At 43.2% G+C, this 109971-nt stretch overlaps 4 protein-coding genes across 5 annotated transcripts; 2 read left to right on the top strand and 2 right to left on the bottom strand.

The window, feature by feature from the left end:
- Positions 1-227: 227 nt before the first annotated feature.
- On the bottom strand, positions 228-36480 carry RIF1 (replication timing regulatory factor 1). The gene is made up of 36 exons (XM_058809743.1): positions 36308-36480; positions 35082-35160; positions 34235-34331; positions 32008-32138; positions 31480-31574; positions 28837-29026; positions 27753-27845; positions 27531-27669; positions 26459-26610; positions 25202-25320; positions 23072-23241; positions 21445-21555; positions 21147-21209; positions 19118-19218; positions 17800-17886; positions 16399-16472; positions 16128-16308; positions 13988-14095; positions 13577-13726; positions 12129-12228; positions 11093-11357; positions 9694-9736; positions 8117-8319; positions 7851-7950; positions 7320-7463; positions 6887-7029; positions 6197-6286; positions 6065-6119; positions 5202-5474; positions 2640-5096; positions 2138-2269; positions 1770-1847; positions 1560-1675; positions 1128-1281; positions 734-842; positions 228-499 (listed from the first exon to the last, which is right to left on the bottom strand). The coding sequence occupies exons 1-36, from the start codon at positions 36478-36480 to the stop codon at positions 237-239; spliced, it is 7038 nt and encodes a 2345-aa protein (XP_058665726.1). The 3' UTR covers positions 228-236.
- Positions 36481-38473: 1993 nt separating this feature from the next.
- On the bottom strand, positions 38474-57600 carry TNFAIP6 (TNF alpha induced protein 6). Its single transcript, XM_058809793.1, has 6 exons — positions 57459-57600; positions 46621-46758; positions 45228-45389; positions 40915-41143; positions 39979-40019; positions 38474-39684 (listed from the first exon to the last, which is right to left on the bottom strand). Exons 1-6 carry the CDS (start codon positions 57553-57555, stop codon positions 39530-39532), a joined length of 822 nt encoding a protein of 273 aa, XP_058665776.1. The 5' UTR covers positions 57556-57600; the 3' UTR covers positions 38474-39529.
- Positions 57601-72818: 15218 nt separating this feature from the next.
- NMI (N-myc and STAT interactor) lies at positions 72819-82596 on the top strand. Of its 2 annotated transcripts, none has more exons than XM_058809570.1 (11): positions 72819-73008; positions 73104-73225; positions 74083-74133; positions 75459-75536; positions 75803-75949; positions 76979-77074; positions 77552-77726; positions 78181-78287; positions 78403-78598; positions 79218-79324; positions 80793-82596. In XM_058809570.1, exons 3-11 carry the CDS (start codon positions 74089-74091, stop codon positions 81009-81011), a joined length of 1170 nt encoding a protein of 389 aa, XP_058665553.1. In that variant the 5' UTR covers positions 72819-73008; positions 73104-73225; positions 74083-74088; the 3' UTR covers positions 81012-82596. The 2 variants fall into 2 exon arrangements, with proteins under 2 accessions (XP_058665553.1, XP_058665552.1); XM_058809569.1 differs by having other exon boundaries at positions 76976-77074.
- A 3885-nt stretch (positions 82597-86481) lies between these two features.
- On the top strand, positions 86482-89139 carry RBM43 (RNA binding motif protein 43). The gene is made up of 3 exons (XM_058809851.1): positions 86482-86802; positions 86954-87048; positions 87671-89139. The coding sequence occupies exon 3, from the start codon at positions 87701-87703 to the stop codon at positions 88376-88378; it is 678 nt and encodes a 225-aa protein (XP_058665834.1). The 5' UTR covers positions 86482-86802; positions 86954-87048; positions 87671-87700; the 3' UTR covers positions 88379-89139.
- Positions 89140-109971: the final 20832 nt, after the last annotated feature.

The following is a 109971-nucleotide window of genomic DNA, read 5'->3' as shown; positions in this document are numbered from 1 at the left end:
AAAAGGAAAAAGGGAAAAAGAAAGGAAAAAAAAAGAAAAAAAGGGAAAAAAAAAGGAAAATATGGGAAAAAAAAAAAAAAAGAAAAAAAAGGAAAAAAAAAAAAGGAAAAGAAAAGAAATAAAAGAGGGGAAAAAAAAAAGGAAAAAAATCCATGAAGATGTTAAGAAACTCTGCTGCAGCCCCAAGCAGGCTGCAGAGCAGGTGAGCAGTGAGGAGCCCTCCCGGGCGGGCGCGGCTACTCGGGGGTGCCCGCGTGGGGAGGGCAGAGCCAGCGGCCCTGCAGGCTCCGGGCGATGCTCGAGGCCATCCCCAGCAGCTTCTCCTGCATCTCCAGCAGCTGCCGGCCCGAGTAGGCCCCGAGCCCCTCGGAGCTCAGCTGGGCTGCCAGAGCCTGCACCTGCCCCAGCAGATCCACGGCGGGCGGCTCAGGGCCGCTGGTGCTGCCGCCACTGCCACTGCTGCTGCTGCCGCTGGTGCTGCTGCCTGCGTCCACCAGATCTGCAGGGAGGCAAAGGAGACAATGCAGGGAAATCCGAGCACAATTCCAGCTGGTTTGTACAAAATCACATCTCTGAGCAGCCTGCAATGCAATTATTCCAGGGGAAACGTTCCCAGAAAGGCACTGCACCCTGCCCTTCCTCAGGGTTAGAAGAAACCTAAACCCAAAATAATTCTCTCCACCAGCACAGCAGAACCCTCCAAATCCAAAGCAAAAAGCCACCAGCAAGGTACCTGCTGCAAGTTTTTCCTCATCTCCACTCAGAGATTTCTCCTCCACATCATTCCCAGGCTTCTCAGCATCTTCAAGCACTGTGCTTTCCTCCAACACCCGAGATTTCACCTGGGCGTTTTTGGGGGAGAGAAAACATTTTTAGATTGGAAAAAAAAAAGGTGAGTAATAAATAAACTATAAATCATAATAAATTATAAATATTATAATAAATCAAATCACTTTTCCTGTTAATAATAACAGTTTAACCAAGCCATCTGTATCTTGAATTCATGGTACTGAGGCAGGCAGGGATTAAATTTTAAAGTGCTGTTGTTAATGAAGGAAAAAGGCACCATTCCTGCTGCAGTAAATGGGATCAATTTTGGCTTCCAGGGTGCTGAAATCCCACTTTACCTGCTGCTCATGGTATCCCCTCAGAGCTCGTTTGACATTGGAGACCTTGGGGGAGCGGATGGGGAGGGTTTTGATCTCCAGGGCTGTCAGAGTGCTCAGGTCTCCCACGGTCTTGATGTTCTTGGCTCGGATGAGCTGCCCCAGGCCCCTGGCACTGCAGCAGGGGAGGCAAAATGGGTTATTGGTGCACAATCAGGGAATATCCCCAGCTGGAGGGAGCCGCAGGATCATCAATCCAACTCCTGGCCCTGCACGAACTCCTCAACCCTGGGGAGCTTTTCCGTCACCAAAAAAGTTGAAAAATGCCAAAATATTCAAGTTTCTTCCTCACCCAACCAACCCCATTCCCTTTAAAGAATTCTGGCTAAAACTTAGGCTCAGTAAGAGCTCAGTCTTTACTGAAATCACCTCCAAAAGCAAGGAGCCACTGACCAGATGTTGGATGTGATCTGAGGTAAAATGACATCCACAGGGGCTTTGCAGCCGGCCAAGGCAGGGTACACAAACTCCGAGAGGCACGGCAGGGACTCCTTGGACATCTCTGTGATCTGGGACAACACAGGCAGAGCATTAAATTCACTGTCACCCACTGAAAACAGGGAAAAAAAATAGAAGGGAAACATGAACCAAAGCACTTCTTACTAAACACTTCTTTGAGCTCTTAAATTTAAGGGTACGAGATCCTGGGGACAGAAATCCTTTGGTTGGAGTGGTAATGTGCTGGATAGAAAAAGAGGAAAAAAACATCTCAGGGTGGTAGGAATTGAGTCAATGGTAGGAATTCAGTTAACAGCAGGAATTCAGTTAATAGTGAGATTTTAGCCCCTGAAACCTCAGAGTTCACAGTAACAGAATGAGTCAGGCTAAGGCAGTTTTGTTTCTTACACTTTTGCTCCTCAGCCCTTACAACTGTGTGTAAGTGACTACAAACATGCACCAAAGCCATGCTGTTTCTGATAAATACACAAATACTTGGGACACACAGAGTATTGTACAGGCTTTACCCTGACCTGCATGCTGGAGAGGATTTTAAGGCTCCTGGAGGAGGGTGAGGAATGGGATCTGATGACAGGACTCCTCCTGTCGATGTCGTCTGCCAGGCCCTCCTGGAAAATGGGGTTTGCAAAAGAGACTCGACGGATCTGAGGAGAGAGAGGGAGGTTTCAGAGCGGGAACTCAGCCCAGCACAGCCTGGGGAGGTCACTCTGAGGAGACAAAGAAATTCAGTTTGGCATCATTGAAGTTCTTGAACGACCCAGGGAATGTTTCAGCCAAGGACAGACTGAGGATTCCCTCAGCAATCTCTGTGTACAACCCTGAGCGTGCTGCTCCTGGATGTGCAGCGATCCAGGGTGCTCTGCTTCAAAATAAAACCCTCACAATGCAAATCCGGCACATTCCAAACCCAAACCTCACCATTCCTGTGAGATTATTCACCACAGTCGCCAGTTATTTAACAGATCCGGAGTGATTTCAGTTCCCCGCGGAGCAGCACCCAATTCCCAGGGGTACCTTGTTGGCAGGCGACAGGGAATCGTCCTCCTGGCTCCTCTTGACCCCTCTCTTGAGGATGCTGGTGGAGGGGGAGGCTGAGGGGGACCATGTGCAGCGGGCCTGGAGGCTGGTGGGGCTCTCAGCCACCTGCCCTGGGGCATCCCCTGCCCCCTTCAGGGGGGAATCCACGCTCTGCTCTGCCACGGCCCCGCTCTCAGGCACTTTGATTTCATTCTCCTCCAGTTCCTCCTTCATCTCCTGATCTGCACCAACACGAGTTTCCCCAGCGCAGTTCTCAGCTTCTCCTTTATCCTCCCGATTTCCTTCCAGCTCCTTCACCTCTTTCTCCTCAGGTTTGCTGTCGACACTCGGCTCCTCAGGCACCTCCTCCAGCTCTCCATTTTCCTTTATTTCCTCCTTTTCTGCAGCTGCTGGTTCTTCCCCCTGCTCCCCTGAGTCCAGGCAGCTCTCCCTGGGCTCCTCAGGAACACTCTCAGGCAGAACCTGCTCTGTTTGCTCCTTCTGCTCAGCAGGTTCCTGCATTTCCTCCATGGACTCGGTGGTTTCAGCTGCTGAAGCCTCTGGATCCTCTGGATTCTGCTCCTCCACCCCCACAGTGCTTCCCTGCAGGTTCTCCACATCCATCTCCTGCCTGTCCAGGCTGAAGGTGCTGGGTTCCTCAGGAGGGTGCAATGGAGTGCTCATTCCACAGGGAGCCAGGGCCAAGCTCTCCTCCAGGTCTGAGGGACCAGAAACATTCTGGGCTGGGGTCTGGGCTGGGGTCTGGGCCTGGGTGCCCTCAGGCTCCTCCAGCTCAGCTTTCTCCATTTTAGACTCAGAGAGCTTTGACTCAGGCACCTGCTGCTTTGGCTTTTTGAAGCAGCAATCGCAGCTCTTGATTTTTTTCACCCTTTTGCTTCTCTTGTTGTGGCACTCGGGGCTCTGCACAGAGGAGGGCTCAGCCCCTGGAGTGTGTGCAGCTGGGGCACAGTCCCCTGTGCTGCTCTGCCTCTCCTCTGCTGCTCTCCCATCCTGCTCAGGCTCACAGGGGCTGCCCAGAGACTCCAGGGACGCATCAGCCTTGCTGGGCTCCACGCTGGTGTCCTGCAGAGCTCCTGGACTCTCAGAGCTGCCAGAGCCCTCAGCCTCTGCAGCAATTTCCTGCTCTTCCAGGCCACCGGGCTCAGCTGGCACTGCAGCCCCTGTGCCAAGCTCAGGCTCACCTTTACTGGCCTCCAGTGCACTCTTGGTTTCACTTCCCTGGGCAGGTCCCTCAGGGCTCTGGCTGCCTGCCTGTCCCTCTTTCAATTTCCCTTCCAGAGAATTGCTTCTACTCCTCACTTTCATGGGTTTTTTCTTCTTTGTGCTTTCCTCCTTGCCCTCAGAGGTGTCAGCCTCAGAGTTTTCTATGCTGGCCAGCAGCCCTTGGGAGGATCTCCTGGTGTGGTAGCGCGGCCGCTCCACCTTTGGCCCTGCTGTGCCTTCCCCCTCTGCCCTGGGGGCCTCCTCTGCCCTCCTGCCAGCCCTGCCAGCCTCCTCCTCCAGCCCCCTGAGAGCAGGGGAGTCCCTGGAGCCCCACTCCTCTGCCACTCTCTCGGGCTGGCTGCTCTCTTTTGCGCTCTCCGCGGTTTTCCCAGGAATTCCTTTCTGCTTTTGGGATCCGTCGCCTTTGCCCTGGGACAGCTTCTTCTGGCCAGCTTTCTCCTCCTCTTTCCTCCTGTCTCTCTTTGGGGGCCCATCCTCCCTGTCCTGGCTGCCCGAGGAGCTCTCCAGGGGCTCCGAGCGTCTCCTGGAGGAGCGTCTGAGCTGCTTCTGCTGCGGGGACGCCTGTGGCACCTGGCTGTCCTCCCCCGGGGGCTGCTCGGGGCAGCTGCTGCTCTCTGGGGGGGTGTTCTCCTTCGAGTCCGTGTTCTCCTTCGAGTCCTGCCCCCGGGCCTTGTCCATCTCAGCGATGGCACCCTGGGCGCTCTGGATGTCTGCCTCGGTGGAGAGCAGCGCCTGCGAGTGGCTGAGCAGGATGTGCTGCACGTCCTGCCCTGCAGAGCCCAGCCCAGCACTGCTCTGCAGGCTCTCAGGGGCCAGGGGCTCCTCAGGCCTGCCCTGCAGTTTGGGTTTGCTGCCCTGCAGCTCCATCCTGCTCTGCCGGCGCGTCACCCTGCGGGCAGGCACGGCGGCCTCGGCTTTTGGGGCGTTTCTGCCCTCCTCCCCAGATTTCTCTGCCTTAGCCCTGCTGTCACTGCTGCTCTCCCGTGTGCCTGCCTCAGGAGGGCTCCCAGGCAGCTCTGCCACAGAGCCCAGAGGGGCTGGGCTGAAGGGCCTGCTCTCTGCAGCCCCGAACTTCTCCAGCGTGATGAAGGACTGGCGCCGGCTCACGGGCTGGGGCGTGCCAGAGACCACGTCACTGGAGGCTGAGCTGCTGGTGACATCTGAGGTGTTCTCCTTCTCTGCTGAGCTGCTGGTGACATCTGAGGTGTCCTCCTTCTCTGCTGAGCTGCTGGTGACATCTGAGGTGTCCTCCTTCTCTGCTGAGCTGCTGGTGACATCTGAGGTGTCCTCCTTCCCTGCTGAGCTGCTGGTGACATCTGAGGTGTCCTCCTTCCCTACTGAGCTGTTGGTGACATCTAAAGTGTCCTCCTTCCCTGCTGAGCTGCTGGCATCCAGGTGTCCATCTGAGGTGTCCTCCTTCCCTGCTGAGGCCTCCTGAGGAGCTGCTTCCACAGAGCTTGTCTCCATATCTTCTCCAAAGGAGGTTTCCTCTGGGATCATCTCAGCTGTCTCATTTTTGGCCTCCTCCTCGCTGGTGCAGGCTGGGCTCTCCTCTGAGTGAGATCCTTCACTCCCCACGTTCTCCTCCTGTCCCAAAAACATCAACAGCAAAAGGTTTGTCCCAGGAATCAAATGGATCAGTTGTACTTGCCCAATGAATATTATACAACAGCCAACTGCAGTTCTGGTGCAATAGAAAACAACACACCCACAAGGTTTTTCTAACCACCAAATGATTTATTATCTGTGCTTTGATAGCTGTAAAAGATGCTTTTTAAAACCATTTAATCCCAAAACAAATAACCACAAAAATGCTTGAAGTTTTGCTGTATTTCACCTGCTCTGACTGGCTGTTAGCACAGCAGCTGTTCAGGCAAGTCCTCCCCAAAAGGAATTCAGGAATTACAATGTTTATCCCAATAAAATACTGGGGCAGCACAGGCATGTGGGTGATCAGAAACTGCTCACATAAATTCTTCCATCCTAACATCAAATAACCAGTGATTTGGCCTAAATGACATTCTAATTAATCCTAAAGGAATAAATGATATAAAGCAGAACACTGCAATGTGTTAAATTTTCTCTCATTTGGTGTTGAGAATGGAGAACAAATCACAAAACCTCTCATGCTTGGTAAAAATTCTGATTTTAGTGACCATCAGACAATGGGAAATTACCTGAGGTTGGTTTGCAGGGTCTTCTTTGGCAGTTTCTACTGCAGGTGGCATTTCCCTAGAAGAGAATGACTGAAGTCAGTGCTGCTCCAAAGGAGAACCCTTAAATCACCACAGCTGGGCACTGGTACTCACAAAGAATCCTCCTGGCTCTGGCTGCACTGGGAGAACGAGCTGGTGTCCTGGGAAGCATCCAAGTTGTTGTACATGGCAGGAATGTCAGCTCTGCAACAACACCAGGAATGGGAATTTATTATCTCCTTATTTCAAGGCCATTCTTATCAGCTGCATTAAATCTTTATTTTTGGGGAATAAAAGCTTTGATTGGGATTCCCTCTCTGCAAAGAATTCACCACAGCCCAGAGGAGTTCCTGCCTCAAGCCCTGCTTACACTGCTGCTGCTGCCTAAGCACAGAAACACACCAATATTAACTTCTCTCATTAAAAGAGATCATTCTAAAGGTTCTTCTGCAATCAAGGTGAGTCTTGGGAATATCCTAATTCCTGACCTGCTGCTGACTAAAGAAATCCCATCCTCAGCTTGTTTTACACAATTCACACTCTGAGTCACAAAGTGAAAATCTGAACTCCAAACAGACTAGAGAGAGTGTAATTAATCAGAAGAGGAAATGCCACTGCAAGAATAATTTGGTTGCTTTAATACAGCAAAGCAAGGAACTCTCTTAGCTTTAAACTCCATAACTGGTATGGAAGAACAAGACTCAGTGGCCTGGGGAGGTGTGAGAAACAGGAACTGAAGTTAAGTCAAGCTCAGCTACTCAAGGAATGACATTTCACATGAAGTTAAAACAATAAATGACAGACCTCTTTGACCTAAGCACTTCCTTCTGATGTTCTGTCAATATTCTTGGTTTTGTTTCTGGAGGAATAAACACAAAATCAACAGATTTCTCCTCTTCCAGAAGCGTCTCACTTGTTGTCTTAGGAGATGGAAATTCTAGTTTTAACTGCAAAGAGATAAAAAACCACCAAATCCTGGGTTAGGAACAAGAGAGGAATTGAAAACCAGGAATTTCTGAAGGGCATGGCCTATCTCTGTGAGGGATCTGCCAAACACAGAGCCCACCAAAACCCAAATCTGTCACAACCTCCACAGAAAATTCTGACGGGAACATTAACTCTGACTCTGCTAGGCAGCCCAAGCAGGAAAGAAAAATATTTCAGCATCCCCAAAGTGCTGATTTTGCCCTGAAGAGCCTGGATTTGATTGCAGGGCCCCTCTCTGGGATCACTTTACCTTTGCAGGTGTTGCTTGCACGTTGCTGGGCTTGTCCTTGCCATCACTTTTGGCTTCGCTCGTCTGCGCCCAGGCTGAATCTCGTTTCTGTCCCACCTTCACCTCCATTCCACTGATCTTTGCATCCAGCTGGGAATTCTCCATCTGTCCACACAAACCCACACTGAATGCGCTGTGGGAAGGAACTCCAAGCTCACAAACCCACCCTGTGGTAATTTCTAGAATAAAACCAACCCACACCCATGGATTTCTTTTGAATTATGTAGAGGGCAACTTAAAAAATTATTTATTTCAAAGAAAGTCCTAGAACTCAAATTCCTAGATATCAACTTAAAAAATTAATTATTTCAAAGAAATTCCTAGAACTCTAAATTTACAATGCAGGAAGTGGCAAAAACAAGCTGAGTCTTTTGATAGTGCTAACCCAGCAGAGTTTATCATCCTTAATATGAAACCAGTGCAGGTCAATCAGATTAAAAACCCCAGCTGACCTTTCACTCCCTGCTGAACAACTCCCAACAAAACATTTACCAGGTCAGAGAAGGGGCCACTGCACTCCTCAGACACCTCCATGCTCTCAAAACCAGGTAGCAGCAGAGGGATTTTCTTTTTGGCTTGGCTTAACACAGACCTGCTCAACAGCAAAAAACAGAAAATTATTTTAGATTTATGGGAGGGGAAAGGTGCAGGAAAAGAGCGGCAGCTCACAACGCAACCACGCCCAGCTCGCCCAGGCACCAGAATGGCACAGCACCATTCATGAGAGGATGGAAGAAGAAGAAGAAGCTGTTCCTTACTTGAGCTGCTGCGGGTAGGTGAGGGAGGAGGCCTTGGCGAAGGTGCAGTTCCAGAGCTGGGCGCTCTGCTGCCGGATCTGCCGGCTCCTGTGCTGGAAGGCCGCGCACAGCACCGGGCTCAGCTGCTGCAGCAGCTCCGAGTCGCACGAGCCCGGGCAGTGGCACTGCAGGCACTGCAGGATCTCTGCCAGCAGCTTCTCCAGCTGGGGAGAACAAAACACAGCGGGGTTAATAAAAATTTCCAACAAAAATTCAAAATATTTCAGTTACGAGTTCATTTTCGACATTATTTTTACAGCCCGAAATGTCACATCGCATTAAACTCCCAGGGCTGAGTGCTCCTCACTTCTAGAAATTCAATTTTGATTTTTTTTAATTTAAAATAATTTAAATTTAAAATAATTTTAAAATTAAATCTCTATCCTCATCACATTATCTTTTCCTAACACAGCACCGGGCTCAGCTGCTGCAGCAGCTCCGAGTCGCACGAGCCCGGGCAGTGGCACTGCAGGCACTGCAGGATCTCTGCCAGCAGCTTCTCCAGCTGGGGAGAACAAAACACAGCGGGGTTAATAAAAATTTCCAACAAAAATTCAAAATATTTCAGTTACGAGTTCATTTTCGACATTATTTTTACAGCCCGAAATGTCACATCGCATTAAAGTCCCAGGGCTGAGTGCTCCTCACTTCTAGAAATTCAATTTTGATTTTTTTTAATTTAAAAGAAATTTAAATGAATTTAAAAATTAAATCTCCACCATCATCACATTTTTATTATCTTTTTTTAATACAGAAGAAATGGCAGAATTCGGCTGTTCTGCATCTGCCCCCAATCCTTACTTCTAGAATTTAGATTTTAAATTCAAAAGGATTTTAAAATTAAATCTCTACCCTCATCCCATTTTTTATTTTATTACAGACGAAATCGCAGAATTCTGCTGTTCCACATCTCCCCCCAATCCTTACTTCTAGAATTTAGATTTTAAATTCAAAAGAATTTTAAAATTAAATCTCTACCCTCATCTCATTTTTATCTTTTATTTTATTACAGAAGAAATGGCAGAATTCTGCTGTTCCCCATCACCCCCAAGTCCTTACTTCTAGAATTTAAATTTTAAATTTAAAAGAATTTTAAAATTAAATCTCTACCCTCATCCCATTTTTTATTTTATCACAGAAGAAATGGCAGAACTCTGCTGTTCCACATCTCCCCCAAATCCTTACTTCTAAATTATTTTTTTTTTAATTTAAAAGTATTTTTATAATTACAGGAGAAATAGCCTGAAGAACTCTGTGGTTCCCTATCTCCCCCAAATCCTTACGTCTAAAATTTAAATTCTATATTTTTTAATTTAAAAGAATTTTAAAATTAGATCTCTATCCTCATCACATTTTTCATTATCTTTTTATAACACAGAAGAAATAGCAGAATTCTGCTGTTCCACATGCCCCCCAAATCCTTACTTCTAAATTTTAATTGTTTTTAATTTAAATTTTTTTTTTTATTACAGGAGAAACAGCCTGGAGAACTCTGCTGTTGCATCTCGCCAAGCCCACGGTGATTTATGCAGATTTACCTTGTTGTTCAGACTGCTGTACACTTTGGGCACCTCAGGGAGCCTGCCAAAACAAATTCAATTTATTTCTATTTTGCTGTCTCATTTATCCCAAGCATAAAAAATTAACTAATTCCAGCACTGCACACTGGTTTCAGTGAGTAACTTGATGGAATAATTTTGTGAAATGAGCCTCAGTTGGGGATTAAACAATTTCCTGATGGAGTTTCCCAGATCATCCTTTAAATTCCATGATATGCTGACTTCAGGAGGAATTAATGGAAAAGTCAGTGGTAATCAGTACAAATTTAAAATTAAAGCTTTTCTTATAAATGAACTTCTAATTGCACTCTAAATGCTCTCCTTAAACACATTTGCATTAAAAAGCTGAAGTACCACTAAGCAATTCCATAAACTAAACAATTCCATATAAATAAAGAGATTTCACATAAATAAATATATTCCATGTAAATATATTCCATGTACAAAAAAAACTTTAGGTACAATTAGCCAGGAAAACGTGAGCAATCTCCATTTTTAAACTCATTTTCTAAGCCTGTGATCTCCAAGTTGAAGAGGTTCCCAAATTTTTATTTGCTTCCACATGTCTTTCTTCAAAAATATTTATCCAACTTTTCCTTTTTCAGGAATAAATCTTTTTTAAAAAATGATACTCAGAAAAAAATCTTTTTAATTTTTATGAATAGATACAGGGAAAACAATGCTCAGGAAAAAAGCACCAAGCAAAGTTTTTCCCAGTATTTTCTTCTGCTTCAAAACTTGAAGGATTTTGGTGCACCTCAAGAAATTATCAATAATTTCCTAGAAAACTTAATGTAAAATTCTTATTTTTTCTTAAAAATGCTTCTTTATTTCTATCAATAAATATCCTTACTGCAGGGTGTGGAAAGCAAACTTCTGAGCCTTGCAGAGATGCCAACAGAGTCACTCTGGAGAGATCACAATTTGAGATACGGAGCTTTTCTGGAGCCCTGCAGACCCTGAGCTCCACTGTCAGGGAGATGTTTTATGAAAATGCTTTTGTAGGATTATTTCTCCTGAGGAGCTGGGAGGCCTCAGGAACAAAATGCAGCAATGGTTATCTGCTGCTGCATTTTGGGGTGCAACAGGGGCATCTGGGATTGGGCTCATGGGGTTCTTTTTAATTTATGGCAGTCCAGACTCTCTGCTCAGTCACAAGATTTTATTATCATTCCATTCCTATTCCTTACCAGCCTTCTGATGAAATCCTTTCTTCTATTCTTTTAGCACAGTTTTAATGTCCTATCTATCATAAAATAACAAATCAGCCTTGTGAAACACGGAGTCGGGTCCTCGTCTCTCCCCGGGAACACCCCACTCCATCCCACCCAACTCCAATCTTTTGTGTTCCCCCAGCCCAGATCCCCTCAATCCTGACCTGTTTTTCTCGTAGAACAGCGCCAGGGGCTGGGAGAAGGTGCCCAGGGTGGTGCCCAGCAGGGAGGGCAGGGAGATGTGGCTGATGATGCTGTGCAGGGCAGCCAGCAGGGCCAGCCCGGGCGCCAGCAGGGGCTCTGCCTGCTGCTCCCCGCGGCTCAGCTCGTGGAACCACTTCAGCAGCAGCAGCAGCAGCTTCAGCAGAGAGCTCAGCTTGCCAAGGGGCTCCTTCTTCTTCTTGGCCCAGTCCGTGGGGGTCTGCGGAGCTGAGGTCCAAAAATTCATTAAAAATTGGATTTTTTCCCCTTAACCGACATGAAAAGACAGCTGAACGTTGAGTCTGCAGAGGAAGAACCACTTCGCTTCAATTCCCAAACCAGATCTACACATAAATAGTTTAAAAATTGATTTAACAGCTTAACCACAATTTTAATGTGTAATTTTATCTGATTTCTAGTCTTCTTATTTATATTTCTGGCTGCTCAGACTCTGCAGGTTTTAATGCCTACCTGAAATTTTTAAGGTTTTAATGAACTTGAAATTTTTTACTTGAAATTTTTAAGGTTTGAATGCCTACTTGAAAATAAAAATCCATTCCTCAGATAGCAGCTGACACACAAATTGTGGAACAGTGAACAGGAGGGAAGGAGAAATACAATCCCTTATTATTTTATCTGTTTGGAAGTCAAGTTTACATTATGTTCTTCCTCATCAAAATTTCCAATTACAGCATTTCATCCCCTCAGCAGCCCCACACTGCATTTTACCACTTTAACAAATTCCCATCAGACTGGTAAATTTTAACTCATTTTTTACTGAATTGTGCTTTTTTGGGAATTACCTCTTCAGCTTTTAACTCATTTTTTACTGAATTGTGCTTTTTTGGGAATTACCTCTTCAGCTTTAACACTTTAAGTGGGAAAAGGAAACAAAGCAAAGAATATTTTATACACAATGACTCTTTGTCTTCTGTTAAACTCTAATTTTTAACCAACTCCTGAAGTCACAAAACCCCCAAAATGAAAGTATTTCCTTACATCTGGTTTTGGGCTGGAATTTAGTGCCATAGGGAGCAAAGTTGATGCAGTCAACCATGACTGACACAAGGTGGGTGAGACCTTCCAGCATGGAGAACACCTGAGAGGAAACAGGAACAAAAATCAATCAGCAGAAACAGAAATCAATCAGAAAAAACAAAAATCAAGCAGCAAAATCAGAAACCAACCACCAAAACTAGAAGTCAATCCTCAAAAGAGCAACAATGACAGAAAAAACCACTCTTGGTGTTCAGGACAGCAAAGAAACAACTTTTAATTAAAGGTGGGTGAAGTTGCTTTGCATGATCAGTGAAACTGATAAAATTCCATTTTAAATACACATTTCCAGTGAGGATGGGCTTATTAATTCTAATAATTAAGATAAACAGTGTCTAAAGCAGCCAGCAGTGGCAGGAAGCTGGGAGAAGGAATCACATGTAGGATAAATCAATTAAAAACCATTTATCAATTTTACCAATTTTTCTAATTTATCATTTATCAATTAAATCATTTATCCACATTTAGGATCAATCAATAAAATTAAGGTTCAAAGCTCACTGTGTACTCAAGGATAAAGCCTGGATGCCAGAAAAGTCATTACAGGCACAACAATTAAGTCAAACCACAAATCACAAATAATTTTTAGTGCATAAAAAGATGTGCAAAGTTGCTTTTTTCCCCACTCTCTTAATCCAAATTTTCCTAAATAAGGCCAAACTTGCTTTAAAAGGAACACTGATATTGTGAGCTAAAAGAAGTCTCAATATAACTTCCCACTGAACTTTTAAGTTGTTTGTCTTGTTTAGTAATTACTGATTTTTAAAAGTGGTATTCATTTATTTATCAGGATACAGCAGCATCCAAGGTAGGTTGCAATGATGCAATCCTCTCAATTCCAGGTTTTTTAATTCCATTTTGTTGTGTTTTTCACAGTGTTTTTTCCAAAGTGAACTTTATGCATGAGGGATTTTAGATCCCAAACTAAACGTGGTGTGAATTTGGGAATAGACAATTTAGGCAACAAAACCACTGATTCTTTCAAAATCTTTCTTTTTTACACAGCTTTAGGAGTAAAATCCTTAAATTTTAGTCTACAAGGCTGATGGTTCCATTTTCTCCTTCCTAACTGTAGTGCCTGGGTTTGTGGTACTTATAAATACATTTCACCTGGACAAATTCCATTTACCACCACCATGACACTCATTAGCCATTATTATTAATTAGAAGACAAATCTAAAATCTGCTTAACTATTTGAATATTTAACCTTTATACTTATTTTCACTCCCTTTCCTCATTTCTCTACCAACTCCTGCCAGCAAAAAGAATTCCTAAAGCTTCACTCTCCCCCAAGCCACCCCACACTGCAGAAATCACCACATCAGGATTTACACACACGTTTTTAGGTTCAGTGAAAAAGAGATCTGCTAAATGATCATTTTATACTCACTACTGGAGTTTCACCTTCGAGCCCAGCCACGATTTTGGCACACAGCTCCTCACAGCACACGTTTTCTTCTGCTGTTGCCACCAGGGCAGCGCAGCGAGCAAAGGCGCGGTACAGCTCGGACCAGGAGCGCAGCAAGGACTTCAGAGTGGCCTTGGACAGAGAGAAACGTGGGAAATCTCAATTCCTGTGCACAGAAAATCTTGCTTTGGGTTTCGTTCTGCTGTCAAAACCGGGGGTTTTAAGCTGGAGGTTTAGGGTTGGAAGTTGGAAGTTTAGGGTTTTAGATCCGTGGTGTTACACTGAACCCAAACCCGGCTGACTGAACCCAAAGTCAGCTCTGAGAGTTCACAGATTTGATAAACCCAACATTGTTTTGAATTAATTTGATTAATTAGATTGATTTGCTGTTACCTGTGGGAATCCCTGAGTGGGGAAAATGTGGGATACTGGCAGCAACAAAGCACTGTACACAGCACTGAAGTTGTGCTCCAGGGCATCCCCCTGGTTCACCTCATTATTCTGCAACAAGAAAAGAGTTTTTGGTTTAATATCATTCATTTCCTCAGACTTATGAATACTTTTCTTGTTAAATAAACAGTTTTTTCCACTCTTCTCCAAGGAGACTATCTCCCAAACACCATTATCTCCAGATTATCTTCTGGGGAAGAGCTGCTACAATCTGCTTTTTTCAATGAGACCCCTTTGGGAAGTCACCACTCAAATTTTATCTCAAACTGGGACATTTGAATATTTAACCTTTATACTCATTTTGCTCTCTTTTTCCATTTCTCTACCAACTCCAGTCAGCAAAATTCCTTTAGAAATCAGATAAATGCTCAGTAAAATTGCTTAAAAAAATCAGATAAACGCTCAGCAAATTTCCTTAAAAAATTCAGATAAATGCTCAGCAAAATTCCTTAAAAAAAATCAGATAAATGCTCAGCAAAGCTCTCCCGTGGGGGTGTGGGTGTGGGGAAGAGAACTGAATTCACTGCTAATTGATTTATTCATGCTGAATGAATTAATGAATATTAATTCATGGTATACATGAATACATGCTATTAAAGAGTTAACAGTTCATGGTATTAAAGAGTTAACAGTTCCTGGGGGAAGCTTTCCATGGTTTTCACCAGCAGGATTATGCCAAGCTATGCAATTCCAGCATCACTTCAAGACATGGAATTCCTTTAAAAATTCACATAAATGCTCAGCAAAATTCCTTTAAAAAGTCACATAAATGCTCAGCAAAATTCCTTTAGAAATCAGATAAATGCTCAGCAAATTTTCTTAAAAAATTCAGACAAATGCTCAGCAAAATTCCTTTAAAAAGTCACATAAATGGTCATTAAAGCTCTCCTGTGGCGGTGTGGGTGTGGGGAAGAGAACCGAATTCACTGCGGAATGATTTATTCACAATGAATGAATCAATGAATGAATTCATTCACTGCTGAATTCATGAATGAACTCACTCACTGCTGAGTTAATGAATGAATTACCTGATTGATCACTCAGAGAGGATTCACCACAATGAATGAATGGATTACCTGATTGATCCACTCAGCGAGAGGATTCACCACAATGAATGGATTACCTGATTGATCCACTCAGAGGATTCACAATGAATGGATTACCTGATTGATCACTCAGCGAGAGGATTCACCACAATGAATGAATTACCTGATTGATCACTCAGAGAGGATTCACCACAATGAATGAATGGATTACCTGATTGATCCACTCAGCGAGAGGATTCACCACAATGAATGGATTACCTGATTGATCCACTCAGAGGATTCACAATGAATGGATTACCTGATTGATCACTCAGCGAGAGGATTCACCACAATGAATGAATTACCTGATTGATCCACTCAGCGAGAGGATTCACCACAATGAATGAATGAGTTACCTGATTGATCACTCAGTGAGAGGATTCACAATGAATGAATTACCTGATTGATCCACTCAGCGAGAGGATTCACCACAATGAATGAATGGATTACCTGATTGATCCACTCAGAGGATTCACCACAATGAATGAATGGATTACCTGATTGATCCACTCAGAGGATTCACAATGAATGAATGGATTACCTGATTGATCCACTCAGTGAGAGGATTCACCACAATGAATGGATTACCTGATTGATCCACTCAGTGAGAGGATTCACCACAATGAATGGATTACCTGATTGATCACGATTCACCACAATGAATGGATTACCTGATTGATCACTCAGTGAGAGGATTCACCACAATGAATGAATGGATTACCTGATTGATCACTCAGTGAGAGGATTCACCACAATGAATGGATTACCTGATTGATCCACTCAGCGAGAGGATTCACCACAATGAATGGATTACCTGATTGATCCTCTCAGAGGATTCACCACAATGAATGAATGGATTACCTGATTGATCCTCTCAGAGGATTCACAATGAATGAATGGATTACCTGATTGATCACTCAGTGAGAGGATTCACCACAATGAATGGATTACCTGATTGATCCACTCAGCGAGAGGATTCACCACAATGAATGGATTACCTGATTGATCCACTCAGTGAGAGGATTCACCACGATGCTCCACATCCTGCACAGGTGCTCCTTGTTGCCCACCTGCCCCGCACTCTGCTCGATGATGCCCAGCACGGACTCACTGAAGGCCAGGGCAGAGGTGGGCCCGGACAGGGCAAACCCCACCAGGGCCTGCAGGATCCCAAAGAACCTGGGGGAAAGGGCACAGTCAGAGTCGGGGTTTCCCAGCTGAACCAGAAATGGTGAAATGCAGTTCCTGGGGGGCTCAGAGCTGCAGTACCTCTCGTCTGTCACGCAGCACTCCAGCAGGCTGTCGTGGAAGGGCAGCTGGATCAGGAACAGAGCCGGGGTGCCCTGGGAACGGAGATGGGAGAGGTTAAACAGCACTGGGGAATGGAGGGGCAGCCCCACCTCCAGCAGGAGCTCTGTGCTGCATCCCACTGAGCCACAGAGCACAGTCAGGGTCATCAGCCACAAATTCACTGTCACTATTAGCCACAAATCCCCAATTATTGTTACTATTATTAGCCAGAAAGTCACAACTATTGTCACTATTATTAGCCAGAAATTCCCAATTATTGCCACTATTATTAGCCAGAAATTCCCAATTATTGTCACTATTGTTAGCCAGAAATTCCCAATTATTGCCGCTATTGTTAGCCAGAAATTCCCAATTATTGTCACTATTGTTAGCCAGAAATTCCCAATTATTGTCACTATTGTTAGCCAGAAATTCCCAATTATTGTCACTATTGTTAGCCAGAAAGTCACAATTATTGCCACTATTGTTAGCCAGAAATTCCCAATTATTGTCACTATTGTTAGCCAGAAAGTCACAACTATTGTCACTATTGTTAGCCAGAAAGTCACAATTATTGTCACTACTGTTAGCCACAAATTCCCAATTATTGTCACTATTGTTAGCCACAAATTCCCAATTATTGTCACTATTGTTAGCCACAAATTCCCAATTATTGTCACTATTGTTAGCCAGAAAAATCACAATTATTGTTACTATTGTCAGCCAGAAAAATCACAATTATTATTGTTATTCTTATTAGCCAGAAAGTCACAATTATTATTGTTATTATTATTAGCCAGAAATTCACAATTGTTATTATCAACCAGAAATTCACAATTGTTATTGTTAACCAGAATTTCACAATTATTATTACCCAGAATTTCACTATTATTATTAATATTAGCCAGAAATTCACAATTATTACCCAGATTGTCACTATTATTATTCTTATTAGCCAGTAATTCCCAATTATTATTACCCAGAATTTCACTATTATTATTATTTGCCAGAAATTCCCAATTATTATTACCCAGATTTTCACTATTATTATTATTAATATTACCCAGAAATTCAAAATTATTATTACCCAGAATTTCACTATTATTATTACTATTATTATTATTATTAGCCAGAAATTCAGTCATTAGAAGTTGCCAATATCAGCCCTTCTTGTGCAGTAATTTCATTAACGACACATTTCAATTAGTGAGGCCTCAAACAAAGTCATGCGCAACACGAAATCATTTCATTTTCCAAAACTTCGCAGCATCAATGAAGTCCCCAAATGAATGAATGAACGGATGAATGAACGGATGAATGAACGGATGAATGAACGGATGAATGAACGGATGAATGAACAAAACTAATGAATGAACTCACATGCAGAAGATCCATGTCAGCGACCTGGTACGCTGGGGACCCCAGAGCTTTGGGGGGCAGCTCCCTGGCAGTGATGTCAATGAGAGACTGGGCAGGAGGAAATTAAAAAATAAAATTGAAATGTATTTTTGCTGAGGGCTGAAGTGTTTTAAGGAAAATATGGTAAATAGAAATAAAATACAAAAACCACAATCCCCCCAAATTATAAAAAACACAAAAAATAGACAAAAAAATACAAAAAAACCACAAAAATACAGATAAAATGCAAAAAGATACAAATATAGATAAAGTACAAAACCAACCAAATGCTACATAAACCCAGCAAAGCCCCCAAAATACAAAAATTACAAAAAAGCCAAAAAACAAACAAAACCCCAAAATTTACAAAATAACTCCCCAAAAAAAAAAAACCAAAAAATACAAAATTACAAAAAAAACCCCAAAACAAAAAAAACAAAATACCAAAAAATACAAAAAAATTACAAAAAAGCCCCAAAACAAAAAAACTCAAAATACCAAAAAATACAAAATTACAAAAAAACCCCAAAACAAAAAAAAAACCAAAATAGCAAAAAATAGAAAAAAATTACAAAAAAACCCCCCAAAATTTACAAAAAAATTTACAAAAATTTACAAAAAATACCACAAACATTACAAAAAAAACCCCCAAAAAATTTACAAAAAAACCCCCCAAAAATTTACACAAAAATACCAAAAAAATTACAAAAAATAAAAAAAAATTTACAAAAAAATACAAAAAATTTACAAAAAAACCCAAAAAATTTACAAAAAAACCCAAAAAATTTACAAACACCAAAAAATTTACAAAAAATATAAAAAAATTACAAAAAGAACCCAAAAAATTTACAAAAACCCCCCAAAAAATTACAAAAAAATACCAAAAAAATTACAAAATAACCCCCAAAAAATTACAAAAAAATACCAAAAACTTTACAAAAAAAACCCCCCAAAATTTACACAAAAATACCAAAAAAATTACAAAATAATACCAAAAAATTTACAAAATAATACCAAAAAATTTATAAGAAAATAACAAAAAATTTACACAAAAATAACAAAAAATTTACACAAAAATAACAAAAAATTTACAAAATAATACCAAAAAAAATTACACAAAATAAAAAAAAAATTTTACAAAAAAACCCCCAAAATTTACAAAAAAATACCAAAAAATCCATAAAAAATCCCAATAAAATTCCAAACCCCAACTGGCCGAAGCGCAGCAGAAAGCGGAGCCGCCGCCATTCCCCAGCCCCCGCCCCCGCCGGGCGTTCCCGGCCTTGGGCACAGAACTCACCAGGGCCTTGTGCGCGGGCACCGCCCGGCTGCTCACGATGCTCCGGAGCGCCTGCAGCAGCGTGGGCAGCACCTCTGAGCCCCCCTTCTCCTTCTTATTCCCTGAAATACAAATATTTCCGTCAGAACAGAATGATCTCTCTCAGCATCAACCAAACTTCCCGCGGAAAAACAAAAAAATTCTGTGTAAATCTGTAAAAATTCACCAAATCCTTCAGAGATTCAGGTATGTTCTGCTCATAACAGAAATGAAACTCCAAATTTTAAATAAAAACCTTCAAGTGTAATTAGGAAATGGAAACATCTTTGTTTCATTAAGGATTTGATTTTTGGTACATTAAAGTTGTGGAATGTTGTATTCATGCAAAGAATGGATGAATTCGTCGTGTTCTGATTGATTTTCAATTAAAAGTTTGCATTATTAAGTATGTTTATTTCTTGGATGATGTTCTTTATCCAAGGAAAGTCCAGAATATACTTAATAATACAAACTTTTTCCTATTTTTAAAATGAGAAACAACTTTTATACATCTGTAAACTCTACTGTGGAACAGAATTTCAATGAAGAAAAGAGTCAAACACTTCAATTTCTGTCTCCATTCCTCAATACTGAAGACTTGAGGGGAAGTTGTTTTTCTTTTGAAACTGCTTTAAACTAGAACAGAATTACTGATTCAGACTGAACCTGAGCAATGAACAATGAACAATTTCCTGAAAGAAAAAACATTTCTTATTTCCTGAAATAAAAAACATTTCCATCAGAACAGAATGATCACTCTCAGCATCAACCAAACTTCCCGCGGAAAAACAAAAAAATTCTGTGTAAATCTGTAAAAATTCACCAAATCCTTCAGAGATTCAGGTATGTTCTGCTCATAACAGAAATGAAACTCCAAATTTTAAATAAAAACCTTCAAGTGTAATTAGGAAATCTCTGTTTCATTAAGGATTTGATTTTTGGTACATTTAAGTTGTGGAATTTTGTATTCATGCAAAGAATGGATGAATTCGTCGTGTTCTGATTGATTTTCAATTAAAAGTTTGCATTATTAAGTATGTTTATTTCTTGGATGATGTTCTTTATCCAAGGAAAATCCAGAATATACTTAATAATACAAACTTTTTCCTATTTTTAAAACAGGAATCAACTTTTACACATCTGTAAACTCTACAGTTTACTGTGGAACAGAATTTCAATGAAGAAAAAAGAGTCAAACACTTCAATTTTTGTCTCCATTCCTCAATACTGAAGACTTGAGGGGAAGTTGTTTTTCTTTTGAAACTGCTTTAAACTAGAACAGAATTACTGATTCAGACTGGACCCAAGCAATGAACAATTTCCTGAAATAAAAAACATTTATTTCCTGAAATAAAAAACATTTCCAGTCAGAACAGAATGATCACTCTCAGCACCAAGCAAACTTCCAGTGGAAGAACAAAAAAATTCTGTGTAAATTTGTAAAAATTCACCAAATCCTTCAGAGATTCAGGTATGTTCTGCTCATAACAGAAATGAAACTCCAAATTTTAAATAAAAACCTTCAAGTGTAATTAGGAAATCTCTGTTTCATTAAGGATTTGATTTTTGGTACATTTAAGTTGTGGAATTTTGTATTCATGCAAAGAATGGATGAATTCGTCGTGTTCTGATTGATTTTCAATTAAAAGTTTGCATTATTAAGTATGTTTATTTCTTGGATGATGTTCTTTATCCAAGGAAAGTCCAGAATATACTTAATAATACAAACTTTTTCCTATTTTTAAAATGAGAAACAACTTTTATACATCTGTAAACTCTACTGTGGAACAGAATTTCAATGAAGAAAAGAGTCAAACACTTCAATTTCTGTCTCCATTCCTCAATACTGAAGACTTGAGGGGAAGTTGTTTTTCTTTTGAAAGTGCTTTAAACTAGAACAGAATTACTGATTCAGACTGAACCTGAGCAATGAACAATGAGCAATTTCTGGTTTAAAATAAACCAGCTGTGAGTGGCAGCAATGCAAACTGAAGCCCAGGACCGTTTTTACCTGCTTCAATCGCCGCTCTCACGTATCCATTGATGTCCTTCCAGATAACGTTCAGCACGCAGTCTGCAAGGGAACAGTGCCTTCCTTCAGTTTGCAATAAAACATTGCACAAAGCCCAGCTGAAGCACAAATGGTGCTAAAGGACAGGCTTGGGTTGAACAGAACCCAAATTTCGAAGCAATCAGAGCAGTTCTACTTTTCACAACATCAGGACATCACACAAAGTGTTGATTTCTCATGTTCCCCTCGCCCACTTGATTTCCCAGAAAATATTGAAATTTCCCCACTGAATTCTCACCAGGAACTTCTTTGCCAATTGCCACAAAGCCATCCTGAACAGCATTTATCAGAGTGCTGGCATGCTTGCAAAAAAAAGAAGGGCTACTGATCAGTGGGTACTGCAGAGGCTCTACAAGAACAAAAAAACACATTCCATAAACCTCTTACTCCGTAGTTGGCTGGGAAAAGAAACCTTAAAAATAACCAAGTCTTTGTGTATTTACAGCATTTTCAACACAAGGATATCTTAAAACTGACAACAGTTACGAGTTTAAATCATTTCAGTCTAACAGACAAGATTTGAGATGACACGAATATATTTTTACAGTTAAAAATATATATATAAAAATATAAACTGTATAAGTAGAAATATAAATATATAAAAATAAGGTATATATTTATAAATGTAGAATTATTAAACTATATAAAAATATATATAATTATAAATCATACGTAAAAATATAAAAACATCATATTATATATATAAACATCATATTATATATAAAATTATATATTATTATATAAAATTATGTATTATATTAAATAATATATAAAATTATATATTATATATAAAATTATATTATAATGATACAATATATGATAAGATATATAAGATATATGATAAGATATATGATAAGATATATGATAAGATATATGATAAGATATATGATAAGATATATGATAAGATATATGATAAGATATATGATAAGATATATGATAAGATATATGATAAGATATATGATAAGATATATGATAAGATATATGATAAGATATATGATAAGATATATGATATGATGATATGATGATATGATATATGATATATATGATATGATGATATGATGATATATATGATATATATGATATGATATATATGATATGATATATGGTATTATATATGATATGATATATTAGATATGTGATAAAGCTATGTGATAAAGCTATGTGATAAAGCTATGTGATAAAGCTATGTGATAAAGCTATGTGATAAAGCTATGTGATAAAGCTATGTGATAAAGCTATGTGATAAAGCTATGTGATAAAGCTATGTGATAAAGCTATGTGATAAAGCTATGTGATAAAGCTATGTGATAAAGCTATGTGATAAAGCTATGTGATAAAGCTATGTGATATTATATAAAATTTATATAATATTATATAATATCATATATCATATTACATTATAATACACTACATTATAATACAATACATTACATTATAATACATTACATTATAATACATTACATTATAATACATTACATTATGTTATATATAAAATTATATTAAAAATTATATGATATATGATATATAAGATATATGATATATATTATACAAGATATATAAAATATATTATATGATATAAAATTTATATATTATATTATAGAATATTATATTATATTATATCATACTACATTATATATTATATCATATCATATATAATCATATTACATTATATGATATTATTAAAATTATTAGAATATTATAATATTTATCAATTAATTAATATATAGTCATTTAATAATACTAGAATTATTTAACAATTAAAGTAATTCAATATTATTATAATTATTGAAATATTCTGATATTGAAATATTATATTGTATATAAAATTTTATACTATATATAAAACAGAACTCTAAAACTCCTACCTAAACTGAGGCCGAGCTTGTTGCGCTTGGCGAACTCGAGCACGCGCGGGCCCATGAGGAAGTGGAGCAGCATCTCCACGGCCAGGAGCTGGATGGAGGGGAAGAGCTGCGCCCCCGCTGGGCTGCCCAGGGCTGTCCTGGGGGTACCTGGGATCACAAACACCGAAGGAAGGACCTGAGCGAGGGCACACGGACGGGAACACCACAGAAATCCCGGGGAAAGGGCAAATCACGGAGTGCTGCCGGCTGAAGGGCACCTCTGACGGCCAGCCTTCTCAGGCGAGCAGGGTTTGCTATCACAGCTGAATTTTCCCCAGGATTTTAAATATCTGCCCATGTCGGGAGTTTAGTTCAAGCATGGCTTAAAGAAAAAGGCCACGAAGCCATGCAGCTGAGAGAAAAGTAACAGGTAGCTGTGAAGCAGTTTCAAAGCAGTTCCCAGCCTGACTTCTATAAACAATTAGTCTCTCTCAGGCATCATTGTATAAACAACAAGGTTCTCAGGCAGTCTTCCCATAACAAGTGAAACACCCTCTCTGGGAAAAGATGGCACCCTGGGAACAGATGTGGAAGTTTTGGGAACTGTTCATATCACAGTGGGAACACTGGTTTTATTTTAAACAATCAACGGTATTGTAAAACAAAAGGAGTGGTTAGAGTTTTCTCTGTTAGCCTATCGTAAACCTGGATTTTGGAATATGCATGAAGTTAATTAACACTGTTATTTAAAGTGACTGATCGATCAATAAATTCGGAGTTCGATGCATTATAGGATGGTCGTTCTCCCCCTCACTTCAACATGCCCCAAAATTGTCAGTTCTAGGACACCAAATTTTATTTTGGCCACACAAATCTCCATGGAAGCTGTGCCTGCACAGCCACTGAACACCTGTATAAATCTGCTGCTTCAAAAAAAGTTTCCTTTGGAAATTGTCACCTGGAACGCAAATTCAAGAGGTTTTGGCAAAATATTTTGGCCAACTCTGTCACCTGGAACACAAATTTAAGAGGTTTTGGCAGAATACTTTGACCAACTCAGCTGTGATCTCCCAGGACTAAGATGAACTTTTTTAAGAAGGGGAAAACAGGAAACTCCCCAAATGCAGGATCTCTGAGGCTCCTGATTACAGCAGAACACAATGGCACAAGCCATGGGTGCCAGGCTTCCAGAAAGGGAAGGAAAACCAGGAGTTCCTCACTCGATATTTAGAGGTGGTATTTTGATTTTCAATAAAAAAGTTTGTATTATTAAGTATATTCTAGACTTTTCTAGGATAATGTCCTTTATCCAAGGAAAGTCCAGAATATACTTAATAATGCAAACTAGAGGTGGTTTTACATGTGGTTAAAGCATTAAAATTCCTGCTGGATCATCATCCCTGGGCAGGGTTTGGTGGGATTTTGGGATTTGGGAGGGAATTCCTGGCTGGCAGGGTGGGATCTCCATCCCTGGAGTGCCCAAGGCCAGGCTGGCCAGGGCCTGGGATAGGGGGAGGTGTCCCTGGATGAGCTTTAAGGTCCTTTCCAACCCAAACCATTCCAAGGTTCTTTACTACTCAGGCAGAAACTAAAAATGCTACAGAAATAAAAGGGCACATATAAATAGCACATATAGATGAAAAATAAGATTTCAAAGCAGAGCTCCCTTGCAAGAGAGAAAACAATTCAAGCATTAAATTCAGGCATTGGTCCTCAAACTGTGATGGGCACAACTTTTAAAACTTTGAATAGTGACTGCAACAACCTCACTTTCCCCATATAAATCATGCAGTGGCCATGCAGAAAACTCAAATGTGGTGAAGAAAAAGAATTAGAAATGGAAAAGTAGAACATGACAAAGAGAAGAGATGATTCTCTGCATGTGAAATGGAGCTGGAAGTTTTCACAGGTTGATGTTTCAGTACCTGGTTTCTGCCCAGGAGTTGCCGAGCCCTCAACTGTGATGGGCACAACTTTTGAAACTTTAAATAATGACAGCAACAACCTCACTTTGCCCAAATAAACCATGCAGTGACCATGCAGGAAACTTCTGGAGAATTACAAATGGAACAGCAGAAAATGACAAACAGAAGAGATGATTCTCTGCACATGAAATAGAGCTGGAAATTGCCACAGGTTGATGTTTCAGTACCTGGTTTCTGCCCAGGGGTTGCTGAGCCCAGGCTGGGGTTGTTGGGCCGTGAGGGCGTCCCTGGGAAGGCAGCAGCAGGATCCACACTCAGGGTGCTTTGGATTAGAGGGACACAAACCTGCAAAGGGACCCCAGCAACAGCTACAACACATGCAAGCCACAAAAAACTCATTTCAGTCAGCACAGACTGGGCTGCTGCTCACAAATCTGGGGATTCAGAATGAATTAGAGTGTCCAATCATACAAAAATTCCTGGTGGATGCAGTGTGTTTTAATAATGCTAAGAAAATACTCTTCCCTCCCTTAATCTTGAAGATGAATTTAATGGAATCCAGGTGTTGAACAGAAACAGGTCCATTCCACTTACAGTGTGACTAGAAATGCAACACCTGCATTAGTTCTATCTTCCCAAATATTTATGGTCTTTCACCAGTTTTCCTGTGGCAGCCTTTTCCAAGCCCACACTTCCTTGGTGAAAGGAGCAGAGAGCCTTTATTTAACACATCTATAATCCATGGCTGTACTCAGGGCAGTTTCGAAGATGCTCACAGGGCATTCCCACTGACTCTCCAATATTCTGGGGCTGTGAGTCCCAAATATCCCTTTTACACAATCTGTAACCACACACAAGCACAAATTGGTTCCTTGAGGGAGTTTGATTTCAGTAGCACAGCAGAAAGGGATGAAGCAGGAATATTTTACATTCTGCTGCACAGACTGGGCTGCTGCTCCCAAATCAAAGTTTCTGGGTATTCAGAATGAATTAGAGTGTCTAATCAAACAAAAATTCCTGGTGGATGCAGTATATTTTAACAAGCCTAATTTATTAGGATTAATTTAATGGAATCCAGGTGTTGAACAGAAACAGGTCCATTCCAGAGTGTGACTAGAAATGCAACACCTCCATCACTTTTCTTTTTATCTTCCCAAATATTTATGGTCTTTCACCAGTTTTCCTGTGGCAGCCTTTTCCAAGCCCACACTTCCTTGGTGAAAGGAGCAGAGAGCCTTTATTTAACACATCTATAATCCATGGCTGCACTCAGGGCAGTTTTCAGAGATGCTCACAGGGCATTCCCACTGACTCTCCAATATTCTGGGGCTGTGAGTCCCAAATATCCCTTTTACACAATCTGTAACCACACACAAGCACAAATCGGTTCCCTGAGGGATTTGATTTCAGTAGCACAGCAGACAGGGATGGAACAGGAATATTTTACACTCTGCTGCACAGGGATTCCTGTCCCCTGAGTTACCTGCTCAAAGTTGGAGGGCAGGTGAGGGCCCAGCCTCATCAGCAAATACCACCAGACCTCCAGCTTGGTCAGGGCCAGAGCCTCTGTCCTCACATGGATGGAGCTCAGGGGCTGCATCAGCAGCTTCAGCCTCTTGGCACTGCACAGGATGTCTGGGGGATCCAAAAGGTGCATTTTAAACAAGCACAGCTCAGCAAAATCTGATTAAACCATTGGTTTTTTCCCAATATCTTATAGTTTCAAATTCAATTAACAGTTACCTGCAAAACTCAATCACACCAACCTTCCAAATTCTCTTACTGCTCTAATTATTGCTTAAAACAACTCCGCAAAAATCAAGAATTTCTTTTCAATACAAAGACTGAAATTAAATTTTCTGCATTCCAACCTGCCCCACTTGAGAAGGGAGGTTGGACCCAACCATCCACGTTGGGATTCTGGGATAAACAGAAGAAACTCCCTCTTGCCTGCTCTGTTAGGTTCCATCTGCTCCAGGGACAGCAAAATCAAACACAGTTTTTCTTCAGAACACAGAGAAGCACAATCAAGGTAAAAATATTGTATTTTAACAGAAGGTAGAATAAAAACTTGCCCAGATTCAGGTTACACCTTTAGAACAACTTTTTTTAAACTTTTTAAAATTTTTTTCTGGAATCCTGAAGTGTTGCCTTTCTCCAGTTATACCACACCATTCAAAATAGAATACACAGAATGTTTTAAACTCTATTTCCCTGCTCTTTGGATCATTTATAGCACTACAAAACACAATTTACTAATTTTATTCTATTTCTAGCATTCCCAGCACAAAAACTAGGATAGAACAAATGATCAAACTATCACCCTGCCTCAAAAAGAAAAGAGAACAAGGGAAAAACCAACAAAAGCTTGAATTTTAGCTCTGCACAATGAATTTTTCTGCAAGATTACGTGGCTATCCAGTGATATACAAATAATGCATTGACCACTAACAGCCGTATTTTCTTCCAGTTATGCATTAAAGTTATGCAGATTTTTCCAGCTAGGTATGACCTGTATGAAAACAAATCAGGCTAAATATTTTGTTTCGACCCACCTGGATTTAGAGCAAAGTTATCAATGAGGCTCTTCCATGCAATGAAGGCAATTTTCTTCACCACAGGGGAGCTGCTGCGGAAGCCCAGCTCCTCCAGCTGCAGCAGGGAGTTGATGAAGCTGCCACTGCGGTGCAGGGTCTGAGCAGGAGGAAATTCACAGTTAAAAGAGATTTCTGCTCCTCAAAACTCCTCTCCTAAAGATTTCTTGCTTTTCTGCTCACCTTTCCAAGCAATCTGACAAACAGGGGCCACAGCTTTAACACGAAGGTCTCGTTTTTGGAAGAAAACAATTTCTGAAGTTCGGAAATTAATTTCTGCAGGCAGAAAGAAACAGAATTTCTACAATAAACGGATTTTAAATGTTCTAAAAACTACACACTCATGCCAATGTCTGGGGACACAACCAACAGACAAGATTTGAGATTATGCAAATATATATATATTATATATATTAATACATTATATATATATTATATATAAATATTATATTGTAATATATAATATACAATCTAATATGTTATATATTATATATAATATATATAATATATATTGTATATATTATGTAATATATCTCTTATATCATAATATATATTATTTATATTATATATATCATTATATATTACAATATATAATTATATATAATTATATCTATAATATGCATTTTTTACAATGAAATATATATATAACTTATATACCTAAACTAAGCACAAGTTTGTTTTGCTCAGCACAATCCACAGCTTTTGGTGCCAAGAGGAAGTGGAGCAGCATTTCTGATATTTCCACATCAGGATTTCATTCTGTACCACACAGCATCTGCTACCACCTGATTCTCTTTTTAGTTGAAATTCATGGCTCTTATTGACAATGGCAAATTCATTCAAACAAAGCAAAATTCATGTCTTCAAATATTTGCGTTTCCTCCAACTCTGAAGTCAAAACACGCCCTCACACCAAACACCCCCTTGTTTGGTTGGGTTTTGGGTTTTTCAGCAGAAAATAAAGCAAAACAAATGAGCCAAGTGAGGCCAGTCCTGGAAGTGAAGGGGAACATGAAAAGCTCCATCAAGGACACGCAGGGGCTGCTGCTGCTGCACAGGATGGGACTCAAAGGACATGGAAAATGCTGAGCAGGCTCTGCTTTCCTGCCTCCCTCTCCAAATTCTGCCTCCCATCCCCTTTGATGCTGGGCACTTTTTGGCAGTGAATATTTACATTGCTATTTTTTCCATTAAAACCACTGGCATCAAGAAGTTGCTGTCAATGCACAGAAAATGGAATTAATGCTCCCCAAGCAGTGTCACTCACCGTGGTCATCAGGTGCTCGGTGACAGCTGCCACCTCCTGCTGCCTCTGCAGGAGCAGGGGCATTCCCATCTCCAGGGCAGTGGCACCTCTGAGCTGCACTTTGTGAGACGAGTGCACCACCAGGGGGATGATCAGCTTGGCCCACCTCACAGCCTCTTCTCCCATCTGCGCTGGAGCTTGCTCCATTAAGCTGGATCAAAAAAAACCCCAAAGAAATAGGGATTACAGATCTCCAACGGCAGCTCAGGAACTCAGGTTATCTGTGTATCATCAGGAAACGCTCTAATTCAGTCCAGGATTTATAGGAAACCATCCCTAATTTCTTAAATCAATTTTTAATCCCAAAAAAATAGGGATGAAAAAAATACGGATTACAGATCTCCAACAGCAGCTCAGGCACTCAAGTTACCTGTGTATCATCAACAAATGCTCTAATTCAATCCAGGTTTTTTAAGAAACCATCCCAAATTTCTTAAATCAATTTTTAATCCCAAAAAATAGAGATTACAGATCTCCAACAGCAGGCACTCAAGTTATCTTTGTATCATCAATAAATGCTCTAATTCAATCCAGGATTTATAGGAAACCATCCCAAAAATTTTAAATCAATTTTTAATCCCCAAAAAAATTAGAGATTACAGATCTCCAACAGCAGTTCAGGCACTCAAGTTATCTGTGTATCATCAATAAATGCTCTAATTCAGTCCAGGATTTATAGGAAACCATCCCAAATTTCTTAAATCAATTTTTAATCCCAAAAAATAGAGATTACAGATCTCCAACAGCAGGCACTCAAGTTATCTGTGTATCATCAATAAATGTTCTAATTCAATCCAGGATTTATAAGAAACCATCCCAAAAATTTTAAATCAATTTTTAATCCCAAAAAAAAGTTAGAGATTACAGATCTCCAACAGCAGGCACTCAAGTTATCTGTGTATCATCAACAAATGCTCTAATTCAATCCAGGTTTTTTAAGAAACCATCCCAAATTTCTTAAATCAATTTTTAATCCCAAAAAATAGAGATTACAGATCTCCAACAGCAGGCACTCAAGTTATCTGTGTATCATCAATAAATGTTCTAATTCAATCCAGGATTTATAAGAAACCATCCCAAAAATTTTAAATCAATTTTTAATCCCAAAAAAAAGTTAGAGATTACAGATCTCCAACAGCAGCTCAGGCACTCAAGTTATCTTTGTATCAATCTTTGATACAAAGATAATAATCAATAAATACCGTAATTCAATCCAGGATTTTAGGAAACCATCCCAAACGTTTTTAACCAGTTGTATTTTGAGATTGCAGTAAAAGTGCAAAGTTCAGGTGTAATTTCAGACAAACCTCTCCAGAAGCACAGCAGCCTGACTGAGAGCTGTGCTGTCCATTTTACCCTGAAGGAATGCACACTGGCCAGGGCAGGTGTGGCCATGAAGCATCCCTGGGGTCCCCAGAGCTCCCACACAGCTGGGAACAACTCCAGCAGACTCTGGGCAAATCCAAACCAGGTCTGGACACACTCCATCAACACTGGCTGCTCAGAGCTCCGATTTTATCCTCAGATTCCCACATTTCCACCAGCCCACTCACACCAAAAAATGTGCAAAAATGGGAATATCTGGAATATATTCAAGTTAGCCTGAATCTAGAAATTCTAGGATTTTTTTAAGTCCCCTTTTCCCCAGGAAAGTCAAATCCCCATCTCTACAGTTTAAGGAGAACTTGCTGCACTAAAGAAAAGTTCTGCCTTTCAAGTCATTTTATTAAAGACAGAGGACAAGAACTGTTTAAAAGAACTATTTAAAATGGATTTGCAGCTCAAACCAGATGCCAAAAGTTAAAGAGAAAACTTAAAAAGGAGTAAATATAGAAGCTCTATGTATTTACTAATACAGAAATTAAATGAGCACTAAATAAAGGTCAACTTTTAATATTTCAGTCCTGCTGACCAGAACGACGTGCTCACAGTGATGGTCCTAAAAAGTCACTTTTGGAATTAGACAGGAATTTCAACAGTGTGATGGGAAACATTGCACTAAAATGCGTTGCCAAGGGGATATTTCTAAATAAGATATTTTTAAATAAACCCCCAAATAATGGCAGAGAATTTGTATTTCTCAAGCAGGCAAACAAAAAGTAAGAACATGACTTGGGAAGCACTGGTGAGAGGTGGGAAGTAATTCCTAAAGAGCCACTAAAAATGAAAGCAATATTGTCCAATTTCTGCCTCAGCACGATGATGTTATTATTAAGGCAATATTTTAATTATTATAATACACAAAACAAGTGGTGCACAGCCCAGCAGCTCCCCAGTTCACCCTGGGCACAATTGCATGGAATATCCCCTGGGATCAGCTGTGTCCCCTTGTCCTTGACTCAGAGCAAACTCTGCTCAGCACTAACTCCAACAGCCCTGCTGTTATCAGCACCATTCCCATCCCAAAGCCACCCACAGCACCCAGCAACCACCTCCAGCCCAGTGAAAACCAGGCATCCCTGGAGACAAACAATCCTAAACACAATAAACAACTCAAGCAGCTTTGGAGTTTTTCCTTTAGAACATTTAGTGCCACCTGGGTTTTGTATAAAAAGCTTCCCCCCTAAAATGCACGCTGACAGTGGAATATTGCAGAGCACTCACCGGATAATGACATTAAGTGCTTCATACTCAACCACAACAGACTGAACTTCTCCTTTAGTCAGGATTGTTTCCAGAGTAGAGAGAATACTGGACACCTGAGGAAACAAGAGAACAGCACAGTGAGCACCTGGACACAAATCATTCCAGGAGGAGCTGGAATTGGGACATTTCATTTTCCAGGATTGTGTTTGGATTATGCCAGGTGTCATTTTAAACTGGAATATTCATAATTTTCTGCCCTGTGATAGTTCATTGCTTTCTGATAGTACTGCTCACATTGCAGCTTTCCCCTCAAGGAGAGCAGTCATTTGTGGCTCAGGTTTTCCAAGAATTGATACTCGGGTGTCAGATTTGATGGGAAATAACCTTTGGATTCAAAAGCAACTGAGCGGAGAGTGACAAATAATTTGCCTCCTCTCCCCGGGAAAGGACAGAAAATGAGGAATGAAGAAACTTATGTTTTCAACAATTTCTGAAGGCTCCTCTCTGTGAGAAGCGAGGCCACCAGAAGAACAGTGTGAAACTCACCTCCTTCCTAACAATTTCAGGAGGAAACGCCTGCTTGGAGATGACCCAAAGTGCCCGAGTGCGAGTGTTCTTGTCGGAGCATTTCAGAGCCACGCTGTTCACTGCTGCCAGCAGCCCCTGCACGTCCGTGCCTGAGACAGAGCACACACAACCCACAGCCCGTGCCAGGCGTTCGGGTCACTCTGCTCACTGCAACGTGCCCAGCACCCATCCAGCTGCAAGCCCCAGTGATTTACTGCCTAAACATCACCTTGGAGCAGCTCCCCTCCCACCAAAGCAGCCAGAAAGCTGGAAATGTTATTAACATTAATAATATAAAAAGCAATATACAACTATCGTTTATTAATATTAAAATATTATTACAATACTGATATATAAACATTATAATAATATTCTATCATAGTATTAATTATAATTAAATTATTATATTTTATTAACAATATATTATATTTTATATAATATGTATAATATATGTGTATGTATAATATATATTTTATATATAACATAATATTATATAAGCATTATATCATATTATATGTGATATATAATATAATAGTATATATTATATATAATATACATTATATAAATATATTGTATATTATATACATATATAATATACCTATAATATACCTATAATATACTATAATATACCTATAATATACTATAATATACCTATAATATACTATAATATACTATAATATACTATCATAGAATATCATAGAATATCATAGAATATCATAGAATATCATAGAATATCATAGAATATCATAGAATATCATAGAATATCATAGAATATCATAGAATATCATAGAATATCATAGAATATATTAAATGTATATTCATATATATAACATCTACATTGATACAATATAGCTATATAGAATATAATAAAATATAGATATAAAAATATATTAAAATATATTAAAAATGTACACGTAGATATATAAAAGTATTTCATATAAATAATATAAAAATAGAAAAAACAAAATAATAATAAATTTAATAATGCAGCGTATCTGTATTACCGTTATAAGAATCCATAGAATTAGAAGCTAGTTTTAGTTAAATACACCTGAGCTAAAGATGAATATTTAATTATTCAAAACTTCTTGGATTTTAAGTGAATTTAGCAGCACTTTGGTCATAACTTGGCATAAATTGTTTTTAGAGCCTACAAGAGCTTTTTGTTACTGAAGGTGGTAAATTGTAGCCCATTACATAAAAATTAATTAAGTTAATACAGGACTTAGACCCAACTAAGAACACAGATGGAGAAATGTGTTCCTTTAAAATTCAGGGGTAAAAAGTGAGATTTTTGGCAAATGTGCACTTTGTGGTGGCTGACCCCAGAGTGAGAGGAATGGAAGGACACTTTCACTCCTCTCCCCGATCAAAAGTACACTCAGAGGTACAGGAGCTGCTTGTCCTCCCTCCCTTCCCAACTCCCCATTGTTTCCAGGGCTTTGTGACTTCTGGAGCCTGACATTCTGTAATAAAATTGTTATTTATCAGCTGGCTAGAAAAATGAGAGCAAAGAAAGATACCACACAGACATTATCAGAAATGCCTTGTTCTCACAGGAAATCAGGGGGAATTCTGCACAATAGGAAAGCAGAAGGCACTGCAAAAAAATGGAGAAGAACCAAAAAACCCAATTTCAAACAGGAGAAATGCCCTCTCCCCTGGTACCAAAAACCTGTGGTTTTACCTTGAGGCAAAACCTCAAGTTCTCAAAAGCAAAACCTTTTGTGGAAGGGATTTAGCACTTTCTAGGAATGCAGATCCTAAGATTTTGGATTAATTTGAAATAGCTGGGGCTGGACTAGATGACCTTTAAGGGTCTCTTCCAACCCAAACCACTCCATGATTTGATGGAACAAAGAAACCTCCAAGAAAAAAGCTGGAAAAGCTCTACTGTGCACTCCCAGATCCTACAAACAGCTTCTTCACTCTTTTCCCACAAGAATATCTTTTTTTGATCACTAATTCCACACAACTAATTACTGTACTAATTGCTACCAAAGCATTTAATGAAACTAGAAGTTTGTAAAACAGAATTGGTGTAACAGCATGAAAAATCATCACCACGCTTGTGTACAAGATGTAATTAATGAACTGATCACACTGCTCACATTGCAGACAAATCCTGGTCAAAACGAAAACAAATGCAAAGAAAAACATAAAGAAAGAGCTCTGATATATTTATAGTCACAGTTCGTTTGCTCACCAGATAATTCAGCTGTGTTGTTTGAATTAAAAGTGCAGAAGCCCAAGGCCTGCAATGCTGCATTACTGAGCTCCAAGTTTGGACTGGAAATGTGTGCCTGGAAAAAAACAATAAAAAAACCCAAATCCACAGAATGTCAGGTCAGAAAAGTAACTGAGAAATACTGAGTTTATTGTCTGAATACCAACACTGCTGGGAAGCTGGGAAAAGCAAACACTTGGTGAAAAACCCACCCAGGCAGGAAACCCTCCTGAATTCTGGACACACCAAATCAGTAAAGCAACTTGAGGTGCTGAAGGCATTTTTGCTTTCTGTAATAAAAACACCTTTAATGAAATAAATCCCAAACATCCCAAGTTTTTCACTTTGGCTGTGTATGTTATGCTCTCTCACCTGACTCTCCAACTGGTTTTAGGCTTCTGAAACAGAAGGTGAAAATGGCTAAGAACAACCTTTACATTACTGCTTAAAAACCCTGACATTTTCTGCATATTCCGAACTCTGAAATGTTTCTAAGGCACTCAGGACACACTGTCTCTCCTGGCTGGAAGATTAGATTTGACTGTGGGATGCTGCCTGACCACATCCAAGACCCAGCATTTTGGTTTTTAATGCAGTAATTCCTCATCACAAGAATGATCTATTTTGCAAAAAAAAAAAAACCCTTTCCTGCTCTGCATTCCTATTAAAGGTTGGACTCCATGACTCAGAGGTTTTTGCCAACCTTAATGATTGTGACTCTATAAATGAACTGACATTTGAGTCTTTCAATGCCCACTGACCTTGCTCACCAAAATAAATCTTTGTTCACTGAAGTGGAAGAGAACTGAGTGTAAAAAAACCATACCTTGAACACCTTGCAGAGTTGAGGGAAGTGTTTCCTGAAGTCTGCAGTGAATGCTTTGCCTCCTTCACCACTCAAGCGACTGCAAGGAGGAGGGAAAACAAACAATATTTCCAGGTTAAATACTTTGTAACTGACTCAACCTTTATCTTCTGACACACAGCAGCACATTTTCTTGAAGGGAATCAACAGAACACTGAAGGACCCTAAAGAGCAGAAATGCCAGCACAAGGTCTGATCGAGCAGCAAAATTCTGTGTTATAGCACAAAGTGAGTAATGCTTCCTTTTCTGCCTAAAAAACACTCATAAAAACATTAAGGGCTTTCATTTTTTGGTCAGCTCCTATAAAAACATTAAAAGTCAGCACGCAAACTTTAAATTACTTGCTGCACATTAGAAAAACCAGAAATACAGGAGCTGAAAAAGCACCTTCCTCACGAGCAGTCCCAGAATGCAGGAAAATCCTGGTCTGACCAGCAGCAAGGATGACTTTGCTCATATGTGAGGAACATTCTTGCAGAAAAGCTGCAATTATCCCATACAACGTTAATCATCAGCTTCTCACTGCAAAACCCAAACAGTGCTGAGTTCAGTCATGCAGGGACAGCCTGAGAAACCTGTTGATGTTTAATATTTACATTAGGAGGGGTTTTTTGCTGTCAGTTATTTCTAGAAACCTGCAAATCTGCTATGTGAGTAGCTACAGTTTTAAATTCACCGCAGGACCGAAGGGAAACGCTGAGAGAAAGGGATCGTGCCTTTGCACATGGTAGAAGCGGCCACATGCGGGTAAAGGCACAAACACATGGCAAGATGCAACTTCCAGAAAGAAATGCAATGAAAACACGGCAACTGCCAACTAAAAACTTCACCCTTACAGTCGTAAAGCGGCAAAGCTTTATCGCTACAATAAAGTTTTTATTTCCTAATGCGCCTCTGACGATCCCCCAGGAATCCAAGGGGCAGGGAGGCTCTGGAATGCGCAGATCCTGCTGAGATGCGCTCCTTCCTCCTCCTCTTCCTCCCCTCACTCCTCCCTCTCTCCCTTCCCTCCTGCTCCTCCTTTCCCTCCCCCCAGCCCCGCATGTCTCCCCTCGGCCACGCTGCCCCAGCCACGCCGGCAGGTCCCGCTCCGATGGCGCTCCCGGCTCTCCCGCTCCGCACGCCCGCCCCGATCCCTCAGGGCCGCCCGCTCCCCTCGGGCAGCGTGCGCGTCCCCCGCGCCCACCTGACGATGGTGAGGTGCGCGTCCGTCAGCTCTCCCGGCGGCGCGCCGGGGTCCTCCAGCGTGCGGAGCAGCGGGCCGAGGCTGGAGCTGGCGGCGGGCTGGGGAGCGGCGGGTTCGGGTTCGGGCTCGGGGCCGGGCGCGGCGGGCTCGGGATGGGGGCCGGGAGCGCTCATGGCGACACCGCCACCACCGCCGCCTCCCCCCGGCGCGGCCGCCCCTCAGCGCCGCGCGCCTCCCGCGCTAAGATGGCGGCGCGCGCGGGCCCGGCGGCGCGCGGGCTGCGGCCAATGGGAGCGCGGCCCGGAGGTTCCCGCGCCCAGCGGCAGCCCCGCCCCTCGTCGCTGATTGGAGGAGGCGCGGCGGGAAGGGCGAGGCCGCGCGGGGGGCGGGCCCGGCCCGGCGCTGAGGGCGGAGCGGGCGGCGCGGCCCGCGGGTGCCGGGATCCGGGAATAGCGGCGGAAAAGGGCGATCATCCATGGCCGCCTCCCGGCCCTGCCCGATAATCCACCCTGAGAGCGCTGTCCAAACGCTCCCGGAGCTCTGGCGGCCTCGGGGCCGTGAGCGTTCCGCGGAGAGCCCGGTCAGGGCCAGCCCACGCTGTGCTGGGAGAGCCTTTCCCTAATTTCCCACCTAAACAACACGCCCCGGCCGTTCCCGGGCTCCCGTCCCCGGTCACGAGGCCGGAGGTGACCCGCGGGATGAAGCACGTGAGGTCAAATCCCTAATTAATGACTGCAAATGAGGTCCAGCTCCGTGGGAGCACAAGCCGGAATTCCCCGAGTTCTCTGGGGTGAAATGGGAAATCGCGAACCCCAAATTGGAAAGCCCTGGAGCTCCGGGACAGAGCCGGGCCATGGCTGGGGCTCTGTCACCTCCAGGGCTTCCCTGTGCCACCAGACATGCCCAGCGGGACTGGCTCGCCTGGCTTTCTTCCCCAAAAATTATCCCATGGGGATTCCAAATGTTCCCTGGTTCTCATCCCTATCCATCCAAGACCTGTCTCTTCCCAGTTAAAGAGACAACAACAAAAACCCCACGCCGAGGTCATAAATAAAATATTGACATTCTCCCGATGCTTTTCCTTATTCTCTTCCCTATGGACGAGCACTGTGGCTGATCCTGGAAAATGGGAATGCTGTTGTACAACAGGCGCCGTGAACACAAGGTGGCAGGATTAAAAAGCACATTTTAAATAGTTACATCCCAGAAATGGGGTGATACCAAACTCGTTTCGTGGAGCGCGAATAAAGTATTGGAAATAACCAGGAGAGGAGCTGCAATGTTGTTCTTCAGTACAGCCAAATTATATCCCCAGTGAAATGACAATAGAAGCTCAGAAATTAAATAAATTAAAAGAAATAAAGCAAAAATGGGGCTGATTAGCCTAAGATCTTCCATGTGCAAAACTACGGGGATTGGTGAAGGAATTCCAAATGAGTTAGAGATGGGACCTCTGAGTTGCTTTAAATGTTGTGGTTTATTTTAATTCTACATAGGCAGGCAGGGTGAGTTGGGCTCACATCTTCACTGCAGGGCTCAGAAGGTCCCAAGACCCTCAGTTACAGGAATTTCTAAGGATCTATTGACCAATAAAGCACTGCCAACAAGGATATTTATGGTTTTCACCCAATCCTTAAATATTTCATCTTATGGACTCGTGTGTGAGCTTTCTTACCCACTCATGTTATGGCACACAAACCCACAGTGCTGCATCCTGAACTCCTTGTTCACCTCTGGAACTGCTTTTATTTTTTCTATATCCTAAACTCTAAAACTCTAAACTTTCCTCTTCCTACCTTAATGTGTCTCTGCTTTAAACTATAAATCCACATTCTCACTTCTAGCACCTGAGTTTGGGAGCCTTTTCCGAGGTCTCAGATCAAATCCTGTGTTTAATTCTGAACTTTGGCTTCCAGGCCCAAAGTTCTGAGAGTTCCCTGCATTTCACATTCCAACACAAAACCATTCCTGAATTCAGGTGATGAGGAATACAAATGCTGTTGGAAATGGAAATGGAATTCTCAGGAAAATTCTTAGTGGGCATTAGATTTCAGCAGAGCTGGAGTCAAGAAAACACTCAGAAACAAAACTTATTTACTCCTTTAAATTAACACAATTAATTACATTTGCAAGAAACAAAAATAACTGACTGCAATCTTGGTGGGATTAGACCAGAGGTAGCTTTAATGCTGCTTCAGGTAAAAACATTTGGGGAAGGATTTAAAATCAGCAATTTCAACTAGAACAGTCTGAAAGGATTTTAAATTCATAGAACAGTCTGAAAGGATTTTAAATCCAGTCATTTAAACTAGAACAGTCTGAAAGGATTTAAGTTCAACAGATTCAACTAGAAGAGTCTGAAAGGATTTTAAATTCAGTAATTTAAACTAGAACAGTCTGAAATTATTTTAAATCCAGTAATTTAAACTAGAACAGTCTCAAACCCATGTAAACAAGGTCCAGCACCTCGGTGGGGTCTTCTGAACGTGCTTGGTGAGAAGTTCCTCCTGCTGCTTCCTCTCAGCACTTTTATTCTCTTTACCAAGTCATTCCTTTAATTCTTTTGAAAGGACTTCATTCTCTGGATGAGGAAACCCTGACAGAACCCATGTATCTGACAGGAAAATGGAAATGTGGATGCAGCTGATCCTGTGCTCTCTGTGCTGCTTCCCAATCTTCACCTGGTGGCTGCCAGGCCATCCACAAGATTAATTTTTGTCTTAAAAATAACCTTACACTGAAGGCCCTTCCAGTTCAAGAAGACCAGTTAATAAAAAAAAAAAATAATAATGTGTAGAGAACAGGAAAAAAAGCAACAGTCTAAAAAATAAATAGGTGGAAATCAAGGGAAATAAGGAGAGAAGAGCCTGTTAAGTTTTAAAATAATCAGGACAGACACACAAAAAGTTTGTTCAAGTGGTGCAAGAAATGAGGAGAAGGAGCAGTTTATATAGAAAAAAATAAATTTAAAGTCTTTGGTAGCAATGAATTCTTTGATTTTTACAGTACTTGTATTCTAAAAATAATTCTCTATTATCCATGTAAGTATATTTTATAATTTATTCCCTAGTGTAGTTTATTACAAAACATAGAAAAGGCAAGGAGAAAAATTCAGAAAGAGAAATGAAAAAATCTCAGAAAGAGATGAAAAAAAAGTCAGAAAAAAATCTGATTTTTTTTCAGTGTTCAGTCCAGAGCCCCTTTCTGTGCCTGGAGTTCTGCTCACATAATCCCAAATTTCCCAGCCTGGAAGGTGTTTTTGCCCTGGGCAGAGGCGTTTTTGGCTGGGGCAGGCGTGTCCAGGGCGGAATAGCGGATCTGGAACCCCCCTGCAGTCACCGAGCCGTCCGTCAGGAACTTCAGCGTCATCACGTTCCCTGTGCAGGAAAAATCAAATTTCATGGGCTTAGGGTCAGAAAAATGGGGGGTTTCACATGCATTTTGGGGGTTTTGAAATTGTTTTCACATCGATTTTGTTTTTTTTCAGAAATATTTTTGGGCAGTTTTAATTTCCTTCATTTAATTAATTAATTTTAATTTTTTACCATTTTAAAAAATGTAATTGATTTCAGGGTTTTTTTCCAGATATACTTTGGGTATTTAATTTTTGTCACATATATTTTGGGTTTTAAGTTTTTTTTCAGTTCCCACAAAGAGTGCAAATAATTTACCTGTGCTAATGATGTCATCTGGCAACTCATCCCCACAAAACCTGGAAAAATAGGAAATGCTGATGATTGAAGCATGTAACATGCCATAGTATATATCGTATATAGTATATAATATACTGTAGTGTATATAATTTATATAATATATAGTATGTAATATGCTATAGTATATACTATATAATGTACTATACTATGTATTATATATAGTATATGTTATGTAATATACTATAGTGAATATAGTATACTATAGTATATATGCAATATAATATATAATATATTAAATATATTATACTATATATTATATATTATATATTATACATTATATAATATATATTATATATTATATATTATGTATTATGTATTATGTATTATGTATTATATATAATGTATAGTATTCTATAATATATTGTATAATTACTAATAATATAGTAATAATAATATGCTATAGATATAGTATTAATAATTATTGTATATTGTAATATATAGTATATATTATAGAAATACTATATGTAGTATATTTATTATACTATATAATATAGATTATAATATATAGTATATTATAATATATTATTGTATTTTATTATTATTAATAATAATATAGTAATAATATAATAATAATTATATTATACTACTAATATAGTATTAATAATTGTATATTGGAATGTATAGTACATATAGTATATACTATATATAATATAGTATATATAATAATATACTATATATTATAATATACTATATATATACTATATACTTCATACTATATATATAATAGACAATATATAATACATTCTATATTCTATATTCTATATTCTGTATTCTATATTCTATATCCTATATTTTACATTTATCACATAAATGTCAAAATTTATATTTAATAAACAGCATTCTTCTGAAGGGGGGACAAATCTACCATTAATTTGCATATTAAATAGGCTTTACCTGCCCACAAATCCATTGACATCATCGTAGCTGTCGTAGACCTCCAGGAAGTCACCCTGGCAGGCGATGTCATCCTCCACATCAAACTCCAGGAACTGCAGGTGGATCCTCTGCCCGTACCTGACCCGGATGTGCCAGTAGCACACCTGGTTGTTCTCGTACTCGTTCGGGTAGCCCGGCGACTTGAAAATGTGTTTGGAATCTGTGAAGACTCCTCCACACTCTTTTCCTAAGGGGAAGGTAAAAGCAGAGATATTTGGAGTTTTAATTCTGGCTGTGGTTTGAATCTTTGGGCACTTGGAGCTAGAGATCTGCAGGGACATCACACAGGGACATCCAGAGTGACAAAGATTCTTGTGGATGGGCTTAGCAGTGCTCTGCAGGCCAAGCAACTGAATTAGCAGAAGAAGAAATTGATAAAATATTAATTTATCTACAGCAAGGAACAAAGCAAGGCTGTTAGCATGGAGACTGATAAAACAGACACATAAGAGACATTTGCAGCCTTAGTGAGCAGCATTCTTGCCTTAAAAATTTGTTCCAAAGTCCTACCAATTAATTATTGACATTAATTTTGTACCAATAAAACACCATAAGCTATTGCTTTGTCCATTGAATATAATGAGCTATTTAATATAACTAATGACTTGGTTTATCCTATCACCATCTGTCAGAGGTGGGGCAGTTCTCTTCTGTTCATGGGACAGTTTTTCTTTACCTGTTCCACAGCCAATCCTCCCTCCAGGAGATCTCTTCTGTTCATGGGCCATTAATTATCAATTATCTTCTGTCCATGGCCAGTGAGTGTCCCTGCATGGCTGATCCAATTCCATCATCCCATGGGGAGATGCTGTGCCCAGGGGAGGAGCCAAGCATTCCTGCCTGGATACAATCTGAGGTTTGGGACAGCACAGCAGCCTCTGCCCCCTGCACTCCCAGAGGAGCAGCTTTGTGCTCCCTGCATTGCCAGAGGAGCAGCTTTGTGCCCCCTGCACTCCCAGAGAGCAGCTTTGTGCTCCCTGCACTCCCAGAGGAGCAGCTTTGTGCTCCCTGCATTGCCAGAGGAGCAGCTTTGTGCTCCCTGCACTGCCAGAGGAGCAGCTTTGTGCTCCCTGCACTGCCAGAGGAGCAGCTTTGTGCTCCCTGCACTCCCAGAGGAGCAGCTTTGTGCTCCCTGCATTGCCAGAGGAGCAGCTTTGTGCTGCCCTGCACTCCCAGAGGAGCAGCTTTGTGCTCCCTGCACTCCCAGAGGAGCAGCTTTGTGCTCCCTGCACTCCCAGAGGAGCAGCTTTGTGCTGCCCTGCACTCCCAGAGGAGCAGCTTTGTGCTCCCTGCACTCCCAGAGGAGCAGCTTTGTGCTCCCTGCATTCCCAGAGGAGCAGCTTTGTGCTCCCTGCATTGCCAGAGGAGCAGCTTTGTGCTCCCTGCATTCCCAGAGGAGCCCAGGCCCATCTCCAGCAGCCCTGGAGCTGCAGAGGAAAACTCCCCCCTTGTGCAGGATCCCTGCTGCAGCAGAGCCACAGCTGGCACTGCAGGAGGGCTGAGCCCCCATGGGGTGGGGCTGGGACACCACCCTGACACACAGGGGCCAGGGCATGCTCTGACTCTGACAATGTTTTGTTTTCTTTATTTGTACTATTATATTTGTATTTTTAATTTTCCTAGTAAAGAGCTGTTATTCCTATTCCCATATCATTGACTGAGAGCCCCCCTTAATTTCAAAATTACAATAATTCAGAGAGAGGGGGTTTAAAATTCCCATTTCAGGGGAGGCTCCTGCCTTCCTTAGCTGACACCTGGCTTTTCAAACCTAGACACCCAGATTTTGGAAGGAGATATTTTGGAAGCAAGAGGCGTGATCCAAACCTCACTGAACTCACAGGAAAAGCTTTCATTGCCTTCAGTGGGTTTGGGGCCAGAGCTGTGTTTTATGTGAGAGGCATTTGGGATTTCTGGCTCTCTCCAGCTTTACAGCTGTACTTGCACGTCACACTGACACTCACGTTCATCCTTTCTTCTTCAAAAACCCCTTGCAAGCGCATCTCAAACAAAAACCAGCTCGTGATCACAGCCCTGCTGTTGTACTGCTGCTGTTCCTGCTGCTCCTCATTCCCTTTGCGATAACACCACTCCTGCTTTGATCCAGTGGCCATTTGGACTTTGCCAGCTCCCTGGCAGTGGGGCTGACCCAACTGGGAATTCCTGCCTGAATTTAGGATTTATCCCAGTTTAGAGCTGGGGAGAGGGCGGTGCTGTGTCAGGGCATTCAGGGCACAGGAATTAGGAGCAATAAAATGGATTATTCCCATTAACCCTCTGAGTTTGTACATTGTCCATGAACTTCTCAGCTCAGCTCTTGGAGAGCTCAGGGGCTGCAACACAAGAAAGACGTGAAACTGCTGGAGAGTCCAGAGGAGCCAGGAGCTGCTGCAGGGCTGGAGCCCCTCTGGAGCCAGGCTGGGAGAGCTGGGAATGTTCCCTGGAGCAGGGAAGGCTCCAGGCAGAGCTCAGAGCCCCTGGCAGGGCCTGAAGGGGCTCCAGGAGAGCTGAGAGGGACTGGGGACAAGGGATGGAGGGACAGGAGCCAGGGAATGGCTCCCACTGCCAGAGGGCAGGGATGGGTGGGACACTGGGAACTGGGAATTCCTGGCTGGGCTGGGATTGCCAGAGCAGCTGGGGCTGCCCCTGGATCCCTGGCAGTGCCCAAGGCCAGGCTGGAGCAGCCTGGGACAGTGGGAGGTGTCCCTGTGTCCCTGCCATGGCAGGGGTGGCACTGGATGGGCTTTAATGTCCTTCCAACCCAGCCCATTCCATGATTCCATGATCACTGCTAGGTGAGATGAACACTTCCAACACCCCAACACTTCCCCAAGTTCCTCCTGCCCTCTTTGGCCTCCTGGAGCAGAGCACAGGCTCAGTTCTGTCAGGGATTTGTCCCTGTCCCCTCAGCTGCTCGTGTCCTGCCTGCTGACAGCCCAGCCAGCTCCACAGCCCCTGCACGCCGATCCCTGCAGGGCTGCAGGCTCGTGGCTCTGCACTTTTGGCAGCTCTGCTTTCCTTTGGAGCTCTGACCAAACTGGACAGCAATTCCCCGTGGCCCAGAGCGGACAAAGGAACGGTCCCACGCCAAAATTCCGAGGGCAGGAGCGTCCCTGCAGCTCTGTGTGGAACATCTGGCAGGGCCCCCACCCCACAGAGCTATTTGACGAACACAAACAAGCCCCAGCCCTGGGAGCACAAACAAAATGTGCACAGCTGTGCAGATGTCATGGCCCGGCCTGAGAGCCTGCCATGGGGAGCAGCAGGGCCAGGCTGAGCTTTGCTGCCCTGCCTGTGCCACCTCTGCCTGTCCCTGGTGGCTGGAGGGACACCAGGAGTGCTCTGGTGGGTTCTTGTCGGTCCTGCTGCAACTCTGATCTGGTGGGAGTTTCTCTCAGAGAATCACAGAGTTACAGGATGGTTTGGATGGAAAGGGACGTTAAAACTCATCCCATCCCACCCCTGCCATGGCAGGGACATCTCCCACTGTGCCAGGCTGCTCCAAGCCCCAATGTCCAACCTGGCCTGGGCACTGCCAGGGATCCAGGGGCACCCTGTGCCAGGCCCTCCTTTCCACCCTCCCAGGGAACAATTCCTCCCAGTTCCCCCCAGGACAATCCTCCTAAGAATGCCAGTCCCAGACAGGGCATTCATTTTCAGAGCTGTTCCATCTCAGACATAATAAAGAAGGTTTAACCCTAAATTTACCCTGTTGCAGGAAGAATACCTCAGATTACGGGCAGAAAGCCCTTAGATTGTTCAGATAAATTTTGGGCTAGAGGCAAAAGAGGACGAAGGAGGAGAAAAGAGGGCAGAAGAGGACAAAAAGACAGCCCCATGGTTGCTCAGCCCTCCTAAGAATGCCAGTCCCAGGCAGGGCATTCATTTTCAGAGCTGTTACATCTCAGAACAGAAAAAAAGAAGGTTTAACCCTAAATTTACCCTGTTGCAGACAGAATACCTCAGATTATGGGCAGAAAGCCCTCAGATTATACAGATAAATTGCGGCTAAATGCAAAAGAGGACAGCAGAGGACAGAAGGACAGCCCCATGGTTGCTCAATCCTCCTAAGAATGCCAGTCCCAGGCAGGGCATTCACTTTCAGAGCTGTTCCATCTCAGACCAAAAAAAAAGAAGGTTTTACCCTAAATTTACCCTGTTTTGGGCAGAATCCTCAGATTACGGGCAGAAAGCCCTCAGATTATTCAGATAAATTTTGGACTAAATGCAAAAGAGGACAGAAGAGGACAGGACAGCCCTGTGGTTCTCCTCACCGTTGGGGTTGTAGCAGTAGGCGTCCCACCTCTCACTCCTGTTGAGGCGAATCCCATAATCAACAATCCCAGTCTTGCCAAAGCCACAGTTGGCTCCAGCTTTCACTATGGGATAACCAACTCTGCCCTTGGCCATCCAGCCAGCAGCACACACGTGGAAACCTGCAGCAAAGGAGGCAGAAAATGGTCAGAACTGGGCTGCTCTTATTGCACCAAGTCTCACTCAATGGCTTGGCTGTGATTGACCTGATAGAAATTGAGCTAAAGGGGAGAACAGGACTTTGAGAGGATAATTTTAAATGCAGAGGGTAAAACTGAACGGTGTTCTCCACAATGTGATTACTGGTTCCTCATCTGAAGCCCCAAATCAAATGCAGATGGACTGCACAGTTAGGTTTAAGTGCTCCACCAGCACTTGTAATCAAATTAGCCATTGGATGAGTTTTCCAAGGGTATTCTCTGTTTCCCTTTTGAAGTCAGACAAATTTACTCAATCCCATCTCAAGGGTTCTCAGCATGAAGTTCTAAAAATAAATAAAATACTACAGACGGCTAAAATCCCCAAGCATTTGCTTAAAACACTTTCAATTTAAATTTAAATACCTGAAATGCCTCGGGGATTTCTTGCCAAACAAAAAGATCCCCTTAATGCATTTTGTGGCTGAGAACTCAGCACCGATAGCCAAAGAATGCAATGTTGTAGACACCCATCCAATGTTTTCATGGAGAGGAGCTGGAACATATTTGTGGCATCTCAGGGCTCAGAGCTCCTCAGAAGAAACAAAAGTGCCCTTTTCACATGTGCTGCTGCTGGGAGCCAGCTCCTGACTCAACAGCAGAGTGAAAAAATGTCTGGAGTGGAGGATATTTTCCATTGTTTTCCCAGTGCTCTGAATGAATGAAGAACTTCTTAGGAATCCGCTGGAAGTGCAGGGGAGCTCTCACTTTTCACTTCAAGCACAGAACTCATTCCCTTGCAGACAAAATACCCTGATGGAAATAAAAGTGGTTGGAGCAAGTCCAGAGGAGGTCAGGGAGGTGCTCCCAGGGCTGGAGCCAGGCTGGGAGAGCTGGGAATGTTCCCCTGGAGAAGGGAAAGCTCCAGGCAGAGCTCAGAGCCCCTGGCAGGGCCTGAAGGGGCTCCAGGAGAGCTGAGAGGGACTGGGGACAAGGGATGGAGGGACAGGAGCCAGGGAATGGCTCCTAGTGCCAGAGGGCAGGGATGGATGGGACATTGGGAATTGGGAATTCCTGGCTGGGAGCGTGGGGACACCCTGGCACTCCTCCTGCTCCTTATCAAAAACCCACGGAGTTTCCAAAGAGCCCCAGAGCTCGGGACAGAAAAGACAACACCCACCCAGCCCCCTCAGAAGGAGCCCTGTGTTTTCCAGACCTATTTTCCGGGCTGCCTCCAGCTGCTGCAGCGTGGCCAGGTGTCCTCCCTCGTACTCGCACACGGCCTTGGCCTCGGCGAACGTCAGCCGGTACTTGCCGGAGCGCGCCTCGCGGTGGTACACGCCGGCCGCCCGCTCTGCGGGGACAGGGACGGGGACACAGCGTCAGCTCTCACCTCTGCCACCATCATGGTTCCTGAAAAATCCTCTGAACTGGGTGGTCAAGCAAATTGTATTCTATTGCCATCTGTATGGCAGCTGTCTTCTGTCAAGTGGGCATTTTCCTTATCTCTTCCACAACCAATCCTCCCTCTGGGGGGACATCTGCTGATAACAGCCATTGAATGTCACTGCAGGGCTGATAAGAACGGCAGCATCCCATTGGGAGATGTGAGCCCAGGGGGAGGAGCCAAGCATTCCTGCCTGGATATAATCTGGGGATTCTGGAACACCAGCCAAGCATTCCTGCCTGGATATAATCTGGGGATTCTGGAACACCAGCATGGCTTCTGCACTGGATTGCCCAGAGGAACAGCAGCTGCCTCTGCCCCTGGATCTCCAGAGGGAGCATATATATTATATATACTATAGTATATATAATATATATCATATATAATATGTAATATGGTATAGTATATAGTATATAATATACTATACGACATATTACATATAGTATATATTATGTACTATACTATAGTGTATATAGCATACTATAGTATATATGCAATATAATATATAATATATAATATATAATATATAATATATAATATCATATATCATATATCATATAATATGTAGTATATATAATGTATATACATTACACCCTTTCTACAGGATCCCTGCTCCAGCAGAGCCACCCCTGACACTGCAGGAGCTCTGCAGCCACAATTCCCATGGGATTCTCCAGGATCCCTGCTCCAGCAGAACCACCCCTGACCCTGCAGGAGCTCTGCAGCCACAATTCCCATGGGGCTGCTGCCAGCACCCTGACCCACAGGGTGTCAGGTTGGGTTCTGACTCTGTCAATGTTGGTTTGGTTCACTGCATTGTTTATTTTATCTTTTTATTTTCTTCCCCATTAAAGAACTGTTATTCCCTGCTCCCGTATTTTTTGCCTGAGAGCCCCTTAATTTAAAATTTATAGCAAGTTGGAAAAGGGGACAGGGGGTGTTTACATTCTCCATTTCAGGGGAGGCTCCTGCCTTCCTTAGCAGACACCTGGCTTTTGAAACCAAGACATCTTCTTTGCCCAGGATTTTCTCCTAGGAAGCTGAGAAGCCTCAGAGAGGAATGAAAACAATAATTCTCTGATTGCTGCTCCTGTGTTTTGCTGCTTTGTAATGTGGCTTGGACACTGTTTACCAACAGGTGAATGTTTGATTGGTTCCATGTGAATTGTTTTAACTTAATGGCCAATCATGGCCAGCTGTGAGTGACTCTCTGAGGAGTCACGGGTTTTTTTATTATTTATTCTTTTCTAACCTTCTGGTGCATCCTTTCTCTTTAGTGTAGTTTTAGTCTAGTAATATAATATAATATAATATAATATAATATAATATAATATAATATAATATATCAGCCTTCTGAGAACTTTACTACCATGTGTAAGCTTAATCAACAACAGAAATAAAAACTAAATCTTTAGAACAAAGTTACTTTACCATTACACATACACAATCCATTTTAATATTTGCAAAAAGCCAGTATTTTAATATTTTAAAGCCAATATTTTAATTTCTCCTGTATCTATAGCACAGGTGAAGAGGAAATGTTCAGCTGTGTCACGCAGGGAGCATCAGGAAAGCTCAGACCTGGTGACCCCACAGGGATGTGTGTGACATCCCAAGGGATGTGTGTGACCCCCAGAGGGATGTGTGACGCCCAAAGTCAGGATTTGGGGTGGAAGAAGTTTATGCCAGAGCCAGTGAGTGCATGGAGGGTTTGTGAAGAACAGAAAGTCAACAAGAGCTCCCCTGGGATGCTGCAGGGGCAGAGGTTTGGGGACAGTTTGGGGCCAGCACCCCCAGCCCTGTGTGCTCAGGGGAATCCTCCTGGATCCCTCTCACAGCATCCTCCTGGCTGCAGCTCCCAGAGCCTCTGCAAGATGAATCAGAGCTTTGTTTGGAATCTCCAGAGAAGTGAAATCACAGCTACTTGGAGAGAGGAGAGGCAGGAATGAAAGGGGGGAAAATGTCAAATAAAAATATCTGAGCGTGTGTCACAGAGGGCAGGACCAGAACAATTGCTGGCTGACATTTCTGCTGCACGGAAAATTAAAGCAATTTCTTCATTATTTTTTACTTTGCCACGGCAATCCCAAGACAAAACAGCTTTCCAAGGAAACCTAGAAACTGCCAGGGCTGCTGCAAGTTTTACAGTCTTTGCATGTTGAGCTTGTCTGGTGCCATATGTATGGAAATCTGTCTCAGCAGCAATCTGCATGTCTCATCTGAGGGGTTTTTTGTTTAGGTCTCACTTCTATTTAGCAGAATCTGAGGGGAATGGCTGTTTGCAACGTGGCTGAGGAAATAAGGAAAGCAGGATTTTTACAGCAGTTATTTGCAGCATAAAAATAAAGAATGTATTTTCTAGGGACACGCTTGGGGTCGGTGATTTTGGCTGGGTTAGGGGAGGGTTTTAAAAAAGCCTCTGAATTGTGGTTGGGAATGGTGAGAGCCCTTAATAGACACAGAATGGTGTTTGCCAGGGTGGGTTTTGTGCCCAAAAAAATAAATTATGTTGCTGATAGCAGTCTGAGGAGAGGGAGAGCCTCCCTCTGCAGCATCCCTGGGAATATCACTGCCATGGGATAACTGCTCCTCCATGGAAAAACCTTCCTGAAGGAGCCTAACAACCCACAGCTGGGGGATTGTGGCATGTTCTGCTACTAAAACTCCTTTTTAATTAAGAATTTTTTCATAGGAATTCATTCATGAGGCCTGATTTTTAAATATGCTGTGACAGGGAGTAGCGTCCTTAACTAAAGATGGATCTTTGCCTGGATAATTCAATTTTACACAACAGGTCATGGACATGGAGCCAAGGATCTCCGGTGCTTGAGGCTCAGAAGATGCCTTGGGAAGGTGAGGAAGCCACTGTTCCCATGCCTCCACCACAATCCAAAGATGATTTGGGATGACCCCATAAATGTGCCTGCTGCAGCTTTAAATTATCTTTTGGGATTGGCCAAACACCCACTGGCACTCCATTTAAACAGGTGGAAAATGGTTTTTTGGGGGCTGTGTTGGACAAACATTTGGTATCTAAACCTGAAGCATTAGCCAAAGTCACCCAAACATTTGGTTTAGGTTGGTAAATTGGGAAATCTGCATGGCTAACAGCAAGCAAAGCAGAAAAGCAGAAGCATAACTTTTGATTTATTCACAGGAAGTATTAGTTTTCAGTCACTCAGCAGTCTGTCATGGCTGAGCCCATGAGAAATCAAGATAAATCAGCTCAGGGTGTGTGTGCAGGGCTGGGAATGTGGGGTTGGGAATCCCTGAGTCCCCCAGGAGCCAGCCCAGAGCTGGGCCTGCCTGCAGGCTCTGCAAATATTTTCATTTTTATTTTTATTGTAAATTTGTATTTACAGGTGCAGATGACAAAAAGCTGATAGTTTGCTCGATGTATAAATTATGGTTTTACTCTTTCTTGTTGGATTATGCCCTTTTCTCATTTTCTGACTCAGAGGCATTTTAAAAACTTTCATTCTCTTTTTAGTCTCATGAGAAGGGTGAGACAACACAGATGTTATAACTCACGTTATTATAATTACAAGCTAGCAAATTTTTAATTACAATACACTATAAGCATAATTAAATTTTCTATAAATCCATTTCCCACATTTCTCAGATGACAATTTAAAGAGTTGGGATGATTTTTTTCCCATGTTTTCTGTGTTTATCAGACTGGGGAAGGATCTGCAGAAGGCAGTAAGAGGCCTGGTCCTGGAAATGTCTGAGGCACAGAAAATTGTGTTGATTTTCTTAGAGAATTCAACACATTGAAGATTTTAAAGCACAGTGTGAGGGACAAGGACTGGGGACAAAAGTTCTGAAGAATTTCTGAAAGTTTTCAATTTTTTTTTAAACTTTTTTAAAGTTTTAAATTTTGCAAGAGTTTGTTCTTAGTTCTGGGCATGAAAACATCAATCAGTGGCCTGGAAGCCTGAAATGTCCATTATTGATCCTTGCAGAGCCCAGGGAAGGGGATTGGAAACCACAGATTGTATTCCCTGAGCTCTCAGGGCTGCCACTGAGATCTCACCATTTTTAGTTGGTTTTTTTTCACCTGGCAGTGTTATTTTCAGATCTTCACTCTAAAGGTATCTCCCCACACTTACTGCTGGAATTTTTTCAGGTTTTCCAGAATATTGCTGTTGGCTGCTGAGAATTTCAGACTTTCTGTGCTGGGAATTTCAGACTTTCTGTGCTGGGAATTTCAGATTTCTGTGCTGGGAAATCCAGACTTTCTGTGCTGGCAGGCACTGACCCCCAGGAGAACACTGCACTGACCTGAGGCCGTGGAGAAGCTTCCAGAATGGAACGATGGAACTGGGATTGTGGGTGTGGGGTTTGGATAGAAGTGTGTGATAGCACAGGGTGGGAAACTCAGAGTTTAAGGGTTTAGAATATAGCAATGTATATAGAGCAGGATGGAGGGTTTGGGGTGGAGGCTGGTTCTCCTCCTCCTCCATGGGTTTGGGTGGTTTTGTGTAATTGGATAAAAAGTCCCCATTGCAGGACATGAGTGATTGGTTATTGGGTTCAATTGAAAATAATTGAGGTGTCATTTGTTAATTGGACAGTTTATCCTTAAAAGGCCTTGCAGAGGGAGATGGGGCTCCATTTTTAGTGTGTCAGAGTGAAGTGCTGCAGAACTCAGGGTTTGTGAGCCTGTGACAGAGATAAGAACTGATAAACACCTGAGTCCCAGCAAGAAATCCCATCTCACACATTTAATCCTGACCCTGGCAGAAAATAAGCAAACAATGGACACATTGCTGGGGAGGGTCAGTCCTTCAGGAGTCTGCAAGGCTGAAAGCAGCAGCAGCAGCTCCACCCTGTGAGGAGTAACCAGCCTCCATCCCTTTTATTCCTCTGCAAAATGGCAAAACAGCCTTGGGAAAACAGAGCACATACATCCTGCCCCAGCTCTGGGTGTCCCAGTCAGTGACACTGACAGCAAATCCCAATTAATTGGTGGGATCTTGCTCTGGCAATATTCCCCCCTTCCCTCCTTAATTCCACTGTGCAGGGAGATAAACTCAGCATCAGCCACGGAGCTGGGTCAGAGCAGGGTTAACTCCTCATTCCCATGTTTGTGCCTCTGGCTGTGCTCCCATGCCCACACTGACAGGAATTGCTGTTCGTGGAGGTGGGCCCTGAGGATGAACCTGCAGGAAATGTTGATTTTTCTGGCAAGCACAAGCACGTGCCACAGGGCCATGGGTTCCACTTTGCCAAAAGCCTCCAAGGAGCCCAGGGACAGCTGGACCCTGCCAGGACAGGGACCCTCAGCTCACCCACAGCAGCAGGAAAGGGTGAAGTGCTGCCAGCCTCTGCTGCACAAACACAGGCAGCACGAAATTTGGCCAATAAACGACCTGAAATATGCATGAGACCCACACTAAATGCTAAATAAAGAGGAATATTTCACTTTTAAGCAGAGGGTGGCCACGCAGAGCTCCTGGCAGGGGCCTCTGCTGCTCAGAGAGCTTCACCAAACGGGGCTGGTGCAGCTCCTAAACCCCTCTGAGACAGGGAGTGGGAAAGGAATTGGAATTGTGAACAGAGGGCAGCAGCCGCCCTGGAAAATCCCACAGAGCTGAGAACTGGCACTGGGATGAGCCCAGGAGCAAATCTGGGCAAGGCTGGGCAATGAACCCCTCTCACAACGGGCTGGTGGCAAAAAGGAGCAGCACCAAAGTTCCAGGGGCACCAGGAGCACATCCCCAAGGAGGTGACAGGGGCAGCAGCTCTGCCTGAGGAGCAAGAGGGGCTTTGGGACAAGGAAAAAGGTAAAAGGAAAAGGTGAAAGGAGCATTTCCAGAGTCATGGCAATTCAAGATTTTATATGATTTTATATATATATATATTTATAAAAACATAAATAAAAAAGCATTATATATATTAAAATATTTTAATATCTTTGTATATTTATAATGGCTATTATATACATCATGTTATATATATTATATATTAGATATATAAATATACATAATTATATATTAATATATACTCATGTATAGATAATATATAATATATAATTATGTGTATATATAAAATATATAAAATAATATATATAAATTATTTTTATATATTTATTTTATATTTTATATTATATATATATATATATATGAATGCTATGGGTTTATGGAGGAAAAAAAAAAGGTAAAATGGAAATTTTCCTGAATTTTGGGTTTGGTTCTTTATCAGAAGAGGAGAAAAGCAAAGCTCAGATGTCACTGTGCATCCCCAGCTTTTATTCCACTGATGCTCGAGCACAGTGAGGCTGAGATTGGGGTGACTCCTTTTACTATTCAAGTTATTTTATTTTAAATGCAAAGAAGCATGAACTGGACGGCTGTGAATTTGCCAATTTTATCTTCATTTATATAGAGAGTCACTGAATTCCACTGCTGATTGAATTAACTGCACTCTGAGGTTCATTTCAGTAACGTTATTGCTGCACTTACACAAGACGGTGAATTTCTATTTCGGTTTGTTTACTTAGCAAAAGCCATCAGGTTTTTTACCCCCTGGATTATTTTTATTTACTCTCCTGCTAAATGCTTGGGGGTGTAGCCAAACAGAATTTTATGATGCATTCCAATTAGCACACAGTTGCTCCATTTTAAAGCATTTTAAGATTTGCCTTCAGTTCATGAAACTGCTCAAATGATGGCTGTTATCCCAAATCTCTGACCAGCAGAGGTGGAGCCTGGAGCTGCCAGGCTGCTCTTTCCTGGAGCCTCCCCACCTGAGCAGCCTCAGGAATTGTGAGGCACAACAGGCAGGGCCCGAGCTTTGGGGGGAAAGAGGAGCCACTAAAAGAGCAATTTTCTTATCTCCTCTATAATCACTCCTCCTTCTGGGGAGACATCTGCTGATAAGAGTCCATTGAATGTCACTGCATGGCTGATAAGAACCACAGCATCCCATTGGGAGATGTGAGCCCAGGGGGAGGAGCCAAGCATTCCTGCCTGGATATAATCTGGGGATTCTGGAACACCAGCACGGCTTCTGCACTGGATTGCCCAGAGGAACAGCAGCTGCCTCTGCCCCTGGATCTTCAGAGGGACACTGCACCTTTCTCCAGGATCCCTGCTCCAGCAGAGCCACCCCTGACCCTGCAGGAGCTCTGCAGCCACAGTTCCAGTGGGATTCTCCAGGATCCCTGCTCCAGCAGAACCACCCCTGACCCTGCAGGAGCTCTGCAGCCACAATTCCCATGGGATTCTCCAGGATCCCTGCTCCAGCAGAACCACCCCTGACCCTGCAGGAGCTCTGCAGCCACAGTTCCCGTGGGGCTGCTGCCAGCACCCTGACCCACAGGGTGTCAGGTTTTGTTCTGACTCTGTCAATGTTGGTTTAGGTTACTAAATGAAATGAACCTCAGAGTGCAGTTAATTCAATCAGCACTGGAATTCAGTGACTCTCTATATAAATGAAGATAAAATTGGCAAATTCGCAGCCATCCAGTTCATGCTTCTTTGCATTTAAAATAAAATAACTTGAATAGTAAAGGAAGTCACCCCAACCTCAGCCTCACTGTGCTCGAGCATCAGTGGAATAGAAGCTGGGGATGCACAGCGACATCTGAGCTTTGCTTTTCTGCTCTTCTGATAAAGAACCAAACCCAAAATTCAGGAAAATTTACATTTTATCTTTTTCCTCCACAAACCCTTAGCATATATGCATATATACATATACACACACACACACACACACACACACACACACACATATATATATACACATATATATATATATATAACTTTTATATATATAATTTATATATATATTTGTTTCTTTACCTTTTATTTTCTTCCCTATTAAAGAGCTTATTTGTTATTCCTTAATAACTTATATTAGTTCTATATAACATATATATGATATATAACTTATATAACCATATATGTTTTTTATATACACACACACACACACACACACACATAAAACTTATATAACTTATTGTTATTTCCTGCTCCCATATTTTTTGCCTGAGAACCCCTAAATTTAAAATTTATAGCAGTTCAGAGGGAGGGGGTTTACATTCTCCATTTCAGGGCAGGCTCCTGCCTTCCTTAGCAAGCACCTGTCTTTCCAAACCGAGACAGCAGCCAAATGGGAAAGGATCCTTTCTGTGCCTTGTTTGTGCTCCTGGTGCTTTGCAGGCTCCTCTGAGAGGGGCTGGAGCCACGTGGTGGTGGCTCATGAGACACCTGAGCGCTGTGAGCTCCAGGGATTCCTGGGAATCCTCAGGGAAATCCACAGCGCTCGGTGGGGATGGGGGATTTGGAAGCATTTGTCTGGAAAACAGCGCTCGGTGCGCGCCTTGATTGTGGCATCCCTGGCAGGCTCCGGGCTGAGTTAGCTCTCTGCTGCAGTGGATAATTACAGTGAGCTGTAAAAGAGCCCTCAGAGCTCTGGAGACCCTCTGGAGGCACCACAAACCTTCCCACAGCATTTTTGTCTTCCCTTTTGAAACCCTCCCCAAAGGACGTGAACAGCCCGAACATCCCCGTTTCTGCGCTTTCTGAGAGCCAGGAAATGTTCTCACGGATATTTCCACAGCATTTAGCTTCACATGCAGGACCCGGGCATGGGAAGTATGTTCATGCACAAAGCAATTCATTCCTTTGGCAACTGTTTCTTTTCAGGCTCCTTTTCCCTCAGAACAAAGCCACTGTTATTTAATGAATGCAGTTTTCACTTTACCTCCCACTGCAGGAAAATGCATTCAGATGAAACGTTCTATAATTACCTTTTTAAATAAATAGATAACTTTTCCTGCAGGAAAATACATTCAGATTATATATTTTATAATTACTTTTTTAAATAAATAAATAACTTTTGCTGCAGGAACATACATTCAGATGAAATGCTCTATAATTACCTTTTAAAATAAATAAATAACTTTTCCTGCAGGAAAATGCATTCAGATTATATATTTTATAATTACCTTTTAAAATAAATAAAAAACTTTTTCTACAGGAACTTACATTCAGATGAAATGCTCTGTAATTACCTTTTTAAAGAAATAAATAACTTTTCCTGCAGAAACATACATTCAGATGAAACGTTTCAGAATTACCTTTTAGAATAAATAAATATATAAATAAATAAATAACTTTTCCTTCAGGAAAATGCATTCAGATTATATATTTTATAATTACTTTTTAAAATAAATAAATAACTCTTCCTGCAGGAACATACATTCAGATGAAATGCTCTATAATTACCTTTTAAAATAAATAAATAAATAAATAAATAAATAAATAACTTTTCCTTCAGGAAAATGCATTCAGATTATATATTTAATAATTATTTTTTAAAATAAGTAAATAACTCTTCCTGCAGGAACATACATTCAGATGAAATGCTCTATAATTACCTTTTAAAATAAATAAATAAATAAATAAATAAATAAATAAATAAATAAATAACTTTTCCTTCAGGACAATGCATTCAGATTATAGATTTAATAATTATTTTTTAAAATAAATAAATAACTTTTCCTACAGGAACATACATTCAGATGAAATGTTCTATAATTACCTTTCAAAATAAATAAATAACTTTTCTTGCAAGAACATACATTCAGGTTATGTGTTCTATAACTACCTTTCAAAATAAATATATAAATATATAAATAAATAAATAAATAAATAACTTTTCCTTCAGGAAAATGCATTCAGATTATATATTTTATAATTACTTTTTAAAATAAATAAATAACTTTTCCTGCAGGAACATACATTCAGATGAAATGCTCTATAATTACCTTTTAAAATAAATAAATAAATAAATAAATAAATAAATAAATAACTTTTCCTGCAGGAAAATGCATTCAGATTATATATTTAATAATTATTTTTTAAAATAAATAAATAAATAACTTTTCCTGCAGGAACATACATTCAGATGAAATGTTCTATAATTACCTTTCAAAAGAAATAAATAACTTTTCTTGCAAGAACATACATTCAGGTTATGTGTTCTATAACTACCTTTCAAAATAAATAAATAAATAAATAAATAAATAAATAAATAAATAAATAACTTTTCAGGTTATGTGTTCTATAATTACCTTTCAAAATAAATAAATAAATAAATAAATAAATAAATAAATAATTTTCCTGCGGGAAAATGCATTCAGACGAAATAAATAAATAAATACTTTTCCTGCAGTACAGTGACAATGTACGCATAGTAAGCTTGTGGAAGGTGACAGCTGCTGTTCAGATAAAGCGATTTCAATGAATTTCAGTGCGGATGAACACTGGTGGCAATGGCCAGCTGAGGTCTGTGCTGCTGGGTGCTCATCCCTGCCCTGCAGGGCAGACACAGCGATGCTGCAGCCAGGATGGGCAGTGAAGGGATGGTTCCTTACCCAGCCAGATGGAGCTGTGCAGCACCCATCCTCCCCTCCCTGCCCTGCAGGGCAGACACAGCGATGCTGCAGCCCAGGCAGCATCACCCTGGATGATGAAGGGATGGTTCCTTACCCAGCCAGATGGAGCTGTGCAGCACCCATCCTCCCCTCCCTGCCCTGCAGGGCAGACACAGCGATGCTGCAGCCCGGGATGGGCGATGAAGGGATGGTTTCTTACCCAGCCAGATGGAGTTGTGCAGCACGCCATCCTTCCCGAGGCCCCAGGCTGCAGCCCGGTGCCAGAGCAGGGCAGAGAGCAGCAGCAGTGCGAGCATCCTTGGGCTGGCGGTGTCCTCTGTGCCTGTGCCGGCTGCTCTGCGCTGCCCCAGCCTCCCGCAACATCTGCGAGCCAGATCTTAAATACACAGCTCGGCTCTGAGGTCACGGGGCTGCTCCAATTGTGCTGCTGCGCTTCTTACCCAACCTCTGCGGTGGCTGCGGTGACTCACGGCTGGCTCTGCTCCTTCCCAGCCTGGCCAAGAATCCTTCCCGTCCCGTCCCGTCCCGTCCCATGCCGTCCCTCAGTGCTGCGGCACACACAGACACGGCCCCAGCCGAGCTCTGCTCCTTCCCCAGCGCTCGCTGCCTTCAAATCCCGCGCAATGAAAGCAGGAGCCAGCCTGTTCTGCTGGGAGTGCTCCACTCCCACGGTTACAGCAGCCGCGGGATCCCACACGCTCCCCCTCGTCCTTGTTTCAACATTCCCTCCTTCAGGAGATCCCACACATCCCTCTAATCCCCACTGAAATATTCCCTCCTTCAAGGGATCCCACACATCCCTCTAATCCCCACTGAAACATTCCCTCCTTCAAGGGATCCCACACATCCCTCTAATCCCCACTGAAACATTCCCTCCTTCAGGGGATCACACACATTCACCCACTCCCCCTCATCCTCATTTCAACATTCTGTCCTTCAAGGGATCCCACACACTCCCCCTCATCTCCATTTCAACATTCTCTCATTTAAGAGATTCCACACACTCCCTCTCATCCTCATTTAATCCCATACCTTCCTGAAACACCCTTGGAACCCCAAGAATTAGAGCTCCTGGGTTCTGTGAAAATGCATTTTTGTGTTAATTGTAAATAAATCAGTCTAAAGCTCGGGATGTTTCTCCCAATCCCCCTGTGTATAAAAACCAAACCTTTTGGTACAATTCTACTCCTGGCAGCCTTTCTAAATCCAGCAATGCCCCCCCTGCAGCTGCCATCAGGAAGGGTTTCGCTGTCCTTTTACAGAAAATTAGGGTTTATTTTCCTAGAGGACTCATTTTCTCAGTGGGTCTATTTTCACAGCGACCTGATCAACGAAAGGAGGCAGGAGAGAATATTTTCCACGGATTGTTTGAGTTCGGTTTCCCTACACAGGATCTGTAATTGCAGATCCCACTCCTTCACCATAGTGAAGCTGCCAGTGTCAGAAGCAGCTGCTCTTTGTTCTGCAGTGGGAGCCCAGAGCTCCCCTCCAGAGCAGGGAGCCGGGGCTGATTCACAGGCTGACAGCTGCCTGCCTTCCTCCTGGCTGCCCCTGCCTCCCGCAGCTGCTCCTGCAGCCTGGGAGAGGGACGGGAGTGGAAAATGCTCTGGGCTCCACGCTCATGAGCAGCCCTTGGAAAGCTCTGCCCCTGGAAAAGTCTGCCCTGCACTTGTGATAACAGCTCCTGAGTCAGGGGCTGTGCACAGAGCTGTGCTCGTCACCAGGCAAACACTCAGCAGGATGGGATGGATGGAAAGGGAAGGGAAGGGAAGGGTGGAGGTGTCTGTGCCCACTCAGATGAGTTGTGCCACTGAGCAAGGTTCCTCACCACCCCAGCCCTCACGTGGTGGATGCTGAACTTCCAGGCCTGGTGCTTTATCTGTGCTTGTTTTCTGCTCTACACAATCCCAGGATCTCTGAGGCTGGGAAAACCCTCCAAGGTCAGAGTCCCAGCTGTGCCCATCCCCACCTTGTCCTGAGTGCCACCTCCAGAATTCCTGGGACACCTCCAGGGATGGGCCCTGCAAACCTCCCTGGGCAGCTCCTGCCAAGGGCTGAGCACCCTTGCCAGGAAGAATTTTCCCCCAAGATGCAAATATGGGACTTTAAGGGCTTCCAGGACTCCTTTTCTGTTGTTGGCCTGGGCACCCTTGCCAGGAAGAATTTTTCCCCCAAAATGCAAAAGTGGGGCTCATTTTCAGGCTCCTTTCTGCTGAAGGGTTTGGAGCTGTGTGGGAACACAAAATGTTCCCTGCCAGAAGGGGCTGGGGCAGGGACACCTCTGCTACTGGGGGTTGGATTAATGAATATTCCCTCTGGGAAAAGCCTTGGTGTTTAGGATCCCAGAAATGAGGTGGGAAAACAGCTCCAAGGTCCCAAAGTCCCAGCTGTGCCCATCCCCACCTTGATCCCAGCCCAGAGCACTGAGTTCCTCCAGAATTCCTGGGACACCTCCAGGGATGGGCACTGCAAACCTCCCTGACCACCCTTGCCTGGAAGAATTTCCCCCCAGGATGCAAAAATGGGACTTTAAGGACTTCCAGGACTCCTTTTCTGTTGTCAATGTGAGGGTTTTGGGCTGCGGGGGAACACAAAATATTCCCTGCCAGAAGGGGCTGGGGCAGGGACACCTCTGTGCTGGGGTTGGATTGATGGATATTCCCTCTGGGAAAAGCCTTGGGGATTCTCTTTTCCACCAAATCCCCTTGTTTAATGGCCTTAATAAATAATCTCTGCACACATTGAAAGGTATCATGATTAAGACAATGATTATCAAAATTGCCACATACATCCCTAACCTAAAAAGAATCTTTTAGTTAAAAAACCTTACCCACTACAGGCTCAGGCTTGATCTTTATAAACTAAAACCATTCCTGATGGCAGCTGCAGGGGGGCATTGCTGGATTTAGAAAATCTGCCAGGAGTAGAATTGTACCAAAAGGTTTGATTTTTATACACAGGGTTATAGGGAGAAACATCCCAAGCTTTAGACTGATTTATTTAAAATTAACACAAAAATGCATTTTCACAGAACCCAGGAGCTCTAATTCTTGAGGTCCCAAGGGTGTTTCAGGAAGGTATGGGATCAAATTTGTTTTGATTTGCTTTCCAAAATTTTTTGTGTAAATATTGGTGTAAAGTTCTGGAGGAGCTCTGCACCTCCAGGGAGCTGCAAAGGAAATTTTCTACCTGCAAACCCCAGCAGAGCCTCTCACCACCAGGAGGACATTCCACAGCTGGACACAGCATCCAGCTGACATTCTTCAGCTCTCTTCCAAGTTTCCCACATTTAAATATATCCCAGACAAATCTTACAGAAACTGCAGTGGGATTTGTTAACTCTTTCCTTAACTTTTTCCTTAACTCTTTCCTCATTAAGAAATAGTTGGGAAGTTTTTCTCTGGGTTTCACCAGCACTGAAAGTAAACCCTGAATCATATTTGGGAATCACCTAAACCATCCTAAACCACCCTAAACCATCCTAAAGCACCTTTGGGAATAACCTAAACCAGCCTAAACCACCTAAACCAACTAAACCACCCAAACCACCCTAAACCATCCTAAACCACCCTAAACCACCTTTGGGAATAACCTAAACCAGCCTAAACCACCTAAACCACCCTAAACCATCCTAAACCACCTTTGGGAATAACCTAAACCAGCCTAAACCACCTAAACCACCCTAAACCATCCTAAACCACCTTTGGGAATAACCTAAACCAGCCTAAACCACCTAAACCACCCTAAACCATCCTAAACCACCCTAAACCACCTTTGGGAATAACCTAAACCACCCTAAACCACCTAAACCACCCTAAACCACCTTTGGGAATAACCTAAACCACCCTAAACCACCCTAAACCACCCTAAACCATCCTAAACCACCCTAAACCACCTTTGGGAATCACCTTGATGATTCCCAAACTGGTGTGACACTCACAGTGATAAAAGAGAGAAAAAAGCCACGCAGGAGTTTAATGAATGAAGTTTAATTCCTTCATCCACTGAGGAAGAAAGAATTTTTAAAAAATAAATGTATGTGGGTCATGAATGTCTTTGCATTAATTTAAATATCGAGCACCTAAACTTTTCTTTCTTCTTCTGTTTATATACACAGGGAGAATATTTATAGACAAAGTTTGGCTTTTAGGTTTTGTATTCATATCTTATTGTTGGTGGTATAGAATATATTGCAATTACATTGTTTATGGCCTTGAGAATGATCCCAAGAACAATCTCAAAAATGATGGATTTAAATTGAAGGAATGCAGTGAAAAGCATTTCATGGGGAATTATTTATTTATTTTTTTTAAACCGTAATCTCATTCAGAAAAAATTACTTGGAGGGAAGTGTAGGGAAAGAGGGAGTGGGAGAAAGCTAAAAAAAAAAATAGCTGCTGTGAATTGAATTTACTATTTGAATGTATCTGGGGGGAAACCTGGGAATGGAGGAACAACTATTGAACCAAAAAAGAGAAAAAGACAACACAAACATTCCCATCCCATCCCATCCCATCCCAGCCTATCCCATCCCATCCCAGTTAAATTTAGGCTGAAAAGCTGAAGATAATTTCAAACCAGAAGTTGGGATAAATTTTAGAACAGCCAAACAAGAAGAACACCTGGTTTACTCTGGATATTTGAGGAGGAACTTGGACTTGCTGTTCTTTAAACATCGAGGCCACATCCACCTCTCTTTATCCCATTTTAAACCAATTTCATTTTATTTTAAACTTTTTTCCATAAACTGAGTTTCAAGTCCAAGGGTTATTCCAGGACCTCCATGGAGAACTTCAGAACCCTCAGATCCCAATCAAGTGGCAGAAATAATCAGCATTATTGATAGGGCTGATGATGATTATTAATCATTATCATTATTAATAACGATTCATAATTCATTCATAATGATATTATCATTATTAATAATGATCATTATTGGTGATCATGATATATATCAATGGCAGAAAAAATAATGAATTATTGCTGCTGGATACTGAAACCTTCCTTCCCCACAACATCTGGTATTAACTCAATCTGTCCTGCTGCAACCTCAGCTTATTTCTTCTTTTTTCCTTGTGCAATTTAACACATTTTTTCGTGCCTCTTCATGGCAGGAAAATTATGTTGCAACTTTAATTGTCTCTTGTTTTAGATCTCCTTAAAAACCACCGGGCTGCCCTTTCCATCCTTCCTGCAGCTCATATTTTCCAGACTCTGGGGTCATTCTCATTCCTGTCCCTGCTCCTTTCCCAGGTGTCCTGCCTCCTTCTGGGTGGCGATTTTAAAAGAAATTTTGAATAAGTTAGAGACAGCACTTTTGACTTTTTAGATGATGCAATTTATTTTTTTAATCTTTTATACAGCTAGGAACAGTAAGTTCAACTCACATTTTTATCACGTAGCTCAGAAAGTCACAAGACCCTTAGTTACAAGACCTTTTGAAAATTCATTGACCAGTAAACCACTGCTAAGAAAGATATTTATGTTTTTGACTTATTGTTTAAATATTTCATCCTAAAGACTCATACTACAGTGTAAGTTTTCTTAGTTGATCATGTTATAACACACAAACCTACAGTACTGCATTCTAAACTTCTTTTTTACATTTACAACTACTTTTATTTTTTCTGTATCTTAAACTCTAAACTTTCTCCTTCTTAACTTAACGTGGTTTTGTTTTGAACCATAAATCCACGTTCTCACTTCTAACACCTACGTTTAGAAGCCCTTTTCTAAAGTTTCAGATCAAATTTTGTGTTTAATTCTGAACTTTAGCTCACAGACCCCAAAGTTCTGAGAATTCCCTGCATTTCAGATTCCAACACTTCTGGCAGGGCCTCACCAAGAAGGGAGCACAGACCTCCAAGCAAGGCTGGGCCCTGTTGATGGATATTTATGGATATCTTGTTGTTTTAGACACAAGATTTCCAAATTTTTCACACATTTGTTGCACTTAAGGAAAGACAGGAGAATTTTTAATGATATTTCCCAACTTTTTCTGTCCCTTATAGGCTCCAGATGATGCAATCTCAGAAGAATTTGATAACGTGAGAACTTCTTGGCCAATGATGTTGCTATTTACTGGCCCAGGGTTAAGTTAATCTTTCAGGGAGGTTTTTCTCTTAGAACTAAATATTTTTAAACCTTCTCTCCTTTGTCTTGTAGCCGAATTCTCCATGAAACCGGCTCCCATTTTTATCAGCAACATCAATGAGAGACAAGAATGGAGCATTGTGTGTAGTGGTGCTTTGGTTTGGAAAAAACAAACAAAAACCTTCATGTGAAAGCTGAACAAACCCCAAACATTTGGGATTATTAAGAGCAGATGTGAGCAGAGAAGAATGGATTCACTCATAAAAAACCTGAAATTTTGCCAAGTGCAAATATTTGAAGTCCTATAGTGACAGTTGCTCTCAAGAAAAGAGATGAACCTATCAACATTTAAAATGTGTATACTGGATTGATATAAAATAGATATAAGTTTAACAAATGGCTCAGGGATGCCCTGCTATGATTCCATTTTAAAAGTGCAGAAATCCAGTCTAAAAGGACAAAATGCTGTAAACAGAGCCTGTGGTACTGAGGAATAGGTAATGGGGTAGGGGGGTGCCAAGACAAACAGGCTCCAAGGATTGCCAAGAAACTCTGAAAATTAAAAACAACTCACAGCTCCAGCCAGGGCAAAGCCAAGTGCAACAGCTTGGGGGGCTTATGAAAATATGAATGTTCAAGTGCAAAATTAATGTATGCAGAGGGTCAGATGTACAGAACTTAGGCCTTTGGCAGCACAGGTAGGAGATGAGAGATTTGTCCCTTGGGTATTAAATAGACACCAAAGAATCAGAAGTTTAAAAATTATGGCCTTTCACAGAATGTATTATATATTATTTCTTTCTTTATATATCATCTATCTATAAATATCTAATATTATAAATATTTATTTGCTGCTGGAGAAATGTCCTTTAGGAATAAGTCAGGTTTTGAAAGCACCTCTTTCACTTAAAATGACTTTGAGAAGGAGATGCCTTAAGCAGGAAAATGCATCCAAAATGAAAGCACCCAATGGGATTTGGCAGGCCTAATGTAATTTATATTTATATAACATATGTTTTTATATATATATATACACAAATAAAAATATTCCTGCCTGGCAGACGTACGTGAAACATCTGGGATTTCCATTGCAGGAATTTTTAAAGCATTTTATATTAATTATTTTCACAGTGCTGAAAGGAAGGTTGGAGTTGAAGCACTGGTGAGCATTCAAGCTTGTGGAGACAATTTTTGGGAAAAATACTCTCTATTCAAGGAGTTTGGGGGAATCAATATTCCTGTAAGCTCCCAAGCTTTAAAAATAAGGAATTCTAAGAAATCCTCCCATGTGTGAAATAGTAGAGATAATTATTTGTGCCAACACAGGCATAAATAAACTGCAAGGAATAATTACTTCTGAGAAAGGAATATTAATAATTACTTTCATCCTCTAAGCTGTGCATAGGCAGGTCGGGAGTTTTCAGAAGCAAAATATTGCCATGAGTTTGGGAATGAGGAATTGAGAAAATGATATTTTTGGGAATGATAATTGAGAAAATTTAGACAGGTCTATCAACACTTTGGAAAAACTGGTCTTTTTAACCATCATCCAAATGTCCCCTGCTCTGTATTCTTGATGTTCCTGATCAATATTCCCGGTAGATGGATTAAAAAAGGAATTTATAGCCCCAGGATGGAAGTTTGTGTGGAATACCACTTTGTGTGGTATTCCAAAGTTTGTGGCTGAATCCTGGGATCCTCCACGGGGATAATCCAGATACTACCTTATCAGATATCACCTGGACACTGCTATGGTGGTAGTGGAATCTGTCCTTGCACAAGGGCAGAACCTCCAGCGCCACAAAACTCAAGCCCACACAGTGATTGATGCGTTTGCAGGTCAAATTGCCCCTGAATGCCAGCGAGATGGAGGTGGGGATGCCGCGCTGGGACCGCTCTCAGCAGCATTGCCCGGGATGTCCCTTCATGTCCGCACACTCATTTCCCACCCCCTGCCCCTGCATTTTCTCTCCTCCCTCCAGCTGTGCGCTCCAGCTGCAGAGGAAATGAACTTTCTGTCTAATGACTCAAGGCTTTATCAGCGTTTTTGGGGTACTCTTATTTCATTTCTTTCAGTGCGATGTGTGAGATGTCTATTACTGCGACCTGCGTGGGTCGCAGTTGGTGAGAGAGAGACGGTGAATCTTGTATCTTGATCAGAAGGCTGAATTTATTAATATATGATGTAATACATTATAGTTATACTAAATAGAATATAAAGAGAGGTTTGCAGAGCAGCTAGCTAAGCTAAGAATAGATAGAAAAGAACCCACAACAAAGTTGTGGCCAAGGACTCAGTCCCCTGGCTTGCACTGATGATTGGCTCTTAATTATAAACATAGAAAATGAGCCAATCAAGGTGAATCCTATTGCATTCCACAGCAGCTGATAACAATTGTTTACCTTCTCTTCTGAGGCCTCTGCCTTCCAGAAGACACAGAAATCTGAAAGGAAGGATTTCTGTGGAGAAATGTCTGCGACAGATGTCAGTCAGCATTGCCCAACGTGTGTGAAGGGCTGGGCTGTGGGTTTCCTACAGCCATCTTTCAGTGCGATGTGTGAGATGTCAGTCAGCATTGCCCAACGTGTGTGAAGGGCTGGGCTGTGGGTTTCCCATAGCCGTGGGCACGGCGCCCACCCGGTGGCTTTGGGAGGAGCCAGCTGCTGTCTCTGCACGGCCTCACACACGTAATTGCACCATTGCAGCACCCAGCCGTGCCAACTCATGCTCCTGACGTTGCTTCCCAATCCTGGAAATTGCTGCTTGCACAGCTTAGCTGGAAATGGGTTTGTGATGTATGGATTATTCAATTTTCTTCTGAAACAATGCTTGGAGTTTCTCCTCCAGGTGGTCCCACGTAGCATCTTCCCTAGGGAATGCCCTGCTGGAGGTCTGGGCTTCCAAAGGGGGCAATCCCATCTTTCCTGATGATTTACTGGGTAAATTATCTGCTGTGGGTGACTCACACTCTCCTCTCCTCATCCTCCTGTGCTTCAGATATTTCTCTATTTCCTGTGCCTGTGAGCCACTGTCTCCTTCCCAGATTATCCTGGCTGCGTGGGTTTTTCATGGAGTTGGAATTCCCCTTCTTTACTTCTTTTTCAAAGTCCATTTTCTCTCCTATCTTTCTGAGTATGAAATAAAATTGAATAGCCTATCCCATGGTAACATCACTCCATTAAAGTCATTTTTACATGACTGTGGCCTCAAGCTCCTCTTTACACATTTATGAAAATCCCCCTTTGCTTTGTTCACACACTTGGCAGGCTGTGACTGATCACATTTTATTTTTATAACATTAATTTGCCTTTATTTTTCATGCGCTGCCTGTGCTTCCCTTCATCTGCCAGCTTGAGAGCCATTAGAACACTTCACTCCTAAATAACAATTCCAAAGGCAAACCAATCCCCTTCAGTGAGATTAATTCCATTGTACAAACACATCCATGAACCTTTAAATCAACACCACATCCAAAGTGTCCAAAATGGATCAAAATAACCCAGCTAATTGCTCTTAAACATTCCCAGTCATTCTGAGGCTTCATTTGTGAATGGAAAAAAAAATCCCTATTATTTACAATAGAATTGATTAATATTCCTCTGATATTTATCTGGCCCAGGAGTAAATATTATTAAACACCACTCCAGGCACTGTGGAAAAAAAAATATCAGTGGGGTAATAAATGGAAAATTATGTTTCTTGCCACTTGAAGATGAAAAGGTAAAACAAGAATTCTTGCAGCTCTCACAAAATAAGTGAAAAGGATTTCTTTTCTCAGTGTGAGGAGTTTTTAAGCAGCACCAAAGTGCCCCAGTGGGATATGAATTACTGCATTTAAAGATGGATATTCATGAGTTTACAATTTTAGGCGAATTTTGCACTGTCACAAACCCAGTGTGGCTGGCTCAAGTGACAAACTGGGGCTTGCATCCAGGCCAAAAGCAGGATGGAAATTCAGCCAGAATTCAGGATCTTGGAACCAGAGGATCTTTAAGGTCCCTTCCAACCTAAGTCCTTCCATGATCCCATGACCTCAAAATATTCAAATTCAGCCACAGAAAAACTGACCATCAAAGCTTTCCTTGATATCATTGCTACAATGGACTACCCGAATAAAAATCAGATTAATTTTTGCTTCCTTCTATTTTATTCCAGCTTTCCTAGTTTTTTTCATGTCCGTGCTTCCATCCTGGAACACGTGTGGAGTTTGATATCCAGGGGTTTGCTGACCAGATCCAGGTTTTTTCCAGGAATCCCAGCCCAACTGGAGCAGATTTCCAAAGCTCCCCAGCTGGCAGTGTCACCCCAGGAACTCCATTCATTCTCTCTCTTCCCTGGATAGCAGCAGCTGCATCCCATTAAATAAATCAATCTCCCAAATTTAGAGCAGGGTGATGAGAGCACAGTGAATCATCTTTCCCCAAAAGCTGGTGATACAAATTTACCAAAATTTCCTGCCTGTGGAATATCCGAGGCTTTGATGCAGGATTTCTCCTGCCAGCACACTCATCCTGGGGAAGGTAATTCCTGAGGAATTCAATATATTTCAATATATTTTCTTTCTTTCCATAACTCCTTTTAACACAACTTTTAAAAAAGTTTTCTCCTCCCTAAAACTTAATCAGTTTCCTGTGGTGAAATAATAAAAACACAAATTCATTCAGAGAATTTAAAGGCTGTGAATAACATCAGAGTAGATACTTAATGTTGAATTAAGGTGAAAATTGTCAGATCTAAACCAGAAAATTAAGGATTAGGAGCCACTTTAAGAGCTGGACACGGGAAAGTATCTTCAGCCAGAATCAGTGCCATAAAAAACCAGAGTTTAAACAAGTCTTGTAAAAATGAAACAGTTTTTAGGAGTTGGTAACACTTGGAAATGAACTGGGCTGAGAGCTGTTGGTGCTTTATGTACATGAGTGAAGGGGAGAAAGTGAAATATGAGTGCATCCAAAACAGTTCAGCTCTGGGTTATTTTGGGAAAAAATGGAAAAAAAATTAAAAGGGAAAAGGAAAAGAGAAAAAGGAAAGAAGAAAAGAGGAAAAGGGGAAGGTGCGAGGAGGAGCTGCCTGCCCTGAGCTCGGGAGCCTCTCGCTGCCAGTGCTCCCGGTGAGGGTCGGTGAGGTGGGAGATGAGTCTGCAATGTCAGCCTGAGATCCCAGGGTTTGTCAGGCTGGGGAGGGGCTGAACTACAGCAGGGGTGCCAATGAACCCACCCCAGCACCCCCAGCTCCCATTAGCAGCTTCTCAGAAATGACCTTTCCTCACCACTCACAGAGTTTTTCCAGGAACGTGTGGAGGACAAAGCTCTGGATCACTGGGATTACTCTCCTTCCTAGAAATATGTACACGAGCAATTCCCATGTTTTAACTTGCACATATTCACTTTTTAATTCATCTCAGCTGCACCATGGCTTTCTATTTAGGACTTTCCCTTTGCTTGACACTCTGAATGTTTCTTTCAAGAAGAATGGATTGTGTAAAATAATTTTTGGGGGAATAAAAAGGGGATGGAAATGTCACAACTGCTTTCAAAAATCATTTCTAGAGACTGAGGCACTTATTTAAATATTACCAGAAAGATTATCTTGGTAGTTTTCATTCGGAGTTATAATCTTTCAGAGATCCTGCTGACTATAAAGTTCGGCAACAAACAGAAAAGGTGTGGGTTTTTTTAATAGGATCATGGAATTCCAGAGGGATTTGAGTTGGAAGGGATATTGAAGACCAGGGGCAAAGACACCTTCAACTATCCCAGACTGCTCCAAACCCTGTCCAGCCTGGCCTTGGGCACTGCCAGGGATCCAGGGGCAGCCACAGCAAATCTGGGAATTCCATCCCAGGGAAGAATTCCTTCCCAATATCCCACCCATCCCTGCCCTCTGCCAGTGGGAAGCCATTCCCTGTGTCCCACACAATGATAATTTTGTCAGGCACATCTCCACACCTGCTCTCCTGCTTTCCCTGCCCTCTCATTTCCATCTTCTCAGCACAAAGCAGGCTGCACTTGGAATTTATTCTGCCTCGATAAACCACTAATCCTCCCTGCAGCACCAGCAGTGCCATTTGCAGCGAGTTTAATTCGTTATTTCATTAACATGCAGTGATTTTCCAAAGAACAGGAACGGGATTCAGGCGTGCCAACGTGCATCTCAGAGGATTCCTCCTGCACTGTTTGCTTTCAGCAGCCGAGCTGGGATTCACTTTGCCTCACAGCGCTGCTTCCCTGGAAGCACACAGCCCAGAAAAGCTGGAACTCCCCAAACTCCTGCTGGAACCCTTCCTGGGAACCACAGAGATTGGTAAAGAGTGTTCATTTCATCCTCCTGCTCGTGTGGGGAAGGCAATTGCAATTTATGAGGCAGAAGAAATTCATCTAAACTCAGGGTGTTCCTTGTCAGGTCTATTTTTCTCCTTTGCCTTGCTAGGAAAAAAAGGGTTGAGAAAAGGTTTGGGTTTGTGCTGCCTACAATGTTGGCCCCATAAAACACAATCTGGAACCTGTCCCTCCTCAGAGGAGACTGAAGCCCTGTCACCCTGAACTAAGTGATCCTCCACCCTCACTGAGCTGACCCTGCTGCACACCACCAGGTCATGAGCAGGAGTGAAGAAAGGAATCAGCTAAACCCAGCTTGATTCTGGGTTAACTTTGAGCCTGGTTCATTTCCCAGCCTGGACTGGCTGCATGAGTACTCAGGACAAACAGGGAGTTGAAGGATTGGGAACTTCTTGAGGGATCCACGTGGCTTTGGAGTCTCGTTGACATCAAGGCGTGATAACTCCAGATTTTGGTTCCTCAGCAAACTCATACCCTGGTGGATTTTCATGCTGCTTTCTGAAGCCTAAATTATCACCTCAGAACACAATAAATGGAAGACCCCAATCTGCTCCTCAACACTGGCACAGCACCAAGGACAGAAAGATTTCTTTGCTTCCCTGAGGTCTGTGGGGTTTTTCTCAGTAATTTAGTTGGGATTCCTGAGGATGGGAGGTGGTACAGCAGTCACCACTGTTGTCCTGCCTGTGTGACAACGTGCAGCTCCTTAAAGAAGAACCTGGAAATTTATTTCTTTTTTCCCAAGTCTAATAAAATACAAAAGCACCACAAACTACAAAAGGCCCATTTTCCAGACTCTGAAAATCCTGGAGATGTCAGGGAAGACACCACTAATCCCCAGGCATCTAATTTCCTCTTTGAATCTGTTGTAACTGTAGAAGAACCCAAATTTTCTCCCTCTGAAGGTAACTCCATGATATTCTTAACTGAGCTACGGTGAAATAGTTTTGGTACCAACAAAAGGCACCGTATGGCTGTGAAACTTCCTCCAGGTTAATCAGAGTATTTCTTGCTGCAGATGAGTCCTGATCATTATTTTCTTTTCAAGTTTCCAGTTCAGCTTCCTTGGCTCATCCAGAGTTTTTCAGGCTCCTGAAGAGCAAGTTTGGAATCAATGCAGGCAGCTCAGAGAGTTGTAAAGCTTCTTATACTCCATGCTGTATTTACTGCCCGATTTTCCCCTTTAGCAAAACTCCTCAGAGTTATGAAATCCACACTTTTCCCTCTACTCTGCTTCACATGTGATTAACACCATAAATCCACAACACCCAGAAACGCACTAAGATCTCAACTCCAAGGCAACCCCATTTCAGTTCAGGAACTCGGCCCAGGTCAGCATCTCCAATAAATTTCCTTTACCAAACAAGCACAAACACATTGTTCAGCTCAAATCCCAAAGCTGGCCGTGTAACCAGGCTGACGCTGCTCGTTCCCTGGAGTTCAGGGGAATAAAGCTCCTTCAGATCCCAACATGAGCACGGTCACTGGAGAGCAGCCCACCACTGTGACATTTGAATCTGAAAATCTGCGGGGCTTAGGTCATAAGAGAACCACCTCCTCCTCCCTGGCTACTCCAGCAAACCTCTCCCTTTTACTCATTGGTAACCAGCTTTGTGTTTATAAAGCAATAGTAAACATTGTTAGCCATTGTCAAGGCAGAAAATAATAACAAAAACAATAATAATAAATCTTAAAAGCAGGGTCAGAGTTTCATCCACTTATCTGGAAAAACAGATAAGGACTTTTGAAGTTGCCATAACAATCATGCTGTGGGTAAAACTCCCAGTGAATCTGGCGGCAAGAGGTGATCACTATCCAAGCAGGGGGCAATCCAAGATCCCCTTTGTGGAGCCAGTGAAAACAAAAATTCAGAAGCCCTTAATCTGGCTGCTCCAGCCAGACCTCCTCGAGTGTGCTCACAGAGCCCAAGCAGTTCCACCACAGAGCTCCGTGGTTATCCAGCTCCGTCTGCTTTTCCTCCGAAAGCAGAGTCCACATCTGCAAAGTGACAAAGTCAGCGTTTACACTTGCCCCAACTATTTGGCATATTTTGAATTTTTGAGGATTAATTTCGTGAACAGTCAGCACTGTTTGGCTGCAACGCAGACAAAATCCTTCGGCCTATGAATACAAGTCTGTTTGCAATTTTGAGGGGAACACACTAAAAGATCCGTCAGCTTAGTTTGAAAGGAAACCTGAAAGTAATATACTTCATTTTTCTTCTCAGTCTAGGATATGGACTCTTTCTTTTAGTTATCTGTGTGGAATCATGGAATGGGTTGGATTAGAAGGGACTTAAAGATCCCATTCCATCCCTGCCATGGGCAGGGACACCTCCCACTGTCCCAGGCTGCTCCAAGCCCCATCCAGCCTGGCTTTGGGCACTGCCAGGGATCCAGAGGCAGCCAAAATTCTGGGAATTCCAGCCCAGCCAGGAATTCCCAATTCCCAATGTCCCATCCATCCCTGCCCTCTGGGATTCCCTGGCTCCTGTCCCTCCATTCCTTGTCCCCAGTCCCTCTGCAGCCTTTTACCCTCCCTTGGATGAGAACTCAGGGCTTTCTCTTCCTCAACACGACTGAACACCACTTCCTCAACGCCACTGAAATCCAGGTTTTTTCCCAGAAACCTCTTTAGAGGTCACATTTCGGTGTCAAGCCGACACTCGGTTATCCAGAATTCTTCTACACGGTAATTTCTTGGAATGCAGCATCTCCATGCGCAAGGGCTCTTTCTGTCCCGGATGCTTTTTGCCACCGAAATAAGCCATATTCCTTATAATACACCACGTAATCCCAGAGAATTACGAGTAAATAAATAAATAAACACACAGACAAACTCAGCGGAGTCCGCTAAGTTTGTGTTATTTGATTTCGCAGCCGGGACGGGCGAGCAGCGGCTCCGCCGTGAGGCGATGACCGCCCTCACACCCGCCCTCAGGGCGCTGCCCCAGCGCCCTTTCCCCGCCTCTTCCCGGGGAAAAAACAGGGATTTCCCCGTTTTCTCCACATTTGTGCCTGTTAGCCTCATCAGGGCTCGGCTGAGGAGCGGCTCCTCCCTCAGCCCGCTCGGACAGAGCCAGACACACCCCGGTACCCCGGCGGCTCCCCGGTGTGTGAGGGGGCCGGCCGGGCTCCAGCCCCTCCCTCCCCCGGGCCGGGAAGCGAAAGCGAAAGGCGGCCCCGAGCCGGCTCCGGAGGTGTCTGAGGAGCCGCCGGCAGCTGCAGCAGCCCCGGCCGTGCCCCCAGCCCGTCCCCCCAGCCCGTCCCGGCCGTGCCCCATAGCCCGTCCCGGCCGTGCCCGCCGGGAGCCGAGCGGTGAGGGAGGCCTCACGTCCCTTGGAGGAGTCGCAGATAAACCAAAGAACAACTGTTGTTCATTTCTGCTTTCACTTTCCTTTTTTCCTCCACAGAAAACTGTACAGCAGTCTCTGAATTGTCGCTGCCCGGTCCAAACCAGAAAGGGATTCCGGGCTCCAAAACCCCAGTTTCAAGGCAGGGCGGTGCGGCTCAGAATCAAGGCGAGGATTCCCAGGTGAGAGGGTCAGAACTGCCGGGATGAATCGGGAATTTGGGCTGCTCCCGCTGGGATTTCAAGGTCAGGCCGTGGAGTATCCAACTGTGAAAAACGCCAATAGCTTGTTTTTAAAATTTTAGAAGTTTAATAGTAGTAAAATGGTTATAAAAATAGTAATACAGTTAGAGTAATACTAATTTGGACAATTTGAATTAGGACAATATGAGACAATAGAAACAAAGAGTTATGGATGGCCGGGTACCTTTTTCTGGGCAGCATAAGCCTGAAAAAGGACACAGGTTAACAAAGGATTAACGCTTAAAAACAATAACCTGTTGCATGTTCATATGCCTCATCCATGATGCATAAATTCCATTCAAACACAGGATTCTGTCTGGTCAGTGTCAGCTTCTTCCTCCGAATCCTAAAGGCATCATCCCGCCCGAGCGAGGCAGGAAGTTTTTCTCCTGATAATGGAGCAATAAATTCTCTTTCTCTAAAAGATTCAGGTGTCCTGTGGCTGCTATCTCACTACAAATTCTTTCTTTAGAAAAAAGTATCCTACAGCGCATAGTTTCTATTTTAACATTTTGTTATACCCTGAAACTATATTTAACACACTACTTACATGAATTAATCCAGCATTACTTTCTAACACAACACATGTAATATTCATTTTGATATCTGTGAAAATTATTGTGAAAATATTTGTGAAAAAGGAGGCTTCAGATATGCAGTATCTGTCACTTTTGCATATGGAATTATACATTTATGTTTAAAAATTTTTTCAGCTTAGCACAGCTTCTGGTATTCCTGATATCAGTTGCATAAAAAATATGCACAGTGTTTTATTTTTTTTTTTCCTGGTCCCTCAGGTTTCCATGGATTTTACCAGCCCTCCATTATCTCTCCAAGACAATGGTTTTGTAAGTATTTCCTGATGTGCTGCCTGGGAGTGAAATCTGTATTTGACTTTCGTATCTCTGACTGACTCTGAAGGTTTGTGCTCCCACTGCTACTGCTTGTCTCACCTTCTTCCACCCTTTAACACTTGGGGCATTCCCCATTTCCACCTCCTGTTTCCATGGGGAGAATCCCATTCCCAAGGTTCTGCATCACAGATTTTCCCAGAACTTTCTGTCCTGCCTCTCTTGCTCATCTGCCTTTGTGGAGGATTCTAGGGGAATTTCCCTTTTCCTGGGATTCAGCTCCAGCAGTGCACAAATGGTTTGGATGGGACTTTCCCTGGCCTTTCTTGTGTTTTCTTGATTATTTTTTTTCCTTCTTTCAGGATGTGTGAAACCATTTTTTTAGTAAAAAATCATTTTTCTTATTATCTTCCAGCTGTTGGCATGTGCATCCTTTTTATTCTCTGCACTCAATCCCTGGAGTGAAGGAATATTTTTCCCATTGTAACTAAGACACAGATGGATATTTCCCTCTTGCTTAATTTGAAACTGGAAGAAATACTTTCTGTTTTATTATTTTTAGGAAATACCCAGCATTATCAGGAGAACTGACAAGATCATCTAATTCAGATCTTTTCCATGGATTATCTAATTTAGATCTTTTGCTATTTCTAAATTTCATGGTTCCCATTCAAGCTTTATGTAATCTTGAGTAAAAAGGGAGAGAATATTTCAGCAGATCTTTTTGGATTTTTTTTTTTCCTGCAGAACGTTGCAGCCGTAGAAATAAATCAGAACAGAGATTTTCCCTCTCTTTGGGCTTTGTAGTTTCCCTGCCCCTGTGAACTTGTGCCCTGAATTTCAATTCTGAAATGGTTCTTTTATCACCTTCCTTGATGCTACCTTTTATTATCCAATCTCCCTGAGCTTGGAAGATCAAAATCCCATTTTCACTTTTATTTTTTTTTTATTGACACCTCCTCCTGGAGGCACTGCTGAGAAAGCACAGAGCTAAACATTTATGGGTTTGAGGGGCTTAGATCTGTGTGGAAGAACATGGAGACAACTTGATTTATTATTTAGCTAAATAATAAATTCACCTGTGCATTTTAGCAGTTAGATAATTAGCAAATAATAATGGCTGGCCAGTAATTCACAATTTCACAGATTTTTTTCCTGGCCAGCCATTAAAATAATTCAACAATTTGACCTAAGTGAATGATGTTTTAAATTTTTTTTTGTTAAACTTTTTAATTTTTTAAAGATTGTTTTAGAATTGTTTGGGGTGTCTCAGCTGTTGGCCAACAGAGGAGAAAACCAACGTGTTCCTCTTCTCTCTGCAGAGTATGGTACCCACTGATCCACTTGGGACACCCCTGGAAGAGATTGAAAAACTCAAGGAAGAGCTGAGGATATGGAAGGCAAGTTCTGTAAAGCACATGGAGTCATGGAAATTTGCTAAAATACAAAAATTGGTGCATCCTTCTGAAATCAGATCAAACCCCCCACATTTATAACACCTTTAATTTGTTCTGCTCTTCCATGCTTTGTGCTTGTGTTGATGGCACTCTTGTGAGTTGAATATTTACCCAAAGTGTTAAAAATTAGTAAGTACAAAGGGCTTACTCAAGGTTTTGTTTGTTCCTCTAGAAATAAACCTTAAAATCTTCTTCCTTTTGCTCTCCAGATAAGACTTGAAGATGCTGGGAAGATAAAAGCTGACCTGTTTTACTCCAAACTAGCAGCAGAGGCAGAGTGTGGCAGAGCAGAGAAGCAGCTGGCAGAGCTGAAGGAGCAGGAGAAGCAGAGGAAGGACAGGATCACCAGCTGTGAGGTGTGCAGGGGGCTGGAGGTGTTTGCAGGGCTGGGAGGGAGCTGGGGCTGGCAAAATGGGAGAACATTCCCAGTTTCACCAGTTTCACTGGCTTTACCAGTGTGCAGCTGTGCTGGTCGGATGTTCCACATGTTTTTTGCTGCATTTCAGTTTTTCTCTAGCAGGCAAAGAGACTGCAATAAACTGAATCTGTTTTGGGGTGAAAGCTGCCAAAAGCAGCCTTGCTCTTCCAAGGTTCTCCCCTGTGGATGAGTTTGAGGTCTGGGTGAAGGGGATGAAGCCCAGTGGGGTGATTGCACTGCTTTGCCAGCTCCCTGCTCTGTCAGAGGTCACAGCACCCAAAGGATCAGCATTTCTTAGGTGCCAGTGAGCTGGGCAAGAGCCAGGGCCTGTCTGAAGAGGGATTTTCCTTCTAGAACTGCTGGTTCCAGAACCCCTTGGTTCATTCCCTCGATATTCCATGGGCAGGAACAGCAGAAGGTCCCACAGGCTGCCAAGGAGGTGCTTCCAGTGAGCTTTGGTGGATCACTCATGAGAAATTACAGCTTTAAGCCATTACAATATAATTAATAGCTTAAACACGCTCAGGTTGTGGGGAGATTTTCTGAAAGCTGATTTTTGGTTCTTTAATCACAAAAGTTTGGATTTGTACCCAGGAAAGGTCATGATGACCATGTGGCTTTGGCCTTCAGCTGATGGGAAGTGCTCCAAGTGTCTGCAGTGGTTGGTGACTTCCCAGGAGCCACCTTGTGATGGTGGAAGAAGGTGACAACATCTGACAACATCTGCTCTGCTTCCTTCTCATCCTCTCACATTCCCTGTCCAGGAAATCCTGGATTTGCTCCCAGAGCTTTGTGTCCAAGCAGGATTCCTTGTTCTGGAGGAATTATGGAGCAGACAGGAGGAAGGAGGAGGACATGAGGAAGGAAGAGCAGCAGCATAGCAGAAACTGCCCAGATGTTGCTGAAATATATTTCTGTCTTTATTTAAGTGTTTAACTCTGCATTTCATCTTTTTGGCCTGTAGCAGGAACTCTTGATGCTAAAGCAAGAAAACACTGAGCTGAAAAAGGAGATGGAAAAGCTCAAAGAAGACCTGGAAGAACACAGTTCCCAGGATAATCCGGTAAAGGAGGGGAATATTTGGAAATTGGTCTTTTAGGAGGGCAGATTTTTATTTTCAGAGAATGGTTTGGGTTGGAAGGGACCTTAAATCCCATCCCATTCCAACCTCAGGGACACCTCCCAGTGTCCCCAAGCCCCATCTGGCCTGGCCTGGGACACTTCCAGGGACCCAGGGGCAGCTGCTGTGGGAAACCTGAGCCTCCCCACTGAATCTGTCCCTCTGAAAGGCTGCTGGGGCCACTTGTTCAGCATTTGAACCTCTACTAATTTCAATATGAAATAAACCTGAAAGTTTCTTATTTTTCCTGGCAAGCCAGTTTGAAGCAGGGAGAGGATATGGAAATAAATCCAAGAGGTACTGGAAGTGTGAGAGGAATGGAAGCAAGCAGACATTGATTCAATGGAAGGCAGTGGAATCAAAAAATATTCATAGCATTGGTAATATTCAAGTTTTCTTTTTCTTGTGTCAATTCTAAAGTTGGAGGTTAAAAAGAAGGTGGCAGAAATGCAATTGAAGTTCACTCACCTGGAAGAGATGAAGGATGATGGGGCAGATGAGGATATGGACACCCACTGTGTGTTTGGGGTGGCCACAAAAACCCCCTTCAGACTCAACCAGAACCAGGCACTGCTGACTTTTGAAGATGAGGAAGGTAGGATGTGTATTTTAATTATAAAATTTATGTCTCTGATGTATTTCACCTGGTAGTGGTGGGGTTTTCCCCAAGGGTGTTTTGAATGGAACAGGAAAAAAATCTTATAATATTTTATACAATAAAAGCATCTTTCATCAGCTTAAGTTCTACTAGTCCCACTCAAAATCTATTTTATATGTATAATTAATAATATATTTGCTATATTTATTGTATTATTTTAGTAACATTGTTTGTTATTAATAAAGTCGGTATAATATTTTGTTATTATATTATTTGGACTACATAAAACTGCAGAGGTTTTATGGAAGTAGGCATGGATGCTTGGGATCTGGTTGCCTAATTATTATTTATTTCTGCTTTACTGGTGCAAAAGGAGATTTTTTAAGAGACTGGGGAATAATTTGGGGTTTATAATGATTAAACAAAGCTTTCCATATCTGATTTCCCCCAGTTGCCCAGAGGCTGACAAAGATGAGCAAGCACTGTGTGAACCTGGACAACAGAACAGCAAATGTGACAGTGAAGCCTTTTGAACTCGACATGGGATTCCAGTTTGAGGTAAACAGCTGAAATATGCAACTCTCAAAATCTGAGCTCTTTAAAAACTTTAGGGTCTTTTTTTTACTTTTCAGTGTTTTCAGTCACAAAGTGCACAAAAATTTGATGTTTTTAGCTCCACGTCACTGTCTCTGGAAAGAAGATCAACATTTCAGACATACCTGAGCTTCCCATTCCTGAAGAATGGATGAGAGACAAACTTGAGCTGCATTTCTACAAAACTGAGCAGGCAGAAGGAGGAGGAGAAGTAGAAGAAGTGACCTACAACAGGGGGTCTGGGACGGGTGTCATCACATTCCTCAAGCCTGGAGGTAGAGTCTGGAATATTTTCTTATCCAAATCCAATATTTTCTTGTACAAATCCATCAAATCCATCCTGGGTTCCATTCTGGGGTCACCACTGAGTGTTGCAAACTCTTCCCACAGGGAGCTGATGGATCCCCCAGAGATGTGGGGAAATAAAGCAGTTTTTCATCACATCCTTTTGGAGCAAACACAACCTGCTCACAGTTCATGAGCTTTCTTTCACAACTTTTCCCAAAAAAAACCTGATTTTTTCCCTCTGCCTTGCCAGGCACTCATTCTGCAAACAGCAAATCAGGAAGATGAGTTTGATTTTAGCTCTGCTGCAGGACAGTGCAGTTGGACAGGCATTCCTGTTGCCCAGCTGGATGGAATTCCATGATCAATTCCACATCCACTTGGAGCAGCTGCTTCAGATTTATTTCGGAGCTTTGTGGGCATTTCATGATTTTGCTTTTTGTTTTGGAAGTGCCAAATAAACTTTTTGCAGAATGCCCATAAAGAATCTACAGGTGTGCCATCCTACATTAGTTGGATGAGCTTGGTCATTGAAATGTTTATAAAATAGTGGTTAAATTATATTAAATAATTAACTGTTGGTTTTTTTTTTTTTTAATTCTCTTACAGCAAGCTACAACTTTGTGGGATGTACTAAATACCCTTTCTGTGCAGAGGAAAGGTGGTTCATCATTTCTGTCTCACCACATTTTGATTTCCACTTGATGAAGTTTCAGGTAAAGGAATCTACTCCAGGCTGATAGAACAGAGAGGTGGGAAATAGGAGGAGGGGCGGAATTTTCACTCCCTTTGTGTGAACTTCACAACTTCACAGTGGGTGTGAAATGGGCTGTTGAGTTCATGTGAAGCTGCAATTTATTTTTAAAGGGTGTGCTTGTGTTTCCTTGATGGAATTACCTCAGCACTCCCCCATGGCTGTGCTGGGCTGTTTGGGAAGGAGCTAAAGCACAAAGCTCTGCCAGGATCCCAGAGTCCCAGCAAATGCAACATTTGCTCATCCATTCCTTGATTTCACTCCTCGTTCAGCCCAAATTGTGAGAGCTGCCTCATCACACTGTGCTTTAGGAGGAGATGGCGATCAGGGCAGAATTGTGTCTATCATTAGGGCTTTGTCATTAAGGCATGGCTGCAGGACACACCGCTGGTGTGGGGCATGTCCTGGCAGGGGTTTTGTGGGGTGGTGCTGGCAGGAGCCATCGGGGCTCCCCAAACCCAGAGTGTGGCTGCATTAGGGAGTGCAGGACACACCAGTTAAAGTGTGGGCTTGGAATCGTGGAACCACAGAATCTCCTGAGCTGGAAGGGACCCACAGCATCACGGATCCAGCTCCTGGTCCTGCACAGACACCCCAAAATCCCATCCTGGGCACCCCTGGGAGTGGTGTCCAAAGCCTCCTGGAGCTGTTGGGAATGTGCCCATTGCCTGGGGAGCCTGGGCAGTGCCCAGCACCCTCTGGGGAAGAGCCTTTCCCAAAATCCATCCTAAATCTGCCCTGGCCCAGCTCCAGCTGTTGTTCCTCTGCTCCCAGAGGGCAGAGATGGGAGCTGTCCCTCAGGAGCTCCAGACTGGGATGAGTTTCCCCTCCCTCTTCTCCAACAAACCAAGTGCCCTGAGCTGCTCCTCCAAGACCCTTCATGGCAGTGTGAGTCCAGAGTTCCAGACCCTACACTGTAGTGTGAATCCAGACCCTATATGGTAGTGTGAATCCAGAATTCCAGACCCTTCATTGTGTAAATCCAGAGTTCCAGACCCTTCACTGTAGTGTGAATCCAGAATTCCAGACCCTTCATTGTGTAAATCCAGAGTTCCAGACCCTTCACTGTAGTGTGAGTCCAGAATTCCAGACCCTTCATGGCAGTGTGAATCCAGAATTCCAGACCCTTCATTGTGTAAATCCGGACTTCCAGACCCTTCACTGTAGTGTGAGTCCAGAGTTCCAGACCCTTCATGGCAGTGTGAGTCCAGAGTTCCAGGCCCTTCATGGCAGTGTGAGTCCAGAGTTCCAGGCCCTTCATGGCAGTGCGAGTCCAGAATTCTGCTCTTTCCAGAGAAATTCCCACTATCTAAAGTTTTCCCCTCATCAGAGATCCCAGCCACACCTGAGCAAGGAATTCAATTCCCATCTCTCCCAGTTCCCTTGAGTGCACAGCTGCTGTATAATCCAGGTTTGTTTTTCCTCCCCAGCCACACTGCAGGGTTTCCAAGAAAACCATTCTGCTGAAAGGAGTCCCAGAGGTGGAAGAGGATGAAGAAAGTGTGCAGGACATGATAGAAATTCACTTCCAAAAGCCAAGCAATGGTGGGGGGGAGATAGAGAAAATCAAATACATCTCCAAAGGAGCAGCCTATGTTTGCTTTGAGGAGGATACTGAGAATGCCAGCTCAGGAGCCAGAGAGGACTGATGAAGTTTCAGGGATTTCTGTAGATATTGTGCTTTAATGCTCTGAGATTGATACTGCAGCAAAGGAATCCCTGCCTTCCTGCCTTGTCTCATGGCTCTGGCTTTGCACAGGGAGTCAGCAGAAGTCCCTGCCTGTGGTACACATGAAAGGCACAGACCAAGCCTTCAGCAGCCCCTGAGACAGCTCACATTTTCTGCAACTTTCCATATTTTATACCTTGCAGATTTAAAAATAGTCCAGAGTGGGATGAGTGGATTATTTCTTATGTTCTGGATGCAAAAGCCATATTTAATTTAATCCCAATCCAAGCCTCGTCCCAGTCCTGCTTTAAGTTCCAGAGTTTCAGAAGGTGGCTCTGGCACAGCTCCAGTCCTGCTGAGGTTGCTGAGTGCCACCAGAACTCAAACACCTGAAAGAATCCTGTAATTTCATAAAAGCCACCTTATCAAATTAGTGATAGAATTAAAATAGAAAATGGGAAGAATAGAATTAAAATAGAAATTAAAATAGAGAGAATTAAATAGAAAAAAAAACCAAGAAATTTCACTTAAAAATGGCCTGGCATTTGCTGCCTTTAGCTGTTCGTAGCCTGCTTTATTGTTTGATTTTAATATTTATTTCTGCAATTCAATTTTCCTCATTTTTGTTCATGATTTTGGTAATTTAAAACGATTTCAGCCAAGGATTGAGCTGGTGCTGGACCTGGTTTTGTAACAGTGCTGCTGAACAGCCCTGAGGAATCTGGTGATCCCAGGCTGGAGAGTGATTTTCCAAGGAGGAATATTTTTCCTTTTCTGCTCTCATCCTTGGAAAACAAATCCTCCTCAGACTTTGCACTTTTGTCATCCTTGGGTGCTGAAATGGTTTGGCCCTAATAGTCTTGTCTCCAAACTAACATGAGCCTGACATTGGAAATAATTTATTTTTGGGGTATTTGACATCTTGATGTGCAGGGAAAGGAGAGGGAATACCTCAGGGATTATTATTGCAGACAAACTGTTAACTGGCAATGGATAAAAGTTGAATATGGAAAGTTAAAAGGCTGCAAACACCAGAGTTTATTTTGAATTTGCTGTTGAGTGAGATCCATGTGACTGTAGCACCTCTCACTGTTTAGGGCATGCAAAGGCAGGGATTGATTACCTGACCATTGGAAAATAATAATAATTACTTCAAACAAAGTAGTGCTGAAGAATTTACAGAAATTGTGCACTTTTGCACTCTCAGGAACGTGGTAAGACCAGACACCTTAAAAAGAGAGGGGGAAAAAAACCTGAGAAAGGTAAAAAATGTCATGAATTTCAACTGTATCTCACTGATAAATATTGACAAGTAAATCATTAAAAAGGAAAAAGCTTAAAATTCTCATAAGGTGTGACTCATGAGGAGTAGTGAGAAGCTGCAGGTTTTAAAGCCCAGAAAACAAATCAGATTTTTACACTTTAAAGGCAATGTCTGTAAATGTCTTGCCTTTGTCTCTGATGAATTATGGCTTGTGATGATTGCCCTGTTAAATTTTAAAGCAGCAATGGTGCTTTAAAGGCTGGAGACTGGTTTTAATGATGAACAATAAGAATAAAGTGTCAGTGATGTGTCTATAAATGTCAATATCCTTTTTTCCTCCCTGCTGGGGTGCCTTTCTCTCGGGCTGGGTGGTTTTTATTCCCAGATGACACACAGGGACATTCCCAGCTGCAGTGTTCACCCCAGCACTGCTGTCCAGCTAAACACGAGGCTCTTGGGGCCAGGGGAGCTGTGCAAGCACAGCCTTTGGGGTGCCAGGGGGGTGTCCCTGGCCATGTGGGACAGGGGGAAGGAATTCCTGCCTGGGACGGTGGGCAGGGCCTGGCACAGGGTGCCCAGAGCAGCTGGGGCTGCCCTGCATCCCTGGAACTGTTCGCTTTCCGTGCATGTCCCTGTCCATGTGTGTCCCTCTCCACTCCTGTCCTTCTCCCTTGTGTCCCTGTGTGTCTGTCCCTGTCCACACCTGTCCTTCTCCCTTGTGTCCCTTTCCATGCGTGTCCTTCTCCATGCGTGTCCCATTCCATGCATGTCCCTCTCCACTCCTGTCCTTCTCCATTTGTGTCCCTGTGTGTCCTTCTCCCTTGTGTCCCTCTCCATGCATGTCCTTCTCCACGCGTGTCCCATTCCATGCATGTCCCTCTCCACTCCTGTCCTTCTCCATTTGTGTCCCTGTCTGTCCTTCTCCCTTGTGTCCCTCTCCATGCGTGTCCTTCTCCATGTGTGTCCCAGCCCACACGTGTCCCTCTCCACTTCTGTCTTTCTCCATTTGTGTCCCTGTGTGTCCTTCTCCCTTGTGTCCCTCTCCATGCATGTCCTTCTCCATGTGTGTCCCAGCCCACACGTGTCCCTCTCCACTCCTGTCTTTCTCCATTTGTGTCCCTGTGTGTCCTTCTCCCTTGTGTCCCTCTCCATGTGTGTCCTTCTCCACACGTGTCCCATTCCATGCATGTCCCATTCCATGCATGTCCTTCTCCACTCCTGTCCTTCTCCATTTGTGTCCCTGTGTGTCCTTCTCCCTTGTGTCCCTCTCCATGGGCATCTTTGTCCATGTATATGTCCCTGTGTGTCCCTCTCCATGTCTGTCCCTCTCCATACCTGTCCTTCTCCATGCATGTCCCTCTCCCTGTGTGTCCCTGTCCCTCTCCATGCATGCCCCTCTCCCTTGTTCCTCTCCATGTGTGTTCTTGTCCATGTATGTGTTTATAGAGTCCCTGTCCCTGCCTGTCCGTCTCCTTGCGTGTCCCCGTATATGTCCCTGTGTGTGTCCCTCTGTCCCTGTGTGTCCCTGTCCCTCTCTATGCATGCCCTTCTCCCTCGTTCCTTTCCACGTGTTCTTGTCCATGTATATTTTCAAGTCTCCGCATGTCCCTGTCCCTGCCTGTCCCTCTCCCTGTGTGTCCCTGTCCCCGCGTGTCCCTGCCCAAATCCCGGTTCCCGTTCCAGCCGGGCAGGGCGGGCCGGGCCGCGCTGTCCCCGTCGGGCTGGGGGCGGCCTCAGGGGCGGCCCCGCCGCTTCCCCGCCGCTTTCGCTTTCGTTTCCCCGCCGGGCCCGCTCGTTCCGCGCCCTTCCCGCCGAGATCCCGTCCCGGTGGGATCCTCGTCCCGTAGGGATCCCGTCCCGTTGGAGCGGCCATGGCAAGTGCCGGGGGGAGCGGGGCCGCACACCGTGAGGGGCAGGGCCGGGAGGGGCTGGGGGGAAAGCGCTGGAAAAGGAGCTGGGGACGGACTGGGAACAAGGCATGGAGGGACAGGAGCCAGGGAATGGCTCCCACTGCCAAGGGCAGGGATGGATGGGACATTGGGAGTTGGGAATTCCTGGCTGGGCTGGGATTGCCAGAGCAGCTGGGGCTGCCCCCGGATCCCTGGCAGTGCCCAAGGCCAGGCTGGACATGGGGGCTTAGAGCAACCTGGGACAGTGGAAGGTGTCTTTGCCCATGGCAGGGCTGGATTGGGATGAGCTTTAATGTCCCTCCCAACCCAAATCACGCTGGGATTTGCCATGAAGCGCCAGCAGGGCCCGTTGTCAGCAGAGCTGCTGCTCCATCCCTCCCTCCCTCCCCATTCCCGGCCCATTCATTCCCCATTCGCGGCCCATTCCCGGCCCGTTCCCGGCCCATTCCTTCCCCATTCGCGGCCCATTCCCGGCCCTTCCCGCATCGCCCATCCCTGCCTGGGAGCAGCTGCTCGGCACAGACGCGTCTGGGGAGTGATTCAGCACAATCCGTTTGTTCTTGGGTTGCTTTTTTTCCCCTAACCCCACTAGCAGGCCCGAGTGTTGCTCCCAAACACCAGCTGGGAAGGTGTGAGGGCTGTCTGGCAGCCGAGCCGAGCTCCGGCTGTGCCAGGCGTGAGAAAATCCCCGTCTGCATTCCCTCCGTGCCGCCTCTCGCACGGGCCTCACCGCCTGCTTAATTGGCTGCTGTCATTAATTAAAAGCTCCTGGCGCTCGGAATTCCATGGAGCCTCTCGCTGGGTTTGCCCCCAGAGCCTCAGGATTGCGGGCAGGCATCGCTCCCTCAGCAGCACCTGCTGGAGCTTCGATCCTGTCCCAGGCAGCCCAGGCCAGGAAAAACACCTTAAGAGAAGTTTAAAACTTAAAAGAAGTTTAAATCTTAAGAGGAGTTTGAATAATTCAGATGCAGTGACTGGCCTCAAGTGCGGTTACTGACAGCTCGTTCCCACAAACCAAATTTATCTCCTTTTTTCCGAAAAGTCAGTGAAGTGTTAAATGTAGTCAGTGCTCCGCAATGTGCAGTGATATTGAATATCAGAATCACAGGAAACCACAGGAAAGGCGAGAAACTGAAATTTAGGGCTCATTTTTCCTGCTTTGAGAAGATGCTGAGAGGGTTTAAAAGGCTGAGATCCCGAATTTAACAAGGAATCTGCCCCTTCCACTCTGCCGGGAATCCTGCTGAGCATCACATGCAGTTACAATTTTTCTTTCTCTTCTGATGTTAAATATCAGAATCAGAGGAAACCACGTTACCAGTGGGACCTTCCAGCTGAGAAACTTAAATTTAATGTTCATTTTTCCTGTTTTGAGAAGAGGGTTTAAATGGCATTTAAAACCATTTTTTAATGCAGGTGCCTGAGGCAGCCTGGCAGGCACTGAGATCTGATTGGGCAGGATTAATTAACCCCTAAATGCACATTGCAAAGGCTCCTAAAACAACTAAGAAACGGAAAAAACCAAAACAAAACAAAGAAAAAAAAAGAGACTGTAATTCATACCATTCACACCTAAAGCCTGAATTTTAGCTGTTTTGAAAATGAACTTGTTTTGCTACATGGAAGCAATAATATTTATTTATATAATGTATTTTATTATATATATTGTATATAATATATAATATATAATATATAATATATAATATATTATATATTATATATTATATATTATATATTATATATTATATATTATATATAATATAATATAATATAATATAATAATAATTATTGTAATATATTAGTGTATATTATTATATATAACATGTAATTTTATATAAAATAATATAATTATAACAATAAAAGATAATAAAATAATAAGATATATATAATATATAATATATAATATATTATATATTATACAATATATATTATATAATATATATTATATATGTGATATAATATATATAAAATTCGTATATGTAAATTGTTATATATATTTTATATATTAAGGATATTATTATATAATGATATATATTAATGATAATTATATATATAATATATATTATTATATATTATATCTTCTATATATTATATATAAAGCAAGAAATTATATTTAGAAATTATATATTATATACAATATATTATATATTATATACAATATACAATATATTATATAATGTATTATTTAGCTATATTATTATATATGATATATATAATTTTTTTCAGAGATTATCCATTCTTCATGGATACTTTCATGTATCGCTGCTTGAAAATACATCTTTCCAGACTTGAAATATGGGTGTGAACAGCGTGTATCAATTCAAAACCCCCCAAAAAATAGCTGGGGGAGCGGGAGCCTCTCCAGGGTGGGAGTCTGGGGGTCCCTCCTGACTTTGCCGTCCCTGCCCAGGCTGCCAGAGGCACGAGGACAGTTGTCATCGCTGGTGTCCCCGCTGGCCTCCTGGAGGATGAGCTCCTGGCTGACATCCTCACCATCCACTTCCAGAGGTCCCGGAACAACGGCGGGGACGTGGAGCAGGTCACGTATCCCGCACGGAAAGCTGGAGTTGCCTACGTGACCTTCGAGGATGCAGCAGGTATCAAATGGTGTATTTAATGTTAAAGTACTGGTGGGCCCTGGAGAGTGGGCCCCGGAACAGTTTGAAATCGGGATTTCATAGAACCCGGGGGCTGTTAGAATTTGAAATGCAGAGAAGTCTTAGAGCTCGGATCTGGGTTTGTTTTCAGTTGTGGAGCGTGTTCTGAAGAAGGATCAGCATCTCCTGCAGGACAAGAGGCTGCCCGGGCCCTTCCCCCTGACGGTGACCCGCTACTGCCACCAGGTGAGCTCCTCCCTGTCATTGTCACCGCTTTCATTGCAGGGATGCGACCCCAGTCGGGCTGAAAACAATTTATGGCTCAGGTAAACATCAGTCTCAGAGGCTGTGGGATTTACGGCCAATTATCGGCCATAAAAAATGGTCACAAGTTCTTTGTTACAGGGCAATATAGAACTTTATAACCCAATGGACAGTTTCAAAAGTTTATTTTGCTTTTCTAACCTATCACCTTTACTTACTCCTGCTGCAATGAATATACTTTTATCCAGTGGGTTATTATTACATGTACACAATAGATGCTTCTATTACAACTTCTCTACTCTCAGCTTACTCTATACAAGTCCATTTCTACGTTATAAACCCTTCACCATCTTATCAATAGTTTCTTACTTACCTAAGTTACTTAAGAAGTTTGTTACTTCTTACTTACAGCTATAGAAACATAAGTTTATGATGTTTCTGCTTAATGTCCGTGTGCTTCATTTTTACATTCTTCCAAGGCTGCAGATCAGACCCTCCTGTGTCCTGTTGAAATTTCTGTCTTTCCATTTCCCACACCTAATTAATCTAATTATGCTTCATGCCTCATTAGCCACTCCTTAACTTCTCCCATTGACAATTCCAGGCCTTCCTCCGGGTCACCTCCACCCTCAGCATGGCTGTTTTCAGAGATCACTTGGTTTTAGAAGATTTGGTGGAAGAGATGAAGCAGCAGAGCCCAGCTTTGAGTTTTGGGCCTTTGCAGCGTGACGGGCACATTGCAGTGCAAGGGCCCTTCCCAGCACTCCGGGTGCTGAGAGATTTCCTCCTGCTGAAGGCAAAATCCCTCCCAGAGGAGGACAAAGGAGAGAGAAAACCCCACCAGAGACCGAGGAGGAAGCTGCAGGAGCACAGAGGTGCTGCAGAGGTGAGGAATTCCACCCGGAATGCGCAGAGGGAAAAACAAGTGCTGGTTCTGGACACAGATGTCTATCTCTACATGAAGCACTTTCATGCCAAGGCTCTGCAGAGAAATGATGCTGTCATTTCTGGTGTCACTGATGGTGACATCACCACGGTGTGCATTGAGAGTGCTGCTGATGCACAGGGATTAAAAGCCAAGAAAATGATAGAAAATTACTCGGTGGAGCTGCAGAAGATTTTACGGAAGGAGAGGATCTGCTTCAAGGAGCCCACCAGGGCTGGGAAGCAGAGACTCCGACAGCTCTGTGAGAGGCTGAAAGCACACTACCCCAGAGTGCTGATCATCCCTTATGACACCCACCTGGACCTTGTGGGCACCTCTGCAGACGTTTTTGGGTTAACAGAGGAGGTGAAGAGGCTCTCCAGGTAGGGGTGAGGGCTCCTGGGCTATGGGTTCCTCACCCAGACTCTGCCTGTGGCCCTGTGGCACTGGGGTGTCACTCTGTCCCACTCACAGGCTGGAGAGTGACCAAGCCTGGCCCCCCCAAACACCAAATTAAGGTCAGAACAATAAATCAGTGATTTTTGCATCTTTCATGAACTTGGGGACCACATTTCCTTTCGGTACCTCAGAGCATTCTCACCCCAGCTTGCTGTCAAGGAGTACATCATGAAGAAAGAGATTTTTATTTTTTTTTAAGCTGGGTGTGCCAAGCATGCAGGAAACACTGCAGGGGAGTTGTGTGTGAGGTTCTGTGAGGAGGTGAGCACAGCAGCCAGGAATGGGGACCTTTTCTGGCCCTTGAGCTGCACAGGGACCCCTGGCAGAGCAAAATGCACAAGGAATGGGCAGGTTGAGAAAGCCTTGCTAATTCTTCCCTGCAGGAAACAGGCCAGTTTGTTTTCATAGGAGCAATAATGAGGTTTTTCCCAGCTGTAAAGGCTTCTGCAGCATCTCTTGACAGCTCATTACTTAGACATGAAAGTGTGTCCAGAGATTTGATGGGAAAATGTGGGGGCATTCAGACTTTGGAATCAGATTCTGTTTATGCAAATCTGTTTCTGTATCCATTACAAGGGCACAAATGGGGGGGTTTTATAAACCAATTTAGAAAATAGCTTTTATTTTGTGATATCTGTGTGCTTAGAATAATTTCTCAAAACATCCAGAGCAGCTTTTCTGCCTGGTGTGCAGGCAAAGTTTTAGGGGTTTTTGCCATTAAAGAAAAGTGTTATCCAAAACATTGTGTCTGTGTTATTTTAACCAAATCCCAGATTTTTGGTTGGAAGCTCAAGCCTGAAGTCCAAGAAATGCTTGAGTCATTTTCTTGTCATGGCTGATTCTCCAGTGCAGTGGAGCCAGTGAGAGGTGTTAAAGCACCTTTGTGTATTAAAAATGTATTAAAAGTGTATTGAAATTGTATTAAAAATGAGTGTCAAAGCAGCAAGCTGATGAGCTTAAGTGCTTTGCTGAATTGGGAGAGGGGAGCAATATTTAAAGATTTTAATAATAACAATAACAACATTAACAAATCATCATCAACAACAACAATAGTAATAATAGTAATCATTATTACTATTAATATAATAATATTAATAATAATAATATTATTAATATAATAATAGTAATAATAATAATGATAATAATGATGATAATAATAATAATAATTCATCCTTTCCAAGTTCCCCCGTGCTCTGCAGGTTCTCCAGGGGGCTCAGGGATGGGAAACTCTGGAAAACTCCCCCGGAGCTGTTTGGGGTGATCCCCACAGAGCTCAAGCAGAGATGGGAAGTTTTTCAACCTTGTCCAAGAGAAAATCCTCTATGCAGGATAATCCTTTAATGAAATTAGTGCTGTTTTCCAGTGTCCACATTGAGCTTCTCATCTTTTTTTTCTGAAGAGCCTAATTTTAATTTTTTCCTGATTCAGAGCTCTGGTATTTCCTATTTTTTGCTCAAACGAGTGCCTGTGGTGTCTGTGTGAGCCCTGGCTGGTGGCTGCTGCCTGAGGGTGATTTTTGGGTCGCTTTGGGCACCAGCACAGCTGGCAGCAGCACTCCAGGTGTCCTTCAGCTCTGCTTTTCTGCCAAACAGCTCCTCCTTCCCCAAGGGCCTGCAGGCACCTCCTCAGAGCCTTGAAATCCCAGCTGAATAAAGTGTTCTCTTTGAGTCCTGCCTCAGCTCCTCTTCCCATTGCCTTTGCCCCCACGTCCTTGGCACCCCTTCAGCTTTATCCCATTGTTCCCAGGGCTCTCCATCTGCTGCTCTCATTCCCAGGATGTGCTCCTGGAGACAAAAAGAGCTTTTCTCTCTCGGCTGTTTTGTTGGTGGAGTGTTTGGAGAGAGGCACGTGGGGAAAGGGGAGCAGGGGAGCTGCTCTTGTGCTCCAGGGCTGCTTTTCCAGCTTGGGAATGCCCCACCTGTGGCCCTGGGATGGATCCAGGGCTGCTGCTTTGTGAAGCACAGCCAGGACAGCATCACCGGTGGAACACACATTGCTTCCCTCACCATTCCACAGTTTCCAGTCCAGAAAACAATGGATATTCAGCTGAAACGCCTCCAGTTGGTCACTGCCATGAATATTCCAGCAAATCCAACCAAACAAACCCTGTGTTGGGGCTGCTCAGGGGTTTGCCAGCTCTCTTTCTCACAGTTATTTTTATGGCAAGCAAGGCTCTGCTGTCTCTATGAAATTCCACTTGAAAAATATTTGTGTGTGTTGGATAATATCCTGGGAAGCAGCTGTTATTCCTGGAGCTCTTGGTCGACTCAGGACTCTCAGGTTTGCACATTAATTTGAATAAAAATCTTGCTCAGGAGACCTCAACGAAATATTTGTGCCCTTCCCCAGAAGGGGAGAAATAAGAGTTGTAAAAATGCAAAGCCTAATTTTGATTTGAGGCGCAACTCCCACTGGAAAATAAATTTTAAAATTACTTTAAAAGCAGCAGAATGTGAGCTCAGTTCCTGGCAGCACCTGGCTACAGTCAGTGGGGAAAACACCTTAAAAACACCCTAAAAACACCTTAAAATGCATTTAAACAACAAGGATTTGAGGGATATCCCTCAGCAGGAAAATCTTGGCCAGTTTGGAGGCCAAATCAATCTCGTGGCTGTGCTGGGGGAGGCGATGCAGCAGGAATGATTGACTGGAATCCCTCAGCATCCCTGACACAAAGGATGGAGCACAAAGCCTCCCTCTTCCCATGGCACCTGTGCATCCCATTATGCTGCAGCAAGGATGGATGGATGGATGGATGGATGGAGCCATTCCTGCAGGGAGGAGGGATTTCCATGAGGAATAAAAAGCTCTTTCTGCAGATTTCTTGTCCCCAAAGCTGCCCCTGCCACCTTTGAGCTGCGCTCAGACTTTGTGTGTTTGCTCCAGCTGCAAAAGATCTGTCACATCTCCTGAAAAATTGCAGCCCTAGAAGGATATTCTGAAGGAATATTCTGCTTTTGAGAACCATGTGTTTTATTCAAAAATAACCCCTAGAACAACGTGTAAGAAAAATAAACAGAGTTAATAACAATTATCTCATTATCTGAGGCAACTTTCACACCCACACCTTCCTCAGGCCACGCTGGACACTGGGAAGCATCCAGCCCAGATGGAAATGGGAATATTCACCAGCTGAGGGTGGCTGGTGAGTCCCTGCAGCCGTCCAGGGCCGGGGAGAGGAGATGGATTCAGCAGGGATCTCCCTTGGCTCCAGGAGCAAACCCTGGTTCCTGTTCTGGTGCACGTCTTGTGTGGGAGAAAAGCAGCTGAGACCCTGCCCAGGGGGGCTGGAAATGCTGGGAAAGGCTGGGAAAAGCTGGGAAAAGCTTGGAAAAGCTGGGAAAAGCTGGGAAAAGCTTGGAAAAGCTGGGAAAAGCTTTCTTAATGCTCAGCCCTTCCAAGGTGGCTTCCCCCTCACATCCAGGGTGGTCGGTGTCCCAGGATCCAAGGCTTCCATCCAGTTTAATTCCAAATAACTCCTTTGGGCTCCTTCCCTTCACTTGCTGCATTAGCAGTGAAAAGTCCTTTCCCACCCCTCTCTTTTAAATTAGAGAAATCCCCTGGGTGTACTTTACCACCTTCACCTGAATTGGAGGATGGGAGTCTTCCCTGATTTCTGAAGATAACCAGGCACCCCGGCCAAGGGGATGAGAAACAAGCATTAATTTTAATTATGATTTAAAGCAAACCAGAAAAATCGAGTAAGGCTGCACAATTCAGGGCTGACAGCGCCTGGTCTGCTTGTACTTATTTTTCCCCTGAGTTGTAGGAGTTGTAGAACATCTGCTGGAAAACAAATCCCTTTTTCTACTTCCCTAGCACAGCTTTCCTTTGTCTCCTGACACCCATTAGTGACCTTTGAAGAAATCTCCAGAAAGGAACTCAGCTAAGGGAAAACACCACATCTGCAGCAGCAGCACCAGTGCTGGGGGTTGCATTAAATGCAGTTTCCAGGTGCATTTTCCCTGTCCTTTCTGCTCCTGCCTTTTTCATGGGAGCAGTGGGGATCAGCACCTGGGGGAAATGAATTTCTAGAGAATTCTCTCATGGTGTGGCAAAAGCGGATAGGCCAAGAAACATTTATAATGTGCTGTAATTAGGAAATATTTGGCTTCTGATTGTGGTGGTGTGAATTATAACATCTGTATTGTCTCACCCTTCTCATGAGACTGAAAATGGAATAAAAGCTTTTAAAACACTTCTCAGTTACCCATCTCTGGGTCAGGAAAGGGCTTAATCCAACAAGCACCTGCCACCCACAATACCAAAGGGGAAAAAAACCAGAATAAAATACTGGAAAAACAAAGTTCTGTTGCGTTTGCACAGCTGGAATAGTTTCATTCTCCTAAACCCCTGGAGAAGGAATGCTGGGGTGGGATGTGCAAATGGCATCCCGGTGGGATGGTGCAGGAGAGGTGGGATTTCTCCGGGCTGGCATTTCCTCAGCTCAGCGCTGATGGAGCAGGCTGTGTGTGCTGGAGCTGCGCACCCCATTCCCGTTCCCTCCGGCTGATCCCCGAGTTGTTCCTTTTGGGGTCACTCCGGGCTCTCAGCCGCTGCTGGATCAGACGGGACAGGAGCAGGTGCCACCAGCCGGAGCTTGTCCCATCCTCCTGTTCCTGCCAGCTCGGCGACACAAGAGGGAGCCAGATGCTTTGGAGCGGGAATTCTTTGGAGCGGGAATTCTTTGGAGCAGGATGCTTTGGAGCGGGAATTCTTTGGAGCGGGAATTCTTTGGAGCAGGATGCTTTGGAGCCGGAATTCTTTGGAGCAGGATGCTTTGGAGCCGGAATTCTTTGGAGCAGGACGCTTTGGAGCAGGAATTCTTTGGAGCAGGATGCTTTGGAGCCGGAATTCTTTGGAGCAGGACGCTTTGGAGCCGGAATTCTTTGGAGCAGGACGCTTTGGAGCCGGAATTCTTTGGAGCAGGACGCTTTGGAGCGGGAATTCTTTGGAGCAGGATGCTTTGGAGAAGGAATTCTTTGGAGCAGGATGCTTTGGAGCCGGAATTCTTTGGAGCAGGATGCTTTGGAGCCGGAATTCTTTCGAGCCAGATGCTTTGGAGCCGCAATTCCAAGGTCTGCGCCGTGTCCTGCGCTGCTGCGGGAGGAGAAGAGCCGGGAGCGGGTCCTGCTCCAGCCTGGGGCATCGTAAGGGGAGCCCGGCTCAGATCACCTTGCCCTGGAGGAGATGCCGGGATTGGGTCCTGCTCCATCCTGATCTCACCTCACCTTTCCCTGGAGGAGATTTTGGGATCAGGTCCTTCCTGCTCCATCCCGATCTCAGCCCACTTTTCCCTGGACATGTTGGGATCGGGTCCTGCTCCCTCCTGGAGCTGCTGGAAGCCGATCTCAGCCCACCTTTCCCTGGAGGAGATGCCGGGATTAGGTCCTGCTTCATCCCGATCTCACTCACCTTTCCCTGGAAATGTTGGGATCGGGTCCTGCTCCATCCCGATCTCAGCCCACCTTTCCCTGGAAATGTTGGGATCAGGTCCTGCTCCATCCCAGAGTTTTGGGAAGCTGATCTCAGCTCACCTTTCCCTGGAGGAGATTTTGGGATTGGGTCCTGCTCCATCCCGATCTCGCTCACCTTTCCCTGGAGCTGATTTTGGGATCGGGTCCTGCTCCATCCCGATCTCGCTCACCTTTCCCTGGAGCTGATTTTGGGATCGGGTCCTGCTCCATCCCGATCTCGCTCACCTATCCCTGGAGCTGTTTGCAGCGGCTCCTTCCCCCCTTTCCCTGCCCAGGCTCCTCTCCCAGCCCCTCTTTTCGAGGCCCTACAAACCCGAATTTCACCGGAGACCGCGGGTGTGTGAGAGGAGCAGGAGCTCTGATTAACCCCTCATTAAACACGCTGTAATTAAACCGTGCTGTAACCAACCCCGCGCCAAATAAACCCCATTATCCATCCCTGGAGCCAGGGGAGCTGGGAGCAAGGACTGAGGGGGATTTTAGGGTCCTTTCCGCCCCAAACCCCTCCTCTCTCTGTGTGGGATGTCCCTTTATCTCCCAGTGCTTTGATCCCGGCTTACCTGGGCTCCCGATCTCTCCCAATCCCCTCCCATCTCTCCAAAAATGGATTTTGGAGGGGAGACACCTCCAGCTCCACTGCACCGAGCAATTTAACCCTTCCCTTCTTCCTTTCTCCTCCAGGCTGCACTCAGGGGCGCCAAAACTGTCACTTGAGACAGCCTGAAACAAAAATTAAAAAAAAAAATTAAAATCTTCGCTTCCGCTTTGACGTAGATTGTGACACAATTTTCCCTGGTGTTACAACAAAAGCTGCTGCTCTCTTTCATGTTGCAGATAACTGTGCTTGCACTGGGAGCTTGTGTGCATAAAATTTCATCTCCACCATCACCTGGGTGCTTTTATTTTCTAGCAAAAAGCTCTTGAGTGGATGCCAGCAGTGCTGAACAAGTGGAAATTTTAATTCCCACAGTAAACCCTCCCTGAGAGGCTTTTCCCTTTTTCATCTGTTGGATGAACATCTCCAACATCTCCATTCTCTCAGGATCCCCCAAACTTTCTGAATAACACACTCAGAGACTCCAGCACCTGCTGTGCCAGCCCAAAAGAGAGCAGGAAGGATTTTCCAGGATTTTCCAGGTTAATTCCTGGTATTGTTAGGCCTGGAATGGGATTTCCACAGGGGAAAAACAGTCTGGAGGGAATGCTGGGGTGTACAGAAATTCCTGCAGGGGACGAGCTCATCTGGATGAAAAAAAGCAGAATTTTACTCAGATTTGGTTTGACCTGAGCTCCCAAAACCACCCAAAACCCAGGGCTGGCAATGCTGGTTTGTGCCTGCTGCAGGATTTCCCCAACACGTGGAGATCAAACCAGGCTAAAGCAGCTGCAGGGGAGAGGAAGCTGAAGATGGAAAGATGAGGAAAACCCACAAAATAATCTCATTTTAACCCTCCTGAAGTCACAGCAGAGCAGCTGCATTTATTCAGCTGCTGGCTCTGCTGCTGTCCCCAAATGTTGCCCACATTTCTCCATCCCCATGCCCGCCCTGCTCTGCACCCCTGGGTGCAATGTCAGCGGCCTCAGAGCTATTTCAAGTCTTGCCAATTTGGGGCTTGTGAAATCTCAAGCTGTTTTTTTAAAATTATTATTTGTTAATTTTTTTTTTTTCTTTTTTTTTGGTGCCAAGTTCTCGGATTTTTAATGTGAGTAACCTTGAAGAGCTCCCAGACTTGCAGTGCTGCCGTGGGAATCACAGATTGAATACCTAATCAAATGAGGGATCCTCAGGGATTAAATTTGAATTAAAATCAGAAATGTGGGTGGGGAGGGACCTTAAAGCTCATTTTATTCCAACTCCTGCCACCTCCCACCATCCCAGGGTGCCCCAAGCCCCGTCCAGCCTGGCCCTGCCTTACTTTGCAGAATTTCTTAAGTCATTTTCCTGAAATAATTCTGGTTTTGGTGAGGATAGGCAGCTCTCCTGAGGGATAATTGATCCCCCTTTGGAACAGGTGAGATTTTAATTTAATTCTGAGTTTTGGGGATGCTGAGGGGGGCTGGCAGTGCCTTTGCTGCCCGTGTCACCAGACAGGGACAGGGTGCCAAGGTGCCCCACATTCCATGCACGGCATTGCCTGGCAGCAGGCACTGAGAAAATGCTTTCAATTATTATTACTATCACTATCACTATTACTATTTACATTTACTATTTACTATTAATATTTACAATATTACCATTACTATTACTATTACCATTACTATCACTATTACTATTTATATTTACTATTTACTATTATATTTACAATATTACCATTACTATTACTATTACCATTACTATTACTATTACTATCACTATTACTATTACCATTACTATTACTATTACCATTACTATTACTATTACTACTACTATTATTACTATTACTATTATGATTACTATTCCTATTATTCCTATTATTCCTATTATTCCTATTATTCCTATTATTCCTATTATTACTATTATTGGTATTATTACTAGTATTACTAGTATTACTATTACTATTCTATTATTACTGTTACTAATATTTATTATTATAATAACAAACAATGATAATTATTTGTACTGATTATTATATAAGAAATATAATAGTTATGTCCGAAAACTATAATAATTACTATGCAATTGTTAATAATAACAATGATTATAAATAGTATAATATTTAACATTTATATAAATGATGGATTTATATACATTATTTATATAAATATTTATAGAAATCCTGTTCTTTCAGGAGCTCAAATTCCATGTTACTATGGGAAATAGCTCTGGAGGAATAGGATAAAATTTGGGTGGAGAATAGTAATATTATCTATAAATATATAAAAAATATAAATATATTTTTATAAAAATAAATAAATATAAAATAATATATAGAAATTATATCTAAATAATATAATGACCATTAATATTTATATCATTATATAAGATTATCACTCATATTTCCATTTTTTGTGGATTTTAACAGCCTGGGCTGAGCTCTGTGTCCCAATTGCAGTTCCGAGGCTCTCCTGGACATCTCTCACTAAAATTCTTGGGAAAGAGCTTGGCTTAACACACCTGGCACCTTTCTGACCTTTGGGATGGGCTTAACCAAGCTCAGACTGACAGAGGAGCTGAGGCTGGGGTTCTCTGGGAGCTTTCCCCTCCCATCACTCAAATAATTATTGTGATTAAAGGAAATATTGTTATTAAAGTGAGAGGAATTGTGGATTTGCCTTTCCAGAAGACTGGTGGGTAAAACCAGCACTGGGAGATAAAGGAAACAATGGGAAGGATTGCACTGATTGATGAAGGGGAAAAAGGTTATTTGCTTTTACAAATAAACTGTAGGTTGGCTGATAAATGAAATTAGACATTGAAAGATGAAAAAAAACAATGGGGGGAAACCCCTAAATTCCATAAGAATTAAAAATTAAAAGGGAGGGTTGTGCATTAGAGGGAAATGTTTGGGATGAAGTATCTTTGATATCTCAAGTACCTCAGACATGGGGAAAGAGAGAGGGGAATTGGGATAAAAAGGAGGCTGTGTCCTCCAAAAATTGGAGAGATCCCAGTGGAAATGCCCCATGGCCTCTCCCTATATTCAAATAAAGTTCCAGGGCTCCTCTGCCTCCTTTTGGACACCAACCTCTGGTGTTTGTGGATTCATTTTCCCATCAAAAGTGAGAGGAATGGGGGATTTGTCTTTCCAAACCAGCTGTGGGGCTGCTGGTGGGTAAAATCAGCACTGGGAGAGAAAAGAAACAATGGGGAGGATTCCGCTGATTGATGAATGGGAAAAGGGATTTGCTTGTACAAATAAACTGTAGGTTTGCTGATAAATGAAATTAGATATTGAAAGATGAGAGAAACAATGGGGGAAGACCCTAAGAACTAAAAATGCAAAGGGAGGGTTGTGCATTAGAGGGGAATCTTGGGCATCAGGTGCTCTGGGAAGTCTGAACCTCTCAAGAACCTCAGGAATGGGGAAAGAGAGGGAAATTGGGATAAAAGGGACGCTCTGTCCTCCAAAAATTTGCCTTTACAAATAAACCTTAGGTTTGCTGATAAACGAAATTAGACATTGAGAGATGAAAGAAACAACGGGGAAGAAAACCCCCTAAATTCCATAAGAGCTAAAAATGAAAAGGGAGGGTTGTACATTAGAGGGGAATATTTGGTATCAGGTGTTCTGGGAAGTCTGAACCTCTCAGGTACCTCAGAAATGGGGAAAGAGAGAGGGAAATTGGGATAAAAAGGAGGTTGCATCCTCCAAAAACTGGAGAGATCTCAGTGGGAATGGCCCATGGCCTCTCCCTTTATTGGAATTCAGCTCCAGGACTGCTCTGTCTCCTTTTTGGACACAAACCTCTGCAGTTTGTGGATTCCTTCCCCCACAGAAGGAGGAGCAGGGGGCTCAGTGAGCAGGGAGCTGCTTTCTGCCTCCCCTTTTTTGGTGAATTCCCCCCAGGATCAGCAATCCCAGGGTGCTGCTCCATCTCTGCCGGCTCCCAGCACATTTATCCTCCTGATCCTGGCATTGCTGGCAAGGCTGGCTGGATGTCAGGATAAAAGCTCAATAAGTGACATACTTTACATTTTTTCGGTGCAATCGAGTCTAAAAGCTTCCACTCAGTTCAAATTACCAGAGGTAATTTCAACACAGCTGTCAAGGCTTGGTGGTTTTTTTTTTCTTGGTTTTGTTTTTTGTTTTTTTTTTTCCCTCCTAGAAATGGGATTTTTATCCTAATGTGCTTTTACATTTCAGGGTAATTTCTTTGTGTGCAGGTAGTGCAGGGAGAGGTGAAGCTTCAATTTCGGCTGGGAGGGTTTTTTTGTGGTGTTTCTGTCACATCCCTGCTGCTGGAAATGATGCCCTGAGTTCATCACAGGGTGGATTTAATTCTGATCTCCAGGGCTGAATTTGTGGGGTTGGAGTGAGGAAAGCTGAACCCCCCCCCAAAAAATCCATTAAATTCGAAAAAATCTTTAATTTTTTCCTGAAATCCCTAGGATGGTTCTGGATGGGTGCATGGAGCACTCCCAAATCTGTATTTTGAAGGAAAATGTATTTTGAGGGGAAATTCCCCTTTAAATTGTCTGGAATTCCTAAATTATAAGACCTGGAATTCCCGAATTAAAATGCCCGGAATTCCCGAATTAAAAGACCTGGAATCCCTAAATTAAAAGACCTGGAATTCCTAAATTAAAATGCCTGGAATTCCCAAATTAAAATGACCGGAATTCCCAAATTAAATTGCCTGGAATTCCCAAATTAAAATGCCTGGAATTCCCAAATTAAAATGCCCGGAATTCCCAAATTGAAAGACCTGGAATCCCTCACACCTGCTCAGGTGGGGGAAAACCCCAAATTTCAGTGCCTGCAGCTCCCGCTTCTCCTTCAGGCATTGAAAACTCCTTGGGGTGGGTTTGGGGTGGCAGAAAATCGACATTTCCATGTGAACAGGCGGGGCTGAGCCACTCAGCCCTGACAAAACCAGAGCTTAACCCCGAGTTTAAGCTTAAACACTTTGCTAGACCCGGCCTGATCAGCGCTGACTTTTGAATATTCCATTTTCTTCAGCACCCAGGGGGTTTTTTGGGATGCTGATGTTCCTGGAAAACCCCCCCTGTTGCACTTGGACCCCAAATTCCATTTCTGACGTGATCAAAGATGCTTCATCACACCAAAATATTTCTCTCACCCTTTCAAGGAGCGATGGGGAATTTTATTTCTTTTTTTTTTTTTTTTTTTTGGGTGGTTTTAGCTCTGGGGTTTGGATTGCCTTGGGGCAAACTGGGGGTGCTGGAGCATTTCTGGGGACAGGGACAGCTCTGCACCCCAATTTTCCCAAATTTCCCAGGAATTCAGCAATCTCAGCAGCTCCTCACCAGCCCCCTCTGCAGGATCCCATTTAAAAAAAAAATAAAAAGCATCAAATAATCCTCATTAAAATGATGATAGAAACAACTTTTGGGGGTTTTAAAAGGATTTTTCTCCTATTTAGATGAACCTGATCCTCCAAGCTGGGGACTGCCAGCACCAGCGAAGAACTTCACCCCCTTTTTTTATGACGTTGGCGCTTGATTTTGTTCATTTTGAATTTTTTAAAAATTTTTGTTTATGTTGTTTTGCACTCAAAGGCAGCCCCTGGGTGCTCAAATTCCCCTCTGGGATTGTTCCAGCTCCTAAAAGATGGGAAATGGGGACCCCAAACTTGAGTGGTCTTTGCAGCACCACCCTGAGACCTGAGACCCCATCCAGGTTTGCATCCCACCCCCCTGGGGACGGAAAGGGGTTTGTAAGGAAAGGTGGAATGGCAAGGATGTGAAAATAAGGGATTTTCTCCCCAAATCCTGGCTTTGGTGCCAGTGCTGCCCACGGGAAGTTCATCCCTGGTGTTCCAAGTTCTCCTGGGAGGTGGGAAAAGGAAAAGTGCTGCTCTCAGTGGGGTAAACCCTGCACAAATCCCAAACAATCTCTAGCAGGAATTTCATTCCCTCACAGATCTCTCATGGAAGAAGACTGGAAAGACTCAGATATATTTAAAATGTCCAGATGTATTTAAAATATTGATAAAAATAAGCATTGAAACAGGAAAAATAGGGAAGGGAAAGCATGGGAAAGGGAATTATTCCCCATATTTAGCTGAGTGTAGTGGAAGAGTTTGAGAAATGGAGAATTTTTAAAGTTTGGTAGAAGGTTTATATCATATGTGTTTGTATGTAAAGTTTGAGATAAGAAATGTTGATTCAGAACTATTATAGCCAGGGGATGGAAAGGGGTTTGTAAGGAAAGGTGGAATGGCAGGGATGTGAAAATAAGGGATTTTCTCCCCAAATCCTGGCTTTGGTGCCAGTGCTGCCCACGGGAAGTTCATTCCTGGGAGGTGGGAAAAGGAAAAGTGCTGCTTTCCATGGGGTGAAACCTGCACAAATCCCAAACAATCTCCAGGAGGAATTTCATTCCCTCACAAATCTCTCATGGAAGAAGACTGGAAAGACTCAGATATATTTAAAATGTCCAGATGTATTTAAAATATTGATAAAAATAAGCATTGAAACAGGAAAAATAGGGAAGGGAAAGCATGGGAAAGGGAATTATTCCCCATATTTAGCTGAGTGTAGTGGAAGAGTTTGAGAAATGGAGAATTTTTAAAGTTTGGTAGAAGGTTTATATCGCATGTGTTTGTATGTGGAGTTTGAGATAAGAAATGTTGATTCAGAGCTATTATAGCCTTGATTTTCTCTTGGAAGGAAAATGGGAATTCTGGTTGTTTTTGCTGGTTTTTCCCCAGCAGACAGAGTTCAGGAGCGTGTCCCAGGCACGCCTGCCTCAGTGGTGACAAACTGATCGTTAAGATTATTTCTCATTCTAAAAATAGAACCCAGGCACGCATCCTGTCAGGTGGATAATGCTGGGATTTGCACGGCTTGACACAAAAATGACAGAGCTGAGGAGTCTAAACTTGCCACGTTTGTTCTGCTCACTGCTTTAAATGATGTTTTTTCCTCCTCACCTTTTAAAAATCTCTTTTTCCTGCAGTGGAGAAAATCCCACAGTTGGTTGATCACCAGTGGTGAAACCAAAGAAGTCTCCACAGCTCAATTCTGCTCCTATTTTTAAAAATTTTGGGGAAAGCAATTATTTTTTATTAAGGAGAAGTTCCCAGACAACTAAAAATTAAAAATAAAAAGCATGAATAGAAACTTCCAATAAGAATATTTATATATTTTATACATTTTATACATTTATACATTTTATATGTAAAACGTATTTTATATATTTTTTACATTATATATGTTTATATACTTTATACATTTTATAAAGTATATAAAGTATATATAATATATAAAATATATTATATTTTATATATATTATATTTTATATATTATATATAATAGATATAAATATATATAATTTTATGTTATATAAAATATATTTTATATAGTTATATATAAAATATAGTTATATATTCTACACAGTTATATATTTTATATATTTTATATATTTTATATATTCTATATATTTTATATATTTCATATATTTTATATTTCTATATTTACATATATTTATAAAATATATATTTATATCTATCATCTTTATATTTTAATTTTTTAATATTTTAAAATTTTATGTTTAAATATTTTTATATTTTTTATGTTTATGTTTATGATCAAAAGAGTAGCCAAAACATTATATGAGTGGAATGTATGGAGAGAAAAGGTCTTGAAGGAGTGGAAAATTTCTGTATCCAGGCTTTGTTGGGTTGGAGATTAAAATAAAAGTTATTCAAAGCATCCAGAAAGAGGCAGCTTTTGGAAGTTTAGCAGAGATTTAGGATATGTAGGAAGTGAACTTGAAAATTAAAAATAGCTTTTTCTGTAAACTTTTGTTGGCCCTGAAATGAGAAATTCAGAAATTTGGAGGATATGAGGCGCAGCTTTGTGTAAAAATAAAAATGTTGAGAATTCCAGATTTAGAAAGGGAAAATAGAACAGAAATGTGCTTGGAGAAATCCTGGGAGATGGAAAGGGAGGGATGGGAAAAGTGGAAGTGAGATCCATGGAGGGGCAGATGGAGGCTGGGATCACTGTGATGGGATTAACAGTGATTAAAGAATCGAGCAGAAATCTCGTTTATTGGGCCCTGAGCCCTGAACCAGCTGGGGGAGGCGAAAGCAGCAGAAAATTCCCCTGGAGGATTTTTGGGAGCAGCCCTGGACGGGGGGAAGGAATTCCTGCTCTTCCAGAGGGGCAGCAGAGCAGGGACGGGCCCCAGATTCTCTAAACAAAATCAAATTCAGCCCAAATTCCAGGCCCAGCTGTTCATTGCGGGCCTGTTGGGGCGGGGAGAGGGCAAATGAATAAGGAATTAATAAATTAATAAATAGGGAATAAAAATCTTGGAAGTTGGGGCTCCAGGACTTGCTGGGGTTCGCTGGCCTGGGAATCGCTGGGGAGGGAAATGGAATTGTGGAGGGGCAGGGAGAGCTGGGCTCAGGCTGCACCAGAGAGCCTGGGAATAATTCCTGAGGGGATTTTCCATCAGGACAGGATGCAGAACCTTCTCATTTCCTCAGCAAGTCTTTTTCCCCCTTCCCCCCCCCCTTTTTTCTCCTTTTTTCCCCTTCCCACTCCCTCTTTTCCCATCTTCTTTCCCTTTATTCCTCCCTTTATCCTTCATTTTATTCCCCCCTTTTCCCACCTCTCACCCCTTTTCCCTCCCTTTTCTCTCCCATTTCTCCCCCTTTTTCCTCCTTTATTTCTCCATTTTTCCTCCCTTCTGTCCCCTTTTTTCCCCTTTCCTCCCTTTCCCCCCATTCCTTCTGTGCCATTTTCCCCCATTTCTCCCCTTTTTCTTCCCTTTCTTACATTTTCCCTTCCCATTCATCAATCAATCCCTCATTTCCCCCCTTTTCCCACCCTTTTCTCCCTTTTTTTTCCCTTTTCCCCTTTTCCCTTCCTTTCTCCCTTTCCCCTCCCTTTTCCCCCCCTTTTCCTCTCCTTTCCCATCTTCCCCCTTTTCCCCTCCTTTTCCCCCACTTTTCCCCCTTTTTCCTCTTTATTTCCCCCTTCCCCCTCTTTTCTCCTCTTTTCTTCCACTTTCCACCCCTTTTTTGAGCCATATTTTTTCCCATTTATCCCCATTTTTCCTGTTTCTTCCTCTTTTCCTACCCTCTTTCCCCTGTCTCCTTTCCACCCCTTTTTTCTCTCTTTTTCCCTTTTCCTCCCCTTTTTCTCTAGCATATTGTCCTGCACCAGTATTTACTGCCAAGTACCCTGGAAAGAGGCTCCTGAAAATAAATTCAACTTAAAGATTCCCTAATGGGGAAAAAAAAGCATATTCCAACCCTAGAAATTATCAATGCAAGGAAAATTAAAATACTCCCATCAAAATTAGCATATAAAGAATAATAACCAGAAAATGTGCTGGGAAATGGGTGTTAAATATAAATTAAATATATAAATATATGTATATAGGTGCGTATTTGCATACATTATCATGTCTTTATGAGGAATTTCTGGGATTTTAAATATCAGGTCCACTGGGGAAGTTCAGCATATTCCCATAAAATATGGGATGAGACTGGTGGACACCAATTGGGTTGGAGAGCACCCATTCCTGGGAAATCCAAATCTCCAGGAGACACAAGGAATATTTTTGCCCTATTCCAAATGTGCTTTGAAAATACAACCTCCAAAAAAAAAAATGGAATTTTTGAGGAAAACCCACACGGTTTTGGGAGCACATCCATGATTTTCTTTTTGCACGTCCACCAGCAACAGCGGCTGTGCTGGATTTCTGTGGAAAATCAAGGAGTGGGAGCCAGGAAACGGCCAGGATTGGGTTGGAAAGCTGAAAAAAATGGGAAAATGCAGGTGCAGGGGGAAAAGTGGGAAAATCCAGGGGTGTTCCCAGAGCTGGAAGCAGCGGGAGGTTGGATTGGGATCGGCAGCAGGAGCGAATTCCCAGCTCAGCCCCGGCTTCAAAGGGAACCTGCTGGGACGGGATGCAAATCCCCTGTTTAATAATTGAGCAGAACAATCTGTAAGCTGCAAAGTGCTGCCCTGATCAACCTAATTGCCACTTGGAGAGAGGGAAAATGCAGGGAGGAGGAGGAGGAGGAGGTGTGGATTCCAGGAGGAAGGCTGGAAAGGGGAAGGAGAACCAACAACGGCTGGAGAGGCTCTCAAAGGCTTTTGGTTTATCCAGCATGAGGGAATGGCCTCAAACTGAAGGAACATTGATCAAATGGGATTTTGGGAAGGAATTCCTGGCTGGGAGGGTGGGCAGGGGCTGGGATGGGATTCCCAGAGAATTCCTGGGTCCCTGGAAGGCCCCAAGGCCAGGTTGGACATTGGGGCTTGGAGCAGCCTGGGACAGTGGAAGGTGCCAGAGGTGAAACTGGATGGAGTTTAAGGTCCTTTCAGCCCAAATTTCAGGAGTGAAACTGGATGGGGTTTAAGGTCCTTCCAGCCCAAATCTCAGGAGTGAAACTGGATGGGCTTTGAGGTCCTTCCAGCCCAAATTTCAGGAGTGAAACTGGATGGGCTTTGAGGTCCTTCCAGCCCAAATTTCAGGAGTGGAACTGGATGGGGTTTAAGGTCCTTCCAGCCCAAATTCTGGGTTCCAGTGAATCTGTGAAAATAAGGCTGAATTCCTGAATTCCTGAAGGGAATCCATGGCACGGGACAATCCATGGCTGCCTCAGGAGTGTTTGGCAGGGCCCTGCCATGGATTGTCCTGTGCCATGGATTCTCTTCCTTCCCACAGATATCTGGAGCAATGAAAAATGACATTTTCCACCCAAAATGACACTTTCCACCCAAAATGACACTTTCCACCCAAAATGACACTTTCCCACCCCAAATTCCAGCTGATTTTTATGAACCCAGCCAAACTGGATTTCCCAGCCATTGCCAGCCCTACCATTTCCATATCCATTCCAGCAGGAATTGCAGCCACCACCCCAAGCTCTGATCAGCACTGAAGCAGTTGCTGAGCAACCAGAGAACCTCCCTGCAGCAGGCTGGGAACAAAACCTGGGATTTGTGGGAAATGGGGACAGCTTTGGGAAGGCAAAATGTCCTCTGCCCACCTGCCTTGCACCTCTGGAGTGAGTGGATGGCTGGGAGTCCAGTGCAGGGTTGGCCAAGCTCTTCCCAGTTCTTTATGGGATGATATCCCTTTAATATGGGTTAAATCCTAATTAGGTTTTTGGGAATCCAACCCAAGATAGACCAGGCTCTTCCCAGTTCTTTATGGGATGATGCACCTGGAATGGGGGTTAGGTCCTCATTGGGTTCCTGGGAATTCAACCCAGAGCTGATCATGTTCTTCCCAGTTCCTTTTGGAATGATATCCATTTATTACTATTTAAATCCTGATTAGGTCTCTGGGAATCCAACCCAGAGTTGCTCACATTCTTCCCAGTTCCTTTTGGAATGATATCCCTTTAACAGGGACTAAATCCTCATTATGTTCCTGGGAGTCCAATCCAGGCCTTTACTGTGCTCTTCCCAGTTCCTTCTGGGATGAAACCCTTTGAATGTGGATTAAATTCTATTTAGGCCTCTGGATGTCCAACTCAGGCCTTGACTGTGCTCTCCCAGCTCTTGGAATGACATCCCTTTCACAGGGATTAAATCCTAACCAGGTCTCTGGCAGTCCAGCTCAGGGCTGGGCCAGGTTTTCCCCCATTTCCTCTGGGATGAAACCCCTTGGATGTGGATGAGCTCCCAATTCCCATTCTCCAGCAGACACAATGCCATCCAAGGCCATCCACAATGCCCTCATTCCAGCTGAGCTGTGAATCCCTGAGAGAGTCAAACTCCATGGGAAGGGATGTGCCAACCACAAAACAGCTTTTGGGGCCAGAAACAGGAGTGAATCCCAAGGTTTGGCTGCTGGCAGCATGAATTGTCCTTAGGTTGTTCCTCCTGTGAACAAGACAAGGAGCAGAGCAGTTCCCCTTGGTGACAAATTGTGTGATGTGACAAAAATTAAAATGAAACAACCCACTGCACAAAAATTACTAATCCTGTCGTGCTGTAGGAATATGAATTTTTGGGATTGCTGCGTTTGGGGCTGAAGATTTAGGGATGTGCATGAGGTGCTGCAGGGTTTTATTTTAGGTGAAGCTCCTCCTGGGACAGCAGGCACAGATTGACTGGACCTTCTGGCAATAATTTGGGGCTTTTTAGCATTCCTTGGTTAATTTATGAGAATTAGAGCTCCAGGGACAAGAATTGCCCAGGGAGTGCGGGGAAGGGAAAGCCCTGGAGTTGTAGGATTGAATTCAGGAATGTTTGTTTTTCCAGCAGGGCCTGCAGCCATCAGATATTTGCCATCTTGGGAAAAAAGCAGCCTGGATTCCCATGTAGTTTTCAGTGGCTAAAACCTGAGATTTTTAGGAATTAATAGTTACAATTTTGGAGCTGCCTTTGGAAACCTCCTGGGAATTCCGTCTCCTCCTGAGCTTTCCCCTGCCAGCTGAAGTGGCCCAGGACTCCACATTAATAAAACCTCAGAGTTTAATTAATGAAACCTGTGAGTTTAATTAATAAAACCTCATAGTTTAATTAATAAAACCTCATAGTTTAATTAATAAAACCATCTCCAGAGGAGGAGCTCAGTGCTGCGCCAGGGGAGGGGGGCAGAGCTGGGCCTTTGTGCACCTCCAACCTGCTCAGGGAATTTGGGAAGATGAAACCAGCAAGGAGTTCTTCCAAAGCTCTGTGCTGAGAGGGTCCCAGCCCCATGGAAAATGCTCAGATGTGAGTTGGGATGGGGCTGGGAGTGCAGGTGTTTCCCTGCTCTCTTTTCCCAGCTCTCCCTGGTGAGGTGCTTGGCTCTTCCTGCGTTTTCCTGCCCAATATTCCGTGTGCAGGGTTCAGCTGTGCACAGGCAGCTGGGGGGAGATGTGCCTGCAAATCCAGTGAAATTCCAAAGGCAGGGAAGAGCAAGAGCTGGCCCCAAAGCCCTATTTGGCTCTGGATCCCCCTGCAGGGGCTGGGCATCCAGGATGCTCCTGGGACCGCAGGGAGAAGGGATGGTTGTGGTCGCATCTTACCAGAGCTGAACCTCTATATAAATTTATTATAATTATTTTAACTGGCTGGATAGAGAGATTTCACACTGATAATTGTGTTGTTCTACTGTTTCTGGCCACACGGGGCTAATCCCAGGAGTTTTAGGGGCTGGGATAGAGCAGCAGGAGTGGCAGGGAATGTGCTGCCCACTGAGGGCACGAGGGTGAGAGAGATGTTTCCACCCTTTCCAGAAAGCAGAGAATCCTTTCCAATTCCCCTGCATGGATCCTACACCCACAATAAAATGATAGAAGGATTTTTTAGGATTAATCCCTCTTGGGAATGTGGGGTGGGAGCACGTGCTGTTCTCAGTAATACTGAATGAAAACAAGAATTAATCTGACAGTGATGTTTGGATTTCAGGCTGGCATTTCTGCCAGGAAAGGGATGTGCCAGGAATGGCTGGCAGCCCTTCAGCCCAGAGCAACCTGGGAGCTTTTGTCCCACCTGTCCCAGATCCATGGATTTTGGCTTGGCATTCCACATTATCTCCATCCCAGACCCAACCCCACAATTTTTGTGGAGGCAGGATGGTGCTCAGGGCCTTGGAGCAAAACACTTCCCTTGGAGCAAAACACTTCCCTTAAGTTAAAAAAATATCATTAAAGCTTTTAAAAATCCTTCTGTTTTGACAACATTGATTTTTTTTTTCTGTTTTTTTTTTTTTCCCCCTGAAATTCTGATTATCTGCAAGGCACTTTCTGCAGGAATTGTGCTGGGGTTGAGAAAGCTGCAGATACTCAAGCTCCAGGCTGATATTTGAGCAGGATCAAGTCCCACACGGAGCCTAGGCGATGGATTCCAGATGTTTGCAGCTGTCACGTGGTAGCAGTTGATTTCATCAGTAAGAGAGCTCCCTGAGTATCTGATTTTGGCAGAGAGCTCCACTTCTGACTACAGAGGAGCTGCAGGAAGTCAGAGAGCACAGGACAAAGGGGTATTTTTAGCTAAGTCAGCTGAGAAACTGCAGAGGGAGGCAGGGAGGGTTGGAGGAGCAGGATGGGGATGTGCTGAGGGCGCTGCTCAGGTTCGTGCTGCTCAGGGCACAGAATCAACATTCCTTCCCCTCAGGGCCTCTGCCAGCGCTGAGGCTGCCCCAGGACTGTTCCTGCTCCATTTCTTGGGTAAATTGCTCTCCATAAGTTGCCTGACCCTTTTCCTGGCCCTGCCTGTGGGGACACCGAGTTCTGAGGGCCCTGCCCTCATTCCCAGCTCCCAACAGCGTCCTGAAAACCCATTTGGGAATTTCCCTGTCTCTGAAGGGACATCAGACCACAGGGATTGTTTAGTGCAGGTCCTGAGATCCCAGAATGGTTTGGGGTGGAAGGGACCTTAAATCCCACCCCATTCCCACCCCAAGACCTCCCACTGCCCCAGGCTGCTCCAAACCCCATCCAACCAGGCCTTGGGCACTGCCAGAGACCCAGGAGCAGCCACAGCTTCTCTGGGAATTCCATCCCAGCCTCTGCCCACCCTCCCAGCCAGGAATTTCTTCCCAATATCCCATCTAAATTTCCCCTCTTTCACTCTGAACCCATTACTCCTCAAATAGAATTCCTCCAAAGTCAGAGCAGCTCCTCAGCCACGTTCTTGTCTGCTGACAAACCACCAGAGCTCTCTGAGGGGCACATTCCAGTGGGGAGCACAGCCTGGAGCATCCCACCATCCATCCCACCTGCTGCACCGCGTGAGGAACGCAAACCACAACCACAGCGCAGGAAATTGCCCTGGATTTGTGTTCCACGTGTGCATTTCTAAAATGGCCCCGTGGGACCGGTGTGGAGGGGGGAAACAGCAGCACAGAAGGGTTGGTCTGGATCTGGGAAGGGGGGTCTGGAATCAGTCAGTGGATGGTGAGAAAATGTTATAGTAATAATAATAGTAATAGTAATAATAATAGTAGTAGTAGTAGTAGTAATAATAATATCAATAATATCTATATCTATATCTATATCTATATCTATATCTATATCTATATCTATATCTATTTTCCATTATTAAATTAACAATATTTTCTATATTGAAATTATATATATTAAAATATATTAAAATATATATCAAATAATATATATTAAAATATAGAAAATATATATCAAATTATATTCTATATGTCAAAAATATTTTCTGTATTTTCCATTATAAATTAACAATAACTTTCCATTATTGTTTTTTTATCTCAACATACAAATTTGACTTCGATCCTCCTCCCCACTCCACCAGAATGAGGGAGAAGAACAAGCAGCTCTGAGGATTTTCATCTCCAGCTGGGCTTAAAACCCACACATGGTGGTGGCACCTGCCATGGTGGAGGCACCTTGTGTGCTGGTGGCATCTCCTCACAGGGGCACTTGCATGGCAGCAGCACCTTCTGTCACAGTGACAGCTTGTGGGGCGGTGGCACCTCGAGTGGTGGTGGCACTTCCCATCATGGT

The sequence above is a fragment of the Ammospiza caudacuta genome, chromosome 8 (genome assembly GCF_027887145.1).
Source record: "Ammospiza caudacuta isolate bAmmCau1 chromosome 8, bAmmCau1.pri, whole genome shotgun sequence".
NCBI classification, from domain to species: Eukaryota; Metazoa; Chordata; class Aves; order Passeriformes; family Passerellidae; genus Ammospiza; species Ammospiza caudacuta.
This window is presented reverse-complemented; position numbering and strand designations above follow the sequence as displayed.

Excerpts from the sequence above, each read along its gene's own strand:
- RIF1 (XM_058809743.1), bottom strand. The coding sequence starts at position 36,480 with ATGAGCGCTCCCGGCCCCCATCCCGAGCCCGCCGCGCCCGGCCCCGAG. Across the intron at positions 11,358-12,128 it reads ATTCCAGCCCAAAACCAGAT|CTCCGCAGACCCCCACGGAC; the intron begins GTAAGGAAATAC and ends TTTGGACCTCAG. Across the intron at positions 1,282-1,559 it reads CAGATCACATCCAACATCTG|TGCCAGGGGCCTGGGGCAGC; the intron begins GTCAGTGGCTCC and ends CCCCTGCTGCAG.
- TNFAIP6 (XM_058809793.1), bottom strand. The coding sequence starts at position 57,555 with ATGCTCGCACTGCTGCTGCTCTCTGCCCTGCTCTGGCACCGGGCTGCA. Across the intron at positions 40,020-40,914 it reads GTCAATGGATTTGTGGGCAG|GTTTTGTGGGGATGAGTTGC; the intron begins GTAAAGCCTATT and ends CTATTTTTCCAG. Across the intron at positions 39,685-39,978 it reads AGATGACATCATTAGCACAG|GGAACGTGATGACGCTGAAG; the intron begins GTAAATTATTTG and ends TTTCCTGCACAG.
- NMI (XM_058809569.1), top strand. The coding sequence starts at position 74,089 with ATGGATTTTACCAGCCCTCCATTATCTCTCCAAGACAATGGTTTT. Across the intron at positions 74,134-75,458 it reads CTCTCCAAGACAATGGTTTT|AGTATGGTACCCACTGATCC; the intron begins GTAAGTATTTCC and ends TTCTCTCTGCAG. Across the intron at positions 75,950-76,975 it reads ACAGGATCACCAGCTGTGAG|CAGGAACTCTTGATGCTAAA; the intron begins GTGTGCAGGGGG and ends TTTGGCCTGTAG.
- RBM43 (XM_058809851.1), top strand. The coding sequence starts at position 87,701 with ATGGCTGTTTTCAGAGATCACTTGGTTTTAGAAGATTTGGTGGAAGAG.